The sequence below is a fragment of the Sus scrofa genome, chromosome 11 (genome assembly GCF_000003025.6).
Source record: "Sus scrofa isolate TJ Tabasco breed Duroc chromosome 11, Sscrofa11.1, whole genome shotgun sequence".
NCBI lineage: Eukaryota > Metazoa > Chordata > Mammalia > Artiodactyla > Suidae > Sus > Sus scrofa.
In genome coordinates, this window is record NC_010453.5 from 63,660,035 (window position 1) to 63,804,213 (window position 144,179).

Genomic DNA, 144,179 nt, shown 5'->3' on the forward strand with positions numbered 1-144,179 from the left:
AAACTTGGGAGGCTTCTGCAAACTTCTCAGGGCCTCAGTCCATCCATCACCACATCCTCCTGTTGACTTTAATTTCTCAAGGTTTCTCAACACGGTTCACTTTTGCCTGCTTTCCACCAATGCCACGTTCCACTCTCCACAGTCTGCTGCCTGAATTGGGACCGTGGCCTCCAAAAAGATTTCCTGCCCTCTTCCAGTTGGTTCATGGTTCACGACCAGAGTTACTGTTTAAAAGACAAGTTTCTTGAAGGCGTTCCAATTGTGGCTCAGTGGTAATGAACTTGACCAGCATCCATGAGGGTGCAGGTTCAATCCCTGGCCCTCGATCAGTGGGTTAAGGATCTGGCATTCCCATGAGCTGTGGTGTAGGTCGCAGACACAGCTCAGATCTGGCGTTGCTGTGGCTATGGTGTAGGCCAGCAGCTGCAGCTCCAATTCAACCCCTAGATTTCGGCCCTAAACAATTAATAAATAAAAGACAAGGTTTAAAAAAAATTTTTTTTTATTAAAGTGTAGCTGATTTACAATGTTCCGGCAATTTCTGCTGTTTAGCAAAGTGACCCAGTCATACATACATATACACGTTCTTTTTCTCATATTATCTTCCATCATGTTCTATCACAAGTGACTGAATATAGTTCCCTGTGTTATACAAGAGGACCTCACTGCTTATCCATTCTTTTTTTTTTTTTTTTTCTTTTTAGGGCTGTACCCACAGCATGTAGAAGTTCCCAGGCTAGGGATCAAATTGGAGCTACACCTGCCAGCCTATACCACAGACAGAGTAATGCCAGATCCAAGCCACGTCTGTGACCTACACCACAGCTCACGGCAATGCCGGATGCTTGACGCACTGAGCGAGGCCAGGGAGGCCAGGGAGGCCAGAGATCGAACTCGAGTCCTCATGGATACTAGCTGGGTCTGTTTCTCCTGCGCCACAGCGGGAAATCCTGCTTGTCCATTCTAAATGTAGTAGTTTACATCTACTAACCCCAGACTCCTCATCCATCCCACTCCCCCCGGCCCTTAGCAGCCACGTGGAAAAGACAGGTTTGACCATCTTATGCCTATGCTTAAAACTAAATATCTGGATAGATTCCAGCTCCTTGCAGGATAAAGTCCCAAACCCTGGCATGGACTCGAAGCTCCCCCGCCCCCCCGCCCCGTGATGTGTCCTCCTCCCCTCCCTGCAGTTTCTTCTTGCCTCGTGCTTCTCTCTCATCTCTAAGTTTCAATATTGCTGATCTTACTTCAATTCTAGAATGCATCAAATTCCTTCGAGCTGCTGCGGAGTCTTTGCCCACACTTTCCTGATTGGCTGACAGGTCCTTTCTCCTTTGCCCCATCGATACTTCCTCCCCTAATCTGGTTATTTCTTGGTCCTAAGCAGCTGCTTATTCAATTTGCATGACAGGAAAAATCTAGGAGTTGGGGACATAAAAGATGAGCCCTGCCTGCTTTTGCACCCAAGGAGTCCACCTCTGGGCACTTGTTCAATCTCATCGAACGGGGAGTTCCTGTTGTGGTGCAGTGGAAATGAACCTGAGGATGCGGGTTCAATGCCAGGCCTCACGCAGGGGGTGGGGGATCCAGCGTTGCTCTGAGCTGCGGAGAGGGTTGCAGACGCGGCTCAGATCCTATGTTGCAGGTGGCTGTGGTCTAGACCAGCAGCTATAGCTCTGATTCAACCCCTAGCCTGGGAACTTTCATGTGCCAAGGATGCGGCCCTATCAAGCTGGGGGCGGGGGGAATCTCATCTAACATAATCCCATCTCAGAGAGAAGAAATCACTTTACATCAAGAGGCATATTGAGACACATGGCTAAGAAATTTACAATGGAAAGAGTTGTTTGAATCATGACCCCGGGAATCTGCTGTGTGGGTTCTGTCTTGCTCAAGGGAACGTCATCAGGAGGTGGGTAGGGGCTGAAATCCACCCACACTTGACTTGCCAAGCTACGTGTCTATGGAAACGGCATCAGCTGGAGATGTGCCTTTCCTGATGTGTACACAGTGGGGCAGGGACTAGTGGTTTCCTTCCCAACGATGTGGGCTCTTGGTGATGCCCGTGGTGCCCAAACAAGTGCAATGGCCTGAAAGCCAAACAGTGAAGGACCCAAGGAAAATTCACTGCTTGTGGCAGATCCATGGAACAACTCAAACAGTTAACTGTGAGGGCGAACAGAAGAGAAGATCTAAATTCCAACTGAGTTCTAAGACGGCAATTAAGAACATCTAATAGAATCTGTAAGTGGTTCCTATCTGACTTTAAGATGCCTCTCAGAAGTCAAGAAGGGTCAAACGGGGCCTCCAAACACAAATCTTGCCGTTTAACATCCCCAATAATCTCAGCATTAACCCCTCAACAGCTTTCAGATACCGCAGGACTGGCTGCAAAATTAAAATTAGAATCAATACAATGAACACTCAGTATGTAAAACAATTCAAGGCTCTATTGCAGCCTGAGGTTTCATTTAAGCCCTCGGAATAAAAAGAAAAGACAACCCTTTGTTCTCTCCGTTTCACAATCCTGCAAAAGGCCTCTTAGCCAAAATAGCGCCTCTAATCTTTAAGTTTTAATTAGCTGCCCACGATTCATAAACTATCAGGAATTAAAATGCTGATACCTCATTCTCCCGAGAAATGGCACACAATTAACCTCTTTTTTCTGGTCAAAGACAGACGTTGACAAAGGGTAATGACAAAATTAATCTCTTTGGGTGGGGAGGCCTGCCACGGCGCTGGGAAAGGGCCCCTGGTCCCGGTCCGCCTCACAAGGGAAGCTCCTGGAGCACACGGGGAACTCAGATTCCTGAGGAGAGCCTTCGGGGTGCACAAGTCAGATCCCCAGGCCATCTCGGGCCCCCAAACCTTACAAAAACGTTAAACAATTCCCCAGCTAGTCAACCTAACCTCCCTCGTTTGTTTTTTTCTCTCTCTAAAAACAGATAGATTCGTAAGGGCTTTGAATAACATCCAAAGCGCTGGCTCTCCACGGAGGTGGGAGAAAAGGCCAAGAAACGCACACCTTCCCGGCATAATCTCGAGATCAAACATACGACCGGCAGGAAAGTTAGATGGAGCTGCTGGTATTCAGCTTATGCTTTTCTAGAATAATTTTCCCCCCTGCCAAAGGTAGACCCTGCTTTTTTTCCCCTGAGGGCAGTTCTCATGGTAAGCAGATTTTTTTTTTTTTTTTCCCTTTTTAAGGCCACGCCTCTGGCCGATGGAAGTTGCCAGGCTAGGGGTCAAATCGGGGCTGCAGCTGCCAGCCTACACCACAGCCACAGCAACGTCAGATCTGAGTCACATCTAAGACCTACACCACAGCTCCCACTGGATCCTAATCCACTGACCGAGGCCACGGATGGAACCTGAGTTCTTGGGGACACTAGTTGGGTTCTTAACCTATCAAGCCACAATGGAAATTCCAGTAAATATTTAAATAGGACAAGTCATAGCCATCAAAATGTAGTGGAAAGCTCATAGAGACAAAATTGAGTCCCAAACCTTTCAACATATGCTCTCAATGAGGATAGGAGGCGGTGATGGGTAGGCTGGAGGCTGTGGAGTCCATGTGCCCGCTTTCAAACCCCAGCATGGCGACTCACTGGCTGTGTGATCTGGGGCAAGCTGTTGAACCTCCCTGAGCTTTTGTTACCTATCTCTAAACTGAGGACAAAAACGTGTGTGGTGAGGATGAAACAGAACCTGGCTCTTCACACAACTGCTCATTAAGATGAACTGCTGCTGTTGTCACCAGAGGAACCCAGATACCTTTTGCAAGTACAAAAAAGAGAAGGATGCTGTTTCCTGTTCAGAACCCTTGCGTAATTCCAGTTGCTGCTCTTTGTTTTTCAGCTTTATGGAGAAGTAATTTGCATACCACTCAATGAACTCATGTAAAGTGTCCACTTCCATGTCTTTCAGCATATTCAAGAGTTTCACAACCTTCACCACGATCAGCTTTAGAACAGTTCCCGCACCACACAAAATCCCTAGATCCACTGGCTGTCACTCGCCAATCCCTCCATTCCTCCCAGCTCTAAGCAACCACTAATCACCTTCTATCTCCGCAGATGTGCTTGTTTTGGATGTGTCATATGAACTGAATCACAGAATATGTGATCTTTTTGTGACTGATTGCATTCACTTAGCATAATGTTTTCAAGGCTCATCCGCGCTATAGCCTATACCAGGACTTCATTTCTTTTTATGGCTGAATAATATTCCATGGCATGGATATACGACATTTTGCTTATCCGTTGCTCTTATTCTTTGATGGAGTCATTGTAAATTCAGTGCTAAATAATAAAAGCATCATAACACATAGTACCAACCATCACCAACACATCCTAGCCCACAGGTGGGTTGGCACACATGACTTCCTTTGAACATGAATGGCTGTATCTGCAGCTCACAGCAATCCTGGGTGGTAGGCATTGTTTAACCTGTTAGAAATAAGCCCAAAGTAATCAGACACCTCAGCAAAGGGGACAGAGCCATGCAGTTATCTGAAGAGCTGGAACTCAAAGTCAGACCTTCTGAACAGAGTTCCTGATTCTGCTGAGCTGCAGTGAGCCAACCTGTCACACAGCAATGGGTGTGTGGAGGTCGAGTGTTAGGACACACTTTCTGTGCCCTGGAGGGAGCTGAGAGGAGATGTTTCCATAATCTCTATTTGTCCCCAAATGCAGCCGCCACCACTACCACCACGGAGCCGGGGTGGGGGAATCTTAGCTTTCTGACTTCAAAGTGAATACATCGAAGCTTCCACAGGGGTTGACCCAATCATTGGGGAAGCAAAACCACAGTTCTTTCGTTAAACAGTTCCATTGTCATAAGCCCTGGCCAAGCCCCTAGTTGAGATATTACAACTAGGCCATTTCTAAGCAGGCCCCACTGCAAGCTCACACACACCTTGGCTCTGGTCCCACAGCCTCATGCGGGATGGCAGGCAGGGATCAGCTCCTTCTTCTGTATTTATTACATCCCTCGTTGAACCCCCTACGCTTGGTTGCAAACACGCACAACAGCCTGCTCCCTCCTATTTCATAAATTTTCCTGCTCCTTCGGCTGGGCAAAAATGACCCCAAATTGGAATTCCCATTGTGGCTCAGTGGTTAATGAATCCAACTAGGAACCATGAGGTTGCGGGTTCGATCCCTGGCCTTGCTCAGTGGGTTAAGGAGCCAGCGTTGCTGTGACCTGTTGCGTAGGTTGCAGACACGGCTCGGATCTTGCCAGTGGCTACAGCTCCACTTTGACCTGTAGCCTGGGAACCTCCATATGCCACGGGAAATGGCCCTAGAAATGGCAAAAAGACCAAAAAGAAAAAAACCCAAATTATTTTACTTTTCAGAAAATGTTCTAAAAACTTCACTTTTTCCATCATTTTTCATTTCCCTCAAGCCCAAAACAAAGTGATGTGTCAACGATAACCATTCATGGACCCAACTGTCATGTGTACCAATGTGTATATACAAAAGCTGGAAACATTCTGGAAGAAGGGGAGGGAGAAGAAAAAAACAGGGGTACAACCCACCTGCAGATTTAAATTCAGTAAAATGAACTGACAACTCCTCCTTTATACCTGGACAAGATGATCTAGACTGTTCTATCCAGGAAAAACCTTCAGCTGCAAGACACAAAACCAGCTGGGACTGGCTACAGAAGGGTGGAAGCTGTAACCAAGAACTGTCAGTTGCTCACTTCTCTCAGAAACTGTAGTCAATCCAGCAAAGCTCATCCTGGGCACAGGAAGTTCAGCGGGCTATAGCACCTTCCGAATGGCTCCATAATTAGAAGCATCGCTGCACGAAGCATGCCAGGATGCAGAGAGACACTGCATGCATGGCCTTGGGTCTGCTCAAGACGAGAAGGGTGTGGGGCTGCAGGGAATCCTGGACCAGGGCCAGCCTTTGACCTTCACCACAGTCAGCCGCTCAGGCCCTCGCTGGAGCCACGTGCCAGTGGCCTTGGGGCCCTTCAGCCACCTGGGCTCACAGTCCTGGGCACTGAGGTGGGAGAGCACCCACTGAGCCAGCATCACGGAACTGCTCTGTTCTCTCATCCTTGATGAAAAAAGGAAGACTGTGTTCCATTTGAAGCTCCTGGACAGAGCCAGTTGTTTTCTCCCCCAAGGAATAATGGACTCTCCTCCTGGTTCATCCTCAGTGGTTGTCTTTGGAGAACCCCAGCAGGGCTTCGTGATGGATGGAATTTTACTCCTCCCAAATATGTACGCTGAAGTCCTAACCCCCAGTATCTCAGCATGTGATCCTGTTTGGAAATAGGGTTGTTGCAGATGTAAAAAGAGGTCACTGGAGTGGGCACCAACCCAATACGATTGGTGTCCTTATAAAAAGGAGAAGTTTGGACAGACACACAATGCTGGATCCTCTTACCCAACTGTACCAGGTCATATATCGAACATGCACCTTTCAGCGACCAGAGCCTCTGCAGTCGGATTCTTAACCTGCTGTGCCAGGCAGGAACTCCCAGACTTTGTTTTGCTTGCATATCTTAGCAATTTAATGATCCACGGCCATCCATTTCCATGTGGGAGAAACTATTATTATGATTATTGCACGGCAAATAAGCACTAATAATACATTTCTAAGTGGCACAGCCCGGCTCAGGTTGCCCTCTTTGATGGCAAATACCTTCCGCCACCCCCACAGAGGCTCTATGGCAAACTGAAGTCAATTCAGCCTTTCAGCAGGCATCTCAAAGAGGCATTATCTAGAAATATTATTGAGACAGAATACTAACTCATGTAGTTCGTATAGGAACATGGGCTCCTGGAGTTCCCATCGTGGCTCAGTGGTTAGCGAATCTGACTGGGAACCATGAGGTTGCGGGTTTGATCCCTGGCCTTGCTCAGTGGGTTAAGGATCCAGCGTTGCCAGGAGCTGTGGTGTAGGTCACAGATGCTGCTCAGATCCCTCATTGCTGTGGCTCTGGCATAGGCCAGTGGCTACAGTTCTGATTCAGCCCTAGCCTGGGACCCTCCATATGCCGTGGGAACAGCCCAAGAAATGGCAAAAAGACAAAAAAAACGGGGGGGGGGGGGGAGCATGGGCTCCAATACATTCTTTTGATATGGATATTGATTAACCTCTGTGGCTTAAGGGCTCCAGGGAGAAACATCTCCACAGGCCTTGTTTTATTCAAGGACATGCATATTCCCCACAGACTTGGTTTACTGTAGGACATGTGAATCTCTAGCCCACTCCTCAACTGATAAAAAAGGAAAGAGAGGAGTGGTGATTTAAACTAAGGAAAGGACAAAAAACCCATAAAACTGTGGGGACATTTCCAACCCTAAAAGCCCTCATGGACAAGGACTGATACAGGGAACTGGGCAAGGCCAGTGGGAGAAAACCACATCTCTCTGGACCCCACACTGGTACCCCCCACATCTTTAAGGGATAAAAACCCCTATAGGACAATGGAGAGAGGGGGCTCTTCTCCCCCCTCCCAGCTGTCCTAGGAGCTCTCTGCTTTCCTGTAGTAAAGACTTGGCTTGCTTGCTGCCTGTGTGTTCGCAGAGTTCATTCTTCGACTGCCGTGAACAAGAACCCGGATTCTGGTACCATCTTTCCGGCATCATTATCACCTTCAACTCCAGGGAAAGGTTGGGCTGTGCTTCCGATATGGTGTCAAGAACCCAGTTCACTAACCAATCATGTAGATCCCCCCCCACCGCCCCGCTTCCTCAAGCCAGCAGCCTCTAATCGGGGCACATCTGAAGCCTTCCTTGTCTCCACTATAAAGGGCACTCCTTTCCACTCCTCCGCCTCTCAGTCTCTGCCAAAATTCAGTGATGGTGGCCTACGCCCTTGGTATAGAGCGAGATCAAAATAAACAGGCTTCGCTTTTTTCATGTGGTGGGATCCTTATTTCCACAGTTCTGTGGTTATGTAAGAGAATGTCCTCATTCCTGGGAAATATGCCCTGAAGTATTTAAGGGTTTTCTGAACCTCCGTGGGTTCAGAAATATAAATATGTACATCTGGCAGGAGGGGGGGGTAGAGTGATAACCCAATGTGATTACAAGTTAAATTAGTAACTCTGGGCAAATGATGACACAGTTCTCTGCACTCTTCTTGCAACTCTTCTGTAAAACTTGAAATTACCTCCAAATAAAATGTTTAAAGGGAAAAAAAAAAAAAAAAAGAACCAGTTCAAAGCTGGTAAGTGACCCAAAATCCTTGTACAGCTAGAGAAAGTGAGCCCTTTCTTTCAGGCCCAGTGAACCAAAGCATGGGCACAGAAATGTGGCAGCTACCAGGGCACTGGCAGATACAGTCCAGGATCCGGCGCTGACAGGTCCAACCCTCAAAAATACCAGGTACCAATAGGCCTGGACCAGGTGACTTAACATTGACACTGTGACAGAAAAATGTCCTGGAAGCTGCCAGGACCTGTGATGTCCAGATGATGTCTCTTCAAAGGAGACCTCCCAAGGACACCTGCTGAGGGGCCAACACCTGCACAGCCTCATAACCCACAAGAGTGAATGAGCCGATAATTGGTGGATTCAATAAAACGTTTCCACTCCTAAGACGTGTTTCTATTTGTGTTGGACTGTTTGTTTTCCTTGTATCTCTTGGAACACAAAATCTTTATTTAGTTCTTAATCTCTCAGCGACATCTGAATGGTTTTCTAAAACCTGTTTATCTAGAAAGTTATGTAAATCTCCCATTTAAAAATAGCAACCAGAACATCTTAAGGAACTTGAAAGATGGAGAGAATATTACTGTTGTTGTTAAACATTTATTGAATGTCAACCATGTGATGTTTGACTATGATCCCACCTCATGGGTATAAGACCTGCATGAAGGCAGGTTAGTGCCCTGGCAGGTCCCAGGCCCCAAAATGCCTCAACTTGTCTCTGTTAGACTAAGATAACCCCAAACTCCGTCTGGAACACTAACGCAGAGGTCCAACTTCCTGCTCCTCTGTTGAAGAAAGTTTAGAGCCTTATTTTTCTTCCTATTTTTTTTTAAATTATGCAAGCCAGTAAATTGGGTTTTTTTGTTTGTTTGGCTTTTTGCCATTTCTTGGACCGCTCCCGCAGCACATGGGGGTTCCCAGGCTAGGGGTCGAATCGGAGCTGCAGCCACCGGCCTACGGCCTATGCCAGAGCCACAGCAACGCGGGATCCGAGCCGCGTCTGCAACCTACACCACAGCTCACGGCAACGCCGGATCCTTAACCCACTGAGCAAGGCCAGGGATCGAACCCGCATCCTCATGGTTCCTAGTCGGATTCGTTAACCGCTGAGCCATGACGGGAACTTCCAGAAAGTTTTTAAAATACATAAACAAAAAAAGAAAACACCAAAAATCACCATAATTTTAAATTAACCACAAAGCCTTTGCCCACCCTTCTGAAAGAGTTGCTTATTGTCAAATCAAGAGGACTCAAGAAGCATTTCTTGAAAACCTAAGATGTTTCTGGCACAGGGCTGGGGGACATAAGGCATAGAAAAAGCATAGGAATCTCAGTCCAGACCCTTAAAAGGGTACATCCTCTTGTTAGGGAACATAATAAAAACAAGAACAGCCAGAGGCTTTGACTTGGTGGTGATGAACCACCCCTGGGAGGACAAAAAGGAAGCTTTATTTTCATCAGATGAATATGCACTGAACACCTACTGTGTGCTCTCTGCTTCGCACATGACGGAGATTTTAAGGAGATAATAGCAGCCAACCAGGAAATATTATCTAGATGGATATATGGATAAGATGAGGGACGTACAGAGCAGAAAGAATGTCCATGCTTTCTGGGAGAGCCAGGAGGAGTCATACTAACTTTTCCTGAAAGAAGAGAGCACAGGCAGGGGCGCTGATTAAGCACCAAGTGTATGCCTGAGGCCACAGGCTGAGCCCTTTTCACGGATCATCTCACTAAATTCTCACAAGAACCCTATTCTAAGAGTTCTGGGGGGGGGTTGTGTGTTTGTTTTGTTTTGTTTTGTTGTTGTTGTCTTTTTGCCAATTCTTGGGCCGCTTCAGTGGCATATGGAGGTTCCCAGGCTAGGGGCTGAATCAGAGCTGTAGCCACCAGCCTACCTACGCCAGGGCCACAGCAACGCGGGATCCGAGCCGCGTCTGCAACCTATACCACAGCTCATGGCAACGCCAGATCCTTAACCCACTGAGCAAGGCCAGGGATCGAACCCGAATCCTCATGGTTCCTAGTCAGATTCGTTAACCACTGAGCCACGACGGGAAGGAACTCCAGTTCTGGGTTTTTTGTTGTTGTTGTTGTCTATATTTTATAGATGGGGAAGCTGAAACTGAGAAGGTTCTAGAACTTATGAATATTACACAAGCAATAGATGGAGTCAGAGCTCAGACCCAGGCCGCCTGCCTCCCGGGGCTGTGCTCACTCCCCACCCACGTGTGCCCACAGAACAGCAGCACCCACTGAGCTTCTAGCCTCCCCCTCTGCCTCCCGCAGGCCACACGTCCTCCTCTTCACACACTGCAGTAAAAAAAGCATGAGGCTTTGGCACCCCTTCCATCTGTTTTTACAATGTGAGTGGTCAAGGCTCTAAACCAAAACTGTTGCAATGACCCTGAATTCAGATCCGTCGGCCAGGTTGGTTGAGGGTGACGGGCCCACCACTGGCTATCAGGAATGTAGCTGAGGAGTTCCCGTCGTGGCGCAGTGGTTAACGAATCCGACTAGGAACCATGAGGTTGCGGGTTGGGTCCCTCCCCTTGCTCAGTGGGTTAACGATCCGGCGTTGCCGTGAGCTGTGGTGTAGGCTGCAGACGCGGCTCGGATCCCGCGTTGCTGTGGCTTTGGCGTAGGCCGGTGGCTACAGCTCCGATTCAACCCCTGGCCTGGGAACCTCCATATGCCGCGGGAGCGGCCCAAGAAATAGCAACAACAACAAAAGACAAAAGACAAAAAAAAAGGAATGTAGCTGAGAACTCAGAGTTAAAAGGGTAAAGTTGGAGAGTTCCCTGGTGGCCAACCAGTTAAGGACTTGGCAGTTGTCACTGCTGTGGCTTGGGTTCAATCCCAGACCTGGGAATTTCCACATGTCATGGGCATGGTCAAAAAATAATAACAATAAAAGGGATAAAGTTGCATTTGGGCTCTCCTAAAGTTTCTCTCCAGAAATGGGGGGAGGATCTGACATCCCTTACTCCACCTTGCCTGGTTCTTTCTGTTGTCTTTACCCTTTTCCTTTTGTTCTGTGCATGCAGCACCCCTCCACATCCTCACTCGCCTCCAGCCATTTCCGGTCACGACACCTTTCAGAGCACCACTCCTCGATAACACATTTTCTCACAAGAACACGGAGACTCTGTAGCATCTCTTCCTGTTGTCCGAATCACTTTTCTGATGAGGTAGCATTTTGCCATAAGGAAATGAGCATGGGAAACAACCTAAATGTCCACCAACAGATGAACGGATTAAGAAGATGTGATACGTATACACAATGGAATACTACTCAGCCATAAAAAAGAACAAAAGAAGCCATTTGCAGCAACACGGATGGAAGAGAGACTCTCATACTAAGTGGAGTAAGTCAGAAAGAGAAAGACAAACACCACATGATATCACTTATATCTGGAATCTAATATACGGCACAAATGAAACTTTCCACAGAAAAGAAATTCATTGACTTGGAGAACAGACTTGTGGTTGCCAAGGAGGAGGAGAAAGGAGTGGGATGGACTGGGAGTTTGGGGTTAATAGATGCAAACTATTGCATTTGGAGTGGATAAGCATTGAGATCCTGCTGTATAGCAGAGAGAACTATAACTAGTCACTTGTGATAGAACATGATAGAGGATAATGTGAGAAAAAGAACATATATATATATATGTATGTATGACTAGGTCGCTTTGCTGTACAGTAGAAATTGACAGAACACTGTAAAACAACTATAATGAAAAAAATAAAAATCATTGAAAACAGAGGAATTCCCACTGTGGTGCAGCAGAAGTGAATCCAACTAATATCCATGAGGACACGGGTTTGACCCCTGGCCTCGATCAGTGGGTTAAGGATCTGGCGTCGCTGTGAGCTGTGGTGTAGGTCACAGATGTGGCTTGGATCCCTCATTACGGTAGCTGTGGTGTAAGACAGGGGCTGCAGCTCTGATTCAACCCCTAGGCTGGGAACCTCCATATGCTGCAGGCGCGGCCCTAAAAAGCAAAAACAAACAAAAAAAAACTATAAAAAAAGAAAGAGAAAAAGGAAATGAGCACACATTCAAAACAGAAAATGAAAGATGGGGAAGCACCACACGCCCAGAGCACAGAGCACCGTGGGAGCTCAAAACAGGGAGAGATCAGTATTCGCTTAAAATATGGGGAAAGGTTTCTTGAGGAGGCAAAACTTGAGAGAGAACTTGGAAGATGAACATGAATTAAGGAGACCCTAACAGAATAAGACGTGACACCTGATTATATTCTCCTCTGAGCAATTTACCAACCTGACAACAGAAAATACTTCAAAGGGAAATAGTTCTACGCTGCCCCCTACCTGTATTTCAGTCTTGCCCACGCAACAGCTGAACCCCCTCAACAAATCAAGCCTTCATTCTGCAAAAGGAAGGAAACCAACTTTTTCTGGTAATAAGGCTCCTAGCATAAGAGATCAGACCATTCAAATCTAGACACCGTTTATGGGCTTAATATTAAAATCTATAGTGTTCAATTAGAGAATGTAAACATCGTTGCTATTGGGTGAGATGATCCCGTGGCTACAGCTCCGATTAGACCCCTAGCCTGGGAATCTCCATATGCCGCGGGAGCGGCCCTAGAAAAGGGAAAAAGACAAAAAAAAAAAAAAAAAAGAGAGAGAGAAAGAAAAAAGAAATAGTTACTCATGTATGTGAGATTTATTTACTGAAGGATACACTAGAAGCTACTGACAGTAATGATCTCTGCAACGGGAACCAGGCAGAGTTAAAACCAAGATGTACCTTTTATCATATGGCTCCTTTCTCATTTGAATTCCTCACCACTGACTTCAATGATCAATTTGTTAAAAGTAAATAAATAGGAGTTCCCATTGCGGTGCAGCAGATCTGGCGTTGCTGTGGCCGTGGCGATGGCCGGCGGCTACAGCTCTGATTAGACCCCTAGCCTGGGAACTTTCATATGCTGAGGGTGCAGCCCTGAAAAGCAAAAAAAAAAAAAAAAAAAAAAAAAAAATTGAGGCAGGTATTGCTTCTAGACAAACTTAGGGTTAAGAGATAGTAAGATCCAGCCTGACAAGAACCCCATGATTTTTATGGTCCCTACCAGCAATGTCCACACCTGTTTCTACTCCACCCTCTTCCTTCCTGAATTATTATCAGCAACAATAACCATAAAGAAACCACAACGCAGTAGATTTTTTTAAAGTGTCTGAAGGGTAGCAGACAATTCTCCATCATAAAACTAGATCAAATATCTTATTGCAATTCCTTCTGTCTAACAGAAATCTCTCCTGCCTTCATCTTGTGGCATTTCCCTGGAAACTATATATGCCCCCAAAAAACAATAATTTGATGATTGTAATCAAGTTACCCTCAGCTTTTCTATCCAGACAAACCTATTTCATACCCTTTGGTTGTTGTTTTTAAAAGAAATCTCCTCTTCCTTGTGTTTTTGATTTTTGCTAACCTTTTCCTCTTAAATTGAGTTAGTCAAAAACAAACAGAATGCTCTAACATGGATCTCACTAATGCAATGAATACAAGAACTACTGCTTTATTTGTATGGCTCATGTTCCATGTTAACACATCTCAGAATCATGCTGGCTTTTCAAACTGCATTAGTATGTAACTTTTAAAAAAATTCATATCCACCGTGCTTCCTTCTTGGAAGAGTTAGTGACAAGTTCAGTGGGATTATGTATAAAGCATGTTCATCAGAATGCCTGGCACATAGAGAGCACTCCAGAAATGGCAACTCTACATCCGCTACATGTGGAAGCTCCTTGGGTGCTACAGTGAAAACACCAGGTCCTTAATTCACTGCACCACAAGGGAACTCCTCTGGTCATTGTCGTTCTTTTTTTTTTTTTTTTTCCTCTTTCTTTTTAGGGCCACACCTGAAGCATATGGAAATTCCCAGGCTAGGAGTTGAATCAGAGCTGCAGGTGGCAGCCTACACCACCGCCACAGCAACGCCAGATCCAAACCGCATCTGCGACCTACGCTGAAGCTTGTGGCAATGCCGGATCCTTAACCCACTGAGTGAGGCCAGGGATCGAACCTACGTCCTCATGGATACTCGTTGGGTTCTAACATCGTGAGCCGCAAGGGGAACTCCTCCTCTAGTCATTCTTGATGCTGTGGACAAGAGTCAGTGAAGTATTTAGGGGCACTATAGACTATATTTAGGTAGTGAATAGTCAAATATTTGCACACCCAGCTTCAAGACAATTCATTATATGAGAATTTCAATTTATGGAACTCATATGAGACACAGGTGTCTGGAAGAGCCCTGCCCTTGATCAAACTGTCCTGCCTTATTCCCCAGGCCATCTGCTGGCTTCTCCCAAACCACAAACTCTAAAAGCTGGTGAATGTAAACAACCTTCCAGGATTTCCGGTTAGGTAAGTGAGCTATGCTTAAACGGAGTAATCCACGCTGACAAACCTATTAAGGATGGTTGTCCAGGACCCTATGTTCCTGGAATTGGAGGCAAATCCAAATAGGAGCCGTATTTCTGACCAACATCAAACAAATCTGAGATGTGACAAATAATATAACTAATAATGAAACTAAACAACTATAAACCATCGGACATTTAAATGAGTAGAAATATGACCCGAGACTAATAAAACAGGCATTAATGCATGTACACATTGATTACAAGAAGGCCCCAATGAATTATTAAATGCTCATCTAGTTTTACTGTATATAACAATTATAACAGCTTTTTTTTTTTTTTTTTTTTGGTCTTTTTGTCTTTTCTAGGGCTGCACCCGCAGCACATGGAGGTTCCCAGGCTAGGGGTCTAATCGGAGCTGTAGCCACTGGCCTATGCCAGAGCCATAGCAACACGGGATCCAAGCCACATCTGCAACCTACACCACAGCTCACGGCAACACCAGATCCTTAACCCACTGGGCGAGGGCAGGGATCGAACCTGCAACCTCATGGTTCCTAGTCGGATTTGTTAATCACTGAGCCATGACGGGAACTCCTATAACAGCTTTTTTATATCCCAGTTCTGACCTAAAATGAATATAGTATTGGAATAATTAAGAGATAAACAGTCATTCAGCAATGTGCTTGCCTGTCACCTTAGAAATGTGTCGCATGGGCCAAATGTCCCAGGTTTCTGTCCAAAAGTTTACCAAGGAAACTTGAGAAGATGCCCTCCCCCTCCCACCCAGGATAAATGGCTTGAAAAAAGAGGAGATATTCACAATCTCTCTGTGACAACAGAGAGCTGGGCTGAGCATTAACTCCTATAAATGTTTAATGTTGATAGTGTTCTTTCCACTGAAAGCATTTCTTTTCCAAAGTAAGGGCTGACTGCACACTTCACTCTGCACCCTTTAATCCCCCTCACTCAGCCTCCCCTCCCAGGAAGTGACACCTAAGAGAGCAGGCCTGTGAAAGGCAATAAAAGTGATTGATCAGATTACAGCTTTAGATTTCACTTCCTTTTTTTTTAGGGCCGCATTAGCAGCATATGGAGGTTCCTAGGCTAGGGGTCCAATCTGAGCTGGAGCTGCCAGCCTACACCACAGCCACAGCAACGCCAGATCTGAGCCGTGTCTGTAACCTACGCCACAGCTTGCGGCAATGCCGGATCCTTAACCCCCTGAGCAGGGATGGAACCCACATCCTCACAGACACTGTGTCAGGTTCTTAACCCAGGGAACCACAACGGGAACTCCTTTTGTCATGTCTTAAGTGTTCTGCAGGTTACTTACACTACTCCTGCCTGATGCCTGAATCATTGAAGAAAGCCAGTAAGATCTTTAAAATTTACTCCGTTAAAATGCGTTTTTTCACACCTCTTCAGACTTCCAATCAGCGATGTGCCTCCAGCCTCCCCATATACCACATCTCCCCAGTCCCAGTCCTGCAGCTAATACGCGGTCTTACTGTGTCTGTCCACAGGGCAGTCAGGCCTCAGGCTGCCTGAAGTGAACAGTCACTCATTTCTGACCCCAGCACCATTCATTCCCCATCCATCTAAACACACGGAAGACTGGCTGCGCTTCAGTTTGGTCCTTCTCCACCCAAGAAATCTTCCTCCAAGGGCCAATCAAGGCCAACAGAGCTTTTTCTGATGAGCCTGCAAAAGCTTTTCGTTTCCTTCCTACGAGGATCCTCACTGTTATGTACACAAATATCCCGACAACTATTCACTTTTAGTAACATTTAGGACACGGAAGAAGTTAGATGCCTGACATGTATTATGTTTAATCCTTGCACTTCTACAAGGACGTGTAAAATGAAAATAACAATAGGCAACCTCATAGAGTGGTTATTAAGAACACATGATGCCTGGTATTATATGGGAGGCATATAATTGATGTCCAATTGATGAATGAATGAACAACTTGAGTGCACACAGAACTTCGTAAATATGCTTTCCCTTTCAAACCAAGAGAACCAGAATAACTGCAAGGCTTAATGCACAAATCCCAAAAGTGATTGTCTTTCATCTGCTGACCAGCAACTCATCACCCTACTAAACTTGCATCTTCCCTTTTCTGGTGTCTCCAATAGATTGAAGGTTCTTCCTCTTTTAATTCAAATCTCTGTCCTTGCAATTTCTACCTCTGGGTCCTGGCTCGGCTCCCAGGAGCCACATAATATATAATCAGGCCCCTGGGCTCCATTTTCTTTACCCCATAGCACCTAGATTAGCCTTGGATAGTCCCACAGATAGCTATCAGTTGATGACTTTCCACCACCAAAACACACACTCGCCACAAAAGCAAAGACTGCCGGGAAAATTAATTCTGAGCACTCATCCAAGTTTTATTTCACCCTAGCAAGGTAAAAGACAACAAAGGGAAAAAGGTTGTTCACAAAAAGTCTTAAGAAAGGGCTTTTTTAGAAATTGAAAGAAATGTCTGGATAAGAGGCTCTCAAACTTCAGCTGCCTCAGAATCCCCCTGGAAGGCTTGTTAAAACACCAGGAGCTGGGCCCACCTCCGGAGTTACCCCCCATTGGGCAGAGAATTTGCATTTCTAAGTAGTTCCTAGGTGATGCCCCGGCTGCTGGTCCCGGGACCACACATGGAGAACCTCTGGTCTAGACACGACTGTAAAGCTGCCAGGCCTGTACCATCGGGCAAGTAACTCTGGCTGTGCCCCAGGGCCGCGCTTCGCGAGTTCAAACCAGAAATCCCTAACTGCCCGGTTCCCTCCTCCGGCAAAGCCAGCTGGGGGGGGTGGGCATGCCTTTGATTAAAGAGCAGTTTTGCTATTCAATGTGAAATGCTTTGAGATTGAAATCTGGGACGGAGTTAACTTTCTCAACGCCTCACTCAAAATACTAGTACGCGGCTCCCTCTCGCCACGCGGGGGCGCACCTGAGGGAATGGGCGGGGCCTGGGACCGCCGCACTCCGAGTCTCAGGTGTGTGTTTGGGGGGGGATTGCCTCGCCCCCACCCACCCAGTCTCAGCCCTGTGCGTGCGCAGCAGCGCTGCCTCGCAACCCGGTGCACCCCCACCCCACCCGCGCGCCCCGGAAGCGGCTGCTTGCGGGCCGCCCCCTTAGAGGTGACTGGGAACAGCTTTTTGCATTTCTCGCTCGCCCTTCCAGTCCCCATTTCTCCCTAGGCTGGAATTAATAGACCAGGTTACACAGGTGAATCACATGAAACCCGAATCTCTGTAAATTAAAAAGGAACAGCTGTGCCGAAACCCGGGATCGAACCAGGGACCTTTAGATCTTCAGTCTAACGCTCTCCCAACTGAGCTATTTCGGCGCCCTGTCCACTTCCTTTAGAGTAAACTATCACTGAACTCTGCACATCCGCCCCTTCCGTCCCGTCGTAGTAACCATTTGTAGTGTCTCTTTTTGGTCATTTAAACGGTTATACATATCAAAGTTCTCCATGCTTTTCGCAAACCATGACTGAGTGCACTCTATACATTACTTACTTTTTCCCCAATAATCTGAACCTCTAATCCTCAACAGCGGGCATCGTAAACGAGTCGGTGTCCCCGCGGCGGGACTGCAGGGATGGCTTGGCTTGGCCCGGGCGGCGGCGGCCAGGCGGAGCAGCGTTCGAAAGCGGCGGCAGCCGCTACGTAGCCGGGGGCGGCCTGCGTGCCCCGCCCACCTCCCACCCCTCACGCTCCGCTCCGCTCCCCGCCCCCCGCCCCCCGCCCCCAGGGCCCGGCAGGTCTTAGGGTCCTCTCCTCCTCCGGACCCGGGTTCCGTCCTCCCTTGGCTGCGATTCCGGTGCAATATGGTCCGTTTGGCGAGCCCCCGGCCCAAGGAGGTAGACCCCTCCAGCTGTGACTGCACACTTTTGTCCCGATTGGACTGGACGAGAAGTAGATCAGGGCATGGAGGCAGGATTGCCGCCTCCTTGTGAACCCGGGTCCGGGAAAGGCCCCCTTAACCTACCACCCCTTTGCACCGAGCAAGCCAGGCGCGCGGTAGAAGCTTGGCGAGCTCATGGAAGACGCTCATCCAGTGTCAATACTACTTCCTACACCTGCTGACAGGTGTCTCCGAGGCACCCGCTACGTGCCAAGTGCAGACATTCTGCAATGCCCAAACAGCCTATTGTTGTTTTTTCTCTCCAATTAAATTGTAATTCTCTGAAGGCAGAGGTGATTATCTCACTGTCTTTTTACCTGCTTGAGTGGAAGTTTCACAGGCAATTTTCTGGGATGGGTGGATGATGCATATATACCAATGAGAACGAAAAAGGGAAACGTTTCGAATGTAGGAAGTGTTTGCAGGCTCTAAGATGTTGAGTCGCTTTCTGAGTTCTGTTGTTTTGTCTAATCCAAACGGAGGAGCTTGAGATTTAAAAGAAGCGACTGGCTAAGGAAGGAAAAGGGATCAAAGCGCGGAGATGGACAGAGTTCTGGGTAGGCTTAGGGAAGCTTGGGTGGAAGTAGGAGAAATTTGGAGCAGTTGCCTTGTGTGGGTCAAACATAAAGATATAGGAAAGAGGGTTTTACAGGCTTTCTTGTGTGCATGGCGCTACCTTTCATATCCTCAAAACACTGCAGGAAAGGCTTGAACCGGGATGACTAGCAAAGTGGCAGGTACGTTTTGATGGGACTGGGGTCGAAGGAGAGGAAGAGGTCCAGAGTCTGAAGGGAAATGGATGGGAGATTGGAGAGATAAGTGAAGGAAGCTACAATCAATAAACTTCACGTTTCACAATCTAATGTGATAAGATCCTCTGGCAAAGGACCAGATAATAGAAACTGTGCTGTAATAGCGACCTTTCACTGAGTAAAGATGGCTTTCCGAATGTAAGTGTTGTGATGTGTAGCGTGGATTTTCTGGGTGGCCACACAACCCAGCTTGCCCAGGACAGTCTTTGTTTACATCTGTTGTCCCAGGGTCCTGTTGTGGTAGCCCCCCCCCCTTTCACTGGTAAAAGTATCCTCGGGTGAATGGAAAATAAATGGTGTGATCACCCAACTAATAAACTATGCAAAAGAATCACAGCGTGGGGCTACATAATGAACCCTACTAGGTTTGCCACTACTGGAACGATTTTTAATATCATCTCAATGTTTGTCATTGGTATTTTACAAAGGAGACTGAAAGCTTCCAGGATTTAGTGTCATAGTTCCCAAAACGTGCAGCAAAACACCCTGGGACACTCTGTGCAGTAACAGGGGGTGCAGAATAGTTTACGATTTTCAGGGAAACAGCGATGCTGGACATCTGTGGGACACGGCACAAGCTGCTACGTGGTTCGTGATTTCAGCCACAGCTCACTCTACCGTCCTTTCGGTGACGTCATCTCTTTGCAAAGCTAGGTTTTCAGCTGTTGTGATAAAAATCAAGGGCCCATGACCATAAATGTGCAGCAGGAAATGAGACGAGCAGCGTCCAATCCTTGCAAGACTGGAGAACGTGGGCTCTACCCAACAGGCACACACCTTGCATTGGTAAGTAATGATGGTTGTATAAGAACGAAATAAAACTGTAACTCCTCTTCAGATTTATGTGTATAATTTTTTCCAAACAGTTACAAAGTCATTGGACATAAATACTTAATAAGTTGTTTGGGCCTGAGTACTTCAAAAAAGGAACTATTTGGTATTTCTTTTGGCTCGAGGGCATTGGAAAAATTTAGTGAGACACTAAGCGCATTAAGAACAGGGAAAGTATGGAAACCTCTCACGTAAAGCTTTAGTGTTGATAGCAGGAATGAAAGTTATTACTGTGTTTGGGAGGAAATCTGCTTTGCTCGGCAAAATTATAGAGGCAAAAAGAACCATCAGAACTTCCACAGAGACCGAGTGCCAAGGGCTAAAGTGAAGCGAAAAATCCATGAACGCACATCGCAGTAAGAGGGAATAAATGATAAAGAAGTTGGCATTCAAATCAGCAAATGGATGTCGAAGGATTCCATGTTGAAAAGACGCTTTGGCTGTAGTCCTGTCTTCCAAATGAGTGCAAGGATTCCGGCCAACTCTGGTCTAATTACCTATGATAACCACGGAGACTAATTATGAGAACTAAATGGAAGATCTAAGGATAACAAAATTAAAGGCAGTATGTTGCATAGAGTTATATCTAATAAATTTATGAACGGCTATCAAATGATACTCTGTCCTTAACTTTGCTTGTGAGGCCCCCCAGTCCCAAAAAGTAGCGCTTATTTTTATTTGCCTCTGATTTGAATCAATATTTCTTAAAAGCATTAAAAATATGGGAGGATATTAAAAGGACATAGGCGCCAGATTGAAGGGGGGCTTAGTGTCCAGATCTGGGACCATACGAGCATCAAAATAAGCGAAGTGATAGCTTATTTACCCCTTGAATAAAATGAAAATCCATGAGTACAATAATGGAGGGAGAAGGAGACTGAAGGTTCTGGTTTACAGATGAAAAACTGGCATCAGCGGAGAAGGGTGGAGGGAGTGGTAGCCTTGGAAATCACCATTTTCCAAGCATCACTGTAAAACATCACAGTTCGATCGAGACTCATCAATGGATGCTAAGTTTGAGGGGAAAGTTGCATGATGAGCAGGATCGTTGCTCCATCTTACAGTACATCTCTGCAGATTTCTTAATAGTTGTGGGGGGCAGGGGAGGAATCGAAACTATACGGTGGGAAAACAGAACAAACTGTGATCTGGCCAACAAGATGAACTTCACCAATGAAGAACATTAAAGCACTGTCCTCACGAGGACACAACTTGTTACTTACACCCTGGTCCAGCCGGAGATGCATAATCTGAATCTACGTGAGGCAGCAGGAGTTCCCTGCTGGCTCAGCAGGTTAAGGTTCTGGCATTGTCACTGCTGTGGCTTGGGTTGCTCCTATGGCACAGGTTCAATCCCTGGCCCTGGAACTTCTGTGTGCCTCAGGCATGGGCCAAAAAAAATAAATAAATAAAAGAAAAGAAAGGAAAAATCATGAGGCAACATTAAACAAATCCCAAAATAAGGCATTCTAGTAAATGACTGGCATGTATTCTTTAAAACTGTTCAAGTTAGGAGTTTCCGTTGTAGCTCAGCAGGTTACAAACCTGATGAGTATCCATGAGGATGTGGGTTCAATCCCTGGCCTCCCTCAAGGATCAGGAGTTGCCTTGAGCTGTGCTGTAGGTTGCAGACAAGGTTCAGGTCTGGTGTTGCTGTGAGCTGTGGTGTAGGTCGCAGATGTTGCTGTGACTGTGGTGTAGGCTGGCCGCTGCAGCTCCAGTTCAGCCTCTAGCCCGGGAACTTCCACATGCTGCAGCTTATGACAACAAAGAGCTGGGCAACTGTTCCAAGTGAAGGGAGGCTATAGAGACATGACAACTAAACATAATACGTGATCCTGGTCTGGTTCCTATTCGGCAGGGGAAATGCTTTAAAGGTTGCTATTAGGACAGTGAAAGAAATTGGAACATGGGCTATAGTTTACATAAAAGTGTCATATCAATGTTAAATTCCCTGCAGTTGGCAATCACAGTTAGGTGAGAGAATATCCTTGTTTTTAGGAAATTTAGACTGATGTATTTAGGGATAACGAGATGCCATATCTGCAACTTACTCCCAAGTGATTCAGAAAAATAAACTAACAATGTGGGTGCAAATACACACATACCCAGACCCAGCAATAGAAAGAATATGAAAATGTAAATGGGAAAAAAATAAAAGTAGCTGAATCTGGGTAAAAGATACATGGGACTTTTTTGTACCCTTTTGTAATTTGGAAATTCAGAATTTTTTTCTTAATATAAAAAGTGTGCTTTTCTTCTGGAGCCAGACACCCTGTTAGAATCATAGCAGGGCTAGCTATGGAAGAGAATACAGACTTTATTTAGCCTGACCCACAGATTTTACATATCAGGAAACTGAGGCCCAGATACGCTGTAAGCAGCTTGCTTAAGGTTACTGTTCTAGTCGGCTTGGGCTGCCATAGAAAGCACTGGAGACATTGGGAGGGTGGTGTGGGACAGTTTAACAACAGAAATTTATTTTCTCTCAGTTCAGAGGGTGGGAAGTCCAAGTTCAAGGTGCCCGCCAATGAGGTTTCTCGTAAGAGCTCGTTTCCTGGCTTGCCAATGGCTGTCTTTCCTTTGTGTCTTCAGGTGGACTTTCCTGGCGACGTGCACAGAGAGAGGGGTGTCTCTCTTCCTGTTTTATAAAGCCATCAATCCTACCTGGTTAGCACCCACCCTCATGACCTCCTTAACTTTACCCCTTAAAAGCCCTAACTCCAAATGCAGTCACAGTGGGGACTAGGGTTTCAACGTGACAATTCAGTCCATATCAATGACAATTAATTTGGAGCAGAACTATTGATCGATAATGCATATTCTATAGCTTGCACCAAAAGCTTTTAATTTTTTTTTTTTTAAGAAAGACCCTACATCAGTTAAAAACTGGTGTGAGATTAAGTCTAAATCTGGAATCTGGAAGTCAGGGCTCAGCTTTTTCTTGCAGATGCTTTTTTGTGGGCATGTCTATACTTTTGACGTTATCTGTATATAGAAAACCATACCTTGCCTTGATAGATGGAAAGGGATTTTTCCAAAGTTACGTATTAACATTGTAACTTAGAGGAGAAGTATAAAGTTAATAGGTTACAAATATCATCAGTGAGCTGAATTGATCCAAAAGAAGTTAATTTATTTAAAGCCATTAAACCACAAGTCGATAAAGACCTTATTGGTTTCTGTTTTTATTGAATCACAGACATCAATATGAAGCCTCAGGGTATACTTACCAGGCCAGAAACAATTAAGTAAATTATACTCAAGAACAACCTTCCAAGCTTTTCCTATGTTCTAATCCAACCCTCCCACATCCATCAAGCAAACGCCTAACTAACCATGTGGATTTTGCTCAATGCCCTAAAGGCCAGAAAACTTGGACTCCAGAGCTTGAGTTTCAGAGGCTTGGGCGCTCTTTAAATTCTTGTCAGCTTAATTGCTTGTTTCTCCTTTTTGATGAACTGGGCCAGCCTCCCAGCTGCATCTCTGCTCCATCTTCCCACCCTCGTCCTCTCCAGCAATCGATTAAAGAGCAAAGCTGGTTATTCACCCAAAGAAAGAAGGCAAAATAAACTTAAGACAGGGCTTTCCTAAATCCCTTGTTAATGAAACAAAACAAAACAAAACCCCAAGAAATAAATCAGTCTCTTTCTTTGCCCCACTGAAGAAGCACAAGATGGCATTAAAGGACCAGTGGCTCAGAAAAGGATGCCACAGAGGCCCCTGTGCTATCCGGTCCTGATGCTCTTCCACCCTCCCGGGTGCCTCGCCCTCTTGGCTCTCCCTTGCTTTCATCCACTTCTTCAAGTCCTGCTTTCTGTATCCATACACCCCAGCTCAACTCCCTCCACGGGCCACTTCCTGATGCACCTCACGTTTACTTGGGACCCTGGGCGACAAGTCAGCTCTTCTCTTCCCTTCCTCCATCTTCCTTGTGCAGAGGCCAGAGTTCCTCTCTAGGATGCTTTGGGTGGGAGGGAATGAAGGTAGAGAGGGGCTTCGGAGCTGGGCTGTTTCTGTGTTCTGAGCTCCGCAGTGGGAGGCGGGAGCTCGGTGGGACGCTCTCTCCTCTGTCCTCCAGGTGGAGCTGTGGGGAGCATCTCCAGGGCTCTTCTACGGGGGACAGTAAGCAGGGCCCTAACCCATGAAGCTATCCAGCCCATTCCCATTATTAGCTATTGGAAAATTGACTACAGTCGGTTTTCCTCAACTCCACAAAGCTGCATAGGATTCAGAAGGGGCTGCAGCTCCAACCCACCTGTGTACAGTTTTCCCATTGAGAGTCCAATGTCCAAAGCTTCGAAGGGGCAGGAAGGAATCCATCACATCACAGATGGAAGCGCCCTATTCACATTCTTAATTTATTGCCTTCTTCATAATGATTGAGAGGAGTTCCCATCATGGCTCCGTGGTTAACGAATCTGATCTAAGAACCATGAGGTTGTGGGTTCGATTCCTGGCCTCGATCAGTGGGTTAAGGATCCGTCATTGCTGTGAGCTGTGGTGTAGGTCACAGATGCAGCTCAGATCTGGCGTTTCTGTGGCTCTGGTGTAGGCCAGCGGCTACAGCTCCGATTAGACCCCTACCTAGTCTGGGAACCTCCGTATACCGAAGGTGCAGCCATAGAAAAGACAAAAAAAAAAAAAAAAAAAAAAAGACAATGATAATAATAATAATGACTGAGAGATTGGAAAAGGAAGAATGCTTTGACTTGGGAATGACTGAGACGTCCCTGCTTGCCCCATAAGGAATATACGTAAAATCAAAGTATGTTTTTCTCTCATTCCTACAAGAAGCGAGCCCTGACATTTAATCACATCAGTGCTTATGTAATATTTACAAAATGACCTCATTTTGATGGGCTGGGACAGTGGCCTCTATCCCATGTGTGAGTTGATAAAAGCCCAGAGAGGCTAACGATTGTCAGTGTTACACAGTCATTTGGTGACAGGGGTGGCACTGGAATTCAGTTCTGAGCCCACAGGCTATGGCTGTCACACGGCACTATGCTTGCCCCATATTAGACAAGCTTTATTGAATTACACAGTTTATTCAAATCTATGGTCCACAAATACCATATGATATCGCTTATATGTGGAATCTCAAATACAGCACAATTTTTGAGATCCTGCCTGCAAACAGAAACAGACTTACAGACATGGAGAACAGACTTGTGGTTGCCAACAGGGAAAGGGGAGGGGGTGGGCTGGATGGGGACTTTGGGGTTAGTAGATGCAAACCATTACATTTAGAATGGATAGGCAATGAGGTCCTACTGTATAACACAGGGACTATATTCAGTCTCCTGGGATAGACCATGATGGAAAATAATATTTAAAAAGAATGCATCTATATGTATAACTGAGTCACAATGTTGTATAGCAGAAATTGGCACAAAATTGTAAATCAACTATACTTTAAAAATTGTTTTAGGGAGTTCTCTGATGGCCTAGCAGGTTGAAGCTCCTGCATTCTCACTGCTGTGGCTCTGGTTGCTGCTGTGTGACATAGGTTCAATCCCTGGCCCAGGAACTTCCACATACTGCCTGCCACATACTGCCTGTGTGGCAAAACAAAACAAAACAAACATGTGGAGTTTCTGTTGGTGTTCCCATCATGGCACAGCAGAAACGAATCTGACTAGGAACCATGAGGTTTCAGATTCGATTCCTGGCCTTGCTCAGTGGGTTAAGGATCCAGCGTTGCTGTGGCTGTGGTGTAGGCTGGCAGCTGCAGCTCCAATTCGACCCCTAGCCTGGGAACCTCCATATGCCTCGGGTGCAGCCCTGAAAAAGAAAAAATTGTTTCAAAAAATCTATGGTTCACATGCATTTGGGGGATGTTATATTTTTTTTGGGGGGGTGTGTTTTAGGGCCACATCTTAGGCATATGGAAGTTCCCAGGCTAGGGTCGAATCGGAGCTGCAGCTGCCAGCCTACACCACAGCCACAGCAACAGCAATGCCAGATCCAAGCCACATCTGTGAGCTACACCAGGATGGCACTCCAGGGATGTTAGGTTTTGAGGCAAATGGTCTTGACCTTAGGTTAATATGGAATCTTGCTATTTACACTAACCTGGCTCATTCGCCCAGCACTGGAGGAAACTTTATACCACTGTTGCTCTGAGACTCTTGAGGCCTAATTCCTTTTAGTTCACTGCCTCCTAATAAAACTCCAGGTTCAGCAAAGGACCTGCTAGGAATTATTTATACTTCAGTGTAAATAAAAGTCTTTCAACCCATTTTTCTGGGCCTCCTGGTGCTGTAATATAATGTGAGTAGCATGACCTATGAAGCCTTCTTGCCAAAAAACGTTTGACCTGAAACGATGCAAGCCTCTAGGTAGACATAACATCCAGTTTACATGAAATTCAGGAAATGGAGAAATAAATTCAATGACACCATGAAGACATAACTAGACAAACCCAGAGTATGAGACATTCTCTAAGACATCTGGTCTTCTGTCCTCAAAATACCTATGTTATGAAAAAAAATCACAAAGATAGGGAGAGCGCTTTATATTTAAGAGACTAACAAGACATAACCAAAAGTAATGTGCGAACTGTTCCTGGAGCATGGTACAGAAGAAGAAAGACACAAACAAAAAACAACTATGACTGGTTGAAAAAATCTGTTTTTCTCTATACCCATTTTAGCTTCCCTGGATGGAGGCTTCTAAGTTAGGCTGACAAAACACAGATTAACAAGAGAAAAACGAACAGAAGTTTATGAACCTATGGGCTTCATATACACATGGGACTAGCCAGTGATGAGTAGCTCAAAGGGGTGGTTAGAACCTGGGCTTCAGGAGTCCTGTCCTGGCTCAGTGGTAATGAACTCAACTGGTACCCATGAGGGACCCGGTTTCCATTCCTGGCCTGGCTTCATGGGTTAAGGATCCAGTGTTGCCGTGAGCTGTGGTGTAGGTCACAGATGTGGCTCAGATCCCGCATGGCTGTGGCTGTGGTGTAGGCCAGCGGCTGTAGCTCTGATTCACCCCCTAGCCTGGGAACCTCCATGTGCCGTGGGTGCGTCCCTAAAAAGACAAATTTAAAAAAAAAGAAAGAAAGAAAAAAAGAACTTGGGCTTATATGGCATCTTACATAGCTAATAAGACAAAAGCAAAACACCACGTTGCCAGGGTAGCAAATTGTGGGACAGTAAACATACAGGGAAACGATGGAATATAGGACCTTTTCGTAAAGTTCGTTACGTAGATTCTTCTGGTGCCATTTGTGGGCTGATCGGAGTGTCCAGTTGTCTCTGGGGATTAACTTCTGTCCTTCCTGGCAGGGAGGGAAGCGGGGACATCTTTACACCTTAATGTCCTGCTTTTAAGCAAACGGGGGAGGACAGAGAGCTTATCTTATATCTTTATCTTCTCAATTGCCTTCAGCTCAAAATATCTTATGCCAAAGTGGCATGTGTTGGTGGCATATTCCAGCAGCTTTCTGGGAAATATGGAGAAATTTAAATATGTATATTAGAAAATGATTATTAATTTACTTAAGAGTAAAAATGGTATTGTCACTATGCAGAAGAATGCCATAACTTTTAGGTGATTTATGCTGAAATATTTAGGGTTGAAATGCTATGATGTCTACAACTTACGTTTAAATGTCTCAAATACACACACAGATAAAACCAGTATAGCAAAATGTTACTAATTGTTGATTCTAGGTGAAGCATTACATCTTCCCATTTTTCTGTATGTTTTAAATCACTCATAATAAAACTTTGAAAAAAGATAAATATTAGTTTCCCAGATCCTAGAAATGTCTGAATTTCAACTTTTTTTTTTTTTTTTTTTTTTTACTAGAGATTGTAAAACTTTGTTCCTTATTAGTGGGACCTTGGGCATCAGAATGTAACTAGAAATATACTTTGTGGAGATTACTGTTGTGGCTCAGCAGTAAGGAGCCCAACGAGTATTCATGAGGATAGGGGTTCAATCCCTGGCCTCTGTCAGTGGGTTAAGGATCTGGCATTGCTGTGGTGTAGGTCATAGATGTGGCTCAATCAGTTTGTGGCATATGCTGGCAGCTGCAGCTCCAATTCAATCCATAGCCAGGGAACTTCCATATGCCGCAGGTGCAGCCCTGAAAAGCATATATATATGTGTGAGAATTAGAGGCCCTTCCCCAAACCCATAATCAGTCTAAGCAGCCCCTTTGTCCATCTAAGGCTGAGGTTTGTCTTCTATATTCCAGGACCATATTTTTGGAATCACCAAATCAGGACATATGGTCTGACAAAGGATTTCTTTTGTGTTTTTTTTTTCTTTTTCCTTTTGTCTTTTTAGGGCTGCACCCGCAGCATATGGAGGTTCCCAGGCTAGGGGTCAAATCAGAGTTGTAGTCACTGGCCTATGCCACAGCCACAGCAACTCGGGATCTGAGCTGCGTCTTCGACCTACACCACAGCTCACAGCAACGCCAGATCAGTTGAGGTCAGGGATTGAACCCCCATCCTCACGGATGCTAGTCAGGTTCGTTAACGACTGAGCCATGACGGGCACTCCAGATTTCTTTTTTTTTTTACTTTTGCTGTTACGAACACAAAAGCCTTACAAAGACATAAAATTCAAAACTTGTGTAGATATGATTTCGTTTGTTTAATATACAGTGCATCACCTTTCTTGAAAAAATAACACAATTAAATGAAATTATGCTGTTTCAGGAAGATTGCAGTCAATTCCAATGTGATTTACAGCAAAATCTTTCTTTAGCTTTACAAGGTCAACTCAATAATCTATCATGACATATGCTGGGGATAAAAATGTCTTTCTCGTCTTTTATTCTTAACTTTTAATTTCCTTTTTGAATAAGGCTTTCATTTTTGACCTTCGTAATTACTAAGGAAAATCAGATTGCAGTAATTAGAATATTGCAGAAACATCATCTAAAACTATGGTGTGATGAGCCCGTGAACTTAAGCAACCACATTTCAACTCCTGAGAATTTTGAACTGATTTGATTTTAGCTATTTTGTACACTATTCTCTTTTTATGATAGCTGAAATATTTGCACAATAAGACAGAGGTAGCACACTTGTTTAGAATGTTATGAGGGCAAAAGGAAAACTTGGAGTAGCAGATTAATTTAAGGGAAATGTGTAGTTTCTAATTAAGTACACATGGAATTTTCGCTTGACATGTTACATTCAAATAGCTAAAATGAAAGTTTGACTTTGGATGCTGTTCTCCAGGCAAAGAAATACTGCTTTGTATTTTCTTTTTAGCGCCGTACCTGCAGCACATGGAAGTTCTCAGGGCCAGAGCTGCAGCTGCAGGCCTACACCACAGCCGCAGCAACACCAGATCCAAGTGGCATCTTCAGCCAATGCCGCAGCCGCTCAGGGCAACGGCAGATCCTTAACCCAGTGAGTGAAGCCAAGGATTAAACCTGCATCCTCACGGACACAATATCAGGTTTTTAAACCCTGAGACGCAACAGGAACTCCCAAATAGGTTTGGTTTGGTTTTTCTCTTTTGGCCACCCCGTGGTATATGGAGTTCCTGGGCCAGGGATCAGATACGAGCCACGATTGCAGCCTATGCTGCCGCTGCAGCAACACTGGATCCTTTAACCCACCGGTCCAGGCTGGGGATCACACCTGCATCCTGGTGCTCCAGAGATGCCGACAATCCTCTTGCACCCCTTGCTTTGTATTTTCACCCTAGTTTCTTCTATTTAAAATATCTGAAGGGGGAGTTCCTCTGTGGCTCAGTGGGTTAAAGATCCGGCATTGTTACTGCATTGGCTTGGGTCACTGCTGCGGTGCAGGTTCGATCCCTGGTCTGGAAGCTTCTGCATGCCGAGGGTGCAGCCAAAAAAAAAAAAAAAAAAAAGAACCCTGTTAAAATATCTGAAGGGCAGACCCCCAGAACCATTAATAAAAGTTTTAAATTTGCTGGACATAGAAAGATGTTTCTCAAGGGCTTCTTTGGCCTATCATTTAAAATTCCTTATCTCTGTAAATTTTATTCAGCATTTTAATTTGAAAAAGTGATTTCCCTCCTCTTTCACCCCTATAGTTCTTTCTCCCAACTACTGTTATTAAGTGAACAGTGTTTTCATTCCAAGTTAACAGATGAGGAACTAAGCAAAGTTATAGAACTATTCCTAGACTTTTGATTAGAGGGTTTTCCAGCAGTTTAGAGCCAGGAGAGAGACCATGAATTAGAATTGTTACCCTTGCTTCTCAAAATTGGCCTAAGTCAGGATGATGACAAGGGGGCTTCTTATTTCTGCATTTAGGATAGTAAGATTACAATAGAAGCTTTTCCGCCGTGGGATAAAACTTGTGTTTTCAGAGTCTGTCAGTTGGAACATAATGTGTTTGTCTATAAACACAGCAGCATTAGAAAAGCCGACCTGTAAAGCTAAGACCAAAGAAGAATTATTCCAAAATAGAAGTTTCTATTGTCTAATCCAAGTAAGAACTAAAGATCAGTCCCAAAGAGCAACAACATGTGAATGAAATCAGCAGCAAGCACAAGACTGGCGGAAAGCTTCTCCAGGTGTACCCTTCTCCCAGCAGCTCCACCTGTTCACCAATCTGGAGGCTTGTCACACCTTGCTGGTCAAGAGTTTTTATAGTTTAATCTCCAGGCACCCCGCCCCCCACCTCCAGTCTCCCGGCTTCCTCTAGGTCAGTGGGTGGGGCTGAAAGATCCCAGGCTCCCCTCCCTTGGCCTTTCTAGGAACCACCCTCCCCGCCCCCACATCCGATCCCGGAGACCAGCTAGAGGCCCCACCCTCATAAACAAGCGTGATTTAAAGGGGCTCCTCAGGAGTAACAAAGACACTCCGATCACTTAGGAAAGACCAAGGTTTTAGGAGCCTATGAGAACCACCTCATAGGTTTCTTACTACACCACATCCTTCTTAGGGCTTCACTGGCCCCGCATCCTCCTTAGGGCTGGCCCTAACTTTACGCAGTTCCTTGAAAGAATGGTCTAAATTCCATTTCTCCATCCCTCTATCCCGAATCACTACTCAGTTCTTTGTTATCCAGATATTCGTCCCCACCCACCCCCTCCACTAAAATAACTCTAGGAAATTTGCCTGCACGTTGACAAAACCAATGGGTCTTCGCCTTCCTGAACTTCAGCTAGCCACTTGCTTGTTATTGAATGTCCCGTTGTCTTCTGTGGTATTATTTCTTCTACTCTGCTCTTTTTGTTTATTTATTTTTAACCATCCCTTCTTACTCTTCTTCCTGGCTCCCCTGCCCTCAGTTAAGACCTTGGTATTTCTCACGGTTGGTCTATGAATCATGCTGCCCACCATCAACTCTGCCATTTCATCTGTTCTCCTTGGGGGTTTAACCCAGTCTGAGGGTTCTCATAGCCACTTAACTCCCAAATATGTGTCTGTAGATCTCAAACCCTGCCCACCCATCCAAACATCAGATGCATACGCTTAAGTATTACTATTTCCACTTGGTTGGTCCACAGATCCTAAAGCTCAACATCTCCCAAATATTTCTTACCTTCTCCACCCTTTCCAATTCAACATTTAAAACCTTAAAATACCACCCAAGTCAAGAAAGTGCACCTCCCACGTATAATCAATCAACAAGTTTTTTAATCTACAGAGTTCTTGCACCTGTCGCTGATGCTACCCGTTGGCAGTGCTGTGCTTTAGGCCTTATCATCGCCAGTCTGATTTACTGCAACAGCTTCATCACTCGGATCCCTCCGGGAGCTCAATCTTTGCCTTCCTTTAAATTCATCTTTCACACTGTTGTCAGAATGAGCTATCAAAAACGTAATTCTGCAGTCAATAAAAATGGCAAAAGATCTCATATTATGTAAAAGCGTTCATGATATATTGCTCAGTGAAAAAAAGCGGGCTCCCAAACAGTGTGTCCATTATGATTCTATTTTGGCTTTTTAAAATGTTTATATATGTTCCAAGAAATGAAATGAAGAACATACATCTAACTATCAGCAGGGGTTACTTCCAGTTGTAGACAATGGGTGGCTTGCATTTTTTATTGATTTAGTCTTCCAAGCAGTCTGCAATATGCACATTTTAGTTTTGAAATTAGAAATTAGATAAATCTCACAAATCTAACGGTGTTGATGTCTTGCTTAAAATCCTGATGAGGTCAAAGCACCTTTTCCATGGCAAACGAGGCCCTCCAAGACCTGGGCGCCATGCTTCTCTCTGGCCTCATCTCCCCATCTCACCTTATAGAGCAGGGGTTCTCAAATATTAGGGTGTATCAGAACCACTAGGCCCCATCCCCAAAGTTTCTGATTTTGTAAGCCCAAGATGGGGTCCAGGAGTTTGCAGGTCTAACAATGGATAAAAATGCTGTTGGTCTGGGTCCACAGTTTAAAAAATTATTATTGCGCTAAAATATACATAATCAAAAAATTTACCATGTTAACTTTTATTTTTTTAATGGCTGCACCCATGGCATATGGAAGTTCTCAGGCCAGGGACAGAATCCAAGCCACAGCTGGGGCAACATGAAATCCTTTAAAATACTTTGTCAGGTCAGGGATTAAACCAGAGCCTCTGAAGTGAGGTGAGCTGCTGCAGTCAGATTCTTAGCCCACTATGCCACAGTGGGAACTCTATCCATGTTAATTATTTTAAAGTGTATGATTCAGTGGCATTGAGTATATTCGCAATGTTGGGCAATCATGATCACCACCCACTTTTAGAACTTTTTCATCATCACAAACTGTAACTCTGTAGCCATTAAACTCACATCTATCTCCCTCCTCCCAGCCCCGGGTAAACCTCTAATCTCCTTTCCGTGTCCACGACTTCGTCTTTTCTAGGTACTTCATGTAACTGGAACCACACCATTTCATTGTTTGTACATCTTATTTATCCCTTCATCTGCAGATGTGCATTTGGGTTGTTTCCACGTTCTGGCCAGTGTGAATAATGCTGCAGTGAACATTGGGGTATAGGTAGCTGAGATCCTGCTTTCGAGTTTTTTTGGATATGTGGAATTGCCGGGTCACATGGTAATTCTGTTTACATTTTTGAGGCCCTATCAAACTGATTTCAAACTGGAGATCAGAAGCTCAGGAAAGAGATCTTGGCTGGAGATAATACATTTTTAAAAAAGGTTTTAAAAGATGATAATTCAAGCAATGACCTTCGTTGGGAGAATCCCTGCGTGGAGAGGGAATGGAAGCCAGATGGAAGCAAGCTGAAGACAAAGCAGGGGAGGAAAGCAAGGCAGCTTTCAAAGGGCTCTTGAAGACCAAAAGCCTTCAACTTGACTCAGCCATTTTATTTATTTATTATCTTCTTAGGGTCGCACCCACAGCATATGGAAGTTCCCAGGCTAGGGGTCAAATCAGACCTGTAGCTGCCAGCCTAAACCACAGCCACAGCCACAGCAACTGAGGATCCAAGCCACGTCTTCGAGCTACACCACACACAGTTCATGGCAATGCTGGATCCCCGACCCACTGAGCGAGGCCAGGATCGAACCCGCATCCTCATAACCAGTGAGACATGACGAGAACTTTTTTTTTTTTTTTTTTGACTCAGCCAATTTCTTTATTTCTAAGGTTACTTTTTTTTTTTGAGACAATTTTTTTTTAAGGGTGGTCTTAGGTTTACCACAAAATTGAGAGGGAGGTAAGGTTTCCCATACACCCTCTGTCCCCACACAAGCATTGCCTGACTCGTTATCAACATCATTCACCAGAAGGGTGTTTTTTTGTTTTAAACCACAGGTGAATCCAAATTGATTTATAATCACCCCTAGACCGTAGTTTTATCTTAGAGTTCATTTTTGGCGTTTCACATTCTATGGGTTTGGACAAATGCAAATTGAAAAATGGACATCACAGGAGTACCTGCTGTGGTACAGTGGAAACAAATCCGTTTGCATCCATGAGGATGCAAGTTCCATCCCTGGCCTCGCTCAGTGAACCGGGGATCTGGCATTGCCTAGAGCTGTGGTGAAGGTCTAAGAAGTGGCTTGGATCCCAAATTGCTCTGGCTGTGGTATAGGCCGGCAGCTGTAGCTCTGATTCACCCCCTAGCCTGGGAACTTCCATATGCCACGGATGCAGCCCTAAAAAGTTAAATAAAAAAAAAAAAGGAAAAAAAATGGACATTATCATAGAGCGTATTTTCACTGCCTTAAAAATCCTCTGTGCCCTATTTATCTCCCTTCCTCACCCCTGACAAACACTGACCTTTTTATTGTATCCATAGGTTTGCCTTTTCCAGAATGTCATATAGTTGGAATCATACGGTATATACCTTTTTCAGATTGGCTTCTCCCACTTAGTAATATGCCCCTGAGTTCTCCATGTCTTTGCATGGCCTGACAGCTCATTTACTTTCTTCTTTTTGGCCATGCCCATGGCATACAGAAGTTGCTGGGCCAGGGAACTCGCAACGCATCCGTGACCCAGGCCACAGCAGTGATAATGCCCGATCCTTAACTGTTAGGCCACCAGGGAACTCCCACAGCTAATTTCTTCTTATGGCTGAATAATGTCCCACTGTCTGGATACAGAGTTTATTTACTTAATCACCTACTGAAGGACACAGTGGCTGCCTCCAAGTTTTGGCAATTATGAATAACACTACTATAAACAACCTTGGGCAGGTTTTAGTGCAAACATTAAGTCAAACCCTTTGAGTAAATAGCTAGGAATGTGACTGGTGGATTGTAGGATAACATTATGCTTAGTTTTGTAAGAAACTGCCAAATTTCCTCTAGTTGGAGAAAAAAAAGGATAATTAAAGCAATGAGAGTAGATGACATTTCTCAGGAGGGTTCTTGATGCTGATGACTGCAGGGAGAATTCCATAGGGCTGTAACATTTTGCATTCCCACCAGCCATGTAGGAGAGAGCGTCCCTGCTGCTCCACATCCTTGTCAGCATTTGGTGGGATCACATTTTGGCCATTCTAGCAGTATCTATCTCTTTGTTGTTTTAATTTGCATTTCCCTGATGACATATGACGTGGAACAAATTTTTTTAATACTTTCTGCAAAAAGTTTTTTTTTTTTTTTTTTTGTCTTTTTGTCTTTTCAGGGCCACACCCGAGGCATACGGAGGTTCCCAGGCTAAGGGTCTAATCGGAGCTGTAGCCACCGGGCTATGCCACAGCCACAGCAATGCCAGATCTGAGCCGCATCTGCGACCTACACCACAGCTCACGGCAACACTGGATCCTTAACCCACTGAGTGAGGCTAGGGAGCGAACCTGAAACCTCATGGTTTCCTAGTCAGATTCGTTTCTGCTGTGCCACACCGGGAACTCCAAGTGTTTTTTTTAACTGTTTTTTTTTTTCATTATATGTTCCTAAGGTCTGTTAAAGTCATCTCATGAAATTAGATAAATGATAAAGGTAAATCATATTGTGAATATTAAATCGGGAAATAAAGGTGTACACAAAAATATGTGCAAGAAAAAAACGAAATAGAACAAGTGACACAGAATAAGTGTTTTTATTTTGTCATCATCAATGACCAAACTCCATCAAAGACGATTTGTTTTCAGTTGGTCCTATCTTCTGCCTGTAACTTGCCCTGAGCTCTCACGTCCTCTCTCCCCTCTCCATTTCTTCTAGAGGCACAGGCTCCTCCCAAGAAGCCTTTTCTTCCCCATACAATTAAGACCAGGGGAAACTCATTTCAATCACTCTCACTCAACTCTAGTTCTTGTGCCCCATAAGTCCCAACTCTGGCTTAATTTATTTTTACATATATCAAAATTCTGAAATTACAGTTTCAACTTCAGTTTGTGTTTCATTCCAGTTTGCAAATCCCCTTCCTAATTCTGGATTTGCTTTTTACTCTTTTCCCCAAAGCCTGTATCCCACTCGTATCCCCACGCCCTTCAACCACCTCTGAGTGAATAATTTTGCTTCCTACTCCATTGAGAAAACAAGCCACCAGACACTGAAGTCAGAAAGCTGCAAAGAATCTTTGACTTCTCTTTACTCAATGGAATATCCAATCAATTACCTTTTCAATTACCTTTTCAAATCATCTTAAAGCCTTCAGGGGAGAGAGGAATTAAAAATATATGATAATCAAGTATTTAAAAAAATTTTCTACAGCAAAATAAAAACATACATTATTTTTTAAAAGCCACATTCTACATTAAATACATTAAAATACTGATAATTTTATAAATAAAATCACTTTAAACAGTAAATACATGATGAAATTTCTCTGGAACAAGGTTACTTACATAATCCAATGACTAATTTTGAAAATATAAAAACTACGTCCTTCTTTTAAAAAATACTTAATTTTACAAAATTATCAAAAGTTAAAAAGTGCTAGCTAGATATGCTTCCATTTTGTTCCACTTTTAAAGCAATTATAGCATGATATCAGACCTTAAAAAAAGATAAATTAGGGCATTAGGCTCAGCCTCTATTGCTTAAAAAACTTCAGCGACTTTCTAGGCAAAGGGTAAGGCTGGGAAGCCGAGTTCAATGCCAATGAAGGCTGCCATCTTCCCAGAGCTATTCACCTTTGTTCTCAGAACCAGGGCATTCTTCCTCCTCAGCTCACCTCTACCGAGGAAACTTTCCATACCTATCAGCACCTAATTTTCAGGAGAAAAGGTTTCTGAGAGAATCTGATAGTTAAATCCTATGCTGATACTGAACGTCCTCTAAAGATTGAGGCATTTTTTTTTTTTTTTGTCTCTTTTTTTTGCTATTTCTTTGGGCCGCTCCCGCGGCATATGGAGGGAGGTTCCCAGGCTAGGGGTCCAATCGGAGCTGTAGCCGCCAGCCTACGCCAGAGCCACAGCAACGCGGAATCCGAGCCGCGTCTGCAGCCTACAGCACAGCTCACGGCAACGCCGGATCGTTAACCCACTGAGCAAGGCCAGGGACCGAACCTGCAACCTCATGGTTCCTAGTTGGATTCGTTAACGACTGAGCTACGATGGGAACTCCAAGATTGAGGCATTTTATATTTGAATTTTATGCAAAAACTCATATTCTAATTCCAAATGAAAGAGGACACTTCATTTGGTCACTTGATTTCCTATCACTTGTCGAGGTAGGATAATTTTCTTCCTTCTCTGGAAACGGTCCTGACTACACAAATGATGGTTGTACCGGAAAGGGTTCTAATGCCTTCTCTGCATTCTTCCAGTTGTGAAAGTTCTCTCTGTACCACTCAACTGGTAAAAGACAAAAAAATAAAAATAAAAAAAATAACCAACATTTACTAACTTTCTGTTAAGTGAGAAAAGTCTTACTCATCAGCCAATCTGCAGGCAAAAACTGCCTAACAATGAAAAACAATTTGATTCTGAACTGACCAGTGATGTCAATCAGAAAATATTTCATCACCGGAAAACTTAGATTTAAACATCAAATAAGGAGTTAAAACATTCTGATTTTAGGGAAGTCAGGGGGAAAGGGAGATAGGTCATTTACCGTGGTTGGAGAAAAGTCATTTACAAAGTCAGAGGGAAAAAAGTATAGTATTTTGTCCATGTAAATGTCACAATGACAGGCAGAGTGAGATCACTGTGTTAATAAGCATAACATAAAAATATTTTATGTTGCTAGTCTAATTTTATTTTTTTTCATTTTAGGGCTGCGCCTGCAGCATATGGAAGATCCCAGGCTATGGGACCACAACCACAGGGAACCTACACCACAGCCACAGCAATGCCAGATCCTTAACCCACTGAGCCAGGCCGGGGATCAAACCCACATCCCCACAGACACAGGGTCTCCTATTGCTATTCTATAATAAAGTTTTTTTAGTTGAAAAAAATGATAAATTATCTTGGAATTTGTTTTTAAAAATTCAACACAAGTATTTTATACATCAAGCTCTAAACCAAGACTTTTTTCCTACACTTGAGTAATTCTTCTCATAAGTACATTTCTAAACACAATTTTAACATATATACATAGACTCTATATATACTTACGGATAGTTTCACACATACTAAATTTGTTTCCAATTTGTTTCAGTATAAAAAGACCAAAGATGCTCAAAGACTGCAATTGTCTCTATTTCATCAAATCTAAGATGCCTTAAGATGGACCATTACTTTATATACTAGTAAGAAAGAAAAAAATTGAAATAATAACTATAAAACACATACTTTTCAAGGATGTGAAAAAATGTGCATCTACAAATCAATGAAATAGGTATCTGGTAATAAGACAAAGGAAGCCTGTTCAGAAGTTAGTCTAGGACATTCAAGATATTTAATCACTAATGTTAGAAACATATTAAATGTAAGGGTTGGAAAGGTGAAAGTGATTCACCACAAAATTCTGATGAATTTATAGTGTTATGAAAATAAATTACTGTTCCTTAAAATGTTTCTGAATCCCCTTCACCTAAAATGATCAAAAAAAAAAAAAAAAAAAAAAAAGATCAATTCAGGACTTACTGTGAATGTGGCTCAGTGGAAATGAATCTGACTAGTATCCATGAGGACACAGGTTTGATCCCTGATCTTGTTCAGCAGATTAAGGCATTGCTGTGAGCTGTGGTGAAGGCCGGAGATGAGGCTCAGATCTGGCGTTGCTCTGCCTGTGCTGCAGGCCAGCAGCTATAGCTCTGATTCGACCCCTAGCCTGGGAACCTCCATATGCTGCCTGTGCATGTGCATTCTCAGGAAAAGACAAAAAAAATTTTAAAAATTAAAAATAAAATGATCAATTCATAACATACTTGTTTTCTTTATTCCCTCCTTCCAAGGCACTTTGGGTCTCCATCCTAATCCATGTATTTTCTCTGACTTCATTGGATATCTCATGTCATTGGTAGGTCTTGGAAAACAAAACAGATTTAAAATGACATTGTGGACATATATTTACAAATTTAAATACTGAGAAAAATAATCATGTGCTCACAATTCAAATTTTTTCTCAAGAAATTCTCCCTGATGACACACGTATTATAGAAAATTTGAAAAATAAAGTATATGTTAAAAATCATTAATAATGGGAGTTCCCGTCGTGGTACAGTGGTTAGTGAATCTGACTAGGAACCATGAGGTTGCAGGTTCAATCCCTGGCCTTGCTCAGTGGGTTAAGGATCCTGTGTTGCCATGAGCTGTGGTGTAAGTTGCAGACGTGGCTCGGATCTGGTGTTGCTGTGGCTGTGGTGTAGGCCGGCAGCTACAGCTCCAATTAGACCCCTAGCCTGGGAACCTCCATATGCCTCGGGTGTGGCCCTAAAAAGCCAAAAAAAAAAAAAAAATCACCACTAATCCAGATGCCTAACCCTTTCTATGGCTTATTCTTTTCTTATTTCAACCAAAATCTAGGTATGAATGCAATGGCTCATACTTAAATGTTTGATGAATGAATAAATAAACACATATAAATCTGTTAGGACTCTTATGTTCCACACCCCAAGTCTGGTAGTTTACATACATATAAATTAAATTTTAAAATACTTCCATAGGTAAGGTATTACTATCTCTATTTCATATTCAAAGAAACCTCAGACTTGGAGTCAATAACTTCCTTTAAATCACACAGCTAGTAAGTAACAATTTTATTCTTATGCCACTTATAATTAGGAAAAAACATTTTAGCAGAAAACTAAAAAGAGATAAACTTTTCTGGGTAAGTCCATACATTTTACAGTCTTACAAGTACCTAAGATTTCACAACCTATCCCCAATGCTTTAACCTGTTACTCACCTGTCATTAACATAATCTACCCAGTTTTCCATTTCGGACTCTGATTTGGTCTCTTTGATCTGTCAGAATGGAGAAGATCATTGAGTCAAATTATAAAATGAGACCAGAGAATAAAAATGGCATTCAACAACTGATTCAAAAGGCAAGAAAAACAACTTCCTCCAAGTGGGGAAGATAGCTAAGACAATTTATGATCACTTTCTATACTTTATAACCTAAATTCCACCTGATGCTCAGAAGGAATACACATTACATAAACGACAGGAGAAAATGAATTTTTGGGGGGTTTTGGTTATTACTCAGTGTAATACTGTGGCTTAAAATAAGAAATATATATTTGGTGTCCATCCTCGTTCCTGGCAGAGCTCCTAAAATTCTTGGAATTTCCAAGTATTGAGAGAGAACATGTTTTTGGTATGGATAACAAGGCCCTCTCGACCACACCAGTGTTTGTTAGTAAGTGACTTCTGGAAAGCCCTGGAGGATGAAGACTGGTTGCCAAGGGAACCTACCCTCTGATTAGAAGGATGGACCTTAGCCTCCCTGCCCCTGCCTCTGGGAAGGGGAAGGGGACTGGAAGTTGAGTTAATCATCAGCGCTAATGGTTTAATTAACCATGCCTACTTAATGACACCTCCATAAAAACCCAAGAGGAGAGCTTCTAGGCTGCTGGACACATGGAGGTGCTGGGAAGGTGACATGCCTGGAGAGGGCATGGAAGCCCTGTGCCCTTCTCTCATGCCTTGCCCTGTGCATGGCCTCCAGCCTTTGGAACACACCAGTAATCTAGGGAATGGCCTGTCTACCTGAGTTCTGTGAGCCCCTCTAGCAGATCACCTCAGACATAGAGCTGGGGGATCAGAAGCACACGGGACAACCAGGTCTCGTGACTGACAGAGGAAGTGAGGGAGCCTTATAGGACTGAGCCCTTAACTGGGGACATCTTACACCATCTCCAGGTAGATAATGTCAGAATTGAGTTAAACAGGAGGACACCGAGCTGGTTTCGGAGAATAGCGTGGTGTGGAAAACCCACACAACGTGAGAACAGCGCATTCTGGGAGTACCGTAAAGGAAAGGAAGTTTGGGGGTTCCCATTGTGGCTCAGTGGTTAACGAATCCGACTAGGAACCAGGAGGTGGAAGGTTTGATCTCTGGCCTCGCTCAGTGGGTTGAGGATCCGGCGTTGCTGTGGCTTTGGCGCAGGCGGGTGGCTGCAGCTCCGACTGGACCCCTAGCCTGGGAACCTCCATGTGCCGTGGGAGTGACCCTAGAAAAGGCAAAAAGACAAAAAAAAAAAAGGAAAAGAAGTTTTTCCATTCACTCACTCTGTCATTCTTTCCACTGTATCCTGAGATTTTAACTGATGCTAATACATACATGTATGCATAACTATTAGTTATATATTACCGTTCCTTGATTCTAGGGCATGTAATTTAATATTTAATTTTCTGCAATTGAATATGTCTTATAATGGGGATGTACTTTTAATGTTTCAGACTTTTTTTTTCCTGAAAAGCTACTACTAAATGAGCAATGCACTTTCAATAATAACCTATCTCAGCATACATATGTAATTATAATTATGAATTTCCTTTTTTCACTTGTTTAGTTTCCAAACGAGCAAACCATAAATCATTGACTTTAACAAAATTAGTGATTACTGTCACTAACTTAGTGACAATTCTGAAAATATTAACCCTTTTATAATATATACATACCAGTTGTATTAGTTCTTTGGCAAGCTGGAGAACTGACATTTCAAAATTGGTCCCAATGTTATAAATTTCACCAGGTTTTCCCTTTTTGAGGACAGTGAGAAATGCTTCCACTACATCGGTAGCATAAAGGAAATTTCTTGTTTGAAGCCCTGATCCATGAATGCAGCTAAAAGATGAAATGAAAGGGAATCAAAGAGTGTAAACAAGTAAGCTCTCCAAAGCAGGGTAAGACGAGCACTGGGTGCAATTCTAGAGAAGTCAATTGCCAGGAAGATCCTAGGTATCTTTTATTGAAAACAAATTCTCAAGACTTTTAAATTTATCCATAATCTTTAACTGATCTCCAAACCCTCTGTGGGTACTCAGTGGTGAACATGTAAGTGACCCCTGAAAAATATTTATCCACTCATTTTAAAGTTCATTTTGAAGAATATCTAAGTTGTATGAATTAAATAAATTCTTTAAAAAAGGAGGGAGTTCCTGTTGTGGCTCAGCTGGTTAAGAACCTGACATGGTGTCTGTGGGGATGCGGGTTTGATCCCTGGCCTTGATCAGGGGGTTAAGGATCCACTGCTGCTGTGGCTATGGCACAGGTGGCAGATGCAGCTTGGATCTAGTGTTGATGTGCCTGCGGTATAGGCCGACAGCTGTAGCTCCGATTTGACCCCTAGCCTGGGAACTTCCATATGCCCTAGGTTTGTCCCTAAAAAGAAAAAAGAAAAAGAAAAACTATGAGTTTTCACTGTGGCTCAGTGGGTTAAGAATCTGAGTGTAGTGGTTCTGATCGCTGCAGAGGTGCAGGTTAGATCCTTAGCCTGGCGCAGGAGGTTAAAAGATCCAGCCTAGGTCGCAGCTGTGGCTTGGATTCAGTTTCTGGCCTGGGAATTTCCACGTGCAGTGTAGCCATTAAAAAAAAAAAGTAAAAAGTAAAATTATATAAAGAAGATAGATGACAAACTGTAATGCTATAACTCAAAATTTTAGGATAGATCATTTAATAATTAAAATTATCTTAGTAATCAAATTATAAAGATGAATTATACATTATAATTATTTTTAAAACTATTACACTGATTATAGAAGGAATTCTTAAATTTGTTGGGACATTAAATCTAAGGCCTCTTGATTTTCAAGAAAGACTGACACCAAATACTATAATTTACCCAAAAAAAGTGAGTATAAAGGTAAATAACATACCATTTCCTGTTGTGTTGTAGTAAAGATATAAATTTTGGAATAACCTAAAAGAATATTTAAAAATAATTTCAGACTTTGCAATTTCATTCAGTAATATAAACCTGAACTCATCATAAGATTAAAAGATTATTATTAAGAAATAGGAGTTCCCATTGTGGCCCAGTAGAAACAAATCCGACTAGAAACCATGAGGTTACCGGTTTGATCCCTGGCCTCTCAGTGGGTGAAGGATCTGGCGTTGCCACAAGCTGTGGTGTAGGTCACAGACGTGGCTTGGATCTGGCGTTGCTGCGGCTGTGGTAAAGGCCGGCAGCTGTAGCTCTGATTGGACCCCTAGCCTGGGAACCTCCATATACCGCAGGTGTGGCCCTAAAAAAAAAAAAAAGGCCAAAAAAAATTATTATTAAGAAATACATTTATGGATAAATTCTAATTCTTTTTTTTTTCTTTCTTTCTTAGGGCCGCACTCACGGCACATGGAAATTCCCAAGCTAGGGGTCAAATTGGAGGCTGTGGTTGCTGGCCTATATACCACAGCCACAGAAACTCGGGATCCGAGCTGTGTCTGCGTCCTATACCACAGCTCACAGCAACACTGGATCTTTAACCCACTGAGCAAGGTCAGGGATCAAGCCCACGTCCTCATGGATAATAGTTGGGTTTGTTACCACTGAGCCACAATGGGAACTCCCAAGAAATTCTAATTCTTAACAGGAGTTCAAGAAATACTTATTATAATTTTGATAAGTAAAAGAACTCTAAGAGCACTTCCTGTTTCATAAAAACCAGTTATGTGCTAGATAAAAATGAATATAAAATGATATAAATAACGAAAAAGTTCAGAAAAAGGCTCTCATCACAAAGCTCACTTCTGCATTGATTTTATACAGGCAAGAATCATATCTTATTACTTTACATATGGTCCCTTTCAATAAGTGATTGTGAAATTAATAAAAAGTAATTCCAGTGCCATGGGATTCAAAGAAAATTTATGTTAAAGAGGAGATAAGAAATTATTAAATGTATAATAAGTTTGTTAAAAATAGTCCAAAAATTAAGCCACGTAAATATCAGCATATCGTGATATGGCCCTTTCCTTTGGGCAGAAAGATCAAAGCAACCATCTGTGAAGTGAGAAACCCAGCTCTAAATTTAGGCAGAGATGGAGTTCCCGTCGTGGCGCAGTGGTTAACGAATCCGACTAGGAACCATGAGGTTGCAGGTTCGGTCCCTGCCCTTGCTCAGTGGGTTAACGATCCGGCGTTGCCGTGAGCTGTGGTGTAGGTTGCAGACTCAGCTCGGATCCTGCGTTGCTGTGGCTCTGGCGTAGGCCAGTGGCTACAGCTCCGATTAGACCCCTAGCCTGGGAACCTCCATATGCCACGGGAGTGGCCCAAGAAAGAGCAAAAAAAAAAAAAAAAAAAATTTAGGCAGAGACTAGTGGTTACTTAGCACTGAGCTTAATGACACAGAATCAACTGCACAGGCATTTTTAGCCTTTTAACTACATTTTTTAAATTCACAAAACCTTTGTCCTGGAAGACTCGCAGGTCTGCAACAACACCAAGGAGCTGGGGAGCAGTTAATCGGCAGGCTCTAAGTTAAATTTATGTACAAGGGTCCCACATCACTCTAATTACTGTTTACACTGCTGTAGAGCCTGACATATCAGTCTGACTGCAAACCAGGAAGAAGCCTTCACTGGGAGCCTTCTGCAGTGCGCTAGAATCCTGCAAGGACAGCATTTCACAGACATCATCTCACTGTATCCTTCAAACCCTTCCTAAGTATTATCATTACCCATTAATTTAGAGATGATGATAAAGCACATAAGGCCATGCCACCTGGTGATTATCAAAACTGAGACTTCAAAACAGGTCTTCAAACCCTAAACCTGCCAAGACTGGCATGTGGTCTATATAGCGTTTATAATTAGGGTTAATCACAACATAAATTATTTCAGACAAATAACCAAAGAGATAGCTTAAATAATGAAAAGTTACGATCACTAAAACACTCTATGAATTCAGAAGTGAAATGTACCTTTTCTGGATATTGATGGGGTCCATAAACATTACTGCTTCGGGTGATGACAACTGGAAACTTAAAGAATATTGGATGTTAAGGTAATGAAAAGGTCCAATAATAAGGATTACCCAAAGATGAGCAGTTTTAAAATATGGGTATTTTTTGGCTAAATAATCTACACACCATAAGGAGTGAAGTCAAGGGATTTTTTTTTTTCCTAATGCAAGGTTCCTGAAAAGACAGTAGAGGACAGGATTCAGATAAAGGCAGAGATTCCAAAAGGAAGAAGAGGCATAGTCTCCTTAAAGGGTGAATATAGATGGAGGCGGGTCTGTTAGATAGCAGGAAACTAAAGACATTTCTCCCCAGTTAGTTCAGAGAGCTCCTTAGATGTTACACTTCAAATCGGCTTTCTCTGTTGTACCAACCCTTACAAAGGCAAAGGGCTACCAAGGAGGGAGAGAACCACACTCCCGGAACACAAAAGGTTACAGAACCTGAAGTCACTGTCGCTTGCCTGTCTGACCCAGTCCCTAATAATTCTCGGAGTTCAGAGGGAAGCCAAGTGCAGGGCACAAGCTGATGATTCCCGGAGAGCAAGGCTCCCACAGGGACACTGACACAGCCCCCAGGGCAAGTCCACCTCCGACTTGTGAGGGGCTGTGAAGAGCAGGTAAGGGAATCTGCACCCCCAACAACCCCCCTGCCTTAGAAGACTCCTGGGAATCAGGATATTCCAACAGGCCTTTTTTTTTTCTTTTTGGGGCTGCACTCTGCAGCATATGGAAGTTCCCAGGCTAGGGGTTGAACCGGAGCTGCAGTTGCCGGCCTAACCACAGCCATAGCAACCTAGGATCTGAGCTGTGTTTGTGACCTACATCACAGCTCACGGCAACACCTGATCCTTAACCCACTGAGAGAGGCCAGGGATTGAACCTGAGTCCTCATGGGTGCTAGCCGGGTTTGTAACACACTGAGCCACAATGGGAAGTCCCCCAACAGGGCTTTTCACTCTAGCTGTAATAATCTACCAATATATTACTGAAGTAGGAAAAATAGGAATTGTTCCTTTAAATGGTGAACTGGATAAGAAGTAGGTTCCTACTTTTCATACAATGTAGCAATTTAGATTTTAAAATTCCTTAATATATAACTTTTCTCAATCTATGTCCCCTATTTGAAAAATGAAATATTGCTAATGCTAACTTGGAGTTTTAACACCTAAATCCAAAGAAAAATGACTCAAGGGTTTCTGAAGTCAGTTCTTACCTTATATCGTTCCCAGTAAGACTGTACAAAACACTCAGCAGCTGCTTTAGATGAGGCATAAGGATTTGTAGGTTGTTTGGGCGAAGATTCATCAAATTCCTAATTTTAAAAAGATATGTTAAACAAAGTAATGCATACTATGCATACTTTTTTTGTTTGTTTTTATTTTTTTATTTTTAAAATTTTATTATAGTCGATTTAACAATGTTCTATCAATTTCTGCTGTGCAGCAAAGTGACCCAGTTGTACATGTACAAATATATATATATGTGTATATATATATATATATATATATATGCATACTTTCTAAGCAGAAAAATCAGAGAACATATTACAAACTTGAAATGTTTTCTTTTTTTTTGCTTTTTAGGGCCGTACCTGCAGCATATGGAGGTTTCCAGGCTAGGGGCTGAATGGGAGCTACAGCTGCTGGCCTACGTCACAGCCACAGCAACACCATATCTGAGCTGCATCTGCTATCTATACCACAGCTCATGGTAACGCTGGATCCTTAACCCACAGAGCAAGGCCAGGGATCAAACCCACATCCTCATGGATACTAGTCAGATTCATTTCAGCTGCACCACGATGGGAACTCCCGAACTTGAAATGTTAATCACCATGGTTTTTTTTTTTTTTCCTTTTTTTGGCCACCCCTCGGCATACGGAGTTCTTGGGCCAGGGATTAGACTTGAACCACAGCGGTATCTATGCTGCAGCTGTGGCAACTGCAGCTTAGATCACAACTACACTGTGCTGGGCCGGGGACCAAACCTGTGTCCCATCACTGCAGAGACGCTGCTCATCCCATCGGACTACAGTGGAAACTCCTTAAGGACTACATTTAAAAAACATTTACTGAAACCCAAATACATGTCTGGCATCTTTCTAAGCACTTCATATATAGTAACTTCCTTAAAGTTCACAATGACTCTACAAGGCAGGCAGAGAGAACAGCAAGTGCAAAGGCCCTGAGATAGAAATGTGTCCAGTGGAACTATAAGGAGGCTGGAATGAAGGAAGAGAAATGGGAGATGGGGTCGGAAAGCTAAGAGCCAGAGAGCCCTGTGTGAAACCCTGGAGGCCACTGTCAAAACACTGATGGGTTCAAATATCATGATCTGACTTACATATCACGATCTGACTTATACTTTAAAAAGCATTCTGCCTACTGAATCAGATCTGATATAGGGGGAGTAGGAGGACCAGAAGGTAGAGGCTTACCTGAAAAAAGCTGCAAAGAGAGATACACATGGTTGTTTCTCAGAAGTGGGATTATGCACTGAACCACCGTGGTCAGGGTCTGCTTTTTCTCCTAAGTCTTTTCAAACTACTTGTATTTTCCCACTATTATGTGTTTTGGTAAATTAATATATTAAAACAAAACAAAACAAAATGAGGTCACTGTAAACACTATGAAAATACAGCCTGGAGAATGGAGCCATTTTTTAATATAAAAACTACAGTATTTACAAATGATTAACAAAGGAGAACAGATTCCAGTTTCTAGTAATTTTATTCCCACTCCGTGACACAGCAGTGTGCTTTCCTGAGTAGAACAGGAGGGAGAGGCATCACCTGCAGCTTAACTGACACATGCTTTGGTCCATGGCAACGGCATTCATCACGAAGAATGACTGATCAGGAGTTCCCGTCACAGCTCAGCAGAAACGAATCCGACTAGTATCTATGAGGCTGTGGGTTCAATCCCTGGCCTCGCTCAGTGGGTTAAGGATCCAGCATTGCCTCAACCTGCAGCGTAGATGGCAGGCATGGCTTGGATCTGGTGTTGCTGTGGCTGTGGCGTATGCCGGTAGCTGCAGCTCTAATTTGACCTCTAGCCTGGGAACCTCCACATGCCTTGGTGCCGTGTGGAGAAGAAAAAAAGAAAAAAGAATGAGTGATTAGGCGTGAGCTGCTGCTTGCAAAATATTGTCAGTCAAGTTACATATAAATCTGTGTCAGATTAGCCTGTGGTTTCCCATTTGGGGTGGTATTATTTGATTTGAACAAAAGACACAATGGAGGAGTCCCCGTCATGGCGCAGCGGAAATGAATCTGACTAGGAACCATGAGGTTTCAGGTTCAATCCCTGGCCTTGCTCAGTAGGTTAAGGACCTGGCGTTGCTGTGAGCTGTGGTGTAGGTTGCAGACGCGGCTGGGATCCTGCATTGCTGTGGCTCTGGTGGAGGCTGGCAGCTGTAGCTCTGATTGGACCCCTAGCCTGGGAACCTCCATATGCTGCAAGTGCGGCCCTAGAAAGACAAAAAAAAAAAAAAAAAGAGACACAATGGAAAAACACTTTGGAAAGCCTCACGTGTGTATAATCAGAGGATGAAAAAAGTCCAGGGTAGGTTTTAGTAAGCCAGCTTTGCATCACGGTACAGGGGAAGGAGGTGAAACAGACATTGTGTAAGCTCACCTTATCAAGGCTGCCTCCATACACCTCATCTGTGCTGACATAAATAAATTTCTCCACTCTGGCTTCATGTGCAGCACTTAGCAAAACGTGAGTGCCGTAAACATTAACATAGGTAAATTCAAAGGCACGGACAAATGAAAGATCTAAAAAAAGAAGAAAAAGCTAGACCAATTCCACCCAAGCACCAACCCGTAGACTCAGATTTAAGGAGAGCTCTATTCACTTCTCTTTCTTCAGCACAATTGCAACAGTGGTAAAAATGACATAAAAATGCATTGCTGTTTATGATTTCACTAAACCCAAATTACATCATACATGTAAGTTCTTAGAATTTAGAAAACTATCAGCCCTATATTTGCAGGAAACACTTTTTTTTTTGTTTAATTCTAAAAAGAAATAGAAAAGAGGAGAAATGATACTTTTAAAAGTGAAGTGCTCTTAAACTTAAAAAAAAATCTGGAACAACAAAAAGGTAGGAGGGTTTGCTTTGCTGGGACCAAGAATTATTATAAAGTTCCAGTAATTAAAGTATAGCAATGGCATAAGGATACATGAAGACCAGTGGAACAAGACAGGAGCCCAGAGACAGAACCATGGATATAGAGGTCCTTGATCTCCAACAAAGGTGGTGATGAGGAAAGGTTGAGTCTTTTCAATAAACGGTGTTGGGTCAAAGGGATATTGATTTGGGGAAAAAATGTGAATGTGGAAAGCAAAGCAGTAATTTTTATGAAAAAAATGTAAGCGAATTATCTCCATGACTTTGGAGGTAGGAAAAGAGTCCTTACAGAGAACACCAAGTGTGCGAACCCTAAAGGAAAAGGGGATAAACTGGACCACCTGGAAGTGAAGAATTTCAATTGATCAAAAGATATTTTTAAGAAAGTGACAAGGCAAATGACAGACTGAAAAAAGGTAGTGGCAAATGGCATGAATTCAGAATATACAAAGGACTTATAAAAATCTACAAGGAATAAACACCCACTAGAAAATGGTAAACAGCCTTGCCATTTAGAAGTCTCTGTAAAGAAGATACACCAATAAGAAAGGGAGGAGGATAGTCCAATAAACAAACATAAAGGGTTTTGTTGTTTTTTTTTTTTTTACTTCACTAATAATCAGGGGAAACTATAATAAAAACCACCAAAGATTGACAACAGAAGTACTGGTAAACATCTCATACATTGCTGGAAGGAAAAGTGCTTGATCATTAACCAAGTAGAAGGATTTGCTCTACCAGATAATGAAAGCACTAAATTAGTCAATATATTGTGTAATCAGCACAGGCACAGACAAACAGACAAACAAAGAGTTGAGAAACAGATACTCGTATAAAGATACTTGATATATGACAGGGCAGTGGAAACTGGTGAGCTTTCCCACAAGTGGCAAAGGTGCAATTGGTATTCATATAGAAAAAAAGAAATTGGATTATTATCTCATACTTCATACAAAAATCAATTTCAAATGGATTACAAACCTAAATGTGAAAGGCAAAACTCTAGAGCTCTTCAAAGATAATGTAGGAGAATATCTTCATGACCTTGGGGCAACAGGGAATTGCTTAAGACCCAATAAGCATTAACCATAACATAAAAGATACATAAATTCATTAAGAATTTATATAAGAACATCTGCTCATCAAAACACGCTTGCAAAAATATTAAAAGATACAGCACAGAGTGGGAGAAGATATTTGTAATACATGTAACAATTAGTATTCAGTATATATGTGTGTGTGTGTACATGCACACATGTGTGTATCATGTGTATCAACTCTTACAAATCAATGAGAAAAAGGTTAATAAGCCAGTTTTATTTATTTACATATTTACTGATTTATTTTGGCTATGCCCAGGACATATGGAAGTCCTTGGGCCAAGGACAGAACATCCACCACAGCAGTGACCAATGCCAGATCCACTGCACCACCAGGGAGCTTCCATGTATACATTTTTATAAAATTTAAAACCAGGAAAAACTAACCTATACTATTTGGAGAAAAGTACAGAGACAGTAAAACTGTAGAGAAAACCAAGGGAAATTATAACTTAAAAGTCAGGTAATAAGGCAGCAATACTACTACTTGAGAGGGCTCAGCAACATTCTATCTTTTGTTTAGGTGATGGCTATATGGTTATTCAAATTGCCATCATTCATCTAACCTTACCTCTGAATTCTTCTGAATATATGCTGTATTTCATAATATAAAATGTCAGACAAATTATTAGAAAATATCTAAGAACAAAACAGTATAGATAATAACATTCAATTGTGTCCACCACCTAGCTTAAGAAAAACATACTAAAAATACAGTTGAAGGCCCATATCCCCAGAAGTAATTACTATTCTGGATTTGGTTAAACTCAGTTTTAGGATAACATTCAAGGCTACACTAACACCTGATCTGAGAAACACTAAGCATCATGATGACACAGCGACCATGGGCTTTTCTGATAAAACATGATATATGTTCTTTCAAAGTACCTACCTGTTCAGCCCCATTACTAGACTTTTATTTGGTTAGTTAGCCATTTGGAAAAAAAAAAAATTGCTTGTCATAACTGTAACATAAAACAATGCTTACCTACATGTGTTTGCGCAGCAAAATGTAGCACTATGTCTATTTTTTCTGTTTCAAAAAGTAGTTTCACAAAGTGAGAATCACATATGTCACCCTATATAAAAAAGCAAAGATGAAAAAGCCAAGTTTCATTGAGCACTCTCATTCATAATAACCGTTTTACTTCATGAACAAAAATCATAAGAACAAAATTAATTCTCCCTTCACCACCCACCCAGGTATAAAAAGAGTATCTTAAAATTCAACTGAGGGCAAAATAATGATTTATTTCTTCAGCATCCTAGCATGTAAGATATTCAATACAAAATACATTTTTGCAAAGTGTCTAAAATAGTATTTTACTGAGTACCAACTACTACTATGGACTCTGTGAGCTTTTTTTCCTTAACATTCTCGCCAACCTAAGGTAACTATGTTAACAAGAAAAAAATTCTTTTTTAAAAGTTTGATATAAGCATTACTGAAATGTATTTAAAGTAAGTGTAACAACTGGAATGATGTATTTCACTACAACTAAGCAGTAAGTTATGAGGTGGTTTTTTTCCTTTCTTTTCTTTTCTTTTTTTTTTGTTATTTCTTGGGCCGCTTCCGAGGCATATGGAGATTCCCAGGCTAGGGGTTGAATCGGAGCCGTAGCCACCAGTCTACGCCAGAGCCACAGCAACTCGGGATCCGAGCCGAATCTGCAACCTACACCACAGCTCACGGCAACGCCAGATGTTAACCCACTGAGCAAGGGCAGGGACCGAACCCGCAACCTCATGGTTCCTAGTTGGATTCGCTAACCACTACGCCACGACGGGAACTCCTTCTTTTCTTTTTTTCCTTCTCTTTCTGGCCCCATTTGTGCCATATGGAAGTTGCCAGGCGAGGGGTCAAACTGGAGCTGCTGCTGTGGCCTTCTACACCATTGCCACAGCTGATCTGAGCCACTCCTGCAACCTATGCTGCTGCTTGCGGCAAGGCCAGATCCTTAACCCACTGAGTGAATTAAGTGTCAGGGATGGAACCTGCATCCTCACAGAGACAACACTGGGTCCTTAACCTGCTGAGCCACAACGAGAACTCTCAATCTATGAGTATTTTATACATTTAGATCTTCTAAAAATATGTATTCTCAACAATTCTTCAGTGACTGAGGAAACACTTTCATATAGAAGGAAAAAAATTATGAAATGTTTGCTTAGTATATTAAGATTTGTGGTTATAAAGTTTATAGAATCCCTTAAAAAACATAAATCGTAAGATAGTTACAAATGACATTAAGATTTCCCTTTCTGGAGTTCCCGTCGTGGCGCAGTGGTTAACGAATCCGACTAGGAACCATGAGGTTGCGGGTTCGGTCCCTGCCCTTGCTCAGTGGGTTAACGATCCGGCGTTGCCGTGAGCTGTGGTGTAGGTTGCAGATTCGGCTCGGATCCCGCGTTGCTGTGGCTCTGGCATAGGCCGGTGGCTACAGCTCCAATTCAGTCCCTAGCCTGGGAACCTCCATATGCCGTGGGAGCGGCCCAAGAAATAGCAACAACAACAACAACAAAAAGACAAAAGACAAAAAAAAAAAAAAAAAAAAGATTTCCCTTTCTGAGTTGATGACCTGGCTCTTGGTTTGTACTCTGGACTCTTCTGAGAATGCCTAGTAAGAATCAGCCACTGAGGGCCGATTTTAGGCAATCCTAGTGGAGAAAAGTACTATGGGCTGTAGGGTGGGTTTCTGACTACCGACTACCGGGCTACCTGAGTAACACCCTATTTTGTACCAATCTCTTCAAATCTTACCGAGGACCTAAAATCACAAACCATGGAAGTTCAATCGGCTACTCATAGATCTGCTAAGGCACTAAAAATTGCATGTAGCTCTATATGTGGTATCAACCTACAAGTGATATTCTCATGGGGTACTTCTGGAAATTAAAAAGGTCTTTAATAAGTGTGCTTTCCTACCCCCATATTACTGAAATTTATAAAGTAGAAAGATATGATATCTGAATGACTACAGAGGCATACTAAAAAATACATATATAAGAACACTTTCATACCTGTATAAATTTGTAATTTTGTTTATCAGAAATGGTTTCAAGGTTCTTCAGGCTTGCACAGTAATCCAGCTTAAAATAAGTAAGGGGGGAGAAACAACAAAGAGTGATAACAGCTTTTCCTACATGTCAATTTATTTTAAATACTGACGATGTTCTGATTATAACACAAAAAATGTCTTCTTAAAGTGTTTGCTCTCAGTGTTTTTAGAAGTTTCTGGTAAGTAAAAAATAAATTAAAAAACGATGAAATTTTCTTACCTTTTCAATTAAAAAAAGTTATTTTATAAGCCTCTCCTTTAAAAAATTGTCCTGCCCAGGTCTCCCTCCGCCACTGAGACTGTAGGAGTTTACCATTCACTAAAAAGAATTAGTGATTGAATACAACTATACCTGTGTTACACATATTAAAACTCATTACACCTTTTCTTTTTTTCTTTTTAGGGCCGCACCTCCAGCATACAGAAGTTCCCAGCCTAGGGGTCGAATTGGAGCTGTAGCTGCCGGCCTATGTCACAGCCACAGCAATGCAGGATCTGAGCTGTGTTTCGACCTATACCACAGCTCATGGCAGCACTGGATCCTTAACCCATTGAGCAATGCCAGGGGTGGAACCTGCATCCTCATGGATACTAGCTGGGTTCATTACTGCTGAGCCACAAGGGGAACTCCTCATTACACTTTTTCCTAAGTTACCTGTTGGTAAATTGGTATACAGATGGGGGAAAAATTACTGTTCATGATATTATTGAAGGCAAAAACAAGTAAGACAAACAGATCATTTTTTGTCTATATATTTTTACTATTAGGTTTTATGAAAGTAAGGTAACTAATCGCATCTTGTGTTTAAAGTCAACAATGTAGTGATCACCAATCCTGGCCTTCATAATCTCCAGGGAGCAACTATTACAGAAAAACTCTAAAAACCAAAGGAACTGTACTTCAATTTTTAGAGTAAATATATAATTTTCCAGGAGCTGGTGGTTATAAAACCATATAATAAAATAATCAGAGTATCTCAACACTGAAAACAAACAAAAACATCACAAGATTACACTAAATGTTGAATTCAGAGAAGAATTTCTTTTAGTAAAAATACTGCACTTAAAACCTTTAGGTTATGCACTATCATTACAAACGAAAAAGTTTCAAGAATTTAAGAGTAAAAAACTGTATGAACACATGACTATATATGGCCCTTAAGTTTCTCAAATGACTAAATACAAAATTAAAATATCGGCATAACAGGATTCTAATGCTTTTAAAAAATATAAGTAAGTTTCAACACATGCAGTTCATTTTTATAAAGCTTACCTTGTCTAGATTTACGATCATATAGTTTGGATAATCTTCTACTAGAGAGACAATCACATGTGATGCACTATAGGAAAAAGTATAACCCATTAGTAGAAAACTTAACCTTTTCCTTAAATTCTCAAATGTTACCCTAAGCTGTCCAGTATTAGGAAACTCAGTAGATACCTTTACATTGTTGTGGGACAACAGAAATAATAAAACTACATTGAATATACACACACCTATATTTTTCACTCATCTTTTCAACAGTATGGCTATGCTCCCTTTACACTCTGGTCAAGAGAGAATATACTGATCCTGGGTATAAGGATGTCACCAACCAAATACGCTGCCCATGCACACACTGAGAGTGGGAGTAAAGCCATATCATAAATACAATGGGTGATGGTCAGTGCAGATGGACTTAAACTATAACATGCCTTTTCACAGACAGTAGGTATAACTATGTAAAAATTAAGTTGTCATGAGCATAGGAGTTGACCGTGTTCACAGAAATCCCACTGCCATTGCTATTTCTTGGCATAAGAGAATTTGGTGGTGTCAATTAGAACCGGGGGTGGGGGGGTGTTCCAGAGTAAACTTAGGTTTCCCATGCTAATACTTGCTGAAACCATCCTGAGTTGAATATCCACAGTAGCACAATTGGTTTCAGAGGACCCTGATAATGACCAGATTGTATCATATACACCAAAATGTTGGCCTCCTAGGACCAAATTATGAACTCAGAGTTTGCACTTGACAGCCCTTTCACAGAATCTCCCAGGACAGACCGGTCCTGCACCAGCACTGTACCACCCTTTTATATCCATGCTCCTCTTTTCATTAAGTGAAAACGTGCCTGCCTGGTACCCTCCTCCAAGTCACTGGGGTAAGAAGAGGTGATCTAACATGCTAACGGAGGGGCGGGGGGAGAGTAAATTTTCCAGGTGTTTAGGGAACCACAGTCTGTGCCCTCATCTGGTTTACATCGGAGGGTGGGGATGCAGACAATAGGCAAGTGAAACACAATAGGCAAGTGAAACTACACAGTATAATTTCAGGTAGTGATAAGTGGGTTAGTTGGGAGGGGGCTATTCAGATAGGGCGGTCAGGTAAGGCCAGGAGGAGGTGATGTCTGAGTAAACACCTGAACTAAGTGAAGCAAACAGCCTAAGCAAAGGGGAAGCAAGTGCAAAGGCCTCAAAATAGCGGCAACTAGCCTCCGGTGTTCCAGGAACTGCACGTCGCTAAGAGTGGCAGGCACATAAAAGAGGTAGAATAACAGACCACGTTGGAGCTTGGGCACTTGAGAGACTTCTAGGTACCGTAAAGGGTTTAGATTTTATTCTAAATCTGACAGGAACCACTGGAGTGAAACTACGCACTTATTTACTTAATAAACACTGACTTCTGCGTGTGAACAGACTTTAAGGGAGCAAGAGTGTAAGCAGTGACTAATGAGTGGCTATAGTAGCAGTTCAGGCAAAAGCAGACACAAGTAATATGAGCTAGGATAGAAAGGGGAGGACGAGGAGACGTGGTCGCTTTGGAAGTACTAAGAGAAGACCTGTTGATTAAATGTGAGTGTGAGCAGAAAGGAGGCTTCAAACGACTGATACAGATCAAAGCACTGGCAGAGGATTTTTAAAAGTTTGCTGAATAAATGAAACTCCTATCATAAACCAGAAACCGTTTCTTGGCGCCTATATATACAAGGCCTGTGTACCGTAGGAAGCTGGGAGGGGGTCGGGGGTGCTGGGCTGAGGTGGGGGCAAAGTGGGCGCCCACAAAAGACTGACAGGTACATCTCGGGCAAGGCAGAAAGGTGGACAGTACCACAGCACTTTTGCTTTGGCTGGGAGGCGTTAAAGGAAGTCGTAGTTTCAGAGGAGTCACGTCTTCGTCGGGAAGGTGGAATAATCCTTCTCGTGCATTAAGACCCTCCCCATGTCAATCAGATCCCCAAAGCCGATCCCGAGTTGCCAAGGGCAAGCAGAGGCGCAGGAAAAGGTTGGGGTTCTGGGAAGCCACTCGACTAGAAGCACCGTTACCTACATGAAACCAGCACCCCCGGTCACCAGGACCCGCTTCGCAAAGCTGTTAGGAGGACCCAAGGGCTCAGCCCGGACTGCAGTCGTCATCTCCCAGCTCAGCAGTGCTTGGGCACCGTAAAGCGCCAGGTTGTAGATCGTAGGAAAGTTCCACTGCGACTTTTTGCGACGCGCCTCGCTCCTCCCACTCATTAATAGGTCAGGCAGCAGCCACTTCCGGAGCGTGTCCCCGCCCACTGGAGGGCTGGGCGGGGCTCTCGAGTGCGCGGGCTGCGCGGCGCCACTGCGCAGGTGCAGCTCTTCTCTGCCAACACCTGGCGAAATAGGACTAACTCGGATGGCTGGGAATAAAACGTTTCAGGGCAAGTGTCACCAGCGTGGATTAGGCTTTACTTAGTTACACAGATGGTCAGGTTTAGGAATGATTACCTTTTTTCATTCTTGAACTACAGCGATCCCCACAGATTACTCTTTGGTTGAACAGAGAACTCCAGGTAGTTCTCTTCTTGCAAAGTTGAAGACGGAAGGTTGAAATTGCAAAATGGCCTTTTACGTTGTCGTTGATATTATTACAGACAGTGCAGGCTGCCTGCACTACATCATGGTAAAGATGTTCCCTAGATCCTACTCTTAGATCTTTTCCTACTATTGTTCCTCTTGCTCACTCTGCCCCCACCTCCATGCCCTCGTTGCTTTTCTGTGATTTTCCCAGGCTTCTCTTGGGCTTGGATATCCTTTCCCCAGATGCCTGCCTAGTTTTTACCCTTAAGGTCGCAGCTTGAATGCCACCCCAGTGGATAGCCCCTTCTTGACCACTCCAGTTAAAACAGCAAGCTGTACCCGAGCCCCGCCCAGCCATTTTACTGTTCTTTATTTAGCTGTCTTCAACATCTATGTTGAATTGCTCATTGTTACTGCTTCATGAGGGTAGGAGCTTTGTTTTGCTTCCTTCTACTATCAAGACTCCAGGACCAGGCCCGGTGGAGAATAAACCAGCAGTAAGTATTGTTTATTCAGATGAATAAATATCTCGGGTTTTTGTTTTCCACATGGTGTGTTGGCAAAGCCCAAGAAGAAGGGGACTATCCAGTATATGTGAAAGTGTCATTTGTTAACAACCATTTTGGGAGGCCAAATGGTTACATGAACAAAAAGTTCAAATGTCCCTACAGTTTATGATACTCCATGAGGCATAATATAGATAATTGCAGAAAAACGTATGTTCATTGTTATATTGCTTCTAATGATGAAAAACTGTATACAATTTAAATGTCGGAGTTCCCGTCGTGGCGCAGTGGTTAACGAATCCGACTAGGAACCATGAGGTTGTGGGTTCGGTCCCTGCCCCTGCTCAGTGGGTTAACGATCCGGCGTTGCTGTGAGCTGTGGTGTAGGTTGCAGACGCGGCTCGGATCCCGAGTTGCTGTGGCTGTGGCGTAGGCCGGTGGCTACAGCTCCGATTCGACCCCTAGCCTGGGAACCTCCACATGCCATGGAAGCAGCCCAAAGAAATAGCAAAAAGACAAAAAAAAAAAAAAAAAAAAAAAGTCCACTAGTATGATCTCACTTTTTAAAATAGAATGGACTAATTTATAGCCTTTGAAAAGAATGTACCAAAGTGGAATGAGGACCAAAATATATTGTAGTGGATACTTGCAGTTTTATCTGATCAGACTTCCCTACCCTTTATGATCTCCACAAGTTGACCCAATCAGGCAGACCACAGGATGTGCATCTGACACACAGTAGGTCTACTGAATCCTCCTCCTGAGATTTGGAATTGCACTAAGGATTTAGTATAGTCTGGTTGCTCTTCTTGAACTCCAAGGACCTATAAATTTGGGACTTGTTTGTAGCCGTACTCATTCAAATGAGGTGAGGAATCAAGAAACCTGTCTTCAGTGAGACAAAAAACAACGTTGATTATGAAGACAAGAAAGAGAAGAAGCCTCAAGTACTCAAGGCCCAAGTTCTGATTTTTTTTTTTTCAGGGCCAATTTTATTCCTGACCTTGGTGAGATACCATATATTTGTAAATGCATGATGCAAAGTATCCATCCTAAACTATTAACAAGGAATAACTTTGGGTATCAGTATGAGCAGGGAAAGGAGGAAACAAGGACTTCCATTTTTACTTCATACATTTTTTTCCTAAACTGTAAGAATTACTTTTATAATTTGAAAAGTGCTATTTTAAAAATTATTTTTAAATAATATTAATACATCCAGTTTATTCCTGGTCAGCCAGAGATATTGAAAATGCCGGGCACATGAAGTGTTCCCTAAAGATTTCTTTTTCTAAATTTTGAGGTCTGTTGTGAGACCTTGCCTATATGTAACAAAAGCTTGTGTTCAAGTGAAAATTAATTCATAAACATCTATTCATGAAATGATTTTGAGTTTCTACTTTCATCAAGACAGGCATAGTCGTCTAAGCTGTGATGAGCTGGAGCTTACAATATGGTAAGGGATACAGATACACACTTGCAAGACAGTATGGTAAGTGCCCTGGTAGGGCAGTAAGAGAATCTGATTCTAACACAGATTTGAGGGTTTGAGAAAGGCTTCTTAACCTTAAGCCTTGGGAAAGAAGAGTAAATTAGGAAAGTGAGATGATGTGGGGGTTGAATGGTAGATAATGTTAAGTGTTCTAGCCATAGGGATAGGCAAGTGCTACAAGTCCAGGGGGAAGAACTTGCAGTGTGTTTAGCGAACTGACAGTGGCTCAGTAAGGATAGACATTAAAAACAGATGGAAATTTGAGAGACTTGAAAGTCCTGTTCTAAAGAGTTAGGGTTGTGTCCTGAGGCAACTGAGAGCCTTTGAAGGAAAGTGATGCAGTCACACTGCATTTTCCAAAGCTTTCTGTGGCTCTAGGGTATAGATGGACTGTGTGTAACCACTTGGAGAAAATTACTGTTGTCAGATCAGTTGCCATAGGCCAAGTAAATGATGGTAAGCTGGTGGCCTGGATGGGATTGTGGCCGCCACTTCTTAACCTAACTATCCAGAAGAGGCGCCAATAAGCTGTTTCACGGAATTGGATAGATGTAGGGATGTAAGGGGTAGGGTCTGGGGTGTGTCCCACCAATTCTCAGCTGTCTCCTCTGCTGGATGATGGCATAACGCAAGAAGACAGGAAACCTAGAAGGGAAAATCGGTTGGTGCCGAGAGACCACGCGTTAAATTGTAGACAGGTAGAGTTAAGTGTCTTGGAGACATTAAAGTGGAAACGTCCAGTGAGTTACATATGCGCTTTTCTGGAGTATTCCTCTCCACCAGAAATGGTGCTGTTGTATGTCTTTTTTAGTTTTTTTTTTTTTTTTCTTTTTCCGAATCCCGCACATCCTTGAAAGATCTTTTAGCCCCGGCCAGCGCGCCTGCGCATGTGCAGTGGCACCAAGCGCCGGGCGAGGAGGAGGGCAATCATTTTTCCGTAACATGAAGCAACATCCTCCCGGTTTCTCCATAAAAAAGGCGGGAACTAGCCTAGAGGCTGGGGAGTGATGGGACGCCCGTTTCTGCACGCCCCGCCCACTTCAGCATCTGATTGGCGAATATCTTTGGCTCGTGGCGGAGAGGTCCTTCTGATTGGCTGGCAGTCTCCAGGGACGGGCCCGCGGCGCCGGTCCTGCTCTCTTCGCCCCCCACCCGGGAGCTGTCGACGTGGGGCTGCGGCCGCAGGCTGTCAGGGGTCTGGGTGTGCCTGCCGAGCGGGAGGAGGGGATGGGGGGGCTGCGGCTGCTGGCGGTGGCTCTCACCTGCTGCTGGTGGCCGCAGGGCAGCCAGGGTAAGACCCTGCGGGGCAGCTTCAGCAGCGCCGCGGCCCGAGACGCTCAGGGCCAGAGCATCGGCCACTTCGAGTTCCACGGTAGGTGCGGGGGCGAGGAGAGGGGTAAAGGCGTGTGGGCCCACCCCGCGGGCCCCTCCCTTCCCGCCTCGCGTGGGGAGCCTGGAGCCGGCAGCGATGAGGCCGGAGACTTCACCCAACTCACCCGTGCTTCCCGCTCCCGCATTACCTGCAGCCACCCCCACCGTAGCTCCTCGCAAGCGTGGCGTGCATTTATTGCCAAGCCCTCTGTTGCTGTTCCCCAGATCCTTGTCAGTACCCTCCCCCCATTAGTGGCTGTATTCTGCGCCTAAAAGACCCTTTCCCCCAATCCCCTCCGTACTAACGAATGTGCAGATGACTCCCCTGCTGCATGTTTCCAGATCTTTCCCTCCAAGCATCATTTGCTCACTCCTGTCTCAGCCTCATTGTATACGCTAAGGCACCGTAATTACGTGTGACTTGAAGTCCCAGAACTTAGATTTGCTAGGTTTTGTTGTTTTTAAGATAAATTTGCTAAAACCTACTTGCAGCAGAGAGGTTTTGGAAACCAAATAAAAATTTGGTATCTCGTCACAAGTGCCAGAACCGTTTGGTTATGTCCCTACTAAAGGAGTAGCTTTACCATGGACCACGAGGCCTAGAACTAATTTGACAGAAATGCATGCAAGTGTGCCCTGGAAGCTTCATCGTTTGTATCCACGGTGGTCCTTCTGAAATTAGATTGCATTTGATTCTTCCCTTCTAGGTCTCCCGCAAAAATCCATAATTGTTAAATGAAAGAATCTGCATTCATTCTCCACTTTATTTATTTGCACCCTCGAGATTGGAGTGTTGTTCTTGGTACATATTCTTGGTACTTTTAATTTGACTACTACTGTATTTCAAAATAATTATTTGCCTTGGTGAGGTTTTAGGATCCTATAAAGATCCCATAGGGTCTTTAGCATTAGAAGATGCAAGATCAGAGTATTATCCTAGAGAGGATCCTTAGGAGAGTATAATAAAAGTGAGAAGCTAAATGGTTGGGAAAGAAATTGAAAGTCTTGAATTACAGAATTGTTGGTATGAAGGTAGAAGAAACTGAATTTATTATTTTTAATCTGAAGTTTTAAAAATAACTGAGAAAAGGAGATATAACCCATTTTCCAAAATCCAATGTGAAATAGACCTTGGGTGAATGAAGAAGAAACTCTAGAAAGAGTTCAATTTTTTATTTTTTTTGGTAATATTTTCAGTTTCCGAATCAACTGGCTGTAATTATGACCATTGACAGGGATAGTAATGTCACCACAATGAATGGCACAATCTGGACAGCCCTAGAAAGTTTGGCATGTATGGAAGCTGTCACTTGACTTGTTTCTCATGACTTGCAGTCAGGCTTAGACAACACCGATATTTCATAATAATTAAATGACAAACACAAAGGAGAACCATGTAGTAAATCCAGATTTCTCAGGAAAGGTTGAGGAATACCGTGTTCAAGTATATTAACATACACACTTTTCTCTGTGTGTATATTTTCCTGATACCAATTTTCAATGAATTAGAATTCAGTGCTAAACTATATACCGTACTGAAATAATGAGCTCTAAATCAGAATGTGATTTTTAGATGTTATTAGGGCCTTGGAGTCCCTTTTAAAGCTGTTGCTAATTTATAATATAATCAGTTTATATAGGAGACTTAGACATTTTGTGATGCATACTATACATTTAAATTTATTTAAAATGGTTTTTGTTGTTGTTTTGTCTTTTTGCCTTTCCTAGGGCCGCTCCTGCAGCATGTGGAGGTTCCCAGGCTAGGGGTCTAATTGGAGCTGTAGACACTGGCCTCCACCACCAGAGCCGCAGCAACGTGGGATCCGAGCCGGGTCTGTGACCTACGGCAATGCCGGATCCTTAACCCACTGAGCAAGGCCAGGGATCGAACCCGCAACCTCATGGTTCCTAGTCAGATTCGTTAACCACTGTGCCACGGCGGGAACTCCGAATTTGTTTAAAATGTTTAATCCAAAGTGATAATAGTAAAATAAAAACAACAATAATAGGAGGATAAACACTCTTTAGCTGGAAAAAACAGTCCCCTGCTCACCCAGAGTCCCTTTCCCTAGAGACAGCTACTTTTTGCCATTTCTGTTCTAGTCCTTAAATGCACTTGCTGTGTGCAACAAGGCTCCCTCTAGACTTGTCTTACAACATACAGTGTTCTGAAAATTCTTTTGTAAAAGTCACAGATGTCAAACTTTATATCGGGTATAAAAGGTCTCCCTTCAGACTCATTTATTAAACTTTCTTATGAGCTATGTTTATTTTTATAGTAAAAGAATAAATATTAACAGCCATGTTATATTAAAAACAAAAGAAACTTTGTCAGGAGATTTCTATAGTTTGTAAACAAATGTTAAAGATGCCGCATGGTTGTAAAACGAGGCAAAATTCTATGACAGTAAATGTCTGCATAGGGCAGATGCTGCTGTTTATTCAGTGAAAAGCCATCAGTTATCAGCTAAAGTACAAGGAAACACCACATGTTGTTTTGGATAATTAATGCGAGTAATCTGGTGACTTGTATCTGAATGGGACAATCTACCTAATGTGATTTACCTGGTGGTGAAAGTGAGATTTAGGAAAAATGGTGCTCTTTCAGTTCCCATCTTGATAAACAGAGGTATTGAATTGCCTGCCCATCTCGGTTCCAAACAAGACCACACTAGTTAATAATTTTTGTTTTAATGTCCAGGTGACCATGCTCTTCTGTGTGTCAGAATCAACAACATAGCGGTAGCTGTCGGAAAGGAAGCTAAACTCTACCTGTTCCAAGCCCGGGAATTGCTGAAGCTGCGGGAAGGCAGTAATGGTTATAGTTGTAGTGAAAAACTATCCAAAGCTCAGTTGACAAGTGAGTATATCCTGTTTGCTTTGATCATTATGTATGGTTTTTTTCCTCACTGTTTGAGTAGATCAGGATATTTCATAGCACAACATACATCACACTCAGTTGACACCTTGTCTGGTGCACTTTCCATGAAGTTTAAGGAAACTAATCTTTTCCTTGATCAAAAGACAGAATGCCTTTTCCCCTTCTTATTCAGAATATTTGGGAAAAAACTATAATAATTTAGATAATTTATAAAGATGTGCTTTTCTTCATTCAGACTTCTTACGTGTCACATAATTCATACCATGTGGCAGATATATTTTGACCCAGTGGCAGCATGGAGTGACTGATAACATTTGTTGAATGCTTATTATCTGGTAGAACTGAGCTAAACACTAAGCATGCTTTATCTCAGTTAATTGTGTAATTTAGCCCAAGTGATGCCGTTTTGCAATGTGTTATTGGAACATGGGACCTAGTCATCTGGTGACACAATATGTCATTTTGGAATGTGCTAGCACCACATCGTTTGTAAACCCCTAGGTCTGCCTCAAGAGAGTCTCTGCTTTTATTATTCTAATTGCTTCAGTCCTTGGGTTCTTCCATTCTCGTAGGCACTGTCCCATGCATGAGAGTGTTAGCCATCCAGAATGCGTGCAAATGTTTTGGCTGTAGAAGTGAAGAGCATGTGTCCTGCTACCCATTTTTACCCCTTGGAAGTCAGTTGGTTGTTAATTAGGAATGTGAAACATCCATGAGAGAAAATAGGAATTATCCATTATCCTCCCCCCCACCCCCCCACCCCCGCTCCCATTTCCCTTACCATGTTTTGCATATCTGTGAGTCTCTGAATCTTCTTTTAGTCTAGTTGGTAAAACACTGCCTTTACCGAGCATTCATTCTTCCTCGGCTTAGCAGCTGTCTGGTTCCTCCACAGCCTGAATAGGGATGAGAGTACAAGCCCCCAGTCCTTGCCACCCGTCATGGGGATCTTTTCTCTAGGTTTGTGAGACGACATTGACAGTACACTAAAGAAGTCTGAATGACTGGATTCAGATATTAAAAAGACAGTTATTTACCCCAACCCTGAATTTCAGAACTTACCTGGGAAATCCTTGCAGATGCTCATTATCAATTATCTTTTCCTTCCTATACCAGTTTTCTCAGCTAAGTGTTCTCTATATGTATGAGAAGTTTTAGCCTTCTGTTCCCAGGCTGGTAATATCCAAAACTGAACGCCCACTCTTGCCCATCCAAACCTGTCCTCTTCCAGTGTTCCCCTTTCAGGCCCTGGCACCACGAACTGTCCAGTGAACAACCAGACCCAGGGAGTCTTCCCCCACGCCCCGCTTTGATCTCTTTACTCCCTTTCAATCTAGTAAGTTACCTCTAAATGTCTCTTGAATTCATCTACCTTTCTTCATCTCTCCCCTCACCGTCTTTTCCCCAGCTGCCATAATCTCTTGCCTGTACTGTTGCAACAGCTTGTGGCTGGCCACTGCTGCTGTTCCGGTCCCCTTCTGTAACCAGAGTGATCCTTCGGAACTGCTGGTCTGATCTGTCACATTCACACCCTCACCACACTTTTATTTTTATTTATTTATGTATTTACTTATGCTTTTTTTGGGGGGGGGCCACACACAGCATATGGAGGTCCCCAGGCCTGGGGTGGAATTGGAGCTACAGCTGCTGGCCTACGCCACAGCCACAGCAATGTGAGATCGGAGCCTCGTCTGCAACCTACACCACAGCTCACCACAACGCTGGATCCGTAACCCACTGAGGGAGGCCAGGGATCCAACCCACATCCTCATGGATACTCGTTAGGTTTGTTACTGCTGTGCCCCAATGGGAAGGCCTCAGCACACTGTTAAATACTTCAGTGGGTTCCTACTGCTCTTAGGACAAAGGCGGCCCTCCTTAACCTGTGAGCAAAGCCCTCTGAGTCTGGCCATTGCATGCTCCCCAGCTTCATCTCTGAGCATCGCCCCCTCCTGCCTCATTTTATTTATAGTGCCGGTTTTGTTTCAGAGCCGCCCTGGGCCTTGGTTAGGCATTTCCTCCACTTGTTCTTCCTTTCCTGTTTTAGTTCCTTCATCCATGAGCTTAACATTTGAGTCTTTATTTATTTTTTTGTTTTTTTTTGTCTTTCTGCCTTTTCTAGGGCCGCTCCCGAGGCACATGGAGGTTCCCAGGCTAGGGGTCTAATTGGAGCTGCAGCCGCCGGCCTATGCCAGAGCCACAGCAGCACGGGATCTGAGCTGCGTCTGCGACCTACACCACAGCTCACGGCAACACCAGATCTTTAACCCACCGAGCAAGGCCAGGGACCGAACCTGCCACCTCATGGTTCTTACTCGGATTCGTTAACCACTGCGCCACATCGGGAACTCCAACATTTGGGTGTTTATAACTCTTATTTTCCTCTACAGCATTTATTATAGGTACTACTTTTCATCCTATTAATTTGTTATAAAACAATCAGTGAGAGCAGCAGGGCTCTTTTGTTCTATTCATTCATTCATTCATTCATTCATTCACTGAGCGCTTCCCATACTATTCTAGGCACTAGTGATAAATCAAGGGACTGAAATACTGACACTTTCTCATCCTTAAGGCTCCTGAGGGTGTGAATCTGATCACTGTGAAATTGCAGTGGTGATATGAATTATGAATGTTAGTTACATGGTACTATGAGTGGAAATTTATGATAGTCTGAGTGAGAATTTATGATAATTTAGTGCTCAGATTAGCATTGACTAAGTATTTGTAGGATGAATTGTCATTGAGCTTTGTGCTTGAAGGGTTTTTGGTTGGTGGGTCATTTGCTTTGTACTTGGCACCTCAAAAATTTTTTTCTTTGTCTATTGAAAACTTATCAGGCTGTTTGATGCTTTGACCCATAGGAATTGATTTTTTTAATTTACATGATCAATATTATGCCATATACTTGCAAAAATGTGATTTTCGTATCAGTCAAATACTTTCACTCCCAGAACTTATGTATACAGGGAGACTTGGTACATTGGAAAGGGAGCTAGATTAAGAATCACTGCTTGTGACTTATAACAAGCTCTTGTTATCTTTGAGCTGCCCCTTACCTATCTTTACACCAAGGAAGTTGGGTTTGTTTTCTTTAAAGTTCCTGAAAGTCCTAAAATGCTGTGAGTCTAATTATAACTCTTCAGGTGGCGTTACATATGTAGAGAACTATCATTTGTAAAACCTCTTGCTGTTTATTCTTTTTCTATTTTCCCTTCCGAACCTTCCCTACTCTGATAAGTGCAGAGATATTCTTTGGAATTACTGAAATGGGAGATCTCAGGAAACAGGAATTTTTGAGGAATGAGGAATTTTTGTTAAATTTGGAGGCCTGAAACAAATTAAATACTAGTAGCATATACACCACTTTCTATGTATTTAATCAATTCTTTTTCCAGTAACAAAAGCTGTCTTAACAATATATGTATTCTTCAACTTTTATACATTATGTGTCATAGTCATAGTATTATTATTATAGCATGTTATTTTTTAGAAGCTCTGATGCATTGAGACGAAGAGTATATCCTTAAATTCATGACAATGTAGAATTATCACATACTTGAAAATAATTCTTTATAGAAATAATTCTCATTTCCTGGCCATTAATGAGACTTTTAAGAATTAATAGCCTTTCACCTATTTGGCGAAAAGCTCATTAACTCTGCCTAACTCCTATGTAAAACGTTATTGCTGCCAGTGAACTATGAAAAGATGAGTAGATTTGAAAAATCTCATATTGTTGAATGTTGCTTGTGATTATATGTCCTCCCAAACTAACATTTGAGAAATTACTTTTTAGTCTTCCTGTTTTCTCTTTTAGTAACGTTATAAAACATCAGATTTTTTTAATGATAAAAACTATTTTGTAGGTTTTTAAAGCAAACAAAATATTTAAATGTTCTGAAAATGATGAGTTTCTATGCAAAAAATTTGCCGTCAGATTACAAGAATTAAGTTAATTTTGTACATAAAACACTTTCAGTACTGTCTTTTTACATCACAGGCATATATTTTCTTTGGTACACTTGCTATATTTATAAAGTACTTAAAGGTGTTAGTGTATTATTCTGGGTATTTTTGTTAACAGCATTCATTTCCTTTCATAATATTATTGGGCAATTAGCCATTCAACCCCATTCTCTGCAAGTCAAGTTTTGTTAACATTCGAAATACTAATTATATCAGCATAGAATAAGCATGCTGGGCTGTAGTCTTTTGTCTCAAAAACAATGACCACACAATTTTGTCAAGAGGCTTGTTTCCTAGGCTTACTGAAAAACACAGCAAAGACAAAAACTAAGGTCAATATCACTTTATGAAGCACACTTTTGTTTTTATTTGCTGTAGAGCCACATAATTAAAAATGAAACATGAAAAAGCATATTGGTAAAAATATAATGGTTAATTTTTATATTGTTTTATCTAAGAGAAAAAGTGCAAATGAGAAAATCTCAGCATAGCAGAGCCCTTCTGTAATCAAGTCCAGATTACAAAATTGTGAGGGCACATTTCAAAAGCCTTATTTCTGAGTGTCTTATTGATCATATGTTGAATTCTTATTAAAGGTCTTCAAATATTTAACAGAAACTAGAGTCTTTGCTGCATTTGTCCAGAAGCTGTGGAGTAAGAAAACAGTTTAAATGCCAGCTAAATTAAGATATCCAAAAAAAACAATGCTGTGGTGTTATTAAAAAAATCATTTTGTCCAGTTTAAGTACTGTAATGAAATTCCCAAATGTAAAGTTTAAGTTCTCAAAATTTGAATCCTTATTAATTAGATGCACCTGAACCTCATTTATGAAGATAACCTATAAATAATATTTTTCCAACTTTTTGTCAGGAAAAATTTCAGTTATACAAAAAGGTTGAAAGTATAGTACAGCCAACATCTGTATACGCTTGGCTTAGATTTCGTACTTTTAATATTTTGTTATGTTTGCTTTATATTTGTATTATGTCATTTTTTAAAAAAATTCTCTTAGAATATAGTTGACTTACAAGGTTGTGTTAATTTCAGGTGTACAGTGAAGTGAATCAGTTGTATACGTATATCCAATCTTTTTCAGATTCTTTTCCCATGTAGGGTATTATAGAGTATTGAGTAGATTTCTCTGTGCTATATATAGTCAGTCCTTGTTAGTTATCCTTTTTATGTATAGCAGTCTGTAGATGTTAATCCCAAACTCCTAATTTACCCCCCTCACCACCTTTCTTCTTTGGTAACCATAAATTTGATTTTGAGTCCCTTTCTGTTTTGCAAATAAATTATTTTGTATCATTTTCATTGGATTCCACATATAAGCGATATCATATGATATTTGTCTTTTTTGGACTTACTTCACTTAGTATGATAATCTCTTAGTCCATTCATGTTGCTGTAGATGGCATTATTTCATTCGTTCTTATGGTTGAGTAATATTCCATTATATATATGTACCCTTCTTTATCCATTCTTCTGTCAATAGACATTTAGGTTGCTTCCATGTCTTGGCTATTTAAATAGTGCTTCAGTGAACCTTGGGGTGCATGTATCTTTTCAAATTATGGTTTTCTCTGGATATGGGCCCCAATAGTAGTATTCCTGGATCATATGGTAGTTCTATATTTAGTCTTTTTTTTTTTTCATTTTTAGGGCCAGACCCATGGCATATGGAGGTTCTCAGGCTAGGAGTCAAATCAGAGCTGCAACTGCTGGCCTCCGCCACAGCCACAGCAATGCCAGAGCTGAACTGCACCTTCAGACTACACTGTAGCTTGCAGCAATGCCAAATCCTTTAACTCACTGATTGAGGCCAGGGATTGAACCCCCATCCTCATGGATACTAGTTGGATTCTTAACCCACTGAGCCACAACAGGAACTCCTGTTTAGTCTTTTAAGGAATCTCCATACTATCCTCCCCAGTGGTTGCACCAATTTACATTCCCACCATAGTGTAAGAGGGTTCTGTTTTGTTCACACCCTCTCCAGCATTTTTCGTTTGTAGATTTTTTTGATGAGGGTCATTCTGACTGGTGTGATTCTTTTTTTTTTTTTTTTTTTTTTTTGTCTTTTGTCTTTTTGTTGTTGTTGTTGTTGTTGCTATTTCTTGGGCCGCTCCTGCGGCATATGGAGGTTCCCAGGGGTCGAATCGGAGCTGTAGCCACCGGCCTACGCCAGAGCCACAGCAACGCGGGGTCCGAGCCGCGTCTGCAACCTACACCACAGCTCACGGCAACGCCGGATCGTTAACCCACTGAGCAAGGGCAGGGACTGAACCCGCAACCTCATGGTTCCCAGTCGGATTCGTTAACCACTGCGCCACGATGGGAACTCCTGACCAGTGTGATTCTTGCTTTTAATTGAAATAAAAATGAGTTGTGGGTGTCTTGAGCAGTTCACCATATTTCAGCGTACATCTTACAAGAGTAAGGACATTATTCTCCATAATCTTTACTGTTAGCATAACAATACCATTACTGCACCTAAGAAAATGACTAATTTCATAATGTCCTCCAAAATCTCTTCCATATGCAAATTTCCGCAGGTACCTCAAGAAATGTCTTTTATTTTTTTTTTATTTTTATTTTTTTGTCTTTTTAGGGCCACACTGATGTCATATGGAAGTTCCCAGGCTAGGGGTTGAGACAGAGCTACAGCTGCCAGCCTACACCACAGCCACAGCAACGCAGGATCCTTAACCCAGTGATTGAGGCCTGGGGTCGAACCCACATCCTTATGGAGACTAGTCGGGTTCATTACCACTGAGCCATAATGGGAAGTCCTGTCTTTTATTTATTAAAAAGGTTTGTTTGGGTTTTTTTTTTTTTTCCCGTTTGAGGAAAAGATCAAGACTAACCAGCATGCAGGGGAGGCAGTGTAGACTTGGGCATTAGGCCCATCATAGTCCTGTATTTTAAGAATACTCTACTTTGCATAGAAGCAGACCCTCTTACATCGGATTTTCATATACTGTCTCATTTGCGCCTCACAAGAACTCTGAGCCGGACAGGCAAGTATTTTGTGTCCTACTGAAGAAGCAAATTTAGAGAGGTTAAGTCATGTGTATGATGAGTCATGAAGTTGGGAAGTAGCTGGGCCAAGGCTTGCTCCTCTACCTCTTCTACTGTCGATTACGTGTTTTTGTTTGAGATCCTGCTCTCCTGCAACACCGTGATGGTGGTAGGCAGTTCCTCTTAGGTCAGAATCATAGTTGTAGATCAAGAAAGGATCTTGGACATCATTTAGTGTTGCTCAAAGAGGGTGCTATTGGCATTCGGGTAGAACAGGTCATTATTGCATGAGACTTTGTCTTGGATTGCATGAGGTTTAGCACAGCCTCACTTCAAGTATTTCCCAACTGCTGTGACAAAGAAACTGTCCCTACACATTTTCAAAATGCCCTGCATGGGAACAGAAGTACCCTGGAGTGACAAGCACTTGTTGGTATAACCACTTTGTTTTAAAGAAAGGAAAAGGAGGAGTTCCCTTTGTGACTGACTGGGTTACAAACCCAGCTGGTCTCCTTGAGGCCGTGGGTTTGATCCCTGGTCTCATTCAGTGGATTAAGGATCTGCCGTGAGCTGTGGTAGGTCGCAGACATGGCTCAGAACCCGCATTTGCTGTGGTTGTGGCTGTGGCCATCAGATGGAGCTCCGATTCGACCTCTAGCCTGGGAACTTCCATAAGCTGCAAGTGTGGCCCTGAAAAAGCAAAATAAATAAATAAATAAATAAATAAAACAAGGAGAAGGACAATTAAAGGGACAGTTAACTTTATTCAGCAAATTCTATGTTATGGATGCCGTGCTAAGTGACTCTTAATCCTTGCATCAGCTCTTTGCCCTAAGCATTACCTTCATTTTATAGATGAAGGAAGGAAGTGTCATTGCTTATGTAACTAGCCCAAAGTCATATAGAAGGTAAAGTACTGGAGCCAGGATTCATGCACAGGTCTGTGTGAGGCCAGCATTCATGAGTCCCCCCTGCCCCCCATACACACACTATATAGATCTGACCCAGTATAACAACTCTTATTTTCCTGTAATTTCTGCTTTTCTACTTTTAGTCTATTTCTAAAGACTAACAAATCTGGAAGAGATTTTGGAAAATCTTTTGAAGGTGTTTGTCAGTCATAGTTTTTAGATATTATAATTTCCAAAGTTGAATGCTCCATTTTAACTCAAATAAGTAATTTTCAGAAATATCACTTTGATGGTTACACAGCATTGTGAATGTACTTAATATAGAACTGTACACTTAAATGTTGTTAAAATGGGGAGTTCCCACTGTGGCCTGGCAGGTTACAAACCCAACTAGTATCCATGAGGATGCAGGTTTGATCCCTGGCCTCACTTAGTGGATTAAGGATCCAGCATTGCTGTGAGCTGTGATGTGGGTTGCAGATGCAGCTCAGATCCCATGTTGCTGTGGCTGTGGTGTAGGCTGACAGCTGCAGCTCCGATGTGACCCCTAGCCTGGGAAACTCCATATGCTGCAGGTGCATCCCTAAAAAAAAAAAAAAACCAAAAAATTGTTAAAATGGTAACTTTTGTATTGTTTAACCACATTTAACCATAACAAAAAAAAACTTCTTTGGTTTCAGCCATGGCATGTGGCGTTTCCCAGGCCAGGGATAGAACTCATGCCACAGAAGCGCCCCAGCCATTTCAGTGACAACATAGATCCATAACCCACTGTACCACATGGGGACCTCCCCCCGCCCAGTTTTTTTAAAATGGTGCTAACCAACTTGAAAATTTTGAAAGCAGGTAAAATTGAAATTCGTAGTTGCAGTGAAACCATTCTAGTCATTTGTGGTATTTCGTAGATCTTTTATAGTGACTCTTTTGGTCGGTTAAAATATTGTTATCTGCTTTATGACTTACAGACCTTATTCCAGTACTATATCAGGGCTTGGGCAGTTGAGGCAGTAAGAACTAAATAAAAAAAAACCTAATTTCCAATTGATTATGTGACTAAAACAAAATGAATACATTTGAGAGTTTTGCATTGAAAATGCTATTTTTCTCTTTAAAGTGACCATGAATCAGACTGAACATAATCTGACAGTGTCCCAGATTCCACATCCACAAACGTGGCACGTGTTTTATGCAGACAAGTATACGTGCAAAGAGGACGATGAGAATTCTCAGGGAGAAGATATCCCGTTTGAAATGATGTTACTAAACCCAGATGCTGAAGGGAATCCATTCGATCATTTCAGTGCTGGGGAATCTGGTAAGAACATGTCTTTAAATATATGTCTTAAATATAGAAAAAGATGCCCAAGTATCTTCATGTTGTGTTTTTAGAATATTGGAAATTAAAAACAACGTACGTGCCAACAGTAGAGAAATGGTTAAATAAATCTTATAGCATTGTAATGGCTGCACTATTAAGTTAAAAAGCAGAACTGGAAATTTTATATTGTATGATCTCAAGTGTTTAAAAAATGCAGAGAATAAACAGAAGTACAAAGATATTAACAGATTGTTTCCATATATGGATAGTTTTTAGTTTGTCTCTACATTCTAAATCTTTTTGTTGTTTTTTGTGATAAGCTTGCTTTATTTTTTAATTTTTTTTGTCTTTTCTAGGGCCACACGTGCGGCATATGGAGGTTCCCAGGCTAGGGGGCTAATCAGAGCTGTAGCCGCCAGCCTACGCCAGAGCCACAGCAATGCAGGAACCAAGCCACATCTGCAACCTACACCACCACTCACGGCAACATCCAGATCCTTAACCCACTGTCGATTTAATTTTATAAACAGAAAAATGTTAATAAGCTGAGCAATCCAAACTGGAAACCCATGCCTAAGTGAGAGAGAAACTTCATTCCTTTGTATAGCTCTCCTTTTACCAGGTTGTCTGAACAAATTTTAGAGATTTCATTAGCACTTGTAACCATTTTAGGAATGATCAAAATGGATAAAATTTTCCAAAGTCAAATCTACCCCCATAAAATATTTTATCAAAATTTTAGGTTAGCAGAATTTTGAGTTCCGCCCTACTGAAGTGAGATTCCTAGCCCAAACAAGAATGAATGACTTCTTGTGATTAGTAGACATGCCATAAAGTATCATTATGGATTTGTAAATTAACATGTCAGAATGAAAACTGTCTCTAGGCCGTCTGTCAAAGAAAAGGGTTAGGAGTTACCTCTTCATTACCCATTTGGAAGAATCAGTCTGCTTAGAGAAAAATTCAGTCTCATGACATTTGCCATCAAGGTGGGTGGATGGAGGTATGGCAGGAGTTGAGGCCACATTAGACTAAACCAGTTGTTTAGTTCAAAGAGTAGATTGCTGTACCTAGAAAGGCAACTCAAGGAGCTTGTGCTTTAGCTGATAGGTCATAAGTAACTTAATGTTCAAGAGAGAAACTTTTTTTTTAACATCCTTTAGTTTGAGAAATTACATACGAAGTGATAGGTTGGAGTCCTAAATGTTTTAAAATAATCATTCCTAAAGTCTTTTCTATGAAGGAAACGATGTAATTGTTTTTGAATTCAAATGAATGTAAAGATTAAATTTCTCTTAATGGTACTTCGGATCAGTGTGAATCATTGTGGAAAGTTAATCCTGTCCTACCATTTCTTTTATCTTTTTAAACATTTATTTTATTCTAGTATAGTTGATTTACAATGTTGTGTTAATTTCTGTTGTACAGCAAAGTGATTCAGCTATACACACATACACATTCTTTTTCATATTTTTTCCGTGATGGTTTATCCCAGGATAGTGAACATCATTCCCTGCTATTCAGTGGACTGTATTGGTTTTTTTGTTTTGTATTTTTTCCTGTCATTTTGGTTTTTTTGTCTTTTTAGGGCCGAACCCGCAGCATATGGAGGTTCCCAGTCTAGAGGTCAAATTGGAGCTGCAGCTGCCGGTCACAGCAACTCGGGATCCAAGCCCCATCTGCAACCTACACCACAGTTCACGGGAACGCCAGATCCCTAACCCGCTGATCAAGGCCAGGTATCGAACCCACATTCTCATGGATGCTAGTCGGGTTTGCTAACCTCTGAGCCACAATGGGAACTCCTGGACCTTATTGTTCATCCATTCTGTATATAATAGTTTGCATCTGCTAATCCCAAACTCCCAATCCATCCCTCCCCCACTTGCCTTCTGCCTTGGCAACCACAGATCTGTTCTGTGTCTGAGTCGGTTTTGTAGATAAGTTCATGTGTGTTATATTTTAGATTCCACATGCAAGTGGTATCATATGGTATTCTCTTTCTGACTGACTTCATTTAGTATGAGAATCTCTAGATCTATCCATGTTGCTGCAACTGGCATTATTTCATTATTTTTTATGGCTGACTAGTATTTCATTGTATATGTACCACATCTTCTTTATCCATATGTCTGTTAATGGGCATTTAGGTTGTTTCCATGTCTTATATCTTTAATAAAAGATGCTGACATTTATTTTCCATAGTTTGGAAGGGCATCGGTGAAACCCAGGTCTACTGATAGCATTAGATGGGTGGTTGGAATAACTTGCTTCTAAGGTTCCTTTTAGCTATAAGGCTTCATTATTTCATATGACACTTAGCTCTAGGACTGGTCAAGCTTCAGCAAGAACTGATGCTCTTCTGTGGTCACTGTACATGCAAACCTAGTGTCTCTAGTGGAGTCCCGAGCTCATAGCCCTTCCCCCTCCTGCCTTCCAGGCTGTAGTTCTTTAGCTCGAGAGGTTGTTTTCTTTATTGTGTGGACCCATGAGACTCTCTGGATCCTGATGTGCTTTTTCTTGCCTCCTTATCAGGGCTCTCGCTTCCAGACTCTCTTCCTCTTTCTATTTTGACATCTCAACTTTGACTGTAGGTCATACGGTAATCACATTGGTGCCTATGCCGTGCTTGGACCACTGAACGTCAGTCATACACTGGCTCATCCTGAACCTTGCCTGTATCTTCTGGTGTTTTTTTCAACATCCTGAATTATGATTGCCTTTTACTTTAAGGTTCCCACTAACTATTCTGACTCAGTTCTCAGTCTTGACTCCTTCTGACCTACCTCCTCCTGTGACTGATTTTGATTTGATGCTTATGCTTATGTATAAGGTCAGTCTTTCTTATGCTAGAATGGGAAGGGTTACTTTGGCCATGTATTTAAATGAGGGACAAAAATTTCACTATAGTATGAATTTTCATTAAGCATGGGATTCTGCGCAAGGCTGATCTGTGGGGATTGATTAGTGAGATGTGTGCCATAGGTATTCAAAAGTATTCGTTGCTCTGTGGTCGGCATAATTTCTAAAGATCACTTTATTATTTAAATTCCCAAAAGCCTTAAAATAGGATTAATTCTACATTGAAGTCTAAATTAGTGGTTCTCAACCCACCATTGTATTTGTATCCAAAGAGCTTTGAAAAAAATAGAGATGTCTGCCACCAGAGACGGAGATAGATTTGGTTTTGGCGTGGAAGCCAGGCGTTTGTAGTTGGTCAAAGCTCTGAGGTTGATGCTGCTGTGCAAAACCACATAATCTAAACGTCCATATTCTGCATTGTTTTGGTAACGTGTTGGTTTTAAAGTAGAGCCTCAAGATGGATTCTTCTATTCTGTAGCCTCAGGTATAGAATTTGTTTCCAGGGAATAATTCCCAACTAGTTCATTTTAGAAACTTTTGCTCATTTGACTGAATTTCTGCCCTCGGTAGAGAAAAATTGATTTCCTATGCTTTTTCCTGAGAATTGACAAACCATGTATTTTAGAGGTCTGAAGTAGAATAACCTGGTGCAAAAAGCTGCAATTAATGGTACATGTTACTCTGGTTAAATGTTATAGTTTGTTTTCTTTCAAACTGGTTATGTATTTTATATCTACCAGACTTTGATTAATCATATATTTTATATATTTTTGGACTTAGTCTTTTTTTAAAATCTAGACTAAGGCCGGTTTTACGTTATTTGACAGAATACTGCATAGAAAATCATGCTTCAAGATAGAATAAAATAAAACTGCCTCTTAAAAAATTAGGATCCTTGTTAACTGTTTCTGCTCTTGTGAAAGACCGAAAGAAGTACTCAGAATCCTGAGAGCTAAAGCGTTATTGTCTAAAGGCTAAAGTGGGCTAGTTTTCATAGTATTACAGCCTCTGTCATACCTGCCATCTCACTGTTCTTAACATTCCAGATACGTTCACTCTTTCCTCTTGTTCCTTTTTCCCCTCTGTTATCCCAAAAGATAATGGGTTGGATCTTACCTTTAGCTCTGTAACTTAGAGTAACAGAAAACTCTAGTGCAAGTGGTGTAGACAATGAGGAAATTAATTCTCTTACAGAACACTGATTTCCAAGGCTTCTTCAGGGAGGTTTATTTTAGCATCTCTCTACCCTTTTATCCTCTGATTGTCAGCTTTATCTGTTCCCTCGTGTTCAAAGTTAACTGCAACAGTTCTGGGTCTTACATCTAGATAATGGGAGGATTCAGTGGCTCTTTTTTAAGAGCAAGGAAACCTTTCCCAGAAGCTTACTCTTCACATTTTCTTGGCTAGAACCCGACGCATGATCTTGCTGTACATGTCATAAGAGGAATATAAGTGAGGGTGTCAGAAAGGAGATAAGGGTAAGCCAGTATGCCAGAGTCAAGGGACAGCTTTACCTCTTTGGGCAAGGGGAATATTGGAATTTTTCTAACTGGTTTAGACTGATCAGGATGTATCTTGAGACACTTGAGGGTGGGCTGGGCTTTGGGCCTCTGAGACAGCGAGCATCACACGTAGGAGGGAGTGTTGCAGGTGCTGCCCCGTGACCTGCTGACTCTCCCCTTTTCTTATGCTCTGTTCTCCCGTCTCCCATCATTTGGCTGAGGCTGAATTTTTTTGAAGCTATCCTGGAAGTTTTTTTCCTACTGAATTTGGCTAACGCTTCTTCCCATTAAGTTTGCCTTGAAATCTACACATTCCCTTATAAGTGCTTGTCGCCTGTTGGACACTCATTTTAAGAATGTCTTTCTTCTTTTGTGGATGGGTAAGATTTAATACCTAGTATCCAGCTGTTTTAAAATTAGATTTTAATTTCAAGGTGAACATAGATTGCTTTCCTGTGAAAGATGGTGGTAGATCAAAAGTAAACTTGATGGCCAGAAAGAAAAATAAACAGACTTTTTTTCCCTAGAGGTGGTTTATTCAAAAGAACCCTGTGTATAGAACTGGAGTTTTATCTATAAAATATCAGGGTCAAGCTAAGAATAATTTATGCAAAATACAGTGAACAAAGCGTAGGACGAATGCCCTAGTTCACGTTACTGAATATATTCTCTCCCATCCAAGTACCGATCAGGCCCGACCCTGCTTAGCTTCCAAGATCAGACAAGATTGAGTGCATTCAGGGTGATATGGTATCTCCATGAAATAATTTGTTGCTTATAATGTTAGCTTTTTTAGTAAGATACATTTAATCTTGAATAATTCTGAAACATTTTTTTGCTAGTGACATATTGTCTTATTTTCAAAAGTCCCTTCTTATATTATTCTGGTGAATAAGCAGTCTGAGGATTTTCTTTTCATGGTGTATTTCTAACCTAATGGAGTCTTGTGATAAATATTCTGTAAAGTATTATAAATAAATAAAATTTTAAATAGAATGCCATGTTTGATTCTTTATACTAAGAAGGAAAGATAAAAGCTAAGATGTGGCACACAGGATAGCATAAAGACTCTTCCTGACCCACAGTTATATGTTTAGCTTATCATCTGCTTTGTTCCATTACTATAACAATCCCAGCCTCATTGCCCCATTATTTCTAAAGCTAGAATATGTCTCTATGTCAGGAATTTTAAAAGAAAACACGCCCTTTCTATTATTTGATCTTCTCTTCTGAAGTCTAAACATGCTTTCTCACCTGAGCTAGGGAAGCAGCCTATCGGCATTTCTATACATAGAGCAGGAGAGACACCCAGTGGTTGAAATACTTCTCTCTTTTGCTTTCTCTTTATCTTTCTCTCTTGGTGTCTTTTTCTCTCTCTTTTCTCCTCATGATGCCAAAAACGTGATTGAGATAAAACTGTTTATTGAGCATTTTTTCCTACTACTTGTATCTTCTGGATTACTTTCCAAAATTATTTTCCATATAATGGAAATATTCCCTTCTTTGCCTGTTGTTGGAGTTTATCCCAGATGGGAAGCTGGAGTGGGTTCAGGGGTCGCCGATGGAATGGAAGTAAGTACAATTTAGACTGTTCATCCATAGATTCAGTAGAGACAGCTCTCTTCATAGCCATTGCCACTCAGTCTGGCGTTATGTAGATAGAATGTCAAAGCCGTATTAGGGCGAGTTCCCATTGTGGCGCAGTGGAAAGGAATCGGGCTAGAATCCGTCAGGATCTGTGGCCTCACTCAGTGGGGCAGGGATCCGGCATTGCCGTAAGCTGTGGTGTAGGTTGAAGACATGGCTGTGTAGCTGTGACTGTGGTGTAGGCTGGCAGCTGCAGCTTTGATTTGACCCCTAGCCTGGTAACTTCCACGTGCCATGACTGCGGCCCTAAAAAAAAAAAAAAAAAAAAAAGGCCATATTAGGGACTAGCTTTAGATGTAACCAGGTAAATGTAAGCCATTAAACTCAAAGCTTGCTCTCTGGTTTATAACAAGAATTTTCTTAAAAAATGACAACACAGTCAAAAGATTCCAGGGAACACAGGAAAAGGTGTGTTTATCTGAAGGATGCATGAAGATTATCCTGAAAAGTACTGTAGGAACTAGAGGCCGCTTAATGACTGGCACCATTTTTAATATAAAGTCTGTACATTTACATTGTTTTTATCTTTATAACCACCTTCTTTTTGCTTGCTCGAAATGTTTATTTTATCGCAGTCTGGTTTAACCCCTTTGACCTGTCCCAATATCAGCTCCTTTCAACTTCAGTTTCTTTCTTTCCTTTTTTTTTATTTTCCCTTTTCAGAGGGTTTCTCCAGGGTTCAGGGGAGGGGAGCAGGGGGAACCGGGGGTGGGGTGGGGGAGGAGCTTGGGAAGGTGGAGGATAAGGGGAGGAAAAAGGGGGAACCAAACCCCAGAAAGAGAGAAAAGAGGGGCTCAACTCAGTTTCTCTTAGTTCCTCCTTTCCATGTTTTATGCATTGATTTGCCAAGAGAATATGATTAGCCTCTTATCTTTGAGAACAGAGTGATGCCGCTGGCCAGTGACTGGTCTCTGGATTGGTAGCCATTGGTCAGGTGTTTTAGAGTCAGTTACCTGTGGAGTAGAGTTTAGTGATCTCCGTAGGTTCTCCTCTTTGACAAGAGGTGAAGGCTGTTTACTTTAGAGGGAGCCTGTGGTCATGATAGATGTTGTGACCCTTTGTCCAGCTGGAAATTTAAGGTCATGAGTAATTCCAGAGTTATGGTTCTCATGCGTTAGCTGCATCGGGATCACTGGAGGAATTGTCAGAACTCAGAGTGCTGGGCCCCACTCCCAGAGTCCCTCACTCAGTAGATGTGGGTGAGACCCAATAATCTGGGTTTCTAACTGGTTCCTGGTTATGGTGTTGCTGCTAGCCCAGGGCTCGCACTTTGAGAATCATTGGCAGAGTATATTAAACTTTGTTGACTGACTAAATCTGTTTTTAAACGTCTTAGGAAAGAAGTTCACTTTGAGTATAAAAAGCGTATCTAACTGAAAGCTGAAATCACTGTGTTTTAATTTACTATTTTGAACAAAACTATGATCTTGTGGTTAGTCTTTGGGCCTATTCCCTGACCACCATGCTTTTTTATAGATTGACTTTAGTTTAGTTTAATCTGCATTCTTACAGTTAACACTTTATCCCAAAGTAGACAATTATTTGTTTCAATAATCTCCCTTTTTTTTTCTTACAAAAATAAATGCTATGCCTCCTATTAAAAAACAATTTCTGAAAATATATTGATGGGAATGTTTAAAAGCAGCCCAACACATAACTGGCTTGTTCCTTTGTTCTCTTCGCAGGGTTACATGAGTTCTTTTTCCTCCTAGTCCTAGTGTACTTTGTGATTGCTTGCATTTATGCTCAATCATTGTGGCAGGCTATTAAGAAAGGAGGACCCATGCACATGGTTTTAAAGGTTCTGACAACTGCATTGCTGTTACAAGCTGGTTCAGCTTTCGCTAATTACATTCATTTCTCCAGGTAACTCAAAACCATTAAAACTGTGTTCATCATTACATCTAATTAATCCTAATTAGTCCACCAAAATTATGCTTACTTTGATTATGAACAGTTTTTATTTCACATTTGTAATTTATACTAATACTCTCTTCTTCCATTCCTCAGTTACTCCAAAGATGGAATAGGGGTACCTTTTATGGGAAGTTTGGCAGAATGTGAGTACCTTACTGAGCTTTTTTTTTTTTTAAATAAACTTGCTATCTGCTTCTTGTATGTTTTCCTTTTTTGTAAATTATTTTTTGTGATAATACAATTTATTTTATCCAAGGTCAGTTAGATTCAGCTCCACTGAAAACAAGATTACAGATTCAGTTTCCATATATCCTATTTCCTTTCTTCTATGTAATAGGTAATGTGTGTAGCTCTTCATTGTCTTTAGAGCATATTTATATGCATTCCCTCTTTTTATCTTCAATAAAAACTCAGTGAAGTAGGTACTCGTATCCATATTTTGCAGATAAAGAATCTGGGCTCAATGACAGGAAGCACATTTCCATATGTCAGTCAGCTAGTGCGTGGTAAAGCCAAGTTTTCTGACCACAAAACCGAATTTTCTTTCCTTTTTTATTCCTTTTTTGAATCTTTGTCTCTCTTTCTGACCCAGAGCCATAGAGTACACCTGTAATTGAGCTGACCTCTCAGCTTTGTTCTTTAATTTATGAGGAACTCTTTTTTTTTCTTGTTTTTATTTTAATTGTTGTTATTTTGTTCATTGTCCACTACCGTGCCTTAAATTCTTAAGAGTACTGTTTGAAATATAATTTTTTGGAATGGCTCAATTTTGCGGTACCCTTAATTTATAAGAGGAACTCTTATGAGGTAATTTTTCAATTAAGCATGACAGTTAAAAATAAAAGTTCCTGTAGTCTTGGCTTTTTAAAGAGAACTTCAGAGGTCGTATGTCATTCTCAATCTTGGAAACAAGATTTGCTCTTAAAAAAGCAGATTCCAGGAGTTCCCGTCGTGGCGCAGTGGTTGCAGGTTTGATACCTGGCCTCGCTCAGTGGGTTAAGGATCCAGTGTTGCTGTGGCTCTGGCGTAGGCTGGCGGCTACAGCCCTGGTTGGACCCCTAGCCTGGGAACCTCCACATGCCATGGGAGCAGCCCTAGAAAAGGCAAAAAGCCAAAAAGCCAAAAAAAAAAAAAAAAAAAAAAAGCAAAGCAGATTCCAACTACAAAACCATTCTAGGGTTTCTTTCCTTGTATTTCCATATTTCTTTTCTAGTCGCCTCACTCTTTACTGGTTATCTTATGGTAGCTCTGTAATTGTCTCAGGACCCACTTATCCTGATCTTGCTGCCTATTTTAAGATTGTAAAATTTCTAGAACCTTTCATTTTCCTTGTGACAAGGATACACACTCCTCACCTCTTAGACCCGAACGAGAGTTGCTTCTCCTTTTTTGGCGTTATCTGCAACCCTGGTTTCTTACACTGTGTTCTCTTAGATAACTCAGAATATTTCATAAAATTCTGGACAGAGCGCAGAAATAATTTAGCTTCTGTATTTTAGATGAGGGAGTTGAAGTCCAGTGAGGCAGAGCACCCAGACAGTAGCAAAGCTGTTACTAACATCAAGGACATTTGAAGTTTTGTGAGTGTCTGCTCTATTTAAAACAGTGTTTTAAGCATCGTCCTGGTAGGTTAAAAAGCAAGTCTTTTTTTTTTTTTTTTGCTTTTTTAGGGCCGCACCCACAGCATATGGTGGTTTCCAGGCTAGAGGTTCGAATGAGAGCTTCAGCTGCCAGCCTACACCATAACCACAGCAATGCCAAATCTGAGCCAAGTCTGCAGCCTACGCTGCAGCTCATGGCAACGCTGGATTCTTAACCCACTGAGCGAGGCCAGGGATCAAACCCACGTCCTCATGGATACTAATCAGGTTTATAACGCCTAACAGGAACTCCACAAAAGTCTTTTTTAAAAAAACAACAATAAGTCAGTATTGATCATTTTTGGTAGTTCTAACAACAGGTTTGGTTCATTGAATGATTAAAGTTTCAAGATTTTTAGTCAGATTCCACAGAATGGGATTTTTGTGTGATCTGTGTATTTTATCTATAATTAGTTACTTTTCAGGAATAGATAAGCAGAGTTCTACCTGTCGACAGGTAGGGTATTATATCAATATATACATTGCTTAATACATAAAAAGTGATCCAGAAAAAGCAGTGTTCCCTCAGCCCTGGTATTTATTTAGCAACTTACATAGGGATATTCCTTTGGCTAACTTCTTTAGGTAACTGAATATGTATTGGTAAAGTGTTCAATAAAATAATTGGCTTCAGGAGTTCCCTTTGTGGCGCAGCAGAAACAAATCTGACTAGTATCTGTGAGGATGCAGGCCTTGCTCGGTGGGTCAGAGATCCAGTGTTGCTGTGAGCTGTGGTGTAGGTTGCAGACGTGGCTTGGATCCAGCGTTGCTGTGGCTGTGGTGTAGGCCAGCAGCTGTAGCTCTCATTCAACCCCTAGCCTGGGAACTTCCATATGCCACAGGTGCAGCCCTAAAAAGCAAAAAAAAAAAAAAAAAGAAAAGAAAAGAAAAGAAAGAATAATAATTGGCATCACAGTCATAAATCTATGGTGAAAGAAAGTTGTGCTTGATCTGAAAGGTCATGACGTTTTGTATCATTGAAATATGGTGACAGTTCATTATTAGACTTCGCTATTACAAATATACTAAGTGTAAAGTATTCGGTTTTAATTTAGGTGGTAGAGCTGGAAAAAATATCTCAAATCCTGAAAGGTCTTTTATTAATAGGTTTTTGGCTTGTAACTTTTGATTTAAGTGTTATAGTACAGCTAATTGTATCTGTTTCTCTAAGAATACATTTATATAAAAGAAGTAAAAGTTGTAGATGTCAAAGTTATAAATGACAATCTGAAGAAAGCTTTATTTTATTAAATTGTGATCACACGTTTATTCCTAAACCCACATGAAAATACACTATGATGAAAAATTGATAATTTTAAAAAAGCCAATACATATACCTTCTAAAATAAATACGCATGGAAGTTGAAGTATTCCTGATGGTTGTTTTCTTGTAAGTGCTGGGCTGGATGCAGGCGGTTTGGTTGCCTCCTTTTTCCAGCATCAGGCTTTTCCTGCAGTGTAAGTGATGGCCGCCTGGTGGCACATTATACTATGGGTAGAGCCTCTCATTTGTCCTCAGGACTCTGACACCAAAGCCAACATAACTGGTTGTTACAGCACCCGTGCATTTTATTTTCACGCTATTTCTTATTAATCATTTTAGAAAACAACTAAACTCTTCACATTACAGTTCAGCCATTAAAAAAAAAATGAACAACCCAGAAATGTAGGCACTAGTATTTTCCATATGTCAGAAGTTATATTTAAAATGTGTTTCTTTTAAATAAGCCGTGAGTTGTAGACTGTTGTTAGAAAAGTTAAGAAGAATAAGAAACACGAAGAGATTTAAAGTTGGCCTTCATAAGATGCGCTACGGGCACATATATGTATTTAAAAATAGGTGTATTGCTGTTTTTTTTAAAGATTTTCAGAAATATTTACAAATTTAATGGCAAAATTTTATTTCTTTAGAATTATTACATATGGCTCTCTCTTATGGAACTTCATCAGTTTCTTTTTGAAAATCCCTGTTTCTTTGTGGTTAATAAAATGATTATATTCTCAAAAAATAGTTATATTCTCAACGTAAAAAGAATCAAATTCTTTGTATTGCGAAAACTCAACTGACTTTGATTTTCATTTCCCATTAGTTTTTGACATCGCTTCCCAAATTCAAATGTTATACTTGCTTCTGAGCCTATGCATGGGCTGGACAATAGTCAGAATGAAGAAGTCTCAGAGCAGACCCCTCCAGTGGGATTCCACTCCTGCGTCCACTGGCATTGCTGTATTCATTGTCATTACACAGGTGAGCAGTGAGACTCAAGATTTCTGCTTTGAGATATTCAGAAATAGAAACTTAAACATGTCTCATGTCAAAATTGAAACCTAGGAGCCATGAGGAAATTGTGTCATTTTAAAGTATGGATTTAAAGAGTGATGGATCGCAAGTGAAGCAAGTTAGGGAGAGAAAAACAAATGCCATATGATATCACTTATATGTGGAATCTAAAATATGACACAGATGTGCTTACTTATGAAACAGAAACAGATTCATGGACATAGAAAACAAACTTAAGGTTATAGACGGGGAAAGGGAGGAAGGGATAGATTAGGAGTTTGGGATTAGCAAATGCAAACCATGTATAAAATAGATAAACAGCAAAGTCCTACTGTATAGCACAGGGAACCTTATTAAGAATCTTGTAATAAACCAAAATGGAAAGGAATATGAAAAAAAAAGTGTGTGTGTGTGTGTGATTGAATCACTTTGCTGTATACCAGCAACTAACTCAACACTGTTCTAAGTACTGGTATATGTAGATTGTAGAATTTCATTGTAATTTACATGAATCTGAACTTCATATCAGCTTATTTAAGTAGCGTGTGTTTAATATGCAGTTAGATTCTCACTTCCTAATTAAGAGCTTTCTTTCCTATCTTCTAACATACAGTAAATACTCAATATTAACTCAGTTAATGAATTTGAGATTCATTCATTGGCAAGATCTACTTTGTACATGAAAGAATCTAAATGAATATCAGATTAATGAAAAAGCAAAATGTAAAATAAAAAAGAATGGGATCTTGTTTTTAAAAACAAATTCAAAAACAAATTTGGTCTTTCAGAAAGGCCCTCTCTGCCTTCTTTTGTTTCATTTTCCTCTATAACAATCTCTAGATATTATTTTAGGATCTCTGTATGCTCTGTATGTCTGTGTGCAATGGACTTAATATAATTAAGAAAGATATAAACATAAAAATTTGTACTACGTTTTTGACCATAATTAGCTATAGATGAAAATGAAATATATACTTGTGCTCTATAAAGGACAGTATAACCTGAATTTTAATGCATTAGATAAACTGAAATACTCACTGATGGTGGCTAAGGTCTGTGCTTTGCTCATCTCTGTAGGTGCTGAGTGGAAGGTCTATTGAATTTACATGATTGATTTAGGAAAAGACCATATCACAAGTACTGATACTTAAAAAAGGAGATAATGCCAGGAAAGGAGGGTTAATGAGAAGAACTGAATTAGAGGTGATTAAAATAAGGGCAAGATTCTGCCAACTTAATATTTCTAACCCAGGATGTATGAAGAGTAGTGTTAATATCAAGTTGAATTCTCATTTCTCAATAACTTCTTTAAAAATTGAATTTTCATTATTTCATTGTGATTTAAATTCATTACCATGAACAAATGCAAATTGTGCTTGTAACACGACTCTGGAGTTTATATCCGAATTTGTGCAGAGTGTGTTAGACATGGTCCTGATCCTCAACAGCCAGACGTGGGGGATGAGACGGACAGTGAGAAACCACAGAAATAACACACAGGGTCGTCCACAGGTCATGTGTCGGCACAGGGAGGCGAAAATACAGGAGTATGGATATGTGAAAATATGAATCATGGGAAATGTAGGGTTTTCTCCCTGCTCTATTACTGGCAAATTGAAATTGTGTAGATTTAAGGTATGCAGTGTGATGATTTGATACACACACACACACACAGTGAAATGATCACCACCACCAAAGCAGTTCACATACCCATCACCTCACATAGTTGGAAATTCTGTAATAGTACTTCTTTGTTATAAAAAGTTAAGTTTAGAAATGGTAAGGAATCAGAAAGGTATAATTTGGTGGAGCAGAGAAGCACCACTCTCAGTAATAAAGAGCAAACAGCCTGTCTAAGAAGAAGCTTCATGTGTGCAGGATGACAAGGCTAGCAAGAATGGTAGCAGGAGTAAAATTAGGGTGGAGGAGTTGAAAATGAGGCAAGGAAGAGGTTGCTGGTAAGCCCCTTAAAGCCTAAAAATTGGATGTAGTGAGGTGTTTTGATTTAAATTCTTTGGAAGCCACTGAAGACCCAATTCTGAGGGCTGAGTGGGCAAATGAAGGGAGCACCGAGGGCTACTGACATGTGTGGTGGTAAAAATTATAGTAATTTAAGTGATTAACGTTTGGTGAAGATGGAGGGCATGTGGGCACTGATTTCTACTAAATAGCAATGAACAGAACAGTGAGAAACTTGTTTATCGTTATAGTAACAATATGGGAGAAAGGTGAACAAACAAAAAAAGATGAGTGACTATGCCCTGGATGTTAGGTCGAATACTAAAAATACCCTCCTTTACCCAGGGAGGTTACAGTGGAAAGAGTGAGCTCTGAAATCAGCGATTCTGACTTGTTAACTTCTGGATTACAGATGATACTGAGCTATTTGGAAGTTTATCCTGAGATAATGGATTTGAATGCAGCATAGTTTGATTCCTAATAAGGTGTTGAAATAAGAAAGAGATTGATTTAGAAGAAAGTTTGTATTTATTCTCTCATCTTTTCAACTTACTTTCGTCATTAGAGATGGCTTCCTTGAATCTTGGTTGGCAGTAGCATTTTTTATCTCGTGTATGTGGTCTCATTTGATAACAGTCCCTTCTCTTCAGTTAAGGGTATCCATGAGGGACGGAGTTCCCGTCGTGGCGCAGTGGTTAACGAATCCGACTGGGAACCATGAGGTTGCGGGTTCGGTCCCTGCCCTTGCTCAGTGGGTTGACGATCCGGCGTTGCCGTGAGCTGTGGTGTAGGTTGCAGACGCAGCTCGGATCCCATGTTGCTGTGGCTCTGGCGTAGGCTGGTGGCTACGGCTCCGATTCAACCCCTAGCCTGGGAATCTCCATGTGCCGCCGGAGCGGCCCAAGAAATAGTAACAACAACAAAAAGACAAAAGACAAAAAAAAAAAAAAAAAGAGTATCCATGAGGGAAAAACTGCCTTGCTTTATTGACATCGTTTATAATCTGATAAAACTTAGAACCTCTTAGGAATGTTGATATACTGCTTAAGGGGATATATAAAAGTGTTGAAAAAAGTACTTCATTGTAAGTAAGTATGACCTTTTCCCTCTGAATGTAACATTGTTTTTTGCAGAGTATTTTGCTGCTTTGGGAACAGTTTGAAGACACCAGTCCTCACAGCCACCATTCACACCACAACTTAGCAGGGATCCTTCTAATCGTTTTAAGAATCTGCCTAGCACTGTCATTAGGCTGTGGACTCTACCAGATCATCACAGTGGAGAGAAGTACACTCAAAAGGGAGTTCTACATCACATTTGCCAAAGTATGGGTTTGGTTAGAAAATGACTTCCGATCATCAACTTCGCTTTGCCGTATTTGGGAAGTTAACAAGCAACCATATGCTGATATTTAGTAAACTTTTACGGTGTCAGGCGCTGCTCTAAGCCCTTTCTGTGCTTCAGCTCATTTAATCTTCACAACCAATGAGGTGTAAATGATACTGTCCCCATTTTACAGAATCCATGAAACGGCAGTTTCCATGTAATCTCTGGCAGGTCAGTTTGCCTGGATTACAATGTCTTTATCAATAGGAATTTTATATTTTTTCTGTAGTGTCAAAATTTTTTCACAAAAAATTAGAATGCAGTTTGCATTTCTCAAAAAAGTTATTGATTGACTAGGAACTGTCACTCCTAGAATTATCCAGTGTTTTATGACAAACTGTGAGCAGCTGTCCCTCAGCATAAGCAGAGGGAACCAGGAGGCTGGGAACAGAGAGCATGTTTCACCCGTTTCGTGGCATCCACGCAAGATCATGTTACTTCATTCCCCTTCTCCACGTCCTTCTTGTGCCAGTGAGATCTAAGAGCAAACTGACTTTTTTTTCTGTAAGAATTTAATGAAGGAAAAGATCAGGACAGGGTGGGGGCAGTGGCATTACAGAAATTCCCCACCCTAGAAGGTTATATTTTCTTGCTGGATGGGGAGTCCACAACCCATCCTCTTGGCAGCTCAAAGCAGCATTCTGATAAGCTACATGGTCAGCCCACCCTGGTCCAGAGAGAGTCTCTGGGCACTCCAGCATGGCAATGGAAGGAGGGCCAAGCTCCCTCTTCATTCCTAATGTGGAGCATTTTAAAGCTGCTGCTGCAGCCCTACAAATCCATCTCAGGCTTCTCAGTACTGAACAGGCAAGAATATGCCGTTTCACTTTGGAGTTCTTTACAGAGACAGGAGTGCTTATTGTTTATATACCTCAGGTATTTAAAAACTAAATTTCCTCTTTTTTCTATGTTTAAAACAGTACCAAAATTTTTTATTTTTATATGGTTTAATTTAACTGTCTATCAGAATAGGCTTAAACATCCGAAGGTATTTAAAGAACACCAAACGTGTTTCACCTCTCTCGAATCTACACAGTTATCGCCTCATCATGTAATTACTGTGATTAATTCCTAATTTATTTTGCAGGGAATTTAAAATATGTGGTACTTGATATTTTCCTTCACTTTTCTACAGATAGTAGCATACCAAACACATTTTTCTACATTTGCTTTTTTTCCTCCATATCCTCAATGTACAAAGCATCTCAACAGCTACTAGCATTAACTTATTATTTTATTTCAAATTTAGTTTTGAAAAAGGATATGTTGCCATATTCTAGGAAAAGTAGAAAAGATATATGTGAAAATTATCATGTTAAGAAGTTTCCCATTCCTACTTGTCCAATGTCGTCTGTACTAAATCTCAACTACTAATTATTTTTTTGTGTATTTTTGCAGAACTTTTTTGTGTATCTATATGCAAATATGCATGTACATTCTTTATTTTTTACAGAAATATTACACATTTGTACTTGGATCTTCTCAATTATCAATATATTATTTATATTAACATATATATAGTATGTCAAAATACATGTGAAAGATGTAAGGTTTTAAGTACTCCGAAAAACACTCATTTGATTAGAAATGAAATATTATCACAACAAAAGCAAATTTATTTCTACATTTTATTGCAAGTTCTACTCTAAACGCCAATTGAGATTAATTGGGACCTTAAATATGCTAAAAATGCTTTTTATCTGGTACATGCTGAAAACAAAAGTATAGCTGTGCTTATTTGACTTATTTTTCATTTGTTTCAGGGCTGTATCTTGTGGTTTTTATGCCATCCAGGTCTTGCATGCATTTCTTTCATTTTTAATGACTACCAAAGAGAAAAGGTAAATAATATACATTATCAGAATAGTTTTTTAGGAGTTCCCATCGTGGCTCAGCGGAAGCGAATCTGACTAGGAGCCATGAGGTTGCATGTTTGATCCCTGGCCTCACTCAGTGGGTTAAAGATCCGGTGTTGCTGTGGCTGTGGTGTAGGGCACCAGCTGTAGGTCTGACTCAACCCCTAGCCTGGGAGCCTTCATATACCATGGGTGCAGCCCTAAAAAAAGACAAAAAAAAAAAAAAAAAGAATAGTTTTTTATAGCTTTTATTGGGAAATTGTTAAAGTTAAGGTAGATGGGGCCTATTTATCCATTCAAAGATTTGTTTTTTTAAAATAAAACTTTGAAACAAAATCTTGAACTAGCGAGTATTTAAATTTAGTTTATAAGCAAAATGATGGCAAATAGCTTGTAATTCTTTTTTTTTTTTTTTTTTTTTTGTCTTTTGTCTTTTGTTGTTGTTGTTGTTGCTATTTCTTGGGCCGCTCCCGCGGCATATGGAGGTTCCCAGGCTAGGGGTTGAATCGGAGCTGTAGCCACTGGCCTACGCCAGAGCCACAGCAACGCTGGATCCGAGCCGTGTCCGAGACCTACACCACAGCTCACGGCAACGCCGGATCATTAACCCACTGAGCAAGGGCAGGGACCGAACCCGCAACCTCATGATTCCTAGTCGGATTCGTTAACCACTGCGCCACGACGGGAACTCCAGTAATTCTTACTTTAGCCTATTTCATAGTGTTGTTTTATAAATTAAGTTATAGAATGCACAGGAGTTCCTGCTATGGTGCAGTGGGTTAAGGATCTGGCATGGCTGCAGCTGTGGTGTAGGTTACAGCAGAGGCTGGGATTTGATCCCTGATCCAGGAACTTCCACAGATGCGGCCAAAAAGAATTTATAGAATTTATAACACACCTTTGTTAAAAAATGATTAAAATTTTTTGTTGCATAATGTTAAAAATCATGATAGCTTTCTAAAAATCAGTCTGGTTGCCTTAGCAGCCTGCAGACTAGAATGCCATGCTCAAATATGCAACATTTTGGTTGTGTTGATACCTACCTTCTTTTTTTTTTTTTTTTTTTCTTTTTGTCTTTTAGGACCACACCTGCAGCACAAGGAGGTTCCCAGGCTATGGGTCCAATCAGAACTATAGCCACCAGTTGACACCAGAGCCACAGCAGCTCAGAATCTCAGCTGTATCTGTGACCTACACCACAGCTCAAGGCAACACTGGATCTTTAACCCACTGAGCGAGGCCAGGGATCAAACCCACATCCTCATGGATGCTAGTTGGGTTCGCTAACCGCTGAGCTATAATGGGAACTCCCGATACCTACCTTCTTATTTCAAAGTGGAGCTCTGCCAGGAGCCCTTTACAAGCAATGCGGTATGTGCTTGAATGCACAAATGTTTCGTGAACCTAAGGTATTTACAAAGGGTAAATAGGAAGGTAGTCTATGAAAATAGAGAAGCAACTTCAGAATTTCTGAAAGGGTTTTTAGGGTACTCTTCAAGATTCAGGTAGGGGCATGCTTTATTCCTATTACTAGATTAGTCAAGGAGCCTGATTTTTCTTATTACTTTCTTTAGTGCATGCACCCTGAGGAGAGAATCGTTCAGCAAATTATTCTTTTGTGTCTTATTTTAACATCTATAATGGTTAAAAGAATTTTACTTTTGGACAATTACAGTTCTGAACATTGGTTGCATTTTCCTACTGAAAATTTCCTTGATAAAATGCACCCTCAGTAAAGATGGGGAGGATACAGTTTTTTATTTATATAAAGTATATATAAGTTTATATATGTGTAAGTAAAGTATGTGTAAGTTTATATATGTATGAAGTATAGACAGGTTCATGAGAAAGTGAATGTAATTTCTCTGTGTTTGCATCCAGTAAATCATTCCGTTTTCTTTCTTTTCAGGTCGTCACAATAGGTGTTATCCTTTGCCAGTCTGTTTCCATGGTCATTCTCTACAGACTCTTTCTATCCCACAGTCTATACTGGGAAGTTTCTTCACTTTCCTCTGTAACACTTCCACTGACCATATCATCTGGACACAAAAGTCGGCCTCATTTCTGATACTTGATTTTCTTTAGAGGAAAAGTGAATTGATTTACCAGAGTGCAATAAGGAGCCAAATACAGTGACTCTTTTTTCATACTTTTGGTATGAAAAATTGAACAGAGAAAGCAGAGCATGTTATTTATACAACTGCATTTAAGCAGTCCCAAAACTGAAAAAAAGGTAATAAATGTTTTGAAATATACTTAATAAACTTTGAAGAAAGAGTGTTGTTATAAGATGATTTAACCAATTTCCATATGGAAATAAAGATGAACAGAATAATATGATATTTTCATAAGAAATTCACCACTTTTAATGCTTCATCTTATATCGATAGTTAACTCAGGTTTGATAGTCTTATAAAAAGTGATCAGTTAAATGATTACTTGCTTAAGCATATCTAAACTAAGTCCCATTATGAAATCAGTGTAATACACTGGTTAAAAACTGCTGCTTTTTATGCTTTAAGGAAAATGCATTTCATATTGAAGATGAAAGGAATTGAAAATTAAGTTACTTCAGAAAATTAATATAAATGCATTCATATTAAATAAATAAGCTTTTGTTTATTTGTGGGTGGGGTTATTTTTCATTTTCTTCTATTTTGGCTCTAGTTAGGTTTAAGCTTGATTATCAAAGGGTTTTTGATAGATTATGAAAAAGATAGGCTGTGTCGGTTGTACAAAGGGTTTTAAAATCTGAGCACTTAGGTGAAGGGACAAGCGGGTTTACATATTTAAAAAGAAAGAAAAAGTACTATGTGATATGGTACTAAAATTTTAATCCTGATATAATTCATTTCTCTTACATTGAATCCCCAATCATAATTAAGCTGTATACACAGATTAAATTAACAGAAGCATTTCACATAAATGTTGGTTTCAGTCATCAACTACCCATGAATTCCTGCCCAAGGATACTTAATCAGGATTAAATTTTCTATGAATAATTGAGAAACAAAATACTCACTGGATTTGTTATAATCCGTGTTGGCATTGGATTCTAAGTAGTTGCCATCTTGACTCCTTTGTAATGAAGCCATATTTGTGTGTATGATGCCCCAGTACTGAGTGTATTAGCTAAAAAATACTCTATCAAGTGCCCGCTTAAAGGATTGCGAAGTAGTCCTTAGTACTTGCTGTGTAAAATGTCTGTTCCCATCAGCAGTCACTGATTGGAAATTATTCTGTTTCTGTTTTTCACGTCATTCAGGCCTTTGCATTTTTACCTCTGGCTTATTTTAAACATATTTTTTATCTACTTTCAAGGCTATTGTGTTTTTAAGTAAGAAATGGTGTGCTGATCTGCTAATTAAACTCTCTGATTAAACAGTTAAAGTAACAGCACAACATAAAAACATCTATGGCTTCGTCTTTGTTTTTCTTTTACACCTAGTCTCGTTGGAAATAAATAGTATTCTGCTTCACTTTAAAGGCAAAATATGTGTGTGTGTGACTAGCAAAATGGCAGCGTGACAGTTCAGCCTGCTCATTAAATCATCTAACAGTTCTTTGTAAATTATTTAATAAATGAGAGCTACAGGTTGAGACTAGAAAGTCTGAGGTGTATTTTAGGTTTACGTGATCTTCTGAGTGGTCATGACCTTTTCTTTTACCACGTCTCACTAATAACCCCAGTTATTGCCTGTTGTGTTCACCTGAGGTGCAGTTAATTGAGCTGAGGAAAAAAAAAGGTGAAGCCTTTTCATAAATGTTGTGAACTTGCAACAGTGGGAAGAGGATAATCTTTGTGTTACTTCCCCAAAGAGCCTTGAAACTGTAATCAACATTTATGAAACAGATGGATGTGCTTGCATTTCTGAGGCTTGAACAGGTGTTTTTTTTAATTTATTTTTAAATCTGTGGTTGAATTTGCTGGTAATTTGTTGTTCAAGCGCCATTGATAAATGAAGGAAAACAGTTGTGAATAAAGTTTAGTAATCAGAGCTCAGAATTTCCAGTTCCCAAGTCGTGGTACAGCTTGGCCTCTTTCTCTCTCTCTCGGAATGTTTACATGGAGCGTTGTCACCACAGATTATGGAAAGACAAGTGTATACTGCAAACTAAAGATCAAAATTTTTCTTCTTTCTCTGTCAGATAATGCTTTTTTAAAAATCTATTCTTACATTTTGTATTAAGGAAGAATGGTCTGTCCAGAGCTTTTTTTTAGAAGCATTTTCGTTCTTCCCTTAGGAAGATAGATATATGATGTTCATTTTTGTGGACATGTATAATGTTAGCCTGTACTTAATTTGAGGGCCTGCTGTGCATCAGGCCTTCACACTCACCCCTGAGCTCTAGTGCAGTAACCACGCTCCCCTTTAACCGAGTGTAAGAGAGAAAAATGATTCCCTGGAGTCACCTGACTGCTTTTATGTTTCTTCTTTACCCTCTTGACTTAATGAGCACCTATTCGATGTTGTGTTAAACTGTAGTGAAAATGAATGGCTATCAGTAGTTAATGTTAGTTGTTGATTTTTCACATTAAACCTAGAATTGTGCTGAAATAAGAAATGAGCTTCAATATCTGTGTGCACCTCAGCTCCCTTCAATATTTGAACCTTGGCTTTCCGCCAGACAGTATTACTAAGCAGGGAGAGATAATCCAGGTAGAAGAGCTTGCTTTAGGAAAAATTTTCATGATCTCAGGTAAAGTAAGCCTCTCCTGATGAAAATAGAAGATATGCACGTCTAAGGCCGGTTCTTACATAAGGAGACCAGAATCTATACATCAACATAAACATTGGCCCCTGCAGAGCCTGTTTCCCTTAGGAGGTTGTGCATCGTCTCTGGAATTATTTGTGAAATGTTCACTTTCAATAGCTTCAGTGGTGTCACATTTTTGAGATTCTTTGTTTTTGAGAAGTGATATGATAGCCAGTCAGTTTGAGACTAGATCTGAAGAGGTAATAGCGGTTTTTGTTCGAACATGTATTTATGCATTGAGAACTAAAATAACGAGATTTGTTTTCCCATGAGATCTGAAAACTCATGCACGCCAGCCTGAACTTGTGTAGCAATTTTCTAATATTGCTGCGTCCGCACTTGGGCGCCTTCTCTGCCCAACTCCAAGGCCATCCTGCACATTGTGCCCTGGGAGTGACCACCAGGGAGGGGTCCTGCCCGCTACCGCCCAATCTCCACCAAGCAGAGGGAAATAAATCCACGGGATGATGGAGTCCTTTCTGCTAACCTTCTACCTTATTTGGGGGTCCCATTTGAAATGATTTTAAAATCAAGTTTAGAAATGTAAATCAGATCAACCACTACTACTTGATTAGAAGCTCTCCATTGCTTCCCATGGCACTTGGAAAAAGTGATTCATGCTCATGACTGTTTTGCAAGTCCCCATGTGATCTGGTCCCTTCCCCTCTGGGCTCATTTCATACCACTCTCCCTCTCACCATGCCCCAGCCTCATTTTTATCCAAAAAATACCTCATTTATATCATTGCCTCAGAGCCTTTGCTTTATTTCTTCTGCCTGGAATATTCTCTTCCAAATCTTGCCGTGGTTGCCTGGTTGAATCCTCATTCTTCAGTTTCTCAGTTCAAGTATCTTCCAGGGACCTCTGACCATCTGTGGATTTATATGGGTGGATTTATATGTGGTGGATTTATATGGGCCCCTGTAGCTACGCTGGGCATTTGTTCCTCAGAGTTACCTCTCATAATTGCAGAAGATTATGGGTCAAAGAGGTGTTTGGCATGAGGTTTCGTGGTCTAAAAGTAAAGTAGCCAGATCCAGATTCTTTTTACAATGGAAAGGTCAAGCAGGGCAGGCGCTGTGGCTGCTCACCCACATTATTGCTTATCTGCGGGCTCATCTTGGTCACGGCTGCTGCTGGGTCACCTCCTTCAGCTTCTCTGACTCCTGGGCCAGGTGTTACAGGTATTACTGTGTGGCAGAGGGCGCCAGGCTCTGCAGTACAGCCCCATCACTGAGGTTAAAGGCTTGAAGGCAGTGAGAGACTGGCCCGTGTTCCAGTCCATCCTCATGAGTTCTGCTCAGGTCCCATGGGTTCTGTCATCCCGGCAGGTCCCATTGGATCCTTGCTTTCCCCACCTCCCATCCCTCCTCCCTTCTCACTTGTCGGACACTCAAGAACAGCCTCCTAAAAATCCCTATAATAAATCCCTCATTTTATATATTAAAGATGGAGTGAGTGAGTGTGTGTGTGTGAGTGTGAGTGTGTGTGTGTGTGTGATGTCCTAGCAGTTCTCCTTTTCTGGTCAGACCTTACAGCTACATCACCCTATCCAATGCTGCTCTGCATCCTAATCGATATTACACTATTTTCTTCTCTCTTCTTAGTGCTTTATCTTTGCCTGTCGCCTCTCTCCCCGTTAGACTGTAAATTCTGAGAGAGTTTGGCCATTATCTGTGTTGTTCATTGCTCTGTCCCTCGTACCTGGAACACCTCTGGTGCACAGTAGGTGCTGGATAATACTTTGGAATGAATGGATGAAAGTAATTCTGAGAAAGTTTCAATCACGTACTTAGTGATATAGCATTAATTAAATAAGAGAGCCTCCAATACAGTGACTTCAGTAATGACTTGCCTGTCCTTAAGTTATATAGAATTGAGAATGTGTAAAAATCTTGAATAGTCAAGTAGTTGTTAACAAAGACTACTCTTTAAAGCTCATCAATTATAATAGGATTCCTCAAGTTGTCAAAGAGGCAGCCCCTCTATTTTATCTAGGCTGTGTTAGGACCATGTGACATCTTAGCCCACCACAAATAAAAGCTCCAATTGAAAAGATGCTTGAGGAGTTCCCTCATGGCTCAGCAGGTTAAGGATCTAGCATTGTCACTGCTGTGGCTCTGGTTGCCACTGTGGCACAGGTTCAATCCCTGGGCCAGGAATTTCCGTATGCCATGGGCAAGGCCAAAAAAAAAAAAAAAAAAGAAAAAAACTGCTGTAGTTTGCTAGAGAAAGGAATGCTGATAGAAGCAGCTGGAAGAAGACACAAAAACCAAAAATAACATTAGCACTCAAATCACAGCAGCCTGGGGTTATTTGATGTGGGTGAAAATAGCCCTGCGTGCCTCAGTAGACACTTAAAGCTTCATTGTTCTATATAGCCCATGACAGCCTTTAGTAGTCAAAGGCTAAATTATAAATTAACTTCATATCCTCATAAATGTTTTCAAATATCTTGTTCACATTTCATTCTTGTTAAATTAGTAGTACGTGTACATTGATAGTACAAAAATTAGAAGATTGAAAAGGTAAAAAAGTGAGTCCTCACAGCTACCCACTCATTTCCCTTCCCTGGCTTCAGTCTCTGTTATAGTTTCTTGTGTGTTTTTCCAGAGATGGCCCCATGTCTGTATAAACATGTGAAACACAAATTGGAGCATAGCACACGGGTTGTTTTGCACATTCAGCAGCATATTGTGTATCCCTGCCTACTGAGCTGCCCCATCTTTTCGTGGATTGCTTAGCACTCCCTTTTATGGATTCATCCTCTGTTACTGGACCTTGTCGGTTTCTAGCCTTTTGCTATTACAGGTAGCCCCGAAACTCTTGGAATAAAAAATTTGCCTGACCCTCTCCCCCTACTCCCAGACCCTCCCTGCCCTACCCCCACCCCACTTTCCAGGATCTAAATCATTGGAATTTCCAGAGTGATAGAAAAGTCTTTGTTATTCACGGAGAAACTGATGGTTTATGCTAATGAGATGACTCAGGTTGAGGGCTCATCACCAGAAAGACCGAACGCGTGATTAGAGGATCCAGGCTTTGAGTCACAGGGCTGTCAGCCTGGCCTCTGAGAAGGGAAGAGAGGATGAGGATTAAATTCAGCCTTATGGTCAGTGACCAACCTATCAAGCCGATGTAGTGAAACCCCTCCAACAACTCTGCACATTGAGGCTCGATGAGCTTGTAGGATTTTTTTAAGCAAGTAGAATTTTAACTTTGTTCGTTTTAACGGCCACTGTGTTCTACCTGTCACAGGTAGAAAAGCCTTACCTCTTGGAGATCATGTTAAACACCTACCCCCCAAATTTTCTTCTAGCGGTCTTATGTTTACTTTTTATGTTTAAAGTTTTGATCCACCTGGAATTTATTTTGCTGTGAAATATAAACCAGGAATACAATTTAATTTTTTTCAGATGGTTGCCCACTCATCGAAACATCATCTATTGTGTAATTAACCTTTTCTTTATTGATTCGTAGCTAATCTATTTCGGGACTTTTAAGCCTTTTAAATAAACTGTTGAGTCATGATCTGGTACCACAGTGTTTTAATTATTGTAGCTTTAAAATATGCCTTACTGTCTGGAAGGGATAATTTCTTGTTAGTACTCTCCTTTTTCATAATTTTTTTGATTATTCTTGCTAGTTTTTTCATGTGAGCTTTAGCAACAATTTTTTCCCCTGATTTTTCAAAAGAAAACAAGTCCTATTGACTGTTTTTAATGGGATGAAATAAATTTCCATATCAATTTAGGGAGATTTGACTTCCTTAACATGTTGGATGTTAATTTCACAGATGGTAGCTCGTCCTTTTGGCTCCTTAGCCAAGCATGTCATCAACTGTCTGAACTGTGGTTGCTTCCATAGTGATCCAAGAAACTGGTATGAAATACCTTTCTATTTCTTTAATATAAGCGTGTGTTTGTCAGTCAGTTTTTAAAAACTTCTTCATATAAAACGAACATCTCTTGATACCCCTGGATATTTCAATGTTTTGTTTCATTATATGTTGCATATGGCTGTTGTTTACAATATGAAGACTGTTGGTTTCTGTATTTTAATTTTGCTTTCAATCACCCAACTGAAATCTCCTCACAGTCGTAGTAACATTCTAGTTGGTTCTCTTTTACTTTCTAGATAAATAATCATGTCATCTGCAAATAATGATCATTTTAATTCTGTCCTTTCCCTTTTTACCTCTTGTTTTTACTCCTTATTGCTAGTATCTCCAGAACAATGCTAATTAGTTTTGGTAACATGGTGGTAAGATTTCTGCATTCCACATGAAATGGTCCCAAGTGGACTGTGAAAAGTTCACCCCATATGTATAGTGTAATCCCAAGAGCAACTGTGAAAAAAACCAAACTGGGAGTTCCCGTCGTGGCACAGTGGTTAACGATTCCAACTGGGAACCATGAGCTTGCGGGTTCGGTTCCTGCCCTTGCTCAGTGGGTTGACGATCCGGCGTTGCCGTGAGCTGTGGTGTAGGTTGCAGACGCGGCTTGGATCCCACGTTGGTGTGGCTCTGGTGTAGGCCAGAGGCTACAGCTCTGATTTGACCCCTAGCCTGGGAATCTCCATATGCCGTGGGAGCAGCCCAAGAAATAGCAACCCCCCCCCAAAAAAAACCCAAAAAAACCCCAAACTGTACATTTTCCCACAAAATAGGAGTTCCTGCTGTGGCTCAGCAGTAACAAACCTGGCTAGTATCCATGAGGATATAGGTTTGATTCCTGGCCTCGTTCAGTGGATTAAAGATCTGGTGTTGCCATGAGCTGTGGTGTAGGTCAGACGTGGCTCGGATGCAGTGCCGCTATGGCCATGACTTAGGCCGGCAGCTGCAGCTTCGATTTGACCCCTAGCCTGGGAACTTCCATATGCCTCAGGTGTGATCCAAAAAAACAAAACAAAAAAAAAAAAAAAGAGAGAGAGAGAAAACCAGAAAATTACCAAATGGTAGGCCTAAATCCAAACACATCAATAATTATGTTAAATGTAAGTGTTCTAAATATAGCAATTAAAAGATAGAGATTGTCAGAATAGATTTTTTTTAATGTCCCAACTATATTTTATCTATAAGAGACTCACTTCAAATATAATGACATAGGTAAGTTAAAATAAGATAATGGGAAAGATATACACATGCAAACAATGATCACCTGAAAGCTGGAATCGCTATATTAACAGCAAAGTAGATGTCAGAGTAACAACAATGACCAAGGATAAAGAAAGAATGGAAAGATAAAAGGGTCAATTCACTAAGACAGCATTGCACCCCTAAATGTATACATCAAACAATAGATCTTCAAAATACATCAAAAACTGACAGACCTGAAAGGAGAAGTAGACAAACTCGGTAGTTGGAGACTTCAACACTCTTCTCTCAGTGATCAACAGCACTAGAAAAAATCAACTAGAGCATAGATCAGAACACCCCTGCTAATCAACCAGATCTAGTTGATATTCATAGTCACTGAAAACAGCAGCAGAAAAATAGACATTCTTTTCGGGTGCACGTGGGCCATTCATTAAGATAGACCATGCCCTGGGTCATAAATCTAAGAAATTGAATGTATACAAAATGTGCTCTCTGATCATAATCAGGAGCAGAAAGATAACTAGAAAATCTACAAACACTTGAAAACCAAACACTTTTTAAATGAATCATGGTTTACCAAGTATATTTTGAATTGACAGAAAATGAAGATAAAGCATATGGAAATCAGTGGGAGGAAGGAAAATTATTTCTTAGAAGGAAATTTATTGCATCAAATGCTTGTATAGAAAAGAAGAAAAGTATCAAATTAATAATCTCAGCTTCCAACTGAAGGAAATAAAAAGGGGAAATGAAAACCCCAAAGCTATCAGACAGAAGGAAATAAGGTAAGAACAGTTATCAGTGAACTTGATCACAGAAAAACCATGAAGAAAATCAACAGAACCCAAACTGGTTCTTTGAAAAAAAATCAGTGAAATTGATAAACTTCTAACAACATTGATTAAAAAAAAAAAAAAAAGAGACACAGTTACGGTTATCGAGAGTAAAGAAGAAGGTAGACTCTGAAGACATAAAGAAGCTAACAAGGAAATACTAGAAAACAAAACAAAAACAAAACCTCTACTAACATAAATACGACTATTTAGATTAAGGTCATTCATTGAAAACCACGTGTAAAAACTGCGAAGGGTCTTGAGATTTTAGCCTACTTACTACCTAAGTAGTTAGCCTGTTACTGCTTTACAAAGGCTGAGGAACGCATGAGACTCCTAGGTCAGAGATAAAGGACTTAACTACTCAGAACATGGCAAGCATCATGAGCTTTAGGTTGTTTCGCATTGGTTACACATACCCTCTGAGTCCATGCGGGCAGTACTGATGGGACTAGATGGACGCCATACATGCAATGGATGTATGTAGCTCCAAGGAACTTTGAACCTGGGGAGTTTCTCTTTTACAACTGGCTTTGTGTTGAGAGAGAAAGGTTCCCTCATCTTGCTCGCTACAAACACAATCCTGAGAAAGAGTCCAGATCAAGAGGGGTTGGAGCCTTGCATTCTTGACATACCCAGCAAAGGCATGCAGGGATTCATAGGGCCCCTGATGGATTATTGCTTCCATATACTACAAATTACTAAAACCTTGAGGCACAACAAGTTAAGGGTCAAGGTGAACTAAATATCCCAAATTGTCCTATAACGACTTAGGAATTCTTGTTTAAAATGTCTAAAAGCCTTCCAAAATAGAACTCTGAAGGTCCAGATGGTTTTGCTGGTGAATACTACCAAACATTTAAGAAGAAATAATACCAGTTCTACACGACATCTTCAGAAAAATATAGGAGGAGTGAGAGGAAGGTACAAAGGCAGTTTAGTGGAGAAACGAATGTCTTCAACCGTGTTGAAACTGAGACATGCATATGCGAAATAGATGAACCTCAACATCAACCTCACAGCTTATACAAAAATTAACTGAAAATGAATCATTGATTTAAATGTAAAACAAACTATAAAACTTTTAGAATATGTAGAATGAACTCTTCATGCCTTAAGGTGAGGCAAAGAGTTCTTAGACACCAAAAGCAAAAGAACGTATCTATATATTTGACTTCATTAGAATTTAAAACTTTTGCTCTGCAAAAGACACAGTTAAGAGAGTGAATAGACAAGCTTGAGTCTGGGAGCCTTAATTTTTTGTTAAGTCACATATCCAACAAAGGGCTCTATATTTTAAAATGTTGAAAGAGCTCTTAAAACCCTACAGTGAGAAGACAATGCAATTAAAAATGGACCAAAGTCTTGAACAAGAACTTCCCCAAAGAGAATATAGAGATGGCACATTAGCACATGAAGAGATGTTCATTAGAGGAATATACATAAAAGCATGGCGTGATACCTCTGCATACCTGTTAGAATGCTAAAATAAAAATACCAAGCCCTACCAGGGAACTCTCCTGTGTTGCTGGGAGAAATGCAAAGTGGCACAGCCATTCTGGAAAAGTAGTTTTGCGGATGCTTATAATGTTAAATAAATGACACAGCACACCCACCTCTGATGGCAACCCTAGGAAAATAGAAACATGTGCACACCAAAATCTGTACACAGAAGTTCCCTGGTGGTGTAGTGGGTTGGGGATCTGGCATTGTCACTACTGTGGCTTGGGTCACAGCTGTGGCACGGGTTTGACCCCTGGTCCCAGAACTTCTGTGTGCTGCAGGAGTAGCCAAAAAAAAAAAAAAAAAAATCTGTAGACAAATGTTTATATCAGCTCTATTCCTAATCATTAAAAAACGGAAACAGCCCACATGTATTAATTTACAAAATATGACATATATATGCAAAGGAATACTGTTAGTAATAAAAAGAAACAAGCTGTTGATTCACACAACTTGGATGAGTCTCAGAGGCTTTAGGTTGATTTTTAAAAGCCTGTCTTAAAAGGTTATATACCGTATGATTCCCTTTCAATGACACTTTTCTAATGGACAAAAACCGTAGTGTTGGAGAGAAGATCAGGGGTTGCCAGGAGTTACAGGTGAGAGAAGGGTGTGACTATGAAGGGTTAATACCAAAGAGTTTTTGGAGGGTGATGGAATGTTTCCTTATCCTGATTGTGGTTGTGATTACAGCAATCTATACATGTGTTAAAATTCAAAGAGCTGCACGCTAAAAAAAGTCAATTTTATTGTGTCATAATTCAGAGACAAAAATAATTTTTTTTTCTTTTTTTTGTCTTTTTGCCATTTCTTGGGCCGCTCCCGTGGCATATGGAGGTTCCCAGGCTAGGGGTCTAATCGGAGCTGTAGCTGCCAGCCTACGCCAGAGCCACAGCAACGTGGGTTCTGATCCACGTCTGCAACCTACACCACAGCTCACGGTAACTCCGGATCATTAACCCACTGAGCAAGGGCAGGGATCGAACCCGCAACCTCATGGTTCCTAGTCGGATTCGTTAACCACTGCACCACGATGGGAACTCCAAAAATAATTTTTTAAAAAAATGGATGTTGGATGTTGCCTAATGCTTTTCAGCATCCAAGAATATGGTGATATGACTTTTTTCTTTTGTTTTATTGAATAATGGGTAGTATTAACAGATTTCCTGATGTAGAACCATCATTCAATACATTTTTGTTAGTTTTACTAACCCAAACTGATGAGACAACGCATAAACGTCAGCAGTTTGGAGAAGGAAACTCTTCAGATCCCTTCATTCCTTTAGATGTCTTTGAAAGACAAGAATCATATGCGTTCTGGAAAATGAGTTTAAAATCAACTGTATTTTGAATTTTTGCTTTATGCATCACTTATATTTCAGGTGTTTTTTGTTTGGTTTGGGTTTTTTGTTTTGTTTTGTTTTTTGCCACTAGATGCTTTAGAATATAGCTGCTTAGGTGTAAAGAGTGCCAAAGTCTTTCATATTTAGGTGATATGATGATGTATGGGAAAGAACAGGGACTTTTTGGCAAGACAGACTGACTTCAAATTGTAGCTCTGCCATTTTTCATTGATTTTTCTCATGTGTAATCTGGCTTTGGAGCAAACAGGGATTCCTTTAGCATGGAGGAGGGGCCTTTCTAAATAGAATGAGGAGTGTCCAGATGTGAGGGGTGGCTTCTGATATTACTAACCCATGGGATTAGTGTAAAGATGACGTATGGTGCTTGCACCTCCCCAGTGTAGTGTTCTTTATTTAAAGGCCTGAAGCTTGTGTGCAAAACTTTCAGTGAACCTGACATTCTCCCTAATCTCTTCATTCATAAGGACAATATTTAAATGTCCATGAGATGAAAGTGTTTATTTTAAATAATCATACGTATGTGGTTAGAACAGAAAGTAGGTGTGTTTGGAATATATTCAAGATTCTATCTAATTCACACACCACTACATTCCAGCATCCACCCACACAAAATAAACTTTTAAATCTCTTGCCTAGCCTGTGAGCCTTATAGATCTTTCAGAAGATTAGTTTGTAAGACTTACCCAGAAGTTAGAGTGTTTGTAAAAGATTTTTTTTTTGGCGGGGGAAGGTGGGTGTTAAGGTGGAAAGTGGTTTCTTCTCTGATTCACTCATTTCTATGACTGAAGTTCTATATCACATTAGTAAACTGAAACATTCTTTAGCTCCTCTTGTAAAGACATCAGCTTCTTTAGAAATAAACAACATTCAATAAGTGTTAAAGTTTAGTATTTCCAAACTGACCGTCCTTTAAAAAAAAGCCCCTGTATATTCCATCTTTGATTGTTCCTCAAAGCATATAGAGTGGTTCATAAGCTTAATTTGAGAATCAAGATGGAAATCATTCCAGATGTAGTAAAGTCAGGTTTTAAGCACATGAGCAAAAAATCACAAGTTATGGCTTCTATCTAGATTTCGAGGTTGTAGACCTCTTACCTTTTTAAAAATATAAATTCCTTTCCAGAAAGCAACCTTTCACTGCCTGCCTGCCCTTCAGCTTCCAGGAGCCCATCTCTCTCATCTGGCCACTCCTCACTCTAGCCAGAAGGACCCCTTCCCTGTGCTGAAAGAATCGCTTTGCTCCAAACCAGATGTTTTCCCCCAGGGCTCTGCTTTAAGACGGTAAGGCCATATTTCCTGCCCTTTGTCTTCTTATTTCCCATACTTCTAACTCTTTATCATGATGTTGTTTTGGTGTTTCTAGTTCTTGATGATACACCTCTGTCAGCTCAGGCTCATGCTATGAGTTTCAACAGCTGTGACATGTCTAAACTGCATTATCTTGAAAGTGTTGGCACTAGTGAAAAATAGAAAGGAGCCAAATTAATAAAAAACAAAACATTTCAAAAGGTTCCCATGGATACACCCTGAAACCGGGAAGTACACATTGGGTCACGTTGACTCATTCCGCCTGTAATCGCCTCTCCTTTCCAGGCTGCCTCATTTATGCACACATCGCATAATACGTGCTTGAGGAGCATTGGCACATCTGAGGATTGTGATCACATCACCAAAGGTGTGCCTTTTTGCCTATAAAATCCATGCTTAAATGGGCGATTGTGTTTGAAGTGATTTATTACAATCTTTAGAGATAAAATATGAATACTGTACAAGGGGTGTGGAAACCAAGGTACAAAATGGTATGCTTTATGTCGAGGAGTAATCAGAAAATAATGAGTATGCATTCTAATAAGGGAAAGTCACCGCAGCAGATTGAAAAGACTTCCTTTTATTGCCAGTTGAACCTGTGCAGAGCTGGACTCGGGCAGTAATAAAGCGGGGTGACGTTCCTTTGCATCTGATTTGATGAGACCTTTATGTGGCGGTGTGACTCTCCTCTTTATGTATTCATATTTCAGTTTTAACGTATTTGCTCAGAGTTTGGTTTTTTTTTAATGAGGTAAAGCCGCAGGGTATAGATGTAAACGCCACTGAATAGCCCCTGAGTTATGAGTGGCAGGGGAGGATTCAGAGCAGGAGGAATATATTCTGGAGTGAAGATCGGCTTATTTTTCATTTAAAAAAGAAATTTTTTTTTTTTTATCTCCATACATGTAGTGACTTTTCTTTTTTTCTGGGTGATGTACCTATACCTGACCTTTTCTATTTAGTTCTTCATCTTTTCCTTTATACTTTTCGAGAGCTTTGCTTACAATGTATATCGGAAGTATTTTTCCTGGTTTGTGATTTGCTTTCCTGTTTTGTTTGTGATTTTTTTTGGCATTCAGGAATTTAAAGCTTTCATGTAGTTAAATATATGAGTATTTTCCTTTGCCATTTCTGCCTTTAGTGTTCTTTAGTTCCCTGAGACGATATGTACAGTTATATTTTTATTCACTAATTCAACGGTTCCTTTTGTTTTACAATCAACTTTTTAATCTCCTTGGAAGTTATCTGGATGTAAAACAGTAGTTCTCTTCCAGGGCTATGCATTAGAATTACATAAAGAAAAATTTATGTGTCTAGATGCCATCCCAGACTAATTCACTTAGAATTTCTGAGGGTGAGGTCTGGCTACTGTATTTGGATTTCTTCAAATGATTTGTGGTGTACAACCAGAGTCTAGAACCCTATTTAAAGAGTCAAGTATGGGTCCATGTTTTGTTTATCCAAATTGTTCCAATCTACCTTACAAAGATGTTTTTGAAGAATATTTACTAACAAGAAAATGGTCACAATAAAATAGGTGTAAGTGAAAAAAATGACAAACTTTACACATGTGTGCGTGAATACCAATAACTTCTGGTTCCAGCCTTACACTAATGTATATGGCATTACACGAAAGACTGAACAATACATTCCAATCTTAGTGATGAGTATCTCAGGATGGTGGGATTCGAACTTATTTATTCTTTTCTGCATTTTCCAAATTCTCTACAAGGAGCATTTATTGCCCTTTATAATAAGAAAAATTAGTTGCAAAAGGACTTTAATTTTTGAAAAGATTAATTTCTAAACATTATTTTTTAAATGGTACATAGAAGTGTATGGGAAATATTTAAACTATGACAGTTGCATTAGATTAAATCTGTGGCTTGGGAAGATATAAGGTAAGAACATTGTACTTGCATCCATAAGTTTTATTGTTTGCTGCTTATATTTTTATAAACAAATACATGGTTATTTGTTAGACATGTATTGATTTAAATTATTACTGATTTTATCAAATGTTTGCTTTTTATCACCAACTTATCTCTGAGAATAAAATACAGTTTTGGCAAGATTGGCAAAGAGAATCTGTATAGTTCAGCAACTGAGTTCTTTGGCCAATGAGAAATCATAGTGGCCAATATGGTTTTATCTTAGCTTGTGTTAGCACATTTTTCCGTTTTGCAGAAGGGATTCAATTTAATAATGAGATCTTACATTCATGTAGGATTTCTGTAAACATTAGGAATTTTGAGATTTAAACAACATTCAGAAGTTCCCGTCAAAGTCGTGGCTCAGTGGTTAAGGAACCTGACTAGTATCCATAAGGATGCAGCTTCAATCCCCGGCCTTGCTCCGTGGGTTAAGGATCTGGCATTGCCATGAGCTGTGGTGTAGGTTGCAAATGTGGCTGGATCCTGCATTGCTGTTGTGGCTGTGGCTTGGGCCAGCAGCTACAGCTCTGGTTCGACCCCTAGCCTGGGAACCTCCCTATGCCGTGGGTGCCGCCCTAAAAAGACAAAAAAGACAAACAAAACAAAACAAAAAACATTCAATCCAGTCTCCTGTTGACAAAAAAAAATTTTTAATTGAAGTATAATCGATTTACAAAGTTGTGTTAGTTTCAGGTATACAGCAAGGTGATTCAGTTGTGTGTATATATCCTTTTCCAGATTCCTCTCCATTTTTGTTATTACAAGATACTGAATATAGCTCCCTATGCTGTCCAGTAGGTCCTTGTTGCTATGTTGACAGTTGCCAAGATTTTATGAAGACCATTTCTTTCACCGGAGCTCATGCAAGTTCCCAGGCCAGACCTGAGCCACTGCAGTGACAAAACTCAAGAGCCTTAACCCGCCAAGCCGCAAGGGAATTCCAAGATTTAGTATTAATTTTATAAAGAAAAAAAAAGGTATTGCTACCCAAATTATGATAGAGTGCTTTCCAAACACACTATTAGATGCATTCAATTTCTTTTCTTTTCTTTTCTTGGTCACACCTGCAGCATGTGGAAGTTCCCAGGCCAGAGATCAAACCCCGCTGCAATTGCAGCCGGTGCCACGCTGTGGCAATGCCAGATCCTTAACCTGCTGCAAAAACAGGAACTTCCAGATGCATTCAACTTTAGGATCTTAAAATTTGAAACATATATGAACCTTAGAAATGAAATATAGGCATTTTTCTCTTTAAATGAGAATACAGAAAGATGAGGAGACTTTCTTTTCCAATACATCCAGGATTTAAACTTTAATATCCAAATTGTTTTATACCAGTGGACCATTAATTTGTAAATGTTGTAACTGAGATTGGTGAAGAAAGGATTCATCTGATAATTTGTCAGGAGACGTGTTTAGTCTGGATGATAAAAGTATTGTGAAAGGTCACCCTGAGAAGGACCAGAGGCCAAGTCTTCCCACCAATCCAAGGGACACTTGAATTACCTGTTTGGAGGTATTTGTTTCTGCCATATTAAGTGTAAAGTCTTATTGCTAATAAGAGTTCTTCAGCAAAAGCTTTCTAATTGGCCAAATGATCGAGGCACCCACTTTGCCATAGCTTTGGCTTCTTCCCTAAGTGCTAGAGGGGAGTGAGGGGATGTGAAACATTTTATCATAAATGTTTGACTAGTTAGATCTGAGCAGAGTGGCAATTATGTTACTTCATCCAAGTTAAAATCATAGATTTGTACAGGAGTGTCAAGGATTCTCTTAATCCCTTCATTTTGCAGATAAGCAATCTAGAGCCTCTAGGGGCTAAATAATTTGCTCAAGATCACACAGGTCACACAGAGGCAGAGCCAAGACTAGAATCCAGTCCCCCGGGGCTCCCAGTCCTACCCTTTCCACTGTTAACTTTCCCAGTATTCAGAGATATGATGAAGATTATGGTGATTAAGTAATTGTAAGTGCACTGAATCTGTAAGCTATATGTTTATTTTAGCATATTTGTAAGTGTTTGCTTCATTGACTTTGGGAAAAAAACATCTAGAAAAGGAAACGAGCAGTGATGACTGATGTATATCACTTACGGGGTTCAGTGGTCGCCAAGTACTTTGTATAAGGTAATCCTCTTGACGACCTTGAGGGGTGATGAGTTCAGACAGATTAAGCAATCTACCTGATGTTACACAGTTAAGTGACAGAATTGAGAGTGTGTCGGCTCTAAAGCTTATTAGCTGCAACACTCTACTCCCTTCTTTTGATTAAAACAAACTTCAAGTGAAGTATTTTGTGCTGCATGGAGGACGGACATCCTAGGCCTCTCATGTCTGCAAAAGACACTTTGACAGACTTGTCAGAACATTCATAGGCCCAGCTGGGAGAGGGATAGGAAGGGCAGCATTTGTTGGGAGGAATCTCTGCCTGATGCTGTTGGGCTGTATTTGTGGGGAAGGGAAAGAAAAGGCATTCAAATCTCCTAGGTCAGTCTGCTCCATCAACCATATTATCACTCCTTTTTTTTATTGAATATGCCACTTTTATTGAGGCCAGTTAAATAAGAACCTTTTATTTTGTTATTATGATTTAAAAAAAATTTTAGCGGCTGCACCCACAGCATATGGAATTCAAGCCACAGCTGTGACCTGTGCTGCAGCTGCAGCAACAGAGGGGATTGAACCTGCACCTCTGCAATGACCTGAGCTGCTGCAGTCGGATCCTTAAACCACTGTGCCACAGCAGGAACTCCTGTTAGTATGTTTTTAAGTTGTGTATTTACTAATCCCATTATTAACAAGTGTAATTTTTAAGCATTTTATTTATCCCTTTGCAATACACAACCTTTTATTCCATAAAAAAAAAAGTATCGAGCGGGAGTTCCCCTCATGGCTCAGCAGTAAAGAACCTGACTAGTATCCATGACGATGCAGGTTCAATCCCTAGCCTTGCTCAGTGGGTTAAGGATCTGGTGTTGAGTTGTGGTGTAGACGCAGACGCAGCTCAGATCTGGCACTGCTGTGGCTGCAGTATAGGCCAGCAGCTGCAGCCCCGATTCAACCCCTAGCTTGAGAACTTCCAGATGCCTAAAAAGACCAAAAAAAAAAAAAAAAAAAAAAGAAAAAAAGAAAAAGTTCAAAATGGCCCAAACCTGGGAACAACCTTAATATCCATAAATAGGGGAATGAATTAACAAATAGTGCTATATTCATGTAATTCAGTATCACTCAGCATTAAAAAGGAACAAACAATGATACATGCAACAATATGAGTGAATCACAAAAATATTAGGTTAAACGAAAGAAGCCATACATGAAGGAGTTTGCTCATATTCACATTAAGTTTTAGAAGAGGCAAAACTAATCTATGGTGATAGAAACAAGACCAGTGAGTGAAGTGATTAGAGGGGACAGAGACAACTTTGTGGGGTGCTAGAAATGTTCTTACCTTGACACGATGTTTATTACATGGATGTACACGTTTATCAAAATTCACCAAATTGCACACTTAAAGATTGATGCATTCTACTCTATATAATTTTTACCTTAAAAAGTATTTTTAAAAGATGCTGTTGTACTCATAGCTATGAAGGTAGCTAACAAATGTGTTTCACATAAAATGGGGGCATAACTAAGTAGACACAGGATATGGAAACAAAATTCATATTGGACTGCTGTTGAATATTACAGAGCAGCGGAGTATATTTTACTCTCTAAGACCTAGATATAGTAAATAGAAACCTTCCATGGAAGAGCTGGAAAGACATTATTTTTTTACCGAAACAAGTTCGATTGGATTTTAGTATTTTGACAGGACTGTGGATATATTGAAGAGGGTAGAAGACAAAGCAATGTGAATTATGTCCTATGAGAAAATGTGAAAGGAAGGACAGTTACAGTATAAGAAATGGCGGAGGAGGCTTCTTAAAAAACAAACAAACAATATGAGTAAAAGAGTGTATGGAACAAATAGCTCTTTGATATTTCAAAATGACAATTGTATGCAAAAATCCAAAGCTATAGTAGGAGCAATTTAATTTAGGTTTTTAGAAAGAACGTAGTGATTGAACATGCTCACACCTGCCAAAGGTCAGACACTGGAGCCTTAAAAGTTCAATGTTAGTGGGGTTACCTACAAGCACAGGAAGAAGTACTGGCCTTTGAGGGCCCCTCACCGCCCTGAACTGGTGAACATCTGGGATGCACTAGAGGAAACCCCTACATCAGTACACAGCCTCACTCATTTTGGTTCTTGTGAACTGTGGAAGGAAGGAAAGTGTTAATTGTTTAATTAATAAGAATCCCCTAAGGAGTTCCTGTCATGGCTCAGCGGTAATGAACTTGCAGGAACCTTAAAGACTGGGATTTGATCCCTGGCCTTGCTAAATGGGTTAAGGATCCGGTGTTGCCTTGAGCTTGGTGTAGGTTGCAGACATGGCTCAGATCCCTCGTTGCTGTGGCTGTGGTGTAGGCCAGCAGCTGTGGCTCTGATTGGACCCCTAGCCTGGGAACCTCCATATGCCATGGGTACAGCCCTAAAAGACAAAAAAAAAAAAAAAAAAAAGAATCCCCTGAATTTTGATCTTTGGGACCAACTTAAGTGTTAACTCCTCTGGGAAGCCTCACTAGCTCCCCCTTCCCCCAGACTTTTTTAGACATTCCCCCAGTTATGATTCTGCTTATTGGTGCTCGCCTTAGTATATATATGTTGTATCAAGTTTTCCAATTTTCAAATAATCACAAACTTAGTGGATTAAAACAACATACATTGATTATGTCAGTTTCCATGGGTTGGGAGACCAGGCATGCCTTCGCTGGATCCTCTGCCCAGAGGCTTATAAAGCTACAATTATGGTATCAGCTGGGCCATCTTCCTTTCTGGAGCCCAAGTTCTTCTTCCAAGTTCATGCAGTTGCTGGCACGATTCAGTCCCTTGCTGGCTGTCAGCCAGGGGTCACTGTCATCTCCTAGAGGCCATCCATACACGGTCCTCTCACAGATTCCCCCACATAGTGGCTTTCTTCCTCAGAGCCAGAAGGAGGATCTCTCTGACTTCTACCCTCTTTTAAAGGGCTCACCTGATTAAATCAGATCCTTTCAGTTTTCTCTCTCTTTTGATGAACTCAAAGCCTTCCAATGAGGGGCTTTAATTACATCTGCAAAATCCCTTCCCCTTTGCCACACAATGTAACTTAATGCTGAGAGTGGAATCCCACCGTATTTACAGATGCTGCCCACATCAAGAGTGTGGGTCCATGGGGGTCACCTTAGACTTCTGCCCACCACAGATAATGTGTCATGAACCAGAAGAGAAAATACACGAAGAGGGGCTGTTTTATTCATGTCACATATTGAGTTTAATATCTGAGGTTTTGAGTTTGCCATGCCTGTGTGTCCCCTGGATGTAGAACACTGTTCCACTTGTGCACAAATACTGCAAAATCATCTTCTGAATGACTGCACCCATCCAATGAGGCAGAAGTAGTAATCACACAAATGATTAAGAACATCTTAAAATTTCTTTGACTGTATCATTGCAGCCTTGACGTAAGTTTTCAACTTTGTACACTTTATACTTTTGTGCATATGTGTGTGTACATATCTTGAAATAATACCAAGTTCTTTCCCGTCATATATTTACTTCTAAGTAGGAAAGATGGATGCACCAACCACTTGTTTAACGTGTTTCATCGACAGTATACATTTATTTCCTAATATTTTCTGGGTTCCCCGGCTTTAGGACAGAAACCAAAATGCATTCTTCCTTATGCTTTGAATTCTAAGAAGAAGCATCCTTGTAATGATAGGTTATGTCCTTCTGCAGAGTATAATCTCATGCAGTAAAGTGTAGTTTATGTGATATTTGGTATTATATAGTTGATGTCCACAAATACTGTTATATTGTACATTTATGGCGTGTGGGTTGGCCTTTTATGAGAAGAGTCTGTGTCACAGCTACACAGCTGCCCCACAAAGGTTAAAACAGGTGCCAGCCACAAGTAGGCACATGGCCCGGAGCCTTTCAGAGCTCGCCTAACTTCAAGAACAACATCAAACAAGGTGGTGGACGGCTTCATTAGCATCCTGTTTGGTTTTTTTTGTTTTGTCTTTTTATCTTTTTTAAAGCTGCACTCGCGGCATGTGGAGGTTCCCAGGCCAGGGGTCTAATCAGAGCTGTTGCTGCTGGCCTACACCACAGCCACAGCAACGCCAGATCCAAGCCGCCTCTGCGACCTACACCACAGCTCAACGGCAACGCCAGATCCCCAACCCACTGAGCGAGGCCAGGGATCGAACCCGCAACCTCATGGTTCCTAGTCGGATTCGTTTCCACTGAGCCATGACAGGAATTCCACCTCCCGTTTGAACAGCATTTTCTCACTTTGAGATGCAAATGTTCTGAAGAGTTTGTGCAGGTTGACTAAGGAATATTTCATCTCCACTGGAGGGACCCCCACAGGGGAATGCCTCACAAGCAACCCTTCCGTGAACTCACCCACCCTTTGTGTTCAAGGGCTGTATGCGGAGAGCATGGGGCTGCGCATTCAAGAGCACTGACTCTTTTCAAACGTGACTTTTCTTGCTGTTGTTTGCTTTGGTTCGTCACATGAAACGACTAAATTCTCACTTGCTGTCTGAGAGTGTGAGAAGTGAAATTAGGTCAGTATTTATTTAGTAAACATCTAATTTCAGGATTTTAAAAACCCTCCCTCCTAAAGACTGATTAGGGTGAAACTTCACATGGAATATAAAATTAAAATATTTACGAACAAGTATGTTTTGCTGGGTTGCCTGATGGCTTTAATTTTTGACTTAAAAAAAATGTCTTTGAAGTGTATCATTCCTTACATGTTCACAAGATCTGAGGGTCAGGCCTTCATTTGCATTTTTGTATTTTCTTTAGCTCAAAATAGATTTGATTAAAAAACGAAATTTGGCACAAGATTAATCTGTAATAGGATTTTATTGCTTATGTTATTCAAAAAAAAAAAACCCAACAACAAACAATGTTATGCTTTGAGGTGTGATTAACACATAAGTACAGCAGCTACTTTTCAGATGTGTCTCATTGTATTTTATGTTCACTCATTGGATTCCACATTTGTGGAATGGTGTAGTGGAAGCTTTAGCCGACTCTCCTTACATCCAACCAGGAGACACAAAATTTCGTACCATCTGCTTTTGCCAAATTGCAACAAATGAGAATTTGTATCTACTAGGTGTAAGGTCTAATGTATTACAAAAACTAGGAGGTTTGCTTAGAAGTACATCTAGTAGACTTCTGAATTGTGAGAAATTTAAAGTTAGGATCAAATGCTAAAATTAAGTCGCCCCACCCTGCTTCAGGGGCCAGACTAAGCATCTGCATAAGTAGGGATTTCAGAAATCAGTACACTTCCTGCAGTGCGTCCTCTCCTTGGAGCATTGTTCTTTTTCTTAGCATCTATCTTGGTTAGAAAAGTTCAGATCAGAAGTTCCCGTTGTGGCTCAGTGGTTAACGAATCCAACTAGGAACCATGAGGTTTTGGGTTCGATCCCTGGCCTCGCTCAGTGGGTTAAGGATCTGGCGTTGCTGTGGCTGTGGTGTAGGTCGGCAGGTACAGCTCCAGTTCGACCCCTAGCCTGGGAACCTCCATATGCTGCTGGAGTGGCCCTAGAAAAGACAGACAAAAAACAAACAAACAGACATATAGTTAATATAAAAAAAGCTCATTACCTGAAGAGGCTGCGTTAGCTATGTGTATGTATTAGACATATCTGTGAATTGTATAAATGCCTGGCTCTCTACAAACTTACCTTTATCTTATTTATGTATGAATATATGTGTGTATGTATATCCATGTTCATAGATGCTTATAGATGAGCTTTACTCATACACAGGTGTACACCTTCAAATACACAATAATACAAAGGGTGAAATAAAGGGAGAGCGAGGCACGTGGATGGCTCATGTATTTTAAAGTCACAACAGTTTATCTTAGTGAAAAGAACATGTGTGGCCTCTATTGCTCAAGGATCACTCCAGCTCTATCACTTAATGGTATAACATTGGGCATGTTATTTAAATTCCTACAGTTTTCTTTTCTTTTTGTCTTTTTGTCTTTTTAGGGCCGCACCTGCAACATATGGGAACCTAGGCTAGGGGTCCAATCGAAGCTGTAGCCGCTGGCCTACACCACAGCCACATCGACTTGGGATCTGAGCTGCATCTGCGACCTACACCACAGCTCCTGGCAACACCAGATCCTTAACCCACTGACTTAGGCCAGGGATCAAACCCCTGTCCTCATGGATGCTATTTGGGTTCGTTACCTGCTGAGCCACGTGGGGAACTCCTAAATTCCTATACTTTTCTGAAGGGAGAAGGGCCTTCTAAGGAAAGCACCCGCCACCCTTCAGGCATTTAATCCTACCTAACCTGCTAGGGAGAGGGATAAAAACGTTTAATGTACCAATGAGGAGCTGAAAGTCTGGGTCTATCTTTTTAATATATTGATCCCATTGTACGCCATCAGCAGGCTGTCTCACAGACATTCTTTAATGCAACAGCAAATAATCATTGCTCTGGCTTAGTCCCGCATGTCTTACATGGATGGACATGTGAAATGTGTGAATGAAACACTTCCATGACTAAACTTGACTAAAAGGCAAAAGGCATGTGTTTTGAACTTCAGACCCCTAACAGGAAAATACTAAGACTGCCAACTTTATGTATCACCAACATTACCAGAAGATAAATGGGATATCCCATAATGTTTTGAACTAAGTATAAAATATCGCAATTTAATTTTTTCTGTAGGAAAATAGTGATATCTTTAAGATAATTTTCTTTGAATGACTTTAATTAAAACTGTAAGAACAATTGAAACAGTATTGCCAATTAAATTGTCCCATTAGTAAAAATGATCAGCTACTAAAAGCAAAGTGTTTTGAGAATCCGCATTCTCAATGTGGGAGAAAGATACGGTGTGATATAGAAAGAGCTTGGTAAAGCCTTGCGGTCCTGAATTTAAATTAAAACTCTCATGTGAACTCTTGATATAGTTTATCTTTAGTATATATTCATGCCTAGTGCTCTCCACCGGAAAAATCCAGAAACAATGGTGAGGCCAGTAGCAATGGCACCTCTAGTGCCAGCTCCATATATCATTTCTCACTCAAAGGAGCTAGGGCTCCTTGGAGAACTTGCTGCCCCAGGACTGGGGCGTGGAAGGTCCAAAATGATTTCAGAGCATCTTGTCAAACCAAAAAGAAAGGAAACTATCAAAGATTACCAAGGTCTTGTCTAATGGACTTAGGAGCCAACTTGAAAAGGCTCCCTGCAGCCAAAGGTGGATCAGTTTGAGCATCAGTAAGAACAGAAACCGCAATGTATTGAAATGCGTCCAACATGGCTAAACGCATTGAGTTCATAAGGATACCAAAAAATTGGTTGCCATTGCAAAACTAAATCTTGATTTTGAAAATTGATAAAGGGGAACAAAGTCAAATGTTTACCCTGTCTTACCTACATGAACTGTATTAATAGATGAGGGGACATTTCTCTTTGTACAAGTCTTCCAGCTCATAAATGAAGAAGGGTTGGGATGATGAGCTGTCACCGTGCTGGGCCTCCAGGTAACCAAGAGGTAGTCTGAGTAATGCTGTTGTGGACATCACTGTGCGTGTGTGGAAGCAGTTCTCTGGGACACACTCAAGGCAGGGGACGGCTGGGTCACAGCCAACACACAAGTGCAACCTCACAAGATGATCCCAAAGTATCTTTTACAAGGGTTCTACCAACTTACACTCCAACCAGCCGTTTATGGAGATTTCCATCACTCTGTAATTATTCTTTACATTTTTCTATGGAGAAATGAAAGTGGCCTCCTCAGTTTTCTGTTAGGAAACCCTCTCCCCCTGTTTCCTCAATCACATAGTCTCAATGGGGGGCTGGTCCCCTTCCCACTCCCCAGACACACATACAGCCCAGCTGTGGCCCACTCCCCAGGCACAGGCCAGGAGGGGCAGTAAGTAACTCAGTTTGTACCTCAAGTTGGCCCAGTGAGACTTGATTTCACAACTTTGTGTTGGAAATTTTAAGGGAAAAGGAGTTTTATTGTAGTTGTTTGTTTTGTTTTTGTTTTTTTACTCTGGGGCTTCTGTGCTCATTAGGGTGTATGCTTAGAGATACTGAGGGCCATGCTAGCATACAGAGTTAGACCCGCTGGCAATGAATCCAACGCCGAAGACAGCTGGACCAGCAGGGGAAGAGGTTGATGGCCGGATGCATCCCATGCCAGAAGCCAGTTAAATTCCCCTGCTTCTTCAGTGATACCAACCAGTGGGTAACCATCTCCACCCACCACCTCCAGTCCTGACTTATTCAAGAAGCATTCGTTACCACCCCCCATGCTGGGTTTAAAGATACAGCCATGAATACGCTCCATGAATGTTTGCTTGTTTTAATGCGTATTTGAATGACCTTGGGACTGGGAAGTTATAGCTTTAGCCTCTAATAATCTTTAATAAAATACCTATAGGGAGTTCCCGTCGTGGCGCAGCGGAAGCGAATCTGACTAGGAACCATGAGGTTGCAGGTTCCATCCCTGGCCTCGCTCTGCGGGTTAAGGATCTGGCGTTGCTTGGCTGTGGTGTAGGGCAGCAGCTGTAGCTCTGATTGGACCCCCTAACCTGGGAACCTCCATATGCTGTGGGTGCAGCCCTATAAAGACAAATTTTTATTAAAAAAATAAATAAATAAAAATGAAAAGCCTATAAATAGTTTCCAGCTTCCTCAGAAACAGTCAGATGTTTTCTTCAGTACGTTAAAAATATTAAAACAGCACTTTGATATTTTGGTACAGAACGTAAAGAAGAGTTAGTCTCTACTGAGGAGTCATTTGTTAGATGGTCTTATGGAAAAGGTAACATAATCGTAGGGGAAAGCCCTCAAGCTCCTAAAACTTACCCTATGCACAAGCGAGACAGGCCAGGTTGTTCAAAAAGAGGATGTGCTGGCATGTATGTGGCTCCTAAGAAGGTTCTGGACTGAGTGAATGCCTACATCCAGGTGGAGTGATAAAGGGCTGGGGCAGACACTGATTTTGTGGGGCCTGAAGTCTATGCCGTTTGAGGGGAAGGGATCCTTTTTAAGAAAGCAAAGGCAGGAGTTCCCTTCCTGGCTCAGCCGTTAACTAACCTGACTAGGATCCATGAGGATGCGGGTTCAATCCCTGGCCTCGCTCAGTGGGTTAAGGATCTGGTGTTGGCATGAGCTATGGTGTAAATCACAGACGCAGCTCAGATCCTGCTTTGCTGTGTGATGTGTGATGGTAGCTCCACTTTGACCCCTAGCCTGGGAACTTCCATATGCCACGGGTGTGGCCCTAACAAGCAAAAAAAAAAAAAAAAAAAAGAAAGAAAGAAAGAAAAGAAAGGCAGAATCATGTATAAGTCCTTAGAAATGACCTCTGCAGTAGTCCCTGAGGCCTAAGCTTCACCAGCTCGACAGGGAACATGTCTCTGCAGGACGGAAATGTGTACGTGTCAAAAACTAAGTCATGGTTCAAGGCAGAGCAAGCAGTTTTCACTAACTATGGCCTTGTGTCTAGAGGAAGGTGACAATTGCATTCCTAAATGATGGATTGAAAAGACCACAGTCCTTTTTGGGAGCCTCAAAGCTAAGGATATTCAGTTTCATGATGATGTAGTTGGGAACTAGAGCACAATGCTGAAAAGGAAGGTTGCATGATTAGGTAAATCTTTTTTGCCACTGGGATTAACATGAATTAAATAAATAAGTAAATAAATAAATAAAGGAGGCCCTGGGGCTCCCAGAGATATTTCTAGCAAGAAATGATAATTTATAGACCAGAATAAAGACTGCAGAAACTGAAAGGAAGGAAATGAAGCCAAGTCCAGCTGTTCTTAGAAAAAAAAAGATAGTCTAGACATTTGGGAGAAAACCAGACTTAAAAGCCAAGCTTTCCGTGCGGACATGTGAGGAGGTTAGCAGCTGATTCATTTTTCGATGTTACTTTTTCCAAATGTCATAAGCTTCTTATGGGTCAGGGCTTAGGGTTTCAGGATTATTTGGCACTGTTTTTGACAGATGCGTATTTAGTCAAAATCTGGTATTCTTCTTCTTCCGTGTTCCACTGCTGTGCTTTGAATATTTGTGCCTCCCCCTCTCAAATTCAAATGCGGAACTCCTAACCCCCAATATGATGGTATGAGGAGCTGGGGCCTTTGGGAGGTGACTGGGTCATGAAGGCTCAGCCCTCAGGAGTGGATTAGTATTAAATTAGCTCCCTCCTCCTTTCACCATGTGAGTGAGAAGTCAGCCGTCCGAAGAGGACCTTCCCCGGACCGATCATATTGGCACCGTGATCTTGATGTTGAGCCCCTACAACTGTGAGCAGTGAATGTGTGCTGTTTATAGGCTGCCCAGGGTGTGGTATTTTGTCCTGACAGCCGGAACAAAGATATCCAGTCATATAAGAAGTCTTGACACTCTTCCCATCTGAGCTGTCCAGGGGCAGTGCTGTCTAGCCTCTTCCACGATCAGTGCCTGCCCTAGATTCTGTTTCTGTCTAGTCCCGAAAGGGAGCATGAGTGGGCCCAGCCAGGGGAAAGGAAGCCGGCTGTCAGGGGAGTGGGATATCACCTCATCTCAGCACTCAAAGCTGGGAAAACGTGGGTGGCCTCAGCCCAGTTCGAGCTGGCCTCGTGCGTAGGCGGGGTCCTCCAAGGAAGCCACGGAGGGCGTCAGGCGGTTCACCCCACCTGCAAACACTGGAGGTGGCAGGACTCGCCCCCTTGGGGCGCAGAGTAAAGAAAAGGATTGGACACTGGATGGCATCCATGACCAGGCATTTTCCTAGTGGTTCCTCTTGAGAAACAGATAGGATTCTTTAATCACGTAAAGGTAATTTCATCCTAAAGGACTGAAACAATCCAGTTCGGGCCGAACCTTCTGGAAAGAAGGGCACAGGCCGTTTCTATGATGTACTCCTTTTCCGTTCCGAAGCCCAGAGCCAGCATTTTGGGTGCATCACAGCCCTGGGCGCTTCCTCGATTTCAGTGAGGAGGGTGTGGACCCCACCGCTCTGAGGTTACACTTCAGTTCCGAGAAAACCCTCAAGATCGAAAGTTGCTTTATGGTCGGATTTAGTCCAATCACTGTGTGGGAAATTAGGTTCTGTCTGGGCGTAGGAAAGGAGGAATTCAGTGAAAGCGCATCTCAACTCTAAATAGTCTGACTTTTTTTTTCTTTTCTTTTTTTTCTCCCAGTTTCTTTGCTATGAACCTATAAACAAACCGAGTGGGCAGTTTTGGAAAGGAGAGTGTTCATAAATCACAGTAACAGGAAACAGACCACTAGGGGGGATTGTTAAGCCATTCTGTGCGAAAAGAATGACTCTTAACTTTTAAAAATGACTGCAGTTTCATTCTTTTCAATTGTCATTAGCCAACTTAAAGCAGGCGCAGCACACCAGAACTGGAATTCAATCTCTGTAAGCAAGCTCGTATCTCCCCCTGAAAGCGATCAAATGCCTGTAAACATCCCTTTCTTGTTTAATTGCAAACGGATTAATGCAGGCTTTGAAGAAATAGCTGTTCGCAGTACCTGCTTCCAGAAGCAGCTGTTCCCACAGCATCTCGGCAGGTGCAGCCCAGAAGCTGGCCCTGCCCTTATCGTGTGGCGGGAGGTATATTTGCAGAGTCCAATGTGTGTTCAGCCCTGAATTAGTCAACTTTGTTATCTAAATTCTCCTAAACCCAAAGCCTAACAAGAAAACAGCAAAGAGTAATTCCCTCGCAATGATTACAGAGGGACGGGGATCAGAGGGGTATGTGAGAGGCCGGACTAAATGAAGCATTTTTCAGACAAAGAGGCAAAACTCTAGATGAGAGAGAGAGAGAGAGAGAGAGAGAGAGAAGCCAACACACACACATGGGCATTGTTTAGAGGAAGCACCAGTATTTTTAGAATAGCTTTTGCATCAGATAAGATCTCTTGCTTGCAGTGTGTTAACAATCATTTTCAAATCGGTAGCTGGAAGTCGCTTGGCAGGTCCAGAGCTTGGTGTCAGTGAGGAGACCCTTGGAGGATGGGTTGGAAAAGAACATGTTAGGAAAAGACGTGAGAAGGGGCTGGATGGTGGGGGGGGGGAACGCGAATCCAAAAGGCTCGTGATTGTTTCAGTCATTAAACACCGATATTTAATTTGAGTTTAGTAATCCAGGGCACTATTATGTGGGCTCAAGCAAAAAAAAGGGGGGGGGGAGAAAATTAAATAAATATAGTAAAAGAGCGAGGAGGGGCCAACCTGCTTTGGGCCAAGAAGGGCAATAAAGGAGTCTTTATAACCGCCGGGTGGTGGAATACTCTCTTCTCCCCCACCCCGCCAAGCAGAATGTCAAATTCTGTCCCCCCCTTTTTTCCCCCCTCTTAAAGCATGCTAAAAGGAAAATTCTTCACAGAATCTTAAAGAACTTTTTTGACACAACAGCTGCAAAATCTATTTTCTAAACAAAGATTTATACATATTTATATGAGCTTAATCCAGATTTTTTTTAATAAATCATCCTCAGAACTGCAGAGGTAAACTATATGTAAATACCTCAAGTAATAGGCTTGTAGTGCAAATCACATCATTTTATCTTCAATTTTGCATTCGTTTTTCTGGCTTAAAGGTGCATCAGAGATATGCATTTTAGCATATTCAGAACACGGGGCGTGAAATTAAATGTTTGACAGAGTGAGAAAAATATACAGACTTTGGAGATGCCTTAAAAATAGTAATTTATGCAGATCTAGAGGAGTGAAATCATTTGCAATGGAGTGACCCTCTCTCCAGGAATTTTGTGCTCAGTGTTCTTCCCTAATCTCCCGCTGTATCTTCATTTTTCATTGAACTAGCCAGTTTTCTGCGAAGCCGTCTTGTAGATAAGGGCAGTGCTAAAGAAGAAGAAAGAGGACGCTCGGTGGGTCCGTTTCCATTGCACTTTTACCCAAGGCAATGGGCAGAATTTAACGGATTCCTTCCAACATATGTTTTTGCCAGATAAGTAAACAGTGTGTGTCGGAAATGAAAAAGCATTTGCAATTTAATGACATTACAGCTCTCAGCTTAGGCTGGCGTGCTGCGAGGCGAAAAGCAGAAAAAGAGAGGAGAGTAGAAAGAGAAAAAGAACAAAGTTCATCTTCCCTTTTGTGCATTTTTATCAAGGAAAATATTACTTCTTTCCCCCTTTTGTTCTCTTTTTTCTTTTTCGTCTTTTGGCTTTTTTGTCTCACTCATTTACATTTTTTTTCTTTTCTGCCTTTCTGTCCTCTGTTCACTTTTGCCTTTTTCTCATATTGCCACTGACTCATTTCTTCTTTCCTCTCCATTGTGCGTCCTTATTCATCTATTGGGGCCATTCAGTTTTACCTTAGAAGAAGCTGTTTATCCCACAATGTATCTTTTCTCCTGTGTTGTACTCCTAGTGCTATAGCTCACAGTCAACAGGATCGTCAGGGATTATAACGTTTCATTTCAAAGCGCTACAAATCTGCTCTCTTGCCTTCCGTCCCTGCCCCGGTTTCCTCTGATACTTGTCCTTTTATTTTGCATTCATTTTGGTCTTTCATTTCACCCCCAGACATCACAGCACCCCAAGGTCTAACCACTGATACTCACTGTCTTTGCACTGTGTGGCAATACTTCCAGGTTCTAGAAACGTCCCCCTGGGGATAGCAGAATTGTTCTCTCATGCCCTTGGTCAGGTTCTGAGGGGGTGTGACCAGTGACCGTGTGGTCAGAATTGGTCCTTCCAGGGCCTGGTGACCAGGACAGGGTGTCCTCCAGTGGATGCTTATAATGAGCCATCTTCCAATGGAAAAGGAGCCCCACACCTTGCAGCTGCATCTGCTGCTCCTTTTCCTTTGTGTGAGGGCAGTTCCTGAAATACGTGTATATTTGAGTTCTGTGATTGTGTAATTGAGTGTGTACGTGTGTCTGCATTGGAGTATGTGATGAGTGTGTACAGATTGTGTGTTGAAGGCAGTGTACTCTCTTTGAATACAGGCATATAGAAAGATATGACATATCTTCCAGATGTGAATCTACCTTAAATTCCAGCAGTAAAAGTTGAGTGGACCAATATTTTCTCCTTACTTAGGTCCGTAGCATTTTTAGGTCTAGGGTTATTTCGATTGTCCCTTTTGCAAGGAAAAATAAGATTTTGCACCCAGTCCCATTTTTGTGACAGACCACGTAGACACCCAAGACACCCTGTTTAGGAGAAAGGCATGTCTCTTGAGTCATTTTTGCTGCCTTGCGTTGTCGGTCTGTCAATCTAAGCAGTTCCTGAAGGAACAACTTTTAATATGAAGATTAGTACTCATGGTTGCCTTATATTTTTGCAAAACAAGTTCACATTATTTTAGATATTGCCGTCATGAACATTTGAATATTATTAGCATTCCAGATGTTTAACATAAATTCCATTCCGAGAATACACGTGAAAGTTCCTGGTTAACCTGCAGGTTGAGCATAATTGAAAGGACCTGTAATCAAATTGCAGGCCCTATCGCAGAAATACTCTACAGACTTTAAAAAGATGCTTAAATAAAATGCTCTTGTCTAAAGCCATGTGCATGTTTTTACCATAAAATTACATCTTCCACATCTTCCAGATCCAGCACTTGGTAAGTAAAAAGAAAATCTATTTGGACATAAGGATGGAAAGTAGCTGGAGGTGGTAATTTAATCAACCAAGGATATATTTCAATGTTTTTTCTGGTCTTCTAGGCATTAGCACTTTAAATTCATTATGTCGGTTTGACAGATATATGCAGCCTTAAGGATCTAAAAATGAAATCCTAGAAGTATAGCCTGCTAGAGGATATATATTGAACTTAAGAGATTAAAATGGTATAACCATTGCAACAGAATGGAACATATCGCGTTTCTCATTTTTTCCTCGCTAAGCACGAGTATTTTGCAGATGTAAAATACAGTCTTGTCTAATTAGAAAACCTGGCTCAGGCGCTGTCGCTTTCTAACTTTTACACTGATGAAGTGGATATTAGAAAGAAAATGTGGGCTTCACGGACAGTCTGAAGATGAAGAAGTCTTCCATTTGGGATTTTCTATATCAATAATTTATTAAGGAAAATGACACAAGTCGTTACATGCAGCCTGCTATGAAGAGGCTTGCTTGCATGCTTTTCCTGTTTAAGGCACATCACAAAAGAGCCAAATTATAAAGCAGGTCTTAACGTCACTGAGACGTTACATCTACTCTATCATTATGCCAATTTAGTAACATTAATGATCTGTAATATTAATTCATCATCCTGGAAAATGGGGAAGGGTTGCCGTCATTAACTGAATTAAGCCCCAATTAAAAAGTCATCCAAGCAGTTGTGAAGATTCGAACGCTGATACTGGTGTTCGTTATACTGCAGACCTTTCTGACCACGGAAATCTTGTACATGAGACTGTTACAAACAGCCCCTCACTTTGAATTCAGATATGTCAAAAGAGCAGCCACCCACGGAGGCGGTGGCACCGACTAGACGCCTTATCAGCCTTTTCCATCACCGACTGTGGTTTAACACTTTCTTACAGGGAGAATCAGCCTTGAAAGAGGTACAACCTTTTAGCATATCTACTTTAATTCTTCGCAGGGAAGCCAAAGTGGGCTGTCTGGCGCAACTCACATCTGTCCTACAGACTCTCTCTTCCCCCGAGATTAGGGTCGTCTTTGAAAATCACATTCCAAACCGCACAAAATGAACATTTTGAGGTGTTAAAATGGAGATCCTGTAACGTCTTAGCCTAAATCCCAGTCGCCTCCCATCGGGTGCCCACAAGCCCCTAGTTCTCCTCCCCACCTATTCAAAGTCTCTGTTGCGGGTGGGAGTCTTTGAGTCACAGACAATATCAAGTGAAAGATAAATGGGACCGAGAAAGGGGTGAGCTGCAGCCGAAATGACAGCCGATCTGAACCATCCAGTCCAAGGACCCCCTTTACCTCTGATGGGGAAGATCAGCTGGTGATAAAGGACTGTTTCCTCCCGCATCCCAACTTTTCTTTACACCCACTGTTGTTGGTCTTGCCATTAGTGATTGCGAGTCTCTCCGCCTAAAGCAGCGCTTCCTATGCTGCCGTGTCTCTGTACGAAACACCCGCTGAGATGCCCTCATAACCAGGGACCGTCACCGTTGTGGGAAGCTGGGTGAGTGAGGAAGCACTGGTGGCAACTTGCACACACATGTAACTGAAAGTAATTATGACATCGAAGAGAGCACGTCACTGCCTTGGTCTGGATAAAGGACGAGGGATTTGTATTTGCAGAGATTCATCAAGGATTCCTGTGTGGCTGCTTTTTTTGTTTGTTTATTTTTTGTGTTTTTCCTTACCAAGCATAAAGCCCCATGCAAATTCAAAAGCACACCTGACACCGCACACCTGAGCATCTGCACCTGAGGATGACTCGCATCTGATCAAGTCTCTCCATGAGAAGAAGCTGCACTGAGTCCCTCAGCAGATTTCTTTTCTCATACCGTGTGCCTTCGATCAACACCATAGTATGTGCCTTTGTAAAAAACACACATATGCTCCCCACTCTGACGTCTGCAATGTGCCATATGCCAGAAAAGTCTTGACAGCGGCATCCGCGTGCCATCTTAGTGGCAGCGGACAAATCACTTGACAATCTTAGTCTTACTGATTTGAGTAGTGACACGCCATTCCAGTTTTCCCACTCCAGGGGAACCAACAACTTGCTCTCCGACAAAAATCACTGCTCCATCCTCATAAGCAAGTAGCCAGTCTAAACATCCAGCCAAAGAAGAATCGTTTCCCTCCATGGAATGCTGGAAGCTTTATGACTGTTGGCTGAAAAGGAGTCCCGTCAGGAGTTCCTGCTGTGGTGTCACGGGATCCGTGGCATCTCTGGAGCCCTGGGACACAGGTTCGGACCCGGGTTTGATCTCTGGCCTGGCACAGTGGGTCAAGGATCCTGCCTTGCCACGTAGGTTGCTGCTGCGACCCATTGGTGTGGTCCCCCCCAAAAAAAGGAAGAAAGAAAGGAAAGTAGAAAGAAGAAACCCCTTCAAATGTGGTCTGGATGGGAAAACAGCAGTTCCTATTTCTGATATGCAAGGGCTCCAAAGAGCCTTTTTTCCAATAGACATTGGAAGGAAAGCTGGGCTCTTCAGTTACCCTTCTGGAAATTCAGAGCAATTTACTAGACCAAACCTAACTTCATTCCCACCTCTCTGGAGGAATTGCCCTCAAGAAGCTTGACTTACCTTTCATCAGCAAATGATATTTGGGGAAAAGACTGTCTTCTAGACAATTTTGCAAAGAATTCTAGTACCACCCTGCCCAGGATGTTGGGAAGGAGAGAGTCTTGAGGCGTCTTCATCCATGGATGTACAGAGGCCCAGTTCTGTGTGTTTTGAGGAGGTTTTCAGGGATTCAAATGGAAGCCAGTTTGGGGGACTTTGCTGAGGCTCTCAAGACACTCTTCAGTCGCTATGAGCTGGAATCCTGGTGAAAACTGTGTGAAAGCAGTCGTTCAGCTAATGACCGCCGTCGGTGGATTCACAGCCACGCAAACATGCAGGTGTTACCGCCTGCTCTGTAGACGGTGGTTTCCTTGTTCTGAAAAGACAAAAGTCAGTCTCTCAACCTCGCCCTTACGCATTCCTGAATCATCCCAGTGAAAGTGGCCAGAGTCCCCAGACCCGACTGCCCTATGAAATGACTCTTCCTCTCTCCTTCCGTGGACACTTGTCCATGTGGTCATGAGCCTTTTATTTTTATTTCTAGTTATTTTATTTTTTGCTTTTTAGAGCCCAAACCGAGGCACATGGAGGTTCCCAGGCTAGCGGTCGAATCAGAGCTGTAGCTGCCGGCCTACGCCAGAGCCACAGCAATGCAGGATCCAAGCTTCGCCTATGACCCCACACCACAGCTCACGGCAATGCCAGATCCTTAGCACTGAGCAAGGGCAGGGATCGAACCCGAAACCTCAAGGTTCCCAGTCGGATTCGTTTCCACTGCACCATGACGGGAACTCTGGTCATGGTCCTTTTAGTTCACAGATACCTTTGTTTGTTGAATCGTCTACATAGGCTATCTAGGGCAAAGGCCTTAGCTCCTGTGTCCCTGGTCAGGCTGTTCGGAGTGACTCCCCAGGGCTGATGAGTGAGTGGAGAGGAAGCCATGAAGAAACAAGAGGAGCATCTGGACGTGGTGCCTAGTAAGAGTTGGTCTAAGTTTTTCATTTCATGGGATCTGATATTTCCCTGCCCCCCATCCCCTCACTGTTTGTGGGAGCACAAGTCACATCTATTGGCAAGTCAAAGTTCAGTCAGTGGAGCCCACAGTGTGCAGACAACGTGGGTTAGGGCCTGAGGATCTCACCTTAGCACGTTGGGAAGAGCTGCTTCTTGCCCTGTCTCAGGCATGCATGAGTGTATCTCACCAGGTCTTTGAGTGTGCAGTGGTGACAGATACACAAGTTGGGGAAGCAATTAGAGATCATTGTCCAACTTCTCCTAAGGATGCTGAGACTGATAAAAACTACAGTCATCCTTATGTGTCCAAGGGAGATTGGTTCCAGGACCCCCCTGAAGATACCAAAATCTGTGGATGCCCAAGTCCCTTATAGAAAATGGTGTGGTTTGTGTACCATAACGTATGCACATCCTCCCATGTACTTTAAATCATCTCTTGATTACTTATAATACCTAATGCCATCTGAATGCCGTGGGAATAGTTACCGGCAAGTAGGAAATTCAAAATTTGCTTTTTGGAACTTTCTGGAAATTTTTTCCCCAAGTATTTTCTTTTTTTTTCCCACTGTACAGCAAGGGGGTCAGGTTATCCTTACATGTATACATTACAATTACAGTTTTTCCCCCACCCTTTCTTCTGTTGCAACATGAGTAGACATAGTTCTCAATCCCCAAGTATTTTCTATTCATGGCTGGTTGAATCCAAGGATGTGGAACCCACAAATACAAGGGCCTCTATAATTTTCTGCCTAAATCTACCAGCTCTCTGAGGAAACCATGACTGGAAAGCAGAGCTCTGCCTCTTACTTTGTCCTGTGTCCCCTTTCCCTGCATAACTAGGCAATCTGTCTCTATGAGGAATCGTGACTTGTCAAAAATCAGACTTTACTAGTAGCCTTTTAAATCAGTCTTTTTGAAGCTTTTGATAGTTTATTTTTGGTCACTGGGTCAGGACATGCGTTGTCATCAGCTCCCATATGGCCGTCTGATCTAAGAGCATCTTGTGTTGTGTCTTGTGGTGTGACACGCGCCTTCTTGTGACTGTCTACGTTAAGATGCTTTTGGACTCAAACATTCATTGTTCATGAATCAAAACTGACATTAAAACAAATCATACCAGCTTAGCATCGTTTCCTTTTTGTAAACCCAGAAGTACTTGGTTTGTTGTCCAAGCCCCCTTGTTCTGAGTTGAATTGTCTTCCCCCCAAATATGCTGAAGTCCTAATTCTCAGGATCTGCGAATGTGGCCTTATTTGGAAATAGGCTGTTTGCAGATAAACAAGTTAAGAGGAGGTCATTAGGATGGGCCTTATTCCACCATGACCATGTCCTTATGAGGGGGAGGTTTGGGTGGGAAGAGAATGTGAGGACACAGGAAGGATGGCAGGTTAAGACAGAGAACTGCAGTGATGCAGCTACAAGCCAAGGAGAGCCACCAATGGCCAGCAAGACACCAGAAGCTGGGGAGAGGCCTGGAGCAGATTCTCCCTCGCAGTCTCCGAAAGAACCAGACCTGGTGACACCTTGATCCCAGACTGCCAACCTCAGGGACTGCGAGACAACGTGTTTCTGTTGCTTAATTCACCCAGGCTTGGTGCTCTGCACCACAGCCTCAGGAAGCCCCAAAGGAATATGAAACACAGATTTCTTTTTGTGGGCTCCATTGTGTGTGTTTGGTTTTTTTCTTTTACTGAAGGCAGTTGTGAGGTTGCAGGTCTTACATATATTTGGAGAAAAGCACCCTTGGTGATCTAAAAAAAGGAAAGGAGGTTTGTAACCCTTTGCTCATAACTATTTAAACTCTGTTTTTTTAGGGATTCTTTGAATTTCCAGTATTATTTCATCTTTATTTCTAAATATGATCTAATAAGTACCCATAGAATTTGTTACTGTGCTTGGTTTTCAACCTGATAGACCCTCAATGCATGAGTTATTTAGTAAATTTAATAAAGCTGTATTTGAAAGTGCCAGAAATACTTTGTGTGGCCCATGGTGGGAGCTTATTTTGTGTGTGTGTGTGTGTGTGTGTGTGTGTGTCTTTTTAGGGCCTCACTCGAAGCACATGGAGGTTCCCAGGCTAGGGGTTGAATCGGAGCTGTAGCTGCCGTCCTGTGCCACAGCCACAGCAACACCAGATCCAAGCCGCATCTGCGACCTACACCACAGCTCATGGCAACGCCAGATCCTCATCTCACTGAGCGAGGCCAGGGATCGAACCTGCAATCTCATGGATACTAGTTGGGTTCATTAAGCACTGAGCCACGACAGGAATTCCAGGGAGCTTTATCTGTATTGAGTGCGTGAATTCCAGAAGAGGCAGGCATATACACATCTGACAGGCCAGGAGATTTTGTAGCAGCTTGAGAGTATTTTAGTTCTTTGCAAGGTGGAAATAGCTTAATTCTTTGTAGAATTTTCTATTATTTTCTAGCATATTTCAGTGTTGGGACCAAAAGACTTTGTGATATTATTTAATATAAAATTAAATAATAGATCTCATAAATAGATAGTATAAGAAAAAGAATGTGTGTATATGTATATATATATATACACATACATGACTGGGTCACTTCACTGTACAGTGGAAATTGACACAACATTGTAAATACTTTAATAAAAAATTTTTTTAAAAAGCTACTAGCTAACTGTTAATGAATTTGAAATATAGGATAAACTTTTTGACACTTGTACACACTTTTGGGGAAGGTGGGAGAAAGACAGCAGGGGAGGTTGTGTAATTATATAATTTCAACACCTAGTAGAAAATTATAAAACAGAAGCTAGGCGTGTTTACTTGACTCGGAGATCAGAAAAGGCTAAATCACCTGTACTACTCAGGGAGGTTTATGTGAGACTTGCTGAGGGGGCTGAAGTGGATGGCATTGAATAGGCAAGAGTTGAACCACATGCTGCTGCAGGACCCCTCAGCCCCCAGTGCAATAGTGTCCCAGACAGCACCTTTCAGGACCCCTGCAAGTACGATGTCAGACTCAGCCAATTCAGGATGAAATAGCCAAGTGGAAAGCAGAGACTGGGCATCTATAGGTTTATCCACTGATGCCTCATAAGCTTGTCTTTCAAGAAAATAAGCAAATCTCCTTGGAATTCACAGCTCACATATTTGCTGAGCATGTTTCTCAGGTTTTTGTGTTAATTGAAAAGATATCAAATTGAAATTAGCCTTTGGTTAGTGTGCTGCCAAACTTTGCTCCAGGTAAAATCGAAGGCATGAAAGAATGATACCTACAGGCCGTACAGAAATCTTGGGCTCTTGGCTCCCCAGTCTCAACTCACCGACTCCCCCTTCCATCACCTCATGTCAGCCGCCTCACCTCCTCCCAAGTGGTGGGAACCTGGCCCACGTCAGGGCCTTCTCACCTGCCTCAGATACCCACCTGGCATTGTCAGATGAAATGCAGGATGCCCAATTAAATTCAGGTTTCAGAGAAACAACAAAACTTTCTTAGCTGAAGCATGTCCCAAATATCGCAGACTTACACTAAAAAATTATCTGTTGTTTATTGAAAGCCCATCCTGCCTCACTCATCACCGGGCTGCCTCGGGTTCATCCTTCAGGTGCTTTATTTTATTTTATTTTTTGTCTTTTTGCTATTTTTTGGGGCCACTTCCGTGGCATATGGAGGTTCCCAGGCTAGGGGTCTAATCGGAGCTGTAGCCGCTGGCCTACGCCAGAGCCACAGCAACGCGGGATCCGAGCCGTGTCTGCAACCTACACCACTGAGCAGGGGCAGGGATCGAACCAGCAACCTCATGGTTCCTAGTCGGATTCGTTAACCGCTGCGCCACGACGGGAACTCCATCCTTCAGGTGCTTTAAGTGCCACTTCCTCAAAGACACACCCTCTAAGCCCCAGCCAAAGTAGGGTAGTCTATTAATCTCCTCCAGGCCACCCCCTCCTCCATCACCTCATTCACATTGCCTGCTTTGTAACTAGATTTTTATTTTTGTGTTTATTTGATTCAAGTCTGTTTTCCCCATGAAGGCAGAGATTATGCCTCTTGTTTGCTATTATAATACCCAGTGCCTGGCACTTATTAGACAATAAATATTGATGCATTGAATGGATGAATGAATAAATGAATGGAGAAGGGAAAGTCTAACTGAGAAGATTTCCTTGTCTTGCTTTATTTCTAGTTAATTTGTTTGATTGAAGAGCTAATGATTTAAACAGGTTTACAGAGAAAAATGAGATTCTTCAGGAAGTTAATGGAATTTTCACAGAATCTGTTGAGGGTATAGTGTTGAAATACCTCAGATCATGTGGTATGTAATTACATCTTTGAAAGTAGATGTTCAAGGAACTGTATATGAACCAGAGCTTTATCTAATTCAAATAATCTTGCTAATAGAGCTGCTGTTTGTTCTAAGGTAGAATTCTGAATAGAAGTGTTATTAACCCCAATTCAGTTGTTTAAATGGTCAAGTTGAAACAATCAGCGTTCCTCTCCATTAATTAGAGAGTGAGCTGTAAATAGTTCCTTCAGTTGGACATGTGAACCCCTCCAGTAAGTGGTAAAATATGTCTTATACAGTATTTTTTTTAAAAGAAAAGTGTTATAATATTTAATGGAGAATGTTAGGTTCTCCTCAGCTGTAAGAACTAAGTAACCAAATGGCTTACACTTTGCGAGAAAATAATAACTTCAAAATCACAGAGATACAGGCATAGCAAAGATTTTTCTCATACTGCTGATAGCTCTAGCAAGAAGAATATTTTCTAATTGAGAATCCACGATCAAGTTCTGATTGATTTGTGGGGTTCCCCCCCTATTTAATGATCCATTACTAAATGTTGGATCCTGGCTGTTGATCTAAGAACAATTTCAGGACACACAGGTTAGGGTTGGATCAACTCAGAGGAAATGAAGAGAATGGTTGGACCAACAGTTTTGATGGGATATTGGCATGAGTTTAATTTACTGGAGGATGGTTCAATTTCACTTCTTTTTAGCTTTGTAGCCATGTGACGAGGGCTGTAAATTGGATATCATTCAGCAGTGGCAGTTGTACATATTTCCCCCTTTTAAAAATAATGCTAAAACCAACTGTCGGTTAAATAAAAATCGCTCATTTTAGTACATTTTTACAGGATAATGATCTTATCACTGATTCTACCCATTTTATAGTTTTTTGCAAAAATTACAAGCTTATATAATAAAAGATAGACATGCATGTATCTAAAATCTCCAAACACCGTCACTTCAACTTTTTTTTTTTTTAGCTATCAGCCTCTGTTCAGTGTAATTCTTGAAGGGAATATAAGTAAGGGAAAAATGTGAACATGTCATATAATAATTGCTGAAGTTAATATTTTCTACATTTTATTCGTTTGTATAATATAAAGATAGTACTTATATTTGACATTAGGTACACCAACAAATGCTATTAAGATTCGATGAGGTCGAGGTCACAATCTCTAAATATAGCTAAAATATGCAAAATCCCAAACCTGTATTTTTATTTTCTATTGTTATGCTTTCAATAGGACAGAAATGCATTTTTCCCAAATATTCGTCCAAACTAAAATATGGTCGTGCTGTGGTTTTTATTCACTGAAGATCTGATTCAAAATCCCAAAAGGAACTTGAAAAAAAAAAAAACTCCACCCACTTGCTTAGCAGAAGCTGTTCAGTTTTGCTCGAAGCTCTCTCTGTTTTAATTTTGTGGGAACAGTTGTGGAGTCTCCAGGGTCTTTGACCTAATCCTAAATTGATCTGTAGACAGACAAAATTCAATCACAAATAAAAGGCAAAATATCTTCAGGACTACATGGTATTCTACTTTTACTTTTTTTTTTTTCAACCAGACAGTTAAGTTTGTTATAAAATAACCTCAAAGCAAGTTGTCATACATTTAGTGGTGTGATGGGAGGCGTGAACACACTGACGGGTGGCCCGGAATCCCAGGAACATGGACAAGGCCAGCCTGATGTTTTTAGGTCTGTGTCTGTGTCTTTGTCACTACAGTAAGCTGCATTTGACTTAGGCTTCCATGCGTCTTTTCTAAGTTGCAGAAGAAAAATGGAAGTCTTCTTTCAGCCATTGTGGCAACCTGAAGGACGCATCCTTTGAGCTTTGCTTTGTAGCTTTTAACATCCACTTACTTTTTTAGTTAGTATGTCCAAGGATCAAATTAGGTAAAGTACTTGGTAGAGCTTGTTCAGGGAAGTTGAGTACCATTGACATAAGTGTTTTTTAAAAAATCAGTAGCTGAGATGTGTGCCTACGTACGATGTAAGAAACTCAGAGGAGGGGTGTGTGTGTGTGTGTGTGTGTGTGTGTGTGTGTGTGTGTGTGTGTGACTGAGATGAAGTTTCTATGTGTACTACTTATGTTTTGCAGACAAGTACTTTTACATGGCGAAAGTCCTTTGACCTCACGAGGATGCATTATTTTTAAATTTAGCAAGTTAAATTTAATGTGACAAAGTGATACTGCTTTTGCTGAAACTACACAGCTGCTTGCCATATGAATATATGCTGACTGTTCTTTTTAAATCTAATTTATTGATCAGCAATACAGGCATGTGGTTTGAAATAAACAACATAGCACATAGTGAAAGACCTCGCTACTGTCCCCCTGCACCCTATTCTCACCTACTCATCCACACCTCTTGTGTTTTCTTCCAGCGTTTTGAAATTTTTCTTTATATTTGAAAAATAACATATTATCAGGGCTTTTGAAAATATATAGGAGTGAAAAGAAATCTTAAATTGCGATACAAAGTGTTGATTGAATTTTTAAATTTCCTAACTCTCAGTTTCTTTAACTAGCTCTAGTCTTTTGACTCCTAAATTAGGGTTCTTGGTTAAAATATTTAAAATTATATACCTGTCCGCGTGAACTTAATCCTTTTTCAAGGGCAAGTGACGTGAGACAAGTTGAGGGTGTTTTGTTTGAAGAGTTTTGAAGAGAAATTTTCTCACTAGGTGGCGCTCATGGGCCTGGAGGTCAGGGAGCTGTCGCCCCTCCTCTGAGGATGCACCGTTTGCCAATTAGCACGCAGTTACTATGGAGACTTGCAAGGTCACACGGAGGGAAAGGCTTCCATATTTTCTCCCCTCTAAAGAATGATTGTTCTACTCCTATTTCTGCTCTGCGCTATGTATGACCTTCGAATTGTAGTGAAATTGTCGTGATTGCCTCTTTAGATTGGGAGGTTATATTATGTAAGGTTTGGATTCAGACAAGAAAGGGTTGTGGCAATTGTTACTTTGACTTGGGGAATAAAACTCTGGATAAGTTGAATTTTTTATAGAGAAGATCCCCATGGAACATAAATGATCTGGAAGGTCTCTGAGAACCTTAATGTCCATCCAATAACAAAAAGCTTTTAAATACACGTTGGTGGTATTATTATCTCTCTTAAGCGTTGACATAGCCTCTCCACTGGGAAGGGATCAAAGTACATTATCATTCTGATATCACACACCCCCATGAGTCAAATGGAACTTTACAGATGTGCAAATAATAATAATCTGGGCATTCACCCCTCGACTTTGTCATAAACTCAAAAAGTTCAGCAGCAGACAATAGGGGAAGGGGGAAGAAACCCTTATACCAAGATAGAAGAAAGTTAGAAATACACTAGTTAACTTTTTATTAGATATAGTGATCCTGCAACAATTAAATTTTCATGCATTAATTTACCAGACATTTATAGCCCATTTATTGTGCCTGGCACTGTGCTGGTTGCTATGGATATGAAGATGGATTGGATAAATCTGTGCTTCAAGCCCAATGAGAAAGGGAACTTTCATCTGGAATTCCGTGTGTTATTCAAACTCCTGTCATCCTTGTAGGAATTACGCTGACTCAGCAATATATCTTTTCATATACCACTCTCTTCCACTTTCAGCTGCATCAAAACCTACCTCTTTTAGGACAGCTTTTTAACACAGATTACTTCCTTAAGCTGTATGCTCTGTAGTATTTGCAGTGTCTAAAAATATTTATCTGTCACCTTAACTGGGGACAAGTGATGTGAGGGTCAGTTCACCTGCTCAGAATGATTTCAAACTCTTGAAAATGATGTCTTCTGGGTGTCTTGCACACAAAATATGACCTGAGATCTCACCGACGAAAATTTTTTTTTGTTTAATTTTTATTTTATTTTTTTTAATTGTTATTCCCCAGTACATTTTTTTTTCTACTGTACAGCATGGTGACCCAGTTACACATACATGTATACATTCTATTTTCTCACATTGTCATGCTCCATCGTAAGTGACTGTCCATCGACAGATGATTGGATTAGGAAGATGTGGTATATATACACAGTGGAATACTACTCAGCCATAAAAAAGAACAAAATAATGCCATTTGCAGCAACATGGATGGAACCAGAAACTCTCATACTGAGTGAAGTAATTTTTATTTTATATTATAGTTGACTTACAATGTTGTTAGTTTCAGGTGTATAGCAAAGTGATTCACTTATACATATTCGTATATCCACTTTTTTCAGATTCTTTTCTCATATAACTTACTACAGAATATTGAGAAGAGTTCTCTGTGCTCTACAGTAGGTCCATGATGGTTATCTATTTTATATATATATATAGTAGTGTGTATGTGTTAATCTCAAACTCCCAATTTATCCTTCCTCCACCACATTTCCCCTTTGGTAACCATAATTTATTTTCTGTGTCTGTGAGTCTGTTTCTATTCTGCAAATAAGTTTAGATTATAAGTATCATTGTTTATATTCCACATGTAAGTGATATCATATGATATCTATCTTTCTCTTTCTGATTTAGTATGATAATCTCTAGGTCCATCCATGTTGCTGCAAATGGCGTTATTTTCTTCTTTTTGGAGGGGGGCACACCCATGATGGAAATTCCTGAAACAGCGGTCAAACCCACACCTCAGCAGTGACCCAGGCCACTGCAGTGACGATGCTGGATCCTTAACACACTGAATCACAAGAGAAACCCATGTTTTGTTCTTTTTTATGGCTGAGTAATAATTCATTTTGTGTGAAAAATAAAATATTGTCTTTATTCCTCTGTTGATGGACATTTACGTTGCTTCCATGTTCGGCTGTTGTAAACAGTGCTGCAATGAACTTTGGGGTGCACACATCTTTTTGAATTAGGGTTTTCTCTGGATATATGCCCAGGAATGGGATTGCAAGATCATATGGTAGTTTTATTTTTAGTTTTTTTTTTTTTTTTTTTTTTTTTGTCTTTTTGCCATTTCTTGGGCCACTCCCACGGCACATGGAGCTTCCCAGGCTAGGGGTCTAATCGGAGCTACAGCTGCCAGCCTATGCCACAGCCACAGCAATGCTGGATCCGAGCCGTGTCCGCGACCTACACCACAGCTCATGGCAACGCCGGATTCTTAACCCACTGAGCAAGGGCAGGGATCGAACCCGAAACCTCATGGTTCCTGGTCGGATTCGTTAACCACTGCGCCACGACGGGAACTCCTGAAATACCATTTTTGATGTTCTTTTAGAAGAAACAAAAACTGTTGCAGCACCCTTTGGGACCCATGGGACAAACAGGTCAAAGGACATCAGCTCACCCTGGGGGGTGCTCCTTTGAGTGACAGAGGTCTAGTAGAGACACAGATGACATGGAAAAGTTTCTGGCTGGTGACCAGGGTCATGCCAACTGCAGCGGTAATCATTTGTGTCTCTGGCTTCCAGAACCAGGACTTAGGCACAAGTGGCCCAGATTCCTGTTCCTTGGTGAAATATGTTTATTTATTTTTTTTCTTTTTAGGGCAGCACCCACTGCATACAGAAGTTCCCAGGCTAGGGGTCGAATGGGAACTGCAGCTGCCAGCCTGCGTCACAGCCACAGCAACACGGGATTGTAGCTGTGTCTGTGACCTATGCCGCAGCTCACAGCAACGCCAACTCCTTAACCCACTGAGCAAGGCCAGGGATTGAACCTCCATCCTCATGGATGCCAGTTGGGTTCGTATCCCGCTGAGCCACAAGGGGAACTTCCTGAAATATGTTTAAAGAGAAGAAAAAAAGAGGAGGTAGAGATAGAAAAAGAAAAGAAAAAAGAAGACCTGACATCCTTGACCATCTGGTGTTGCTTTCCTGATGACGTTGTTTTTTGCCCCCCATGGTTCTTCCCCCAAAGATGAGACGAGACAGAGGCATTGTCTACTCAGATGTCTCTAGGGAGAACATTCACTGCTGTGACGCTGGCATGTGAGATTTTGAGTGCCCAGCAGCCTCCACGGAGACAAGGAGAGCACTTCACTCCTGCAGGGATACAGTGAGCTGAGATGCAGCCGAAGAGGGGAAGGCCCTTGAGATGAAATGCACTCCTGGCTGCAGAGAGCAGGGAAGACACTATATGGCTGTTTTTAAAACCACTACAGCCTCTTCAGGACCAGGTATCCCTATTGTGGTCAGAACCAAAATGCAGGAGTTCCCGTCGTGGCTCAGTGGTTAACAAAACCGACTAGGAACCATGAGGTTTCGGGTTCGATCCCTGGCCTTGCTTGGTGGGTTAAGGACCTGGCGTTACCGTGAACTGTGGTGTAGGTCGCAGACACGGCTCGGATCCTGCGTTGCTGTGGCTCTGGTATAGGCCTGCGGCTACAGCTCCAATTTGACCTCCATCGGCTGTGGGAGCGGCCCTAGAAATGGCAGAATGAGGAGTGTCCCCTCGCGCGTCTCCAGGCCTGGGGTACTGTGCCTTACTGTGGTGAGCTTAGCATGAATGCAGAGAGGCCAGAGCTACACATTTCTCAACGCCCAGGTGGAAATTTTAACTGAGGCAAGAACACAATTGCGTCTGCTTTCCGCTCAGCCCCTTCCATTCCACAGCTGTGCACTGGCGGGTGGGGGTGGGGGCTCCTGTGTTATCTTTATGGGTGGAGAGGAATGCCGTCTTCCCCTGCAGATAATTCCCCCAGCATCTCCCCTGCTCCATGGTAGCTCTTTGGGATTGCTTCAGTTTAACCGAGTGCCCGTTCACACCAAGTAAATCCCCTTTAGAATCTGGCATGCCAGTCACCCACGTGGACTGTCCCAAACACAGAGGACCGCAGTGGACACGCTACAACAGTTATTTCCTTTGGCCACCAAACTGCAAGTATCTCATCAGCAAATCACATCGTAATTGGTATTTATTGGGGATGGCAGGCAGCAAGTGGCGGCGGTGATGCTAACGAGAGGGAGGTGAAAGCCGCTCTCTGGAACTATTTCTGATCTTAAGATGCATACAGTCACAGTAGCATTAAATAACCACTCATGGTAGGCTATGCTTTGAGGCGCTGAGTGTTCTAGGAACTCTAAGGAAGACACAATTGCCCAGGAAGAAACCTCACAAGAGGCAGGAGAACTTGACATGGGCCTCGAAGAATGAACACACATCTCAGGGACAGGCTGGGAAAACCATTCCAGGTGGATGCATGGTGTGACTAGACTGGTTTCAGTGGCGTCTACGAAGACCGTGGGGAAGGAGTGGGCAATAAACTGGAAATGTGGATTGAGGCCAGATAGTGGAAGGAAACTAAGGCGCTTGGACTTTATCCTGGTGGTAATGAAGAGATAATGAAGATTTTTAATTAAGGGTTTGGCATGCTTAAATGGTGTTTTAGGGAGATTACCGTGGCAGCAGTGAATTGGAGGGGGAGAAACAAGTAAGCGATTAGTTAGGAGGCTATTATAATCATCCAGGCTTGAAGCGGCAGGGGTCTGGGGCAATGGGAATTGAAAGGAAGGGTGGAGTGTGAGAGATAGTGCGGGGGAATGCCCCGCCAGCCTTGGGGACTCCGGGCTCTTCGGGACGCTGGACTGGGAGGGAAGCCATCGAGGAGCAGAGGGGGATGGGGCGCTGAGCCAGCCAGGCTTTGTGGGATCCGCAGGGCATCCAGGGTCCCACGTCCTTAGGCAGGTGGAGATGCCAGACAGGCTCGGGGAGCAGCCAGGCTAGGGACCTAGACGTTTCCCTTTTATCCTTCAGTCTGGCTTCTTTCCCCAGAAAGAACTGAACTTCAGTGACTAAGCAATTAGGCTCGAATGTGTGTATTTGAGGATGTGTCCTTACATATCAACAGGGAGGAAGAATCCAGGTCATTTTTTGAATATTTTAAACTTCTGGGAAAGTACTTTTAAATAAATCACCCAAATATTTCAAATGAATATTTTTTAAAACTAAATTTCCCAGATAATATTCCCAAATGTTCACATTTCTTCCTCCAGGGAGGCTCAGCCTTAGTGTCTAATAGAGTTCAATTACAGAATAATTTCCATGTGGAACGTGGTGGTGGATGCGCTGTCTACATGGCTCTGGACCTGCTCTGAGACTCCAGATAAAAGGCATAAGAACCCTCATGATCCTCGTAGGCCCTTTGCCTAATTCTCACACGCAAATTAGAGAGAAGAGAGGTGCCTAGATTTCATTTATCAGGAAAGTTCATCCTTCCAGCAAAAGGAATCAGCAGGAAGAAGCCTGTCTTTCAGTGTGTGCTGTATAACCGGTGGCATGTGGCCAGCAGGAGTTCCACCAGACTAAATGCCAACTGGACCTTTTCTTCAAAAAGTAGAACGTTCTGGGGAGTTCCCGTCGTGGCGCAGTGGTTAACGAATTTGACTAGGAACCATGAGGTTGCGGGTTCGGTCCCTGCCCTTGCTCAGTGGGTTAAGGATCCGGCGTTGCCGTGAGCTGTGGTGTAGGTTGCAGACGCGGCTCGGATCCTGCGTTGCTGTGGCTCTGGCGTAGGCCAGTGGCTACAGCTCTGATTCGACCCCTAGCCTGGGAACCTCCATATGCCGTGGGAGCGGCCCAAGAAATAGCAAAAAAAAAAAAAGAAAAAAAAAAAAAGTAGAACGTTCTAGATCAAACTGTGAGCAGGGTGGAAATAAAACAGCTTTGGATTTCACCCTTGGGTATGTGGACTCAGCTGCCAAAATCCTCCCCACCCAACTCAGACTTAGTGGTCAGTATCTGAGTTTGGTTATGAACTTTAAGGGGCCAAACAAGTCAATCAAACCAACCACTGTCAGAAAATCAAGAGACAATTTTTTTTTAAAACCTGAAACCTGGTAAACAATTGGCTTGTAAATCCAGAAGAAGGATTCCTCTTCATTTACAAATGCATTTGAGGGGTGCTTATATGAGATTTGCATGAAACCTACAAGGGGGAATTTAAGGGCTCTGCCCCTGTATGTGAGTTAGAAACCCCATGGAGTTTGTAATGTGGGGGCATCTCAGGAGCAGGATCCCTGTAGGGCAGGGGCGTTCTAGCCACCATGCCTGGTTATCACCTGGCCACAAAGAGCTTAACTCCAGTCCTCTGTCGCTGATTCCAACCCAGAGCTCGTTCCTGTCCTCGTGCAGAGGTAAGTGCCACTGATGCTCCAGGAGACTTTGTCAGCCTTCTGAGTCATTTCATTCTGGATGAAGGCAGTGACCATGTGAGCTTTTCACTGGAGCCAGTGCCCAACTGCCCAAGACCCACTGGAAGCCTGGAAGGGGCCATTGAGATCTCATGGCCATCCCCATTCCCTACTCCCCGCCCCTCCCTACTCAGGAGGCATCTGAGTTTAGTAACTACTCGAATGTCTCAGGCCTGTGCATTACACTGAAGCAATTATCCAAGAACCCCATCCAGGAATTCTGCTTTATTTGCCATCACACCTGTTTGTCGTTAGATAGCAGATAATGTACAGTGATCAAGAAGTTTACGCAACCCAGCCAGACTGGATCAGCCTGGGAGGCACTCCTTCCTCCTCCCCCGCCTAAGATAACAAGTTATCAGTAGAGCCTTTTTCTGAATACAAGGAGGTGAGATTAGATGACTTTTAAGGGCCCTTCTAACTCTGGGATCTTAGGTTGTCTTTTGATTAAGATGAGTATACTTACACATTGTGCACTTCTCCATGCGTCTGTCTACTCAACAGAAACACCACCTCTGACCTTCCCAGGAATGACCTTAGCCTTGGATTTGGGGAAGCCCTTCTCAGTAAATGTCTATTGGATGCTCCAACCTTCAAAAAACAGAGGAAGCACGCCTGCACCCACATGCGCCAGCACACTCTTAATTTAAATTTTAACTCAGTTGATCCCAAATTTTCCAATATGCCTGATGAAAATTTAACTTTCTCTGCATTTAAATAATGACTTTTAACCCCGGTGTTAAAATACATACAGCTGTATATGTTTTAGCCTGCTCATCCTCATTCCAAAGCAACACATAAGAAGATGTTATGTAAATAAATCTAATCTTGGTTAATTCCGGGTTACCAAGGTTGATAGTTTGGTCTTAGGACTCCAGCAGGAAAGAGAAAAAAAAAAAAAAAAGACAAAGGTCAAAAAAATCATCTTTTTTCAGTTGTTCTTGGTTGAAGATAAATTCAGAATTTCTCTTTTATTAATATGTTGCCCTTTATTAGGTGTCAGAAATAGAAATGGTAAAGGGCCGGAATGTGATCTTGATATATGGCTTTACTGCTCTTTCTCCTAACTGCTGAATTATTATCATTTCACGGAAATTACATCTGAAAGGGAGGACTGTGTCTCTAAATCGAAAGATTCCCAATGAACAACCTTTGCTAAAATGATTAGTAATTTCTCCAGCCACGAGCTTGAAAAGATTCAATTCTAGGGATCTGTATAACCCTTTCCTTCTTCCTTCCTGTTGTCACACCCTGGACCGAAAACAAGGAGGGAGGATGTCTACATACATGATAAGCATTCTGCTTTACTAGGTATGAGGACAAAGGAAAGAAAAGAAAAATCCCAATCAGCTAGTTACTGGGGGTGGGGCTGGGGGAGGATGCTACTGTTAAGGGCTTAAATTAACAAGAGCTAATTCCCCATCGGTGCCACCATACATTAAAGAGAAGAGAACACCATTCCTCGGGCCAATTTAACTTCAGGAAGTGACTTGGGCACTGGGAAGAATAAGCCACAATATTTCATCAAATACAGCAAAAACAAATTACCTCAGACTCAGGAACCCTGAGACCACTTTCTGAAAGTGTGTGCTCCTTGGAGGGGAAGGAAACGGCCTTCTCAGGAACGGGGGCCGGCTTCCCAGCTCCTTACCCTCACCTGGGGAGGGGACCTTCTAAAGCCCAAATTGGCAGCCTCCGAGCGTGCCCCTCTGAGTCCTGACAGCAGCTTTACACGCCTGCTGCCAAGTGGGCTTGGTTTTGTTTTGAGTTTGATGGAGATGAGGGTGACTTTCCAGTCTGCTCAGAATCCCTGGGGAGCCTTGATGAACAGGTTTCTCAAAGTCAGCCACAAGCTTGGCTTCAAAGCAGGGTGAGGGGTGTTCCCACTGTGGCTCAGAGGGTTCCCAACTCGACTAGTATCCACGAGGATGCATGTTCGATCCCTGGCTTTGCTCAGTGGGTTAAGGATCCGGCGTTGCCGTGAGCTGCGGTGTAGGTGGCAGACACAGCTCAGATCCAGCATTGCTGTGGCTGTGGCATAGGCTGGCAGCTGTAGCTCTGATTGGCCCCCTAGCCTGGGAACTTCCATATGCCACAGGTGCGGCCTTTAAAAAACAACAACAACAACAAAAACACTACGGTAATTGTTCCAGCAGAACGTGAGTGGATTGGAAACGGCTCTGAAAATTCATTCATATTCTACCTTCTGGTATGTAAAAATAGACCCCGCTAGATTATTTTAGGTTGTTTTTAATCTCCTTGTGTTCCAGGAAGGGTCTCCCTTGGATCCAAGACAGAAGAGTCACCCTGTGTCCTCCTGTCCTTCTGGTCCCTAATTGTAAGTTCTGTGCCCAGTGAGTGGCAAAAGACAGGATGTTATAGTGGTTAAGCTCATGGACTCTCAGGACTGACTGCCTGGGTTCAAACCCTGGCTCGGCTACCTATAGCTGTGGTACCTTGGCCTGGGGACTTAACCCTATGCCTCAGTTTTCCCATCTGCAAAACAGGGAGGCATTCATTCATTCGCTTTTACAAATGTTGATTGAATATTCTAGTCCCAGGAGTGAATAAAATGTAGAAAGTGTCTGCTCTCACGGAGTTTCTGTTATGGTAGGAAAGAAAGGAAACAAACAAGTAAATGTGAAAATATCAGATTACAATAACTGCACAGAAGAGGATTGAAATAGACTTATGTGGTAGCGTGTCAAATGGCCGCCTGGCAAAGGCCCCTCTCAAGAGATGACCAGAGTGAGAAGCCGGCCATGAGATGATGGTGGGGGGAGCTTTCCAGGCAGAGGAAACAGCAAGGACAAACTCTAAAGCCACTTGGAGTCTCCGGGTGAGAAGGGCCAGTGTGTCTGGAGCATGTGGGCAAGCAGGAGAGACGAGGGAGGGGGGCCTGAGAAGGGGAAGCTGGTGCCTGGTGGATCTGGGCCTTTGATTCGAATAGAATGGAAACCACGGGCTGATGTCCTCTGAGCCTGGGGAGGAAGGATGCCGGCGGGCGAGACCGCCACAATATTTCATCAAATACAGCAAAAACAAATTAGAGAAGTGCGGAGTTGCTGGATACGTTCGGAGAAAAGAGTCGAGAGAAGTTGTCGAGGGCTTTGGACCTAGAGATGAAAAGCAAGGGTGACTGCTAGGATGCGGGGCTTGGGCAAGCAGCTTCTGTGGGTGGTGGTTTCATTTGCTGAGGCGAGAAGGCCTGTTCAGGGTGGGAGAGGATCAAAGTTTCCGTCTGGGCCTGATGCTTGAGACGCCTCTTAGATGTGCAGAGAGAGAGAGAGACGTGTCCGGCAGAGCGCTGGATACACGAGCCTGAGCCCTGGGGACCAGCAGCGTTGGGGACCTGAGGACTGGATGAGACCGTCTGGACAGGGACTGCAGAGGGAGAAGGTAAGAAGATGCAGAGATGCAGTAGAGGTGTGAGGGGGCAGGGCAGTGTGAAGGGAACTGGGAGCCTGGACCGTCCTGAAAGCCAGGAGGAGAGTTCCAGAAGGAGAGAGCGGGCAACTGTGTAAAATGCCGCAGAGGGCTCCGGTGCCCGAGGCTGGGACCGGCCACGGCTTGGATTTGCTAAACGGGGGTTGGTGGTAATCTCTGGAGCCGCATCTGGGGGTAATCCCTGGAGCTGCATCAGAGGACAGCGCTGTGTGCAGGGGGCTCGGCAGGGGCAGTGGGATTTGAGCAGGCCTGTGGCTGGTGGGTGTGGAGAGGCTGACCGTCAGGGTGACTGAGATCACAGACTCCGAAGACTGTTGGTGGGACTTGAAGTTTACAACTGGGGGCTCTCTTCAAGAACGAGCTTATAGGAGTTCCCATTGTAGCACAGCAGAAACCAATCTGACTAGCATCCAGGAGGACACAGGTTCAATCCCTGGCCTTGCTCAGTGGGTTAAGGATCCGGCGTTGCCATGAGCTGTGGTGTAGATTACAGACACGGCTCAGGTCCCACGTTGCTGTGGCTATAGCGTAGGCCAGCAGCTGTCGCTCTGATTGGACCCCTAACCTGGGAACCTCCCTATGCTGTGGGTGTGGCCCTGAAAGAAAGAAAGAGCACATGGAACTAACACAAGGTAGGGGTGAATATCTATTTACAGTGAGAAGTCTGACAAATCCCATACACAACAAAAATAACATTTTATTCATTAAATGCCAGATGCACCTCTGTAATATTTTCCCTCTTTTTTTTTCCTAGATGCACTTCTTTATATGACAGTGATTTGTACATAGAACACACACACAGTTAGCCTCTCCAGAGCCTACAAATGTGTAT

The 144,179-nt window shown here is 41.9% G+C and overlaps 2 protein-coding genes and 1 non-coding gene across 8 annotated transcripts; 1 reads left to right on the forward strand and 2 right to left on the reverse strand.

Moving 5' to 3' along the window:
- On the reverse strand, nt 17,862-17,934 carry TRNAF-GAA. The gene has a single exon. It is a non-coding gene; the product is annotated as a tRNA-Phe (tRNA).
- TGDS (TDP-glucose 4,6-dehydratase) lies at nt 35,578-56,580 on the reverse strand. 2 transcript variants are annotated; one of them, XM_003131048.5, is made up of 12 exons: nt 56,401-56,580; nt 54,364-54,430; nt 53,053-53,121; nt 51,020-51,110; nt 48,433-48,575; nt 46,011-46,109; nt 44,757-44,816; nt 42,714-42,757; nt 41,517-41,682; nt 39,796-39,854; nt 38,816-38,913; nt 35,578-37,295 (listed from the first exon to the last, which is right to left on the reverse strand). In XM_003131048.5, exons 1-12 carry the CDS (start codon nt 56,484-56,486, stop codon nt 37,210-37,212), a joined length of 1,068 nt encoding a protein of 355 aa, XP_003131096.2. In that variant the 5' UTR covers nt 56,487-56,580; the 3' UTR covers nt 35,578-37,209. The 2 variants fall into 2 exon arrangements, with proteins under 2 accessions (XP_003131096.2, XP_005653877.1); XM_005653820.3 differs by having other exon boundaries at nt 56,397-56,561.
- On the forward strand, nt 60,014-104,686 carry GPR180 (G protein-coupled receptor 180). Of its 5 annotated transcripts, XM_021065784.1 has the most exons (12): nt 60,016-60,267; nt 62,968-63,126; nt 72,164-72,364; nt 80,064-80,244; nt 80,389-80,438; nt 84,026-84,183; nt 87,309-87,500; nt 89,325-89,402; nt 91,327-91,650; nt 97,972-98,057; nt 99,873-100,058; nt 104,097-104,686. In XM_021065784.1, exons 1-9 carry the CDS (start codon nt 60,123-60,125, stop codon nt 91,483-91,485), a joined length of 1,323 nt encoding a protein of 440 aa, XP_020921443.1. In that variant the 5' UTR covers nt 60,016-60,122; the 3' UTR covers nt 91,486-91,650; nt 97,972-98,057; nt 99,873-100,058; nt 104,097-104,686. The 5 variants fall into 5 exon arrangements, with proteins under 5 accessions (XP_005653875.1, XP_005653876.1, XP_020921443.1 ...); XM_021065783.1 differs by lacking the exon at nt 99,873-100,058; XM_003131046.4 differs by lacking the exons at nt 97,972-98,057; nt 99,873-100,058.

Coding starts and splice junctions, on each gene's coding strand:
- TGDS (XM_003131048.5), bottom strand. CDS start 56,486: ATGACGACTGCAGTCCGGGCTGAGCCCTTGGGTCCTCCTAACAGCTTT. Junction 54,431..56,400: donor ACCGGGGGTGCTGGTTTCAT/GTAGGTAACGGT, acceptor TTTTTCCTATAG/TGCATCACATGTGATTGTCT. Junction 51,111..53,052: donor AAAATTACAAATTTATACAG/GTATGAAAGTGT, acceptor TTTTTTATATAG/GGTGACATATGTGATTCTCA.
- GPR180 (XM_021065784.1), top strand. CDS start 60,123: ATGGGGGGGCTGCGGCTGCTGGCGGTGGCTCTCACCTGCTGCTGGTGG. Junction 63,127..72,163: donor ATCCAAAGCTCAGTTGACAA/GTGAGTATATCC, acceptor TTCTCTTTAAAG/TGACCATGAATCAGACTGAA. Junction 87,501..89,324: donor TCTACATCACATTTGCCAAA/GTATGGGTTTGG, acceptor CATTTGTTTCAG/GGCTGTATCTTGTGGTTTTT.